We start from the raw sequence: 121,896 nt of genomic DNA on the forward strand, positions 1-121,896 counted from the left end.
AACAGCCCATGACTAAAGGGAAGGCACCAGTCTCTAATGGCGTTAGTTCATTTTTGCATACAAAGATGAGACAGAAGAGGAATGATGACTGAACCCCAAATTGTTCTGTGATTTTCCTATTGATCCCCTTTGTTTTGAAAACCAGACTGTGTATTTCTTTGTAAAAATAAGCTCCACAGAGATTCCTGAGTTATTCCAAGGCTTAGCTACCTTCAGGACAGAAGATTTCAACCCCAAATATAGACTATTTATAAGAGAAGAAAATGAACTTTGATAGAGAAGGAACGTCTCCAATATTTTACATACCTCATGTTGGATAAGATTTGCACCAGGGTTTATAAACTCTTTAAGAAGAAAGTATCACAGCCTTCCTTTTCTATCCTCCTCACCTGCTTTTTTCCCATCTATTCCCCCCCCCCTTTCAATAATGGCAAAACCTTATGGCATTACAAGAAAGTATTTTATTGACCAGTATAATGGATTCAAGATCTGAATCCAAGGTTACCAAATGAAAAAGTACCTCTCCAGCCATATTATCTCAGCAGCAACGAGTCTTCCTCAAGTTCCTATAACTATGATAAAGGATTTTGCTTCTGATTCATTTCCCAAGAGCCATTAAGAATATACAGATCCAAAAAGAAAAGTCTGTGGCACCAACAAAAGTACAACTTCTGGCCTCTCATATTTAAGGTAAAGACAGACAAAAAAGCCATGAATAAAAGAAAAAGAAAAGGAAAGCACAGTCAGAAGCCTTCCTTGAAAAATCTGCCTGGTATTTGCTACAGAAAGATTTAAATAGCTGCTCTTGATTGAATTTATCTGGTGTATTAAGCACTCATAGCAAATATTTTGTACTAAAGGCTTTGAGTTCTTGCCGTGATTGAACACAGTTGCACAGTATAAATCTGACTTGTAGTGGAAAACCATAAAATAATAAACTCAACTTGAACAGAAGGAATTTTGTGAGGATCCTCAGAATCAAAGCAAGCAGTTTGTCCACAGTGTAACTCCTACAAGCAGGGGCTCAACAAGCAGCATCTCTGGGTTATCAGCCACAGACTGTAGGCCCAGTCCTGCAAGAAGCCGACATCAGCAGAGCTGCTCAAGTCTTTTCAGGCACCTCTATTCCACAAATGACAGAGTGAGAACAATCTCCTTGAACCAACTGAATAAGTCAGCTTCTGAGTTCAAAACACTGTCATTAGGAAAATATGTGAATGAGTACTGAATAAAAGCAGCAATGCACACCACTGCCCCCAGAATACTTTCTTTTCATCACCCACAAACACTGAGAATATATTGCAAATGCAGGTTCTTCTGCCTGATGACATGTTAGTCAAACATCAATCTGTATAATGGATAAACTCAGGCACAAAATAGTTGATGTAAATGTACCAAATGCAGCTTTCGGTTAGTACTGGGTTTAAGGACCCAGAGCCTTCACTGAGTTAAACAGACTGCCAGCACAGGGAGCTGCATTAAGACCATCAGCAATACGTAAATAAAAGCAACATTTCCACTCTCAAACTCCAAATGCCTGACTGAGAAGACAATATCAGTATCAAATAGAAAAGAAAGATTCAACAGTAGTAGTTACAACATCCACCTCCAGCGGGGGAAGACAAACAGAAGCCAGGGCCAAAGGGCATACCCTGAGAATAAAAAGACAAGACCTGCACCAAGAGAGATGAAAATGGGGCACAGAGAGAGGTAACATCAATAGTCCAGCAGGAACATTTATCAGACTTTTGGGGCTGACAAACAGAAATGGCATTGCTCAGAAAACAGGTTGCAAAAGATGACACTGGGTTTTAGACTCATTTGTTGAAAAGAGAGAAGAAAAAAACAACAAACAGCATCACATCCCTGAATATCTGACTTCAAAACTACAGACTGGACTTGGTAAAGGTCACTATTATTCTTTATAAAACAGGAAAGACTTTTTACTTTTAAGTCTATAAATAGACTTCAATGGAAAGTTACATTGTAAGCTCAAGAAAATTGCCAAACTTGCAATATAATCTGAAGAATAGTAGAATCTTTATTCGAGACTGGTCTGGACACGTGTTCTATTTTAACAAGGACTTTGCATTGGAAAAGTTCTCAGTCACAGCAAATTTTTAGTACCATTGGAACCAGAGACTTCAAAATATGTAGAGAAACAGATCATTGTAAAAGAGACATCAAAAGTCTTACCTTGAAGCTCTCCAAGGCATCCAAGTACAGTGGGGATAAGGCTAATGAAGGCCTGCTGCCTCCCTCCTTGCCTCCCACCCCGTGAGACTGCTTATTTTGCTGTCCCCCATGAACACCACTGGCTCATGGGGGCCTCGGTGAAAGATGAGTCCTTGTTAAATCATCATCATCACTTTGTACAGCTGGCAGCCTTTCTGCCAAGGAAGTCAGAATGCACTTAGCTCAGATGCTGAATTTCCTTTCCCCTCTCCAGAGCATGGTGTTTCCAACTCAGGGTTAAGCTTGTTCACAGTTCATGGGGAAAGGGGCTGCTGTTGTCTGCACCGTGCATGGCTTATGAACAAAGGACTCTGGTTTCTGGGGCTCTTGCAACTCTTTAAACAGTCACTCCCTAAATGGAACTTTCCTGAAATTCAACCCTCTGATGTGAACCTCTTGAAAACTGGGGGATGAACAATCTGGATTCAAATCCCTCAAAATAAGGATCATGCTGCTTTTGTTTTAATTTATCCACACCTTGATTCAGAAGAAACCCAGATCTAATTCTAGCACGGCCAAAAAATGATCTTAACAAATCTCATCCCAAGCCGACAGGAGCATACATGAAGGAATAAATGACTCCTGCAAGATTTCTGCCCTCTTCTACTCAAAGCTTGCAAGACTGAAGGCAAGATTCCAGCAGTCAATAATCTGAGACTCAGCCACATCAGCCTCAACATGCAGACCCAAAGCTAAATACCACCTCTTCGGGAGCTCTGCAGTCCCACAGCACAGGGAGCTGGACACTCCTGCAATTAACAAAGCCACAAGCACTTCATTAAAAATTGTGGTATCTTCCCCCTTGCTTGAACATTGTAGTAATAATGTTAACATAACGTTAACATAGTAACTATGTACTATTACAGACATTCCATAAACACCTAATACTGCTCAAAAGACCTTTATTAAAGTTTAAATATAGCTGCCATTCTCTGCTACTTTCCAAAAGGCAAAGACACTCTCTCCAGAAGCAGTTTGGATTTTCCAGACAGTTGGGGTCTACAGTGGTCAGACCAGAAAGTGATCTTTGGGAGCTCTGCAGCAGTTCCTCCAGTCACCATGAACCAGCTTTGGTGGGATCAAAAGGAAGCTGCATCAGATGGGACTCGCGGGAAGTTACATCAGAGCTTCATTTGCCCAAAGAAGGTCAGCAAGTCAGAGTGTTCAGAAACAGCATGCAAAACATGGCACACATTGCAGGGTGTGGATGAAGAGGAAGGATCTTTCATAAGAAAGAAAAATAATTGACATGGCATATTTCATCTGACTGCAATTTTTCCCTATTTCCTGGAGAAACCAAAGCACGAAGAGAGATAACAATTTGCACACATTCATGCATAGTGAGTGTATCAGAACACGTATCTCCTGGTTTGCAGGACACATCCTCTCTCTCTCCTAACATGCTCTTTCTCCACTGCCTGGAAATGAGTGCACTGGAGACTCTATACTCCTAAATCTCCTGCTTTATGTGTCACCATGTTTATGCTTGTTGCCCTACTGCTTGAAAACAGAAAGGTTTCTAACTGCTGGTCTTTTTATTCCCAATTCTATTTGGTTCCAACTTGCTGTGAATGTATTTACACCCTGGAGTTTACTCGTTGGTCAGAGATACAAAGGAGATTGTAGTGTGAAAGCGTCAGGCCTTCAAGCTGACTTCAAGAGGTGGATCCTCTCTTCTGGCACTCCCAGCACCTGTGGAGGGACACTGATTTCCTAGGGTAAGGGGTATGCTCTGTAAGGATATGGCCTTGCTACAGATTTGAAAGCACTAGCAAGTCTAACCTTTATTTCAACTTCTTTGCAGAACTCAGTACTAAAAAGTGCAAGGTCCTGCACCTGGGACGGGGCAACCCCTGGTATTAATCCAGGCTGAGGGCTGAAGGGACTGAGAGCAGCCCTGTGGAGAAGGACTTGAGGGTATTGGTGGATGAGAAGCTGGACATGAGCCGAGTGTGCCCAAAAAGCCACCCGTGTCCTGGGCTGCAGCAAAAGGAGCATGACCAGCATGCTGAGGGAGGTGATCCTGCTCACTACTCTGCTCTGGTGAGACCTTTCCGCAGTACTGCATCCAGCTCTGGAGTCCTCAGCACTGGAAAGACATGGACCAGCTGAAGCAGGCCCAGAGGAGGGCCACAGAAATGCTCAGAAGGCTGGAGCACCTCTGCTATGAAGTCAGTACCGTCTCCTCCTTGCACAACCGCCAGGAGTGAATTCTGGGGGCAAATGCTCCCCTGAGGTGGGAGAGAAGAACAGGAGCCATGAATCACGCTGCTCCCTTCAGCTGCAGATCAACACTCTCCAGTTGCTCTGGAAAAGCCAGGCTCAGCATCACTGTCCTGTCAACTCCCTACTGAAACTATCAATAAATGGGCTTATTGCAGTTCTGCCTGTAAATAACAAGAAGGATATCACTCAAGAAGTGCCTTCTATTTGTCTCCCAGAAAACAAGTGTTCACCAGTTCTTTTCACATCAGTTACTATAACACAGTAAGTTGGTTTTTTCAGCCAAGAGGTTGGATGGAGGTTCATAAGGGTGAAGATTCCCGCTGTTACTTAATAACCTCTCCAGAGTTTGAAGGTCATCTTCCTTTCCTATCTCAGTATCTTTAAAATCCTCTACAATGTACAGAAGCTTGAATTCTCACAGCAGTAGGAAAGCCCAGCTCAGGTTAAGAGAGGCCTATTTCAAACGAGAGATGAATGCCCCAGAAATTCTATTCTGCTGTTGAAAGGCACACTGATCTTGAGGCTTGCAATAATGTCCAGAATTAGCTTGTCAGCAGCCCAGAGATCCAATCTCAGTTTTCATGGAACTGTTCCCAGAGCAGGTAGATAATGCCCAATCTTCAAAGTAACTATGTCTCAAGTTTATCAAACAAGCAGAAAAAAAATGACACACCAAAGGGCCTATTCACTAATCAGTGGCTTACACGAATCGGCCAAGCATGTGAAGACCTATTTTTCTTGCTTGGGTGACAGAAATGTTGCACTACAAAGGGCAAGAATACAACTTGTGAGTAGATTAGGTGGGTTCAGCATGGACAGAATGAATGATTTCAGCCCGATCGCAAATCTACTTTGACCATCAGAGTTTAGAATTTGATTCCAGTCTTAAGTTCAGGTTTGATTGGCAGAGACCAAGAATGGAAAACTAGAAAACAACAAGAGAAAAAAAGCTAATGAAAAACGTACAGAGACTCAGCAGCTCAAGAAAAACAAATTCCCTTAAACCAGTGTAACACAGGCTGGACATTTCTAATCCATGAATGAAAAACTAGATGCTTCAGGATTTATTTAAATAAAATTCAAACCCCCTTGAAGAAACAAAAAACTACAGCATAGGCTTGACCTACATGAAACAGGCATAAGGCCATGTAGTCTGGTGGGCCTGTAAAAACCACACAAAACCCCCTAAAAGCTCTCTAGTGCAAAGAAGACTTTGTCCACACTTCAGCTAGAGTGTATTTGGATGTATTCGGGGCACAGGATACAAGCAGGGGTGGCCAAGCCATGCTTAGCATAAAAATAGCATCTGTAGTCCTGAAACAAGCGATGAGGACAAATCCTCACTTCTGCCAAAGCTTTTTCTGTCCACAAAGGAATGGATCTTCCAAATCCGCGCGTGATTCTATGCAGATTGCTGATGCTTTGTCCACACACAAGATTCTTTTATTGCTAATTCTGTAGCAAAAGCTTCTGTACTTCTGTTCCAAGAAAGATGAGTTTATGCCTCAATTCTCATACTGTAGATCACCACAAGGGCTTGATACACTAGACACAGTTTTCAAGTAACTTACTGCTGCTAAAGTCATCATGATGAACAGTGTAATCCTCAAATAACTTTGTTCATCTCAAAGCATCAATCAAGATAGTTTTCAGCCCTTGGTCCCACTCCTGGATTTATCAGTCTTCCAATCTTGGAGACTCCTGCCTCTTCCTCCTCTTAGCTGTCCAGCATGCCTAGGGGCTCGGAGAAGATCAGTTCTTTGTTCCATGGCTGAGGCAGCAGCAGCAGCTCTTTGCGAGCAGATGGAGATGCTGCAAAGCAATCCCCCTTCAGTTCCCAAAAGATGCATGGCTAAATTCACAACGCAAGCACACAGGGCCAAAAAAGAGGCCAGACCCTCCCCCTCCTCCCAAGATCATAAAGAGAAAAGGACACCAGCCTGCAATACAGAAGCTGAGTGACAGGGGAACGTAGAAGAGCTCTGACAGGAGACAGCATAGGAAGAAAATGAAGAGCTTAATGAATGTTAACCACTTTTTCAAAACACAGTTTTGTCCCCAGTCTCCAAGGACTTTTTTTCCCCTAAATTTTAACAGATCTTAATTTTTTAAAGAAATAAACCAAGGAAATATATTTTTCCATCTAGACTGAACTCTCAAAGATCACAATTCAATGGAGGTACAGCAGAGAGGAAACAAATGACCCTGCAGTTACATTAACTTCAGGTTATTCAGGGAGAATAAACCAAACCACTTTCCTTTATAATCCAAGACCTTAGAAAACTGATTTGCTTCTAGACTTGGGTCATGCTATTTCCTGCTGTTCCCATTTGGCATCATTAGAAACACTGTTACTGAGAGAAATAGAAAAATCACAGAACACAATTCACATTGGCAAATACTAATGCAAAAGAAAAAACCAACCCAGAAAAATGGCCTGGGTCAAAACTGCAGCCTGAATGCATTTGTTTCTATCCATAATCATGATTGCTATTATGGCAACACCCTGTATGGAGGATATAAAAACAAAATCCTCTCCCAAGAAATGACTCATTGTCTTCACTCTCAACTATCTGTGAGATTCCTTGGAAAGAATTTGAGATCCTCAATGCACAGCTCTATTTCATCCCAAAGAGCTGTCAGACTGCACAGAGCTGCAGGGGAATGCTTCCTCACCATCCCAGACCCGCCAGTGCACCTCACGACAGCCACTGCAGCTTCATAGCAGAGGAAACACCTCCCAGTGTCTGGTCAGGCTCCCAAGAGCATCTTCACTGAGAATGACATAGCCAGAAAACTCAGAGTATTTAAAGACAAGTGAAATGAACCGTAGTTGTGAGCCAACACCCACTGCACTCTATTGGAGAGCTCTGCATGAACTTTCTTATTGTCATGGTTCACCTTTTTGCACTCTTTTCCAGGATTGTCTAGAACTACAGGATACAGGACTATGTGCTCCCTTGCTCCATCACTCACTGTTTTTTCTTATTTTATATAACTTCAGTTATATGAACCAGAGCTTTCTTCTTACGCACATTTTACAAGAAAGAGTAGTTTAGAAAAGACTATAGCACCATCTTTTAGCTCAGTTAACTGCCTATAAAATGGAAAACTTAGGAGTCATTCCTCTTAAGCTGAACATTTGCTCTTTACAGCAGAGAAAGTGACTGGCTGCCCAGTTCTATCTTCATGGACCATCTTAATTCCAACATGCCACTGGATCTTCATGTAAGAATCAGAGAGAAATACAGAAATGCAGCAGAACCTGTGCCTGCTTAAAGCAATTCTTCTGGGCTTTTGAAAAGATACACAAAATGCTGCAAAATCTGCTACAGGAGTAATTCAGAATAGTGTCTATGTTCCAAATGCAGTTCCTGAGATACATCCCTGGAAATCAAATAGGTTTTGTTAGGCTTGGCAGGTCTCCTAATGTTTGATTTGCACAGACCCAGGGTTCAGACCATGGCTCCAATCATGCCCAAATGGCCTCCATCACTCGACATTTACTTCATTCAGTGCATGGCACCTATTACCCACTGGAGAAGTCAAACCAAACCCAGCATTTTTAAACAAGTGTTTGGCTCTCAATTTGGGCATTAAGTGTAATGTTCAGGAGCCAAATGGATCACACTGCATAGGCACAGAGTGAATAGCTGAAAGGCTTTCTAGCCTGAAAGTATTCGGATCAGGTGGGTAGTTGAAAGGAATGTGCAGTAGCTATTGAACCTGCCCTGGACTCAGCCAGGATGCAAGTGCAAGCTTTGGCAGAGATCTGAAAGGAGGCAGTGAGGGGGGAAGACAGCACAACGGAGAGTATTTGTCTGTAAAGGGGTTTTGGGGTTTTCTGTAAACATAGCAGAAAACACAAAAAGAGCACAAACTCTTTTTGAGAGCAGGATTATGCCTGCAAACATCACAGGAGGAAGGAGAGGACATCAAGGCACTGAGCAGGAAAGTGGATTGGGGGAAGAAAACTGAATTTAGGGGAAAAAGAGATAAATGGGTAGACAGTGGAGTTTGAGGGAAGAAAAAGTGACAGGAGCATGGGCAAACATTGCACAATAAGTACTGGGGCTTCCTGTACCCTCTTTCCATACAGGTTGAGGGGTTTAAGTGTCTCTTCAAACAACACAGCTTCTGTGGAGATCATGGCTGGAATCAGTGCATAAGAAAACTGTGGCCATTGTGGGGTTTTCTATCTTTTCCCATCCTTACTTTTGGGCAAGGGCATTTGTGTGGTCTTTGAATTTAAACTCAGGAAAACAAACAAATACATAATACACATGCCAGGCATCCATGTGGTTTAGCAGACAAACGCTTTTTCTATTTTTCCTTACTTTAGAAGCATTTTAGATGCTGACATAAAACAAAAGGCAAATTAATAATAGACCTGAATTAGCCCTAGAAATATCAGATGTCACTGACTACTCAGCTGAAATTTACTTTCCAGGTAGGTTCTTATCTGCCAAACTGACAGTTCCAGCACCCAGAGGACCCCTTACTGGCTTGAGAAAATAATTAGTCTATGGCTTCATTTCAAGGTAGAAAATTGAGTTAGTTCCTTTCAAAATACCATCTTCAATGTGGAAACATACTTAGGAGGATAGAAATTCAAGGCAAAATGGATTCTCCAAAACTACCCCAGAATAGATGACAGCTAATACTCATTCGCTCAAGAAAGGTGCCATCTGGCTTCTAGGCTCCAGAGCAAACGTACAGCTGAAGACAGGAGCACAGCAAGTCATGTGCTCCACAAACAGCATCCCCACGTCCCTGGGATTTCAGTATCCAGAACATCTACTGCTCAAAACAGTCTTATGCTCTTAGTCCCTTCAAGCACATTGTTCCTTGAAGGTGGACAAGAATTAACATTTTAGCTGACACTGGCTTCAGTGACTTTCCACCAGACAGGTACCTATCTTCCCAGGTTTGATGTAAATTCTGACTACCCTGAATTAAGGGTGTTCATGTTTTGCTTGCTCTTGAAATTCTCAAGAAACGCCCCCAAAAAGGCAAGCAAGCAACCACTTAACCAACAAGTCAATGAGAAAACATCAGAGGCAGTCATGCTTTTATCCATGCCTGATTTTTTTTACTTGAATACATAGACCAAATTCTGCAAAACATCTTTATGGCCATCTCTTCAAATTACAGAACCCTCTGTCAGCTGCAGCAATTGAAGCACAACTGAGAATAGAGCTGTTTTAAGGCCAGCCAAGTTGATATTTCATGTAATCTTTCACAGTGATGAGATCATATTCTACTACCAAGCTAATACTATAATCAAGATAAGTCCCTGTTTTAGAGGGGCCATGACTGACACATTCCTTCCTTCTGCCTTAAAGGCACAATCCTGCTTCTACAGCAATCAAGGGTCCAGTGGTGGTTTTTTGACCATTTCTTCAGAGTTTAGAAAAAAAAAATGCTCATTTTGCTGTTACATATAAAAATAGAAGAATGACCTAATTTACTGAATGAAATATCCTTGAAATCCCAGCTCAGATTTTAACTTGTGTAAATGTAGTTGATTTCCACAGTGACCCTCACTCCACTTAACCCTGCACACGCTGCTACCTCAATGTACAGAAGAAGGTTTTTAAGCCACCTTACTGCCCTGGGATGAGGCTCTTCTCAGGCAGCCTCCAAAGAACCCTGCAGATCTTTACCCCTTGTTTGTGAGTGCTCTGGCCAGGTTCACCCAAGCATATTTAGTTGTCAATGTGCAGAAAGGCAAATGTGTTTGTAATTAACAGAGTCCTTAGTTTACTGTATATAAATCAGGAAAAAGGAAAGATACTGTTAAATGAAGACAGTTATCAAAGGAATTACTTTGCTTCCAATTAGGTTCATAAGGAAAAAGCCTTTTCAATGACTGGTTTCCGCTGGATCTAACTAGATGCTCTCATTTGTTTTGCAGGGGTCCAAAGATTAGCCCTTCATTAGGGCAAAGTTAAGCGAAATGGCTAATTTAAAACTCATTCCCCTACTCCATAGATTTTTGTCTTCCTTTTAACTGAGATGATTTGCTGGTAGGTCATTTATCTTCTCTGACAGATGCTGCTGTTTCGCTTCTGATCACTTTGCAAAGCGTGCACACACTCAAACCCAAAAGATTGAAAGGAAATTTTATGACATGGAAACAAGGAAAATCAGCAGTTTCATGATGGGGTTGATTTTTCTAAGACACTACCCTCTGGAAACTCATGTAGGTAGATTTGACACACAACAAGCTTTCCTTTCAAAAAGTGTGAAATAAAAGCATTGCTAGAAGAACCCTTTTTAAGGACAAGTTCAAAACAGGAACTCTCACCATTTGAGGCCCTTAATATGATCTTTCCTTACTTGTGAAACTATGTTTCAGGAGGCTTCAATAACTTCCACAAGTTATATATGTGGAACTACTTCCACAATCACATATGAAGGAAGAGAAAAGCTACCCTGTCCTAATTAAATTTTACTAGAAGAATTACTTCCACCCTCTCAGACTTGCCCCATCTCATTGCAGTTTCTAATTCACTTCCTGGCTCACATGGTTAAAGCCAGGGTGCTTTGGGAAACTGCTCCTCCATAAACTCCACAGAGGCACTAGCAATACACAGGGAGTTAGTTATAAGATCTTCCTTCAGGATGTAAAGTTCTTGGGCATCATTCTAGGTAAACTACACTGTTACTCACTGCATTAATGAACACAGCCAGCGCTATTCACTTACTCTCACTACACAATATGGCCCTTAACAGCACAGGATCACACATTACCTCTCTGCTCTGAACTCTGATACTGAGAGGGTCTCCCTTACCCAAAGGAAAGCCGAGCAGGAACATGCCGATGTTGTTTTGCAGCCCTGTGCTATTTGATTAAATCCCCATTTGTTGTGTTCTTTTGCCACCCCTTTTTCTCAAGGCTGTATCTATCACACAGCTGTTCTACATTGAGTTGGGGAATTCATTTGGAGGCTCAGGAAAGCAATAGCTTGGCAATTCCAGCCCTGCAAAGGCAAAGCTGAAATGCCTTTATGCAGCACCTGCTGAGGGGACCTTTTACTGCTTTCATAATATGGAACAGGAGTTTGGCCCCAAGGGGAGGATCTCACTATACACATGCAAAACCCCAGGTTCTGCCTCATTATAGTTATTGGCCTACCAATTAACTGGCTTCCTGTGAGAGCTGGGAGGAAGGCATTTTGTTCATTGAGATATTCAGGCTCTGCAGTTTGTGAAGCTTTTTACTTTAAGGACTGTGTATGTCCCTAATTGGCATTTGTCACCAGCCATTCAAAACACTTTTCCTAGCCCTGACATTACACAAAGCATCACAACCCACTTTTTACAGATGGGTAAACTGAGGCACAGGACTTCTTACCACAGTAATGCAGAGTGTCCACAACCCAGCCCAGGTCTCAAGACTCAAAGCACTGTGTGCAATCTGTCTCCACACAGCTTCTCTGATTGCTCAGGTATCAGATAACTATTTGTACATGGTTTTAGTAAGGAGTGTCAGAAATACTCGTTCCTGGAAACGTTCTGTGTTTGAGAACATATCTGAGATGCCCAGTCCCCTTTCAGTTTAAACTAGGTCACTTAAATGTCTTTCTGGTACATCATTCAGAGTCATCCACTGGCAATACTATCTGCAACAATAAGATACTCCATTTGTAATGACTGTAAGAGTGGAAAAAACTAGAAACAAATGTAAAAATGTCTGAAATAAAAGTTCTCCTCTCAATAAACTATGTAATGCTTGCAGATTATTTAACATAAGCAGCACCTATGATGCAGCACATACCTACAAAGTGTTAAACTGTGCTACTGTAGTAAAACTGTCAGCCTTGATTATTTAAAAGGTGTCTACCTGCAGGCTTTGCTTTCATTCACTGTTGCTATTAGCACATCCCACATGTCTGATCAGACTGGCCAATGCTCTACTCTGTTCATATTATGCTGGGCCCCCGCTCCTGATTTATCAGCCACGGAGACAAAAGTTTGGCTTATACTTTCTGAACAACAGGGATTTATCCTTGATGGCATCCCTCTGCAGCCGAATAAACTCCATGTACACACTTCTCAGCAAAGCCACACTAATGCCATAAACACACATCAGTGTTACAGCCAAGACAATGACTGCTCGTTGTGCTAAAAGATGGGTATCACGCGAGCGTTGCAGTTGATTTTAACATATAATAGAGTTGACATTGCATGAGCCATAGTTTCCAAGCTCACTTGTTCTTTCCTGCCCACCACTTTTCTTCGAGTTTTTTTCAGCTCTGTCTGCAGGCCCCGTCTCATTCTCCACACCTGCAATTCCCATTTGAACTCCAGTCTAGCCCATATTCATTCCATGCATCACTGAAAACAGGAATACTATCTAGTCAATCTCTACACCAGAGTTAAACAATTTATACTGCCTCCACACCATGACAGAAAGAACGTTCATGCAATCTTTGGCCTTCTATTAAACATTAACATGCATGAAGCAATATGGGCTGGATTCTGAGCTCATTATCCCTGATGGACACAGGGAGTAAAATACTTGTCTTTAACGGAATTACTCCAGAATCTGTCCTTTCACAACCATTCCAAAAATTTTAAAATTAAAGGGGAGCTTTGCCTGACTCAGCAGCTTTTAGCAAAAGATTTTTTAAACCAAAACATGCTTTAAAATAAACAGGGTCTTGGATGTGAACCCATAGCTGAGATTTGCATTGCTCACCAGATGAATGAGACTACCCAAAATTTTTCATACCATTTTGCATGCCTCAGAGAGACAGACAGATAATGATTTCATTTTCTATGAATGGGCCATTACCAACTGTGAAGTTGCTTGCTGTTATCTACAGCAAAGCTTTCTGTGGTCTAGCTGTATTTGCTCTGCATAATGAACAGAATGCCAGTGGTTTCCATCTACATACAGCTCTTCACTCAGGGCACTTTACAGATACGGCTGACTACCTTTACTAGCTAAAAATGGAGTTACCAGAGGCAAAGAAGATTTAGCGGTCAAAAACCAAGTCTGTGGCAGAGTCAAGAATAGAACTTGGAGCTTCTAAACTATTCCCAAAGGCCTGATTTAACCACTACAGAGCACGATGCTAGCAGGGTGCAACCACAGGTCGAGCTCTGCGCCAAAGGGAGAAGCTGTCTATGGTGGTGTCAGCTCCACTGTAGCTGTGTGCACTGGTGAGCGTGTGCACATGCAATTTCCTTCCCATCCCCCAAATCTTTACGGAGCTTTTCTTATGTGTCACAAGAGAATAAATGCCTGAGACATTATCTGCCCATTCCAAGAGTTCAGGGAATGTGTATGACATCATGGGCATGACTCCCCCGCTAATCACATTATATGCTGTTTAACTTAACACTGCTAAGCTTTGTCTGATAACATTGTAAATACCATTTTATTGTAAATTAGATTATACAAACCTCCTCAGAGTTTAGGTCAGTTCTTGTGTGAGGTCCTTGTTCCCCCTCCTCTCTACTACCCCAAACTGAATCTTTGTGGTGCCTAAGCCAGGGCATTCCTACAGAAGGAAGCACAAGAAGAAAAGAAGGCTAAGCCATTATCTGCTTCTAAGTCAGCACTGCAGATTGCAGTAAGTGGACAGAAGACTCCATACATCTGTTCTTTTTCTCTTTCTTCCCTTGGAAGAAAATCAATAGGTTTTGTTTTTCTCTTGAAGCTGGCTGGATTTCATTACAATCTTCCTGTGAGGTAGCATATACTTGAGACCTATCATTTCCTTCTAGCAAGCCTAAGCTGAGTTATTCCAGTTGGTAGCCACTGTGTTCTTATCTTGGCCTTAAGGTTTCTGATTTGTTTACCCAAAAAAGCTGCAGAAATGTTATTTTATTTGAATTTTTGCATTTGATTCTGTTTTCCCTAATGAAAGAACCCAATTCCAACTACATTAAACCAGCACCAGCAAGATCTCCAAAGCGATGGACTGACACACTGATGCTTCCCAGTTTCTGAGAAGGATATTTTAATGTTCACATTTTGACACATTTATTGCAGAGGGAGATATCCGAGAAGTTTCTCATCTTTTAGAAAACCTCAGCAACAGGATTTCCCAACATTTTAACACTACTGCACAAGAAGATGCTCCTCCTTCTTCCCTAATTTTATCAAGGCCATAAATATCCTGTGCTATTAAAGCCGAGGTTTGAGAATCCGGACTTTGAGGTCTCACCTCAGCTATGCTCAGCTCTGCATTTCTGTCCTCACTGCTGTCAACACTGGCTCTTAGTGTCAACCTGAATTCTGCTTCCCACCCATGGGCAAAACACTGAGCCTGGTGATGCTTCAGACAGAGCCACACCACCCAGGACCAGAACTACCAGCTTCCGACACCAAACCAAGGCTTTGACTTCTGAAGTTGGAACCACTTCTCACTAAGGATGCAGACCTTCGTGCCTCCTCCCTCTCCCATACTTAGGACAGATAAATCCTGTCACAATTAACTGAGAATGAAAACAAAAGTGAGGCTCATCCTTCCTCAGCACAAAGATCCACACAATGCAGTTGTCTTTCACGTATAGGGTCCCTGGACAAAAAGGCTTTGCAGCTTGTTGCTCAGGGCACTACATATCCTTAGGGTAACTTCCTTGCAAGACATGGTATTAAGGAATGCTAGCAGCTCACAAAAGGAATGCAACACAATCCAGGTGACTAAGCAGAAGCACAGCTAACACAAGTGCTAGTAAGGCACTGAAGGCAGATTCTCATGTCCTTGAGCAAACCACCTGCCTTTTGCATTCCTACATGTTCCTTCCCATCTGGAGCAAGGCAACAGCAATGCTATACAAACACAGCAAAGGATGCTGTAAAATAAACATTTTGAGATCTCACATGAAACTCGATCTACCTGAACTGTGATTACTTTGTACTGTGCTTGTGTAAGGATAACGCTATAGAAACTGGATTCTGTTAACTCCTGATTCCTCATGACACATTTTAATGAAACTCATGTTAGGAAACTCAAGTAGCCGTCCTGAAAAGAAACCTATCTCATCCTGAAGGAGGTTAATTCAGTGGGTGTTAATCAGATGCAAGCAAGACTGTAGTCTCTCAAATATGTCCTCCCTATCCTTTGGCTGCTTGCAGAACTCATAAAAAATATGCCTATACAGTGGTTTTCATAACCAGTCAGTTCCTCTCTCCACAGAGATACAGTGATGAAGCAGCATCACTTGTAGGGCAGCTGGTTGCTTGATCATGGAATTCTCATACAATTAACACTTCTCTAATGAAGTTTGCAAAGTACCCAGATGCTTTTTTGACCTCAGGAGAATAATGGTGTATTTTAATTAACTAATTCATTAGAGAAAAAAAAATAAAACCAACAAATATAGTAAGATAAAGAGAATTTACACACAGAAAAGAATAAGCACAGAATAATTAGCAAATCTGGTTATTTACACTTTGAAACACTTGTATGTGTCTCTATAATCATACTATACAAATTAACCCACTACTATATAATGAACTGAAGTAACATTACTCATGTGAACCATCAGGTGTTAAGTTAAAAAGCTTCAATCATCAAAAATGCCAAAACTTTAGCCCTTGGCATAATTAGGAAAGGGGGGGTTATTTATTTTATTTTTCCCTTCTCTGCCCCTTTGTTCTTTATTTCAGGATGTCCCATCTAATCACCCACTTATTCTACATGAACTCTGAGCTCAGACTTCGTAGCTCCACCCCACACACTAATATATTTCAATTTTGGTTCTCCACTGAGAGAACCAGTGTCATTATCCTTAAGGAGAGATACAGAGAAGTTCAGCTACTGGGCCAAAAATCTCCAAGCAACTTGACCACAGGAAAATGCAGACCTCTGTTGCACTGTGTAAATCTGTGCCTCAGTCTGAACAGGTCACAGTACCAGGAGTTGAGTGAGGCATATAAAAAAGCTCCCAGGTGATAAGGCAATAGCAAGAAAGCCCAATGGATCTTTGTAACTATGTTTAACACAGAAACCTACAGCCTTCTTGCAAGGAGAATGAATTTAAGGCAGCAGCACAGATGAAAATAACAAAATGATATGAGGATTAACTGATAATCCCCACAGATACCACATGGGAAATGGCCAGACTATTAACTACGGTATGAAACCTCGCTCATAACTGAGCCTCACTGCAAGAAAAATGAAAGAGAGAATAAGTGACATAAGTGGTGAAAAGACCATAACCAAGAGACAAGAGATGATCAGTGTCAGTGATGGGGGACTCCCCAGCAGGCTCAGAATAGGGTCTGTGATGTGACTCCTGCTGTTTCATAGCCCATAAACAATCTGCAAATGCTGTGGGTAAGTGGCTGATGATACAAAGCCACTCCCAAAAATGGAACTTAAAATTTATTCAGTGAGTGGATATTAAAACAGTAAATTTAACTCCAAGTTCATAAATGAAAAATAATGTATGGGGGAAAAGCCATTCTCACTGTGCTTTAAATCAGCTGTTACCAGTCATGAAAGAAATCCCGGAGACGTGGATAGTTCTCTGAGAAGATCAGCACAGTGTCAGCAGTTGGGAAAAAGTATCCGGTTAGGAATTTTTAGGAGAAGAATGAGAACAAAGCAGAAAATGGCATCACTCCTCTGGATAAATCCATAATATGCCCACCTTTTCAATACTGAGCACAGTTCCAGTAATCATGGAAATACAAAGCTAAAGAAAGGGCAAGAACAACGGTGCACCAAAGCTGCACAAGAGATGTTAGAAAGCCTTAGCACAGGGAGAACTCAAGCAAGCCAAAGCCTTTCAACCTGGAAAACAAGGAGAATAACAATTAAGTTCTAGACAAGCTGGAAAAGGTAAACAGCAATGATTATTTTAAAGTAGTCTTTACAGAAAAAATAGGGCACCAACTCAAACTGGCAGGCAGCAAGCGGGTTCAAAAGCAAACAAGAGGAAGTTCGTTTTCACACAATACCTAATGATGTTGTGGAACTCACTGCCACGGGATGTTATGGCAGCCAAAAATACAAGTGGGTTTCAAAAAAACCATTAGACAACTTTATGGAAAAAGGTCCATCAAGGAATATCAAAAACAATGATACAGCTGCAGGCTCCAGCTCAGGAAGGTCTCTAAACCAGAAACCGCTGGAAGCTGGGACGGTTTACCAAAGGAAGTATCACTCTCTACTCGTCCTGTTTTCCATACACAAGTTATTAGCCATTATCAAGAGCAGGATATGGGGCCAGACAGAGCTTTGCTGTGACTCTTTTTTATATTTGACCATTACTAAGTGATGCAGATGTAAACACCTACCCCTGCCTGGTCACGGGAAATTCTGTAGAAGGCTGCTATAGGGTGCACACTTAGAAGAGTACCGTAAGAAATGACAGCATTTTTTATTTGAGTAGGACCAGAACTGGCTTTTTTGTTTCCTTAGGTATGTTCTGAGTCTGTGCTTTCCAGAGAAGAGTTATATTTTATCCTCCTTTTCATTACCTAACTACAGCAAAACAGATTAATCCAGTAGAAAGAACTATCTTCTACTAGAGTAGATATAGCTACTATATGTAGTATATTTCAGCTGTAAGCCACACAGTGACTTACGTCCTGGTGACTGAGAGCTTCTGAGCTTAAGCAGCTCTGGAGAACTACTGAAGGAACTGCCTGTCAAGTTAATTGAATATTGCCACGCCAGACAGGTGCTTTAAAACACAGATTAAACCTTCCAGTCATTCTCTAGGCCTAGGATAGAATTTGAAGTCATGGTAAGCCTTCAGCAACAGAGTAAAACGGTGCTTTAAGATATTATTCCTTACAGATTCCAGCATCCTGAAAATGCTTTGCAACTTGAACAGCCTCCTTATCTTCTCCTTCTCCATCAGTGAAAAGAGAGAAGGAAGTGACCCACTGCTAACTCGCCACCCTTTAGCAGCTAAGAGCCTATGAATCAGGTGACAACTCTGCTCTAACAGATCACTTACTACCCTTTTCCTAACTGTTTCTCAAACCATGGTCAAGAAAAGATGACAGTGACAGGATTTCACCATTTTACTCAAACCTGTGCCAAGAAAGGTGTAATTTTTCAGGGAGAGTAAGTACCTGAAATTTTCAAATGAGAAAGAACCAAAGCAAAAGTGCATTTGTGAGTGTCAACAAAGCTCCGATGTTCCTTTGCATGTGCTTGTCCAGGACTTGTTCCCCTAAGGGCTACAGATCTTAGCTACAGCAATTCTCTCCAAATGGGGGTTCTTGTGAGTCAGCGGTAAGCCAGAATGTCAATCGTACTGGGATTACTAAAACCAGCACGTTTGTGTTTGACACCAAGATAAACAATAACTGGAAAAGCTGGGTGCTTCCTCTTTTGTAAATCACCTCATTTATTCAGGCACCCGATCCCAAGACCCAGGCAGGGAAGTCTGAAGTTTTTCCTTAGACCTTTACTCTCATTCTGCCACCACTTCTAAACTTGCCACAAAAACACATACGTACTTCTATACATTGACCGAAATCCTGTTGCCTCATTCGTGTTGCCTTCCATGTGTTAGAAATCCTTCCACGAGACAGCAGTGAGATTCCTCAGGTCAAGGACTCCAGTTTGTGACGCACGTCTTAACGCAGTATCCAGCACAAACAGGGTCTAGGGCCTGGCAGTGGTACTACAAAAGATAATAATAATAGTAGCTTAAGTAAAAACAATCAAAGATGAAAACCAATACACCATCCTCTGCTCCCCTTAAGAAAATGTGTTTATTCACCCCCTCACAGAGGAGGTTGCCCTATTTATCTGCCGGGAAACCTCAGACATTCCTTGCATGTGCAGCACAGATGGTCGCCACACAACAAAAGGCAGAAGGGTTCCCTGCACAGGCACAGTGCACGTGTCTGGTTTCTGGATATACAGAAACTTGGTCAGTGCTACTGCTCCAGCAGGGCTGCTCTGCATCTGAAATCCCAAACAAATATAGAAAGCCATCGATATCCTTTGAACAACATCTCCTAGTGGAAAAAAGAGACTGCCTGGGAAAAAGGAGATGCACAGCAGTACCTTGGTTGCGAGTCTTAATTAATTAGTGCACATAAATTGTTTTGAGATCCCGAGGTGGGAAGTGCCAAGGAAGCAGAAGTATTATTTATTAAAGCTCCTTTATCCTCAGATATTCTCCACATCTGATTTTTCATTCATGGCCATTGCTACTTCAAATATTTTTCAGCTGTCTTGATCTTTTCTTTACCAAATGGGATTGCCCCAGGCAGAGGACATGCAGGATCTAGATTTGCTCGTTGCATTTATTTATCTTGCTCTTTTCTAATTAATTGACTGCTTTGACCCCAGCCTTGCTCTCCCTTTGATTTTATAATCAGATATCAAATGTGGCTGCTCTCCATGAATAGCAATCATTTTGCAAACAAATGCCATTAATATTTTTACTACTTTGCTAAACACACGCTTCTACAGGGTATGGGAAGGGGTCTGGAAGGTCCATTTTAGCAAAGTGGGTATTAATATCGTTGCCAATTCCTCTGTAAATGGAAAGACAGAGCAGTTTGGCAGTAACCATTTCAGTTCCCAAGGTAGCCAATACAAGGTGTAATCAAAGAATAAACCTGGGGGAACTGAATGAAACAAAGCAGAGCAGAAAATTAGTTCTGCAATACATTATGTTCTGTGACACAAATTATATACAAGTTTCTGTCCTCTTTTAAGAGATCACTGAGTGCAGAACTATATTCTATGTAATACATGAAAAAAATCACTGAACATGCTAGCCTTCAGCATTTAAAGTACATGCCCTTTTCTTCTTCATACAACACAGGACACAAATCTCTCTGCTCTTTCCTCAGCTTAGTAAAAGCATAAATAAACCAGAAAATTAAAGACACAAAAAAAAGAGAGAGAAAGCTACCTTTTCCGCATCCTATTGTACCTAAATAGAACATGTTGTACCAGCCTGGACAACTTCTCAATAAAACATACTGCAGACACTTCAAAAGCTGACCATAATCATGAGAGTTAAGCGAGGAATGTCAGCTTGGTTGGGGGATTGCACTGCTGTTGTTATACATTACTTAAGCACGCAGGTTTGTGTTTTTTACTTTACCTTTGATTTTACTGTAACGTAATTGAACTGTTACCTTTTTCAGTATCCCAAGTGTCCGCCTAAGTGCATGTAAGGATTTGGGTTTAAGGATATTGTAACAGATCAAGAGGCTACTGGAGTCAGTGCAGAAGCCTCTGTAGAGTTAGTCCTCTGATGAGGAAACTGCTTTTTCCTCTCCTTTCTTAATACACCTGGGATGGACCTTCAGACATGTCAGAAATAAGACGGCCACTATGAATCCAGAGGCAAACCCCACGCTTACTTCAGCAAAACCAGGCTTTATAGAAGAGCATACCTGATTGTAGTGAGATCATTCACACTGAATGAATTGCATACATTAAATTCACAGCACTTACAGGATTATGTCTTTAACAGTAATTCTGGGTTTGGGGTGTCCTGTTGCTGTGTCCATCTCCCCTATCTTGAACCTCTGACATTTTCACCATGGCATGGTTTATTTCCCTCAGTTACCTCATCACACCCAAATCCTCATATAGATACTACAGAAACCAAATCCTAATCTTTGCAGTGGGATGCTTGAACTCCCCAGGCAGTACTATCTCCATGTAACCATACATGATAAACAAATAGTCAACAAACACACTTCTGTAGATTTTACTACCTCTAGAGCAGACTGTATTTCTATAAAAAACATGGGTTTAGGCTTCATGTGTCAAGGTCTGCTTCAAATACACCCCTTTTACAGCCACAGCTCTGACGGGAAAAACCACCCTCACCCCCCACTTAAAGAACAGATTCCTCACCCACTGCAGACACACGTGTGGGTGTTCAGCATCGTAACATCACGATTTCCTTCATATCTTTGCAACAGAGCACTGCCCGGGCCTGCGGGGAACGGAGCCACGGCCCTTTTAACCTCCCTCTGGGGTGGATGTGGGGAGAAGCACCTTGCCGTGGGGCGAGACCTCCTGAGGGGAGACACACACTGTGGGGTAACCCCTGTAGGGGAGAGACTCTGAACGGAGAGACCTGATGAGGGGAAACCCGCCATGGGGTAGAGTTGCTGAGGGGAAACCCGCTATGGGGTAGAGCTGATAAGGGGAAAGACCTGCTGAGGGGAGAAACACACTGAGGGGAGACATGCTGAGGAGAAACCCACCATGGGCAAGAGTTGCTGAGGGGAGAGACCCGCTGAGGGGAAACCTGCTGAAGGAAAATACCTGCTGAGGAGATAAACCCGCTGAAGAGATACCTACCATGGGGTAGAGTTCCTATGGGGAGACCCACTGAGGGGAATCCTGCTGAAGGAAGAGACTTGCTGAGGGGACAGACCTGCTGAGGGAACACCCATCATGGCGGATCACCTGAGGGGAGAGATCCACTGAGAGCGTATCCCTGGTGGAAGAGACCCCACTGAGATGAGACCCACTATGGGGATACCCGGCGGGGGCGACCCGCTGAGGGCGGCACAACCGACCCCTCAGCTCCGGACGCTGATTCCCCCCCGGAAGAGCTGCTCCTGCCCGGGGTACCACCAGCAGCAGAGCGGGCTGGTGGCTTGGGACGTTTGTCCGTGGTTCACTCTCGCCCATGGCGGGGCACCACGATACTTAAGAGACATGAAAGCCCAGCCCGACTCCCCAGCTTACCGCGGCCTCCCCAGCTCCCCGCCGGCGGCACAGACCGAACCCAGCGCCGCGGGCCGGCGCCGCGCCGTGCCGCGAGCACCAGCGCCGCCTGGCGGGCAGGGCGGCCCCGGCGGGGCTGGGCGATGCGGGGGGGGGCCGGTCCCTCCGCTCCCTCCCGGTCCCGTCTGTGTTTGTGTGTGTGTCCCCCCCCCCGTCTCCCGGAGCCTGCCTCCGTCTGTCTGCAGCGCGGCCGGCAGCTGCCGTTACAGATACGGTGTCGGCGGGCCGGGGAGAGCGCGGAAACACCTGTTTCCAGCATGGGGAAGGTGGGGAGGGAGCCCGCGGGCCGCGCCGCTCTCCCTCCCTCCCGCCGCCTGTAAACCCGGCGCGGAGCCCGCGGGACCGCTTTCCAGACAGACCGCTTGCGGCGTTTACACGTTCCTCTAAAAACGCGTCCCGAGCCCGCTCCTCACGTGTTGTTTTTTCCACCGTGCCCGTTTTTTTGGGGGGGGGACACACACACACGGGCAGACCCGCCCCGCCGCCTCCGTGCTGGGGCTGGGGGGAGGGGGGGGTCTCCCCTGCGGGGAGGTGCGGGAGAGGCCGGGGGCTGCCGGCGGTGCGGGAGCCGGGTGCGTGCAGGGGCTCCATGATTTCATCGGCGGCTTCGCGGGGACCTGCCAAGAGCTGTTCTGCCTCACTGCGATGTGTAGCTTTTTCCTGCCATTTCTTTAATAATAATAAAAGAGGGAGTGAAGCCGGGGTGGGAGTTTTTTCTCTTTCCAAAAAAAAAAAAAAAAAAAAAAAAAGAAAAAAGGGAAAAAAAAAAAAGCCAAATGGATAGTAGAAGAAGGGGGGGGGAAAAAAAAGCAATAGCCAAAGGGGATGCCAGTGAGGTGTGGCTTGCATTTAAATATCCAATATGTCAATGTAAGGGGAGTGTGTACGTATATAAAGTGCAGTTTGCATCCGCCGCGGGACACATCCAGCTATGGGAGGCGCGGGCAGCGCGGGGCCGGGCCGGGGCCGGCAGCGCGGGGCCGGGCGGCCGCAGCCCGCGCTCTGAGCGGCCGCTCCGCTCCGCTCCCCCCTTCCCCCCCCGCGCCCGCGGCCCCATGGCCGAGGTTGGCGGCTTCCTGGGCGCGCTGGACCCCGACCTGCACGGCTTCCCCCCCGCTCTGGGCGCCGCGCTGCCCCTCGCAGACTCCCCCGGCTTCCTCAACGAGCGCCTGGGGCAGATCGAGGGGCGGCTGCAGCGGGGCTCCCCCACCGACTTCGCTCACCTCAAGGGCATCCTGCGGCGGCGGCAGCTCTACTGCCGCACCGGCTTCCACCTGGAGATCTTCCCCAACGGCACGGTGCAGGGCACCCGGCAGGACCACAGCCGCTTCGGTAAGGGAAGGGAACGGAGCGGGGGTGCCCGGCCGGGCCGGGAGCAGGTGCCCCGCGAACACAACTAATTACCCCGCTAATATAAATCATCCCGGGACGGATATAATTAGACTCCCAAACAAATGCGCTCACTCCCCGGCAATGCGGGAGTTTTTATTTCCAATTTCCTACTCTCCCGGCGCTCAGCCCTTCTGCAGGTGCACAAAACCGTGTCTTAGCAGGGGGAAACGGGAAAGAAAAGTTTAACGGGGCGGGGGGGGGGGGAATCAGCTCTAGCTGTGCCTCTGAAGTTAGTGGTGAGGGAGGCAAAGGAAAGGGGAGAGCACGCTGGAAAAGGAAATTCCTAGCTTTTTAAAATGATTATGATTATTTTCCTCGTCCTTTTTTTTTTTTTTTTTGGTCTCTGCAAATACTTTTGAGCTGGTTTCTTCTACTTGCAATGAGTTTCATTAGAAGAGGGTCTCCCCAAAGCGGGCAGGGAGCAGTTGGCTGGATGAGTGTCAGAAGCTTGGTTCGGGGAGGTTGTTGGAAAGGGCCTGGGGAAGCCAGGGGGGGAAAATCGCTCAGGGGACCCTTGAGAGAAAGGAGAAGATGGAACAATAGGCAGAGTGCCCTGGATCTACCTTGCTGCCCAGGATACAGCTGGAAGACGGCAGCGCCTGTATCAGTGTCGCACGAGAGCTGGGATCTCTAATGAGACTGTATGTAAGCTTCAAAAAATGCATCCCAAGCCGCAGGCGAAGGAGTACAGTCAGTTTGAGCCCAGCTAAGAAAAATTCCCGCTACTTCAGCATCTAGTGCAGGTGTCTGTGTAAGCTATCAGCGAGCCCCATGCCAGTGACTTCAGCTCTGTTGTCAGCAGGTTGCAAGAAGTGCTCGCAAGACTTTTTATGGCTTTCAAGTGATTTAACTCCTCGGTGAAAGGAATTCGGTGGGGTTTGGGGTTTTTTTTTTGCCTTTACTTGTTTGGAACCGGCCCCTTTCCAATACTCCAGGAACGCTGCTGCTATTGTTGGTGGTGTAAGGTAGGGTTTTGGAACAATTGGAGAAGCTTACCTCCGCAGGGCGCTTTCCATAAACACCAGGTGTGTGCATGGCATGTCCCTGCCTAAATCAACAAGAAAGTCATAACCCGCGGGTCAGAGGCAGGTACTAATAGGCTCGTGGGGCACACATTCTTTAATTACCTCCCCAAAGACGTTTAACCTTTCATGCTGCAATCTGTGATGAGTCTCCACGTTAAAAGAAACTGAAAGCAAACCCATTGCATCTGTTTGGGCTTAGTTCAATCTGCCACGTAGGATTTCTATCAGCTCTTTTTATGTATCCTCATATAAGTAAACAGCCAGTTTCAAGTGGTAGCATTTATCTCAGTTCCATTTTTTTTTTAATAAAGAATGAGGAAAATAAGTGTATTTCCAAGCAAACTTTGGAAAAACACATTGAACAGGCTAAAACTTTTCATGGATTTTGCATGCTTCAGCTTAAGTCACACAGTGCATCCAATAAATTGAAGCATTGGCATTCCCTAAGTGCTTTAGCAGTCATCATCCAGCTACGTAAACTAGACCAGACTTCAGATATTATAGTTTTCTGCTTCAGGGTTTTCCCAGAGGCAGTGTAAAATAAATAGTTATTTGTTGTAATTGCAAGACAAAGCCCCAAAGGATTAGACTGGAATCCTTGTGTTCAGATAAAGTTGGACTGAACCTCGCTTCAGCAGAGACTCAAAGCAATAATGTATTGGCACAGAGCATTCACCATCTGCATTCAGTAGCCATGAATATTTAAATTCCAATGTTACTGGTATGGTTCGTATTAGGATGTCATGTATCAATGCATTCCTAAATTTTGCATGCAGCAGTCAGAAAGCAGTAACTTAGTACAGAAATAGGCAGCCTGAGTGATTGTGGGGAACTACAGAACTGTGGTGAGGGATGCAGAGCTAGGCAAGGGTTTAAGGGCAGCGGTTTAAAGCTGCCTTAAATCTAGGAGCACCTGGGACAATACTTCAATCCAGTGTGGTGGATCAAGCCCCATGGCTGGAAGGTGCTCCCCGATACCACTAATGTGCTCCATGGATGGCTGTGACACTGCAGTGGAGGCACAGATCCAGCTGCAGATGGGATGCAGGATAGAACTGGACTTTGCATCTCTGCGTCTTAATACTGGAAGTGGTTCAGGAAGAGAAGGACAGTATCTGCACCCTCCCATGCACAGGCAAAAGCTACCAGATATGCAAGACATCCAGGTCTTCCAGAGAAGAAAACAAAGAGCTGAAGCCCTGGTGATGCAGAGCAGAGAACTGAGGTCCTAACAGCAAGGGTTAAAGGGAGGAATTCTTCTGTACCACAGCATTCGGGGGATGTGACCACAGGACAAACACTGCCTGAGCCATCGCCGTAAGTATTCCCTCTCATCTGTCAAGGACTGGAGCATTCCTAAATCACACCTGTCTTCTGGAACATGATATTCCATACTTGTAAAAACACAGCGTCGTGCAAGAACAATGTGGCACAGCTTATTTTCCCCAGAGGAGGCTTAACGCAGAGTTTGGTGAAGCCCTCCAGGACTGCTGGAAGAAAGCTTCTTCTCACTCTGAAGTGCCCAGATTCATGCTCTGAACCACCAGCTCCACTTCAAGTCATCCCAGAAAGAATAAAGTCTTTTCAAGAATGTATCTATTCTCCTTGCATCTGCTAAGAACCTTCCTGTACAAAGAAACAAAGGACAGTCAAAATCTGGAGGGGGTTTGGACTGACATTAGTGCTCCTATGAGAATCCTTCTTGGAATGAAACCAAGATAAACTCACCAGGAAAATCCATGCCAGGAGGAATTGCTCCTTCTCTGCCTCGTGCCTGTTTTACAGCAGTGTTAAACAAGTGACACCCGACAGCTCTTGAGGAGAGAAAAGGCCTGGAGTTTGTACTGCACACTAATAAAGGCAGCAAACAAAGCTGCTCTTGGGTACAAACCCACTAATGGATCTGCAACGCCAGCTCCTAGAGAAGCTGATGAAACCTCCAGGGAGAGTTTTGCTGTCGATTCTGCCCTTCAGACCATGGTGCACCTGTTGCTGAACAGTTGTTGAGGTTTTTAGCTGAAGCTTTAGGTTTGTGGCCATTAATACAACATCTGATGTTTCTGTACCCGGCTCCTGAATTCAGTCATGTAAGAAGAGACAGGTGCAAGGAGCTGAATTGTTCTTTGAGGGATGGTTTATAGTAAGGTGAGAGCGTGCGGGTCCCTCCACAGCAAAGCTTGGGAGATTACTCAGTGCTTTTGGTGGTAAATGAATCCCATCGGAGTCTTAATCAAATCTCTCCCAATAATTCTCTAGAAAGGCTCAAGGAACAAACAGAATGAATAGTCAAAGCAAGGAAAAGAGAAAGAGAAAAAGCAAGTCCTGCGGGGAAGAAACAAGCACAAGAGGCACGTTCACCACAAACACACACCGCTATAACTGGGAAGGGAATTCTTGCGCCGGCCCCAGTGGCCACTCCCTGTGCTGCTGCAGATCAGATGTACGGAGCTGCAGCACTTGGAGTGAGCTGAGGACAGGATGGATATCCGCCCACATTTTTGCAGCCTTCACTCTGTCTCCTGACTTTTGTGGGTTTAAGTTACGTTCTCAATGCTGTTTCAACAGAGTTGTCTTCCCTGCATGTCTCTAAGTGCCACTCAGAGATCAGAGAAGGGGAACACTGCAAGGGAAGTTGTCAGAGGAGACGAGCACGGGCACACCTTGAGGAGGTTTCATTTGCAAAACCAAACTGCACCAGATGAGGGGTTCACCCACCTGCCCGGGGAGGGTAGATGTTAATGCTGCTCCAGGTTGCTCCTTACCAGGTCTTTGGAGACCTGGGTTCATGTGCCATGTATAAAGCGTGCTTTTGGGTATAGTCAAGAGAAGCTCTCTGTTTCCCTGCCTCAGACATCCCTTGGTTTCTAGATGGGACCAGCAGCATTTTCCTGCTTCCCAGGAGTGACAGAAGACAAATAAAACACAAAAATGCTGGTGCTGAGAACTGTGTCTGTACCTATAGGAAGGTCCAGCTACTGCTCTCCAGTTATGAGATGTTTTTCACATCCACCTGTCTCCAGCCTGGGAAAGATTCCCCCGTTTCTGGGTATCCCGGTATTCCTTTACCCCCTGCACTGCTTTTCATGCTCTCTAGTGGTTGTCAATCTTCCTTCACTCCCTTTTCAAACAGTGGCTGTCATCATCTCTGTCCTGCAGATGGGAAAAGGGAAGCACTCAGCAGCTCAGTAACTCCCTCAATGTGTCAGAACCGGTGGGCAGCAGAGGCAGAAGAACATCCCTCGTCCTGCACCTCTTCCCTCCCCCATTTGTGGGCTTCTTCTCAGACAAGAAACCACAGTAACTACTGGGGAGCAAGCAGAGCAGAGCCAGGGTCCTGCTCTGGCCGCATGGCTTGGGAAGGCTGCCTTCCCTGCCAGCTCCTGGTATTTCTGAAGGCAATGTGTCCCCAGGCATGTTTCAGCCTGGAAAATACTTGCACTGGTCCATAAAGCATGTCTTCTGCTGTTTGCTTCCCTGTTTGTCTCATGGAATTGCTGCTCCCAAGTCTGTATTTCATTTCCTTTTGCCCCCAGCAGCCTGTGGCTGCAGGGAGCGCTGGATTCGATGCACAAGCCCCAAAGTAGGCAGGGCAAAAGGACGACAGAAAATCTGATATACGGTAGGAAGACTAATTCTTGCAGCCAGCTTCTGACTGATGAGCATGCATTGAGCAAAGGGGGACAGAGGTGTCCACCACCATCTGGTCTGTCCTATATTTAGATGGTGATGCAGTTACTGTCTGCGAGCTATTGCATCCAGGCCTGGCCAAGCAGAAGACACATGCCCCAAGCCGAGGGGTGACTGGAGTCAGCCGGCTCAGGTGGCCGCTGTCACGCGGTGATTTTAGACTCAAGGCAGACTTTTAAGAGGAGGTAACCTGATCAGAGCAGCAATTGCTCAGGACCGGGCGTTTTGGGAGCTATATTAAGAGACCTGGAGCCATGCTAAAGGTTAGAGCAAGTCTGTCCTCCTGGCGATAGCGACGTCTTGTCCAGCCATTAGATGTGATGGTGGAAACCTTCTTCCTTTCTCTGCTGCTACCTCCCAGCTAAAGACCACCCATGACTTCTAAAAAGGGTGAGTGTGATATCCAGAGTCAAACACAGTCTCACCAATGCCTTCAAGAGGTTTTCCTGTGGAGTTTGAAGGTCTCCACCACTTGTGATGTTGGCTTTGTTCAGACCAGTTAAACACACACCTACTTGGGGGCTGTTTAAGTGCTTCACCAAGGGTTCTCCTGTTCCAAGTCTTCCTTCCATCAGCACAGGCACTCACCCTGCAGCAGGCAGCACAGCAGACCCTGCTGAGTTCTTTGCCAGAGGAAATGAGGCTGCCCCTCATTGTTTGGAGCATCTCACACCATCATTGTAGGCTAAAGCCCACGGGGGACAGATGCTGCTGGACCAGGCAGGGGCTGGCATGAGGCTTGGGGTGACGGAGGAAGGACCGGCAGCTCCCCAGCACTGCAGGCTGCAGAGGAAGATGCATTTCTACCTATGTGTATTTGAAGCTGGATTTTATCCCTGTGGCTTATATACACATCTGGGGGTGGCAAGTACCCCACTGGAGTGCCAGGATGAAGATGGCCCTCAGAGACATCTCTTCTAGTGCTTTTTAGTTCTTTTGGTTGAACTCATCACTTTAAAACACATGGGACTATCATCTCAAACCAGAAGCCCCTTGGTGCCAAAAATCAATCTCCTTTTAGTGAAGAGCAAAACCCAACCTGGTAACAGCCTTCTGAAATGTCTAGTGGGTCAGGGACAAGTTTCTGCATCTGTCTTCTGAGTGATAACTAAGGAAAGCCAAGACCTAAACCCCAAAACCAAACCAACAAAACCTAGCAAACCTTTCTTATTAGCAAAGGTAATTCCTCTTTGTGGAATGTGAGGAATTACCCTTTCTCAAATGGTAGGGAGAAGCCTAGAGTGGCAATCTGAAGATTGCACACATATGGACTATAGATTTAAGAACCGTGTTCTTATAAATGAGGAAAATAGGGTCTGTAGGAAACTCTGCAAGGGCTGGGAAAGGCTGGTTTGTCACGGGAGCCTGGTGTTGGTTTTATTCTCTGTATGATCTGGACTTTTCTTCCTGTTTCAGGGATTTTGGAGTTTATTAGCCTGGCAGTGGGGCTGGTGAGCATCCGTGGGGTGGACTCAGGACTCTACCTCGGCATGAATGAGAGAGGCGAGCTCTATGGGTCGGTAAGTGCAGGGGTTAAACAACACCCACAGCAGTGGGGCTTCAGGGCCTCATCAGTGTCATGAGCTGTGTCTGTCACAGGCCTCCAAGGTCCTTGGGCTGCCACATGCCTCCATCCTACCCTGATGCCACTGTTGTAACATAAATGATCTAAGTGAAATAGGGTTGTGGAGGCAGGATGCAGTCGTGCCTGGAGAACTGGGGGGGCTTGGCAAGGTTTTGCCTCTCAGAAACAGTGTGGGAACAGCCAACTAAAGGCAGGGGGAAATGGGAAATGTAGCATAAAGCCAGGGGCTGCTTCTGGGCTTTCAGTGCCAAACACACCAGTGTTACACTCTGCATGGTCAGGGTCTGCATCCATCTGCAGATGTTATATTCCTATTACAGCTCTTTAACTAACGGAAGCTAGGTTGAGGTCATAACAGCTGGGCCGAGGTGCTTCCTACAGGTTAATTTAACTCAATTCCTAGTTATTTAACTCAACTCAATGTAAACCAGTTATTTCTACTTAGCTGGAAGAACCACTTCTGTTTTGAGTCATTAACTGCATTCTAGACAGCCAGTTTTAAGCTTCCTTTTCAGTAGCTGCTGTGCTTTATTGGTGCTTTTTCTTCAGATGCCCCATTGCCTTTAATTCAACCCATCACCCATGTGTGATTTTTTAAATGCCTCTTCCTAGATCCCAGCACTCCCCTGTATGTGATGAGGATACTGATTTTTAAGGATGGATCACAGTACATTTTAAATGAAATAAAACAAACCAGTTTTAAACCAAAGTGGAAGGCACGTACTTCCTCTAACCAGATCAGATCAATCTCATAGTGTAGGAACTTAAACTTGTGTACTCTGCATATAGGAAAGCTTTCTGAAAACCTTTGCTTAGCAAACAGTAAACCACGAGTTTCCATCATCTTTTCTTCTCCCATTCCCATCTGAGACTGCCACAGACCCTTTCACTATTTCAGATGCAGTTACTGATGTCTATATGAGATAATCAAACACTAACGTGCATCAAAAACTGACTTTTCCACTTCATTTCTGTAATAACATCTACCCTACACAAAAGTTAAATGTGGAGACAGTGGTTAAATTACAAATATTCAAGATAAAAGGTAAAATCACCAGGATTCCATGAAACATAAAAGAACCTTAAAGCACAGTTCAGAACGCAGGGCTGGAGCTACAGCACCACCTCCCCTGTCAAACCCTGGGGCTGCTCAGCAGCTCCTGGAGTTGCAGCTTTTCCTGGTGGAAAGGAGGACACAACCCTGCCTATTCCCTTCCCTGCTTCCAAACCCTGCAGCTCTGCTGATGAATCAGCACTTTCATGGCGGGTTAATTAAACTCTAGGGCCTGAGCACAGGTTATGACACAGAAACAGAAATACGACGATGGCTTTTCAACATCGAAAGCCACTCCAGTATTCCTAAATAAAGGTCCATAAACCAGCACCTGACAGCAGCATTAGCATTACAATGGTATTTTAGGAGATTACAGGACAGCTGTAATCAGCAGTTTATCATTTCCCTCTCTGCCAGTTTTGATGTGTGTGTTGATACAGCCAGAGCCAGCCATCCCCAGCGACACGTGGAATCCCCTCCGGACAGACAGTGTTCCTGCCTGTCCCTGTCAGCCTTGTGCCAAGCTTTCTGTTAAGCTTCCCTCTGATTTCAGAAGCACAACTAGTACTTTGAGCAGTGATAGTCACAGGCAGCACCTTGCACGCTGCTATATACAGTGTCAGGCTCAGTGGGGACATCCCAGGGCTTGGAAAGAATTAAATCCCACCTTGACTCACTCCGGACTCTCCAAACATCTGACACAAACACTGCACCTTCAGACAGCCCAGTGAAGAGCAGGTGAACTGGGGCAAAGCAGCACTGCAAGAGTTCAGCTGGTCAGCAGGTTCTGATGTGTTCTGAGTAAAGACATCCTAGGGGAAGAAAGAAAATAGTCTGTATTTATTGACAAGACCGGGAAGAGAAACCCCCCATTCCTGGTTCTCGGATGGCAAAGGCCATGGTGCAGGCTTTTGGAGGGCTCACGACTGACCTTGGCGTTTATTTAATTAGCAGCAAAACATTCAAAACAGGTTCTGAGTGCAGGGGAGCTCCTGGGTCTTATTACAAAACATCTACTGCAGGCAGCAACATTTACTTAGCACTCTGTATGCCCTGGATAAGACACATTCCCTCCCCGACTAGTTTCCAGTGTAGGTACAGTGTTTGTAATCCTATAGCATCCTGTGTTTGCAGACAGCCTTTCATCTGCAGGACTCCCACATCCCCCACAGCAGTCCCCCCATGGGCTGGGATGAAGGGGTCCTTCTGCAACACAAAGCCACCCATGTCCTCATGGGGCAGAGGGACAGCCCCGCTCCTTGCTGTGCCTGGGGACATCCCTGTAGCACATGGCAAGTGCAATGGACAGGAACTGAAAATCCATCATCAAACAGCTGCTGTCAACAGCCCCAGGCTGGAAGGGTTGAGGGAAAGGCTACTTGTGGCTGCAGTGACACCAGTGCCATCCGTCCCCCCAGCCCATGGGCTGGCACACACATCCCATCACCTGCCGCTGCTGTACATCTTCCCTGGGGTTAGGCATCCCCATCCAGCCCTCCCCAGACTTGTTACGGCCTCACATCACAGCTATCTGGCGCTTCAGAAGATGAAAGGCCCCAGGAACGCTTTCATTCCTGCTGCAGTGTGTACTGTTATGTGCCCTCAGCTTTCAAAGCAGGGCTGGCTTCTGTATAAACCCTCCTGAAGTGCTGCCCAGGGTTGTCTCTCACCTAAGGGAGCAGTTTTGCTGTGTGTGGTACCCGTGGATGGGGCCGCTGAGCTCAGAACTCACACCCTGAAGAGACCTTGCTGTCAGGTTTAGACTTTGGCTATGGCCCTGTTTTGGGTTTTTGTTATCAGGCACCTTTGCAGAATGCACACCCACCTTCTCCTCCTCCTCTTATCTCCTTCCTCCTCCAGCTTCAGAGGTGTTTGGGTCCCGGTTTATGCCCATTTCCAGCTCTCACCCAGGGGAAATGTCCCCAGCAGCACAGTTTCCCATCCTCAGGGAGCCAGGAGAAGGTAGCTGGGAAAATGACAGGGAAAAAAGTGAACGAAGGAGGAAAATATTTCTTTTTAATGTAACTTTTGACACAAACGTCTCTTTCTTCCCCTCCCACCGCAGAAGAAGCTCACCCGGGAGTGCGTTTTCCGGGAGCAGTTTGAAGAGAACTGGTACAACACGTACGCCTCGACCCTCTACAAGCACCCCGACTCGGAGAGGCATTACTACGTGGCTCTGAACAAGGACGGCTCCCCCCGCGAGGGGTACAGGACTAAGAGACACCAGAAATTCACCCATTTTTTACCCAGGCCTGTGGACCCTGCCAAAATCCCTGCCATGTACAGAGACCTCTTCCACTACAGGTGATGTTTCCTGCCGCTGCCCCGTCAGTGTACATACTTGGGCTCCCAAGCTTTCTCCCAGAGCACTATATTAATAGTCATTCCATCATTCCTGTAAGCGTAGATGACATAGGAAAGCACTTACATTGAATTCAGACACTGCTGTTCCTCCTTGTTTCAAGTGTATATCGAACCTGGGTTATTTATGGGGAGGGGGTAGGGAAGGGAGGGAACCCTACGTATAATCTTTCATTTTCATTCACTTCCTTTACCCGGTTGCTACAAGAGAGGCTGAATATTCAATGTTATGGTTGCTTAAAGGAACAAGCAGGTGAGCAAACCTGATCCCCAGGTGGGGAAAGAAACCAAAACCAACTAAAAATGAAGAGAAGGGAAGAAAACGACCACAGAACTGCTGCAGATACTGCTGCTGAGCTCGGGATGGTTACCTGTAAGAGAACAGCCTTTTGAGTGGTGCCCTGCTTAAGCAGCCCAGGAGTTTGCTACAAGGATGATGCTACGTAGACTGGTCCTGATGCGTGAGGGGTTTTTCCTGCTGTTGGGGTGGGAATGGGGCAAGGAACATTATTCAGATGTAAGCATGGATACTGTGCATAGGGACAAAACTATTTATAAAATGTATATGATATTTATTTTATATATTTATTTATTTCCAAATAATTTTATTTTTAATGAGAGATGCTATGACCGGATTTTCATCAGGAAGAATAAGGTCCTACTGAAACAGGAAAAAAAAAATGAGTTTTAAGAGCTTATTGGCAATAAAATTGTCTTTATATTGTAGCTTTCTTGCTAGCCCTTTTTTTTGGTGCTCTGGTACAATTAACCCAGTATTTCCCCATCACTACAAATATTAAGACCACCTCTAAAAAGGCTTTATGTGGTAATCACCTGAGCCCCAAACTCTTGTATGAGGATGACATCAAACCATACCTGGAATATACCTGGAAGCATGACCCTACTGAAATGACTGGCTGATGAACTGTGATTTCCAAGAACTGCAAATCCAGCCCTTTACTCTGATATGGGCAAAATAGGTCTTGGGCCATGTCAAGCACCGGGCACGGGTCAGCTTTTGTGGCTGTGGAATGGGATTGACCCAGAATGTGTGTCACCGTTGCTGTGGAGGGAGGAACCTTGGGCTGTCCCTCACCTCTGTGGCCCCACGAGCCTGGGAGGTGCCAGTGCAGCTCCTGATGTGAGTCACAGAATCACGGAATGGTTTGTGTTGGAAGGGACCTTAAAGCTCACCCAGTTCCAACCCCTGCCACGGGCAGGGACACTTTCCACTAGAGCAGGTTGCTCCAAGCCCCTGTGTCCAACCTGGCCTTGAACACTGCCAGGGATGGGGCAGCCACAGCTTCTCTGGGCACCCTGTACCAGCGCCTCAGCACCCTCACAGGGAAGAAATTTTCCTCGGCGACACCTGAGCAGCTTTGGCACGTGATGGAGCTGCTGTGCATTAACTGTCCTGTCAAAACTCAAGTGGAGAAACAGCCAGAGCATCCGTTGAGCATCTGGATGGACCCATCATTCCTGCAATAAAACCACCGCATCTCACCCAAGACTTACCTGAAGCATCCTAGAAAATCAGTGGAGAAAAAGTGGCAAACAAGAAAAGCAATTCCCAAAAGCCCTCATTTTGAAGGAATTACCATGGATGAAGACACCATCCCTGAGGCAGTGCTTGGACTCTCACGGCTGCGTTGGCATTTTCCTCGGCAGAAGCTGTCTAGTCCCACAGTCCCATCACTTCTCGTCTGTCCCAGGGCAGCTCCTGCCTCCCGTTGGGCTCCACCAAACCTTCCAGTGTTCCAGCAGCCCCCCGCCAGCCCCACATTTCCACCCTCCTCCTGTTGGGCTGTCCAGGCTGGGGATGCTCATGGTGGAGTCTTTGCTCTGCAGCTCAGCCCACAGTGACACTCGTGCCACACATCTGCCCTCGCTGCCTGCTCAAGACATCACAGAACCGCCAGGGAGGCTTCCAGGAATGACCCCAGTTCACTTTTCTGTCCCCTGTGATCAGCAGAGAGGGTTTGCAGCACGTGGTGGGAGCAGGAGTGCGGAATTGCTAGAGGCACTTTGCAGCACAGAGCAGAGGTTGGCATGAAACCTGGTTCTCCAAAGCCTGCAAAAGTAGGTACAAGCACAGCTGTAGTGGCCTTGAGCTGGGGGTTTCCTTATCACAACTGCATTTTTCACAGTGTTGTTCCTAACAAAGCAATCGAGGTGAAATCTTGGCTCTTGTCAGCTTCGGACTGTGAATTCCCAGGACGATTTCACTGACTTAGGGATCACCGTCACCAGCTCCTTCCCAAGCTGCACTGCTAACAAAGCAGCAGCCCAGGAATCCAGCTCAGCTTCTGGCTGTTTATTGCCTTTTATCCCACCTCCTGCATCCCTGCCATGTCCCTTCACTGTCCCAGCAGCCAGGAGCAGTGTGTCCGGCAGCCACCAGACTGTGATTGCAACAAGGTGATCTCAGGAGCTTTACCTGGAGTGATCCAGACACGAAGGAATTTAATCCCGTGTTTGAAATGAAACGTGTTTATTTACCTTCTTCCTCTGAGTCACTGCTGAAACATCTCCTCCTCGTGAGCACGACTGCTCCTGGAAAGTGTCCTGAGGTGTACTTCTGACCTTCCCCTGCGCAAAGGGAAATCCCTCAGACCTTGAGCTTTGCTCTGCCTCCCTGGGATGATCCTGCCTTTGCCTTCCCTTGTGCTTGAAGATAAATCCAGTGGTTAAGATCCTGCTGCTCTTCTTCAAAATGAAGGACAAAACCTGATCTCAGCAGTGCCAAGTACATTCCTCACCCACTGGAAAGTGAGCTGATTTGGTCCATGGGGACGATGTGTCTGATACCCAGACTGAAGATCTGCCTCCTGCTGCGAAGGGACACACAGGAGCAAGGGATGGTTTTAAACACCTTTTCAGGAGCTGGGTTCAGAAAAGTGATACTTGCAAACAACAAAATCCACAAAGAATTTGCTGGAAACCCCTGGATCGAGGTTGGTGTCATCTCCCATGTGGGACATTGCATAAAGGTGGAGTTCAGCATTGCTAAATCCCACCCAAAGGGTTGCTTTCAGCCAGACTTTACTGGGGTGGGTTCTGGTTCAACACAATACTGTAGATAGGAGTAATCTGGCTGAGCTGGGAGCTGAACAGCAGCAGAATTAACAGCTGCAGACTTTGGCTTCATTTAGAGTGGCACAGGGCATAGTCAGCGATGGGTGTTCTCACCACGGACACACTTGCCTCTTGTCCTGTCCTGTCACCTTGTCCAGCCACCTTATCCCACCAGCACTAGGAGATGCCGACTGCTCCTTTGGCTTGGAGGCTTCCACAGGGCTGGAAGATGGACCTCGCAGCTGGGCCGAGGTGAGTCTGCTCCAGCGATGAGCCCTGCTCCTGCTGGGAAAGTTTTAGAGGAAAACATGTTTGTGATGCTCCAAGCCAAGAGACTTCCTCCTAAATTAGCAAAAGGAAACGTCGATGTGTTTGGAATCTCAGCTCAGTTTCTATGTCCTTCAAAGTTACAAGGAACAGCTGAAAAACTCCTCCCATAGGGAAGGCAAAGGTGGCTGGTGCAGGGGGTGGCCGTGGTCCCACTGCACCCTTCACCCCCAGTGCTCTTTTACACCCAAAAAGCCGTAGGTCTGAAAACCACAGTGAAGAGGACAAAAGGCTTTCAACCCTTCCCCTTCCACCCAGAGGCGTGGACATGTTGGAAAGGAAACCTTATCCTGGTAACAGCTGTGCAAAGCAGGAGGGTGGATGTTGGCGGCAAAGAGATGGGCAATGTCTCAAGTCTCGCTATGAAGGGGTGCAGAAATTGAGGGGAACCCTCTGTGTGAGGCCCGCATGGCACCAGGCACAGCACAGACCCAGCAAAAGCACCCATCTCCCCAGCTTTGGTGTGTGATCCAAGGGATGGGGATGGTCTGGGAGGGGACTGAGGAGACAGGCCTACAACTGGCAATGCACATGTGGCCTCAGGGATGTCCCTGTGGGGACACTGCAGAAAGCTGTCCTGGGTGGGACATGTGGCTCAGGGCTCATTTCTCCATGGAGGTGGAAGGAACAGAGGCCCCAGGGACTTACCTCCAACTGGAGAATGTGATGGAGAGCCTGGAATAGCAGAGAGAATCCATGAACTCAGTGCTGACAGGCAGGGAAGGTGCCCCTCCAAGTTGGGGGCTGCACTAGGTATCAATCACCATGTCACATTCAGTGCCCAGTAGTTTTCACACGCAGCAGCCACTGAACACGAAGCCAAGGGAGCGTTTGAGATCAGACCTTGAAAGCAGCTGAGCACAGAACCGACGGGTGACCACCTCCCCTGTGCTCGCATTCCCCCCCGAGCCCTCTGCCCTTCTCCAGGGCAGCATAACCCTTCGCTGGTCACCTCCAGACCCTTGTCACCAGGTACAAGAGCTGTGCCCAGATGAAAAACACCCTCCTGCACCTCAGGGCAGCAGAGCTCTCCCAAAGACATGCCTGGGTGGTGTCCTGCTGCTGCTCTGCGCTGGGACACATCTCCAGGGTGGATTCCCAGCCCAGAGGGTGCAGCACACGGGGTTATGTCCACACCTCAGCAGGAATGGGAAGTTCAGACCCTGCGCACTTCACGGCAGCACTTTTCCAAACATCTCCAGCCGGGCACATTCAGGACATTTGTCTTTCCATAAATGTTGACAATTCATCAAACTACAAAACCTCTTTTTTGCTTAAACTGATGAATTTAACTTTCATTTACTCTGCTCGGGGTGGTTCTGCTTTTAAGGCAAAGACAAAACACCCCACAGGGTAAGCGTTCAGCACATTAGAGCCCCTCGCAGCCCTGCTTTGTACAGGTTTGTAACCAAATCAAAGTTACAGGGACATTTAAAACCACGCTGCCCACATTGCCCCTTATAGCACTATGTGATTAATTTCATACCAGACATGATTTCCATGGCATCTGCCCTTTCTCAGCTCCCAGCACATCCAGCTGTACCTCCCCAGCAGACCCATCTGGGGCAGCAATGGGGCTGCAGCCCTGGCCAGGAGCTACCAGAGAACTTCAGGTACAGGGAGCAAGCGTAGGGGCATATTGAAAACACAACTGTCATGCTCTTCTTTTGTGTAGGGAGGGTTATTTTTTGCCCAACAGGTGGGACCTAATAACTAAGAAAGGGAGAAGTACAATTATGAGGATAAAATATGCAATTAGGTTCTTCTAATTGGACCAAGTACAACATCACCTCACACATAATAATGTAGCATGGCTGGGTGATAACTCACTCTATTTTTAGCAGACATATTGGCTGCAGAAGCTGCTATTAATTTATGTGATTAGAAAACCTGGACCACAACCACTTCCCCTCAATGACATTAATGGCTACATCCAGTAACGGGTACCTCTCACTGCAGGAAAACTCAGAGCTTCAACTCGCAGCGCGGTTCTCAAAAGCCACGTTCGCTCTCGGCCCGTTTCCCTGCGGCGTTAACCCTGTATTGTGAATGTAGCACAAGGCACGTTGATGTATTTTGGTCACTTTATTAAATGAGATATTAAATAGTTTAAGTTTCAACTACTAAACAGCACTTTGAATGGTGAAAACACAGATAGTATATCGTCATACTTGAATGCTTCTTCTCTTTAAAAACACATTTCCAGTCCTTATATATATTACAAAACAGCCTTAGAGGAAGAGGGGACACCTTTTCTATAGTACTTAAGATATTTAATACAGAACTGAAAAGCCATCTAATAGAAACAAAGGCAAGTCTTCACAGCTGTATGATTTCAGCAGCCAAAGCTGGTTGATGGACTGAAACATTACTATACAACTGGGACAAAACATATACAATATCACAATACTAAGCAAAAACGCTTTACATCCAAAGGAATAAACAGGTTACAAAATGTGGAGAATTTAGCAGGCAAAACTGTATTACAAGCAACATTTTTATTCGTCATCTTAAGCCATTTCATCTAGTTAAAACATCTAAAACAAATATAAAAATGAGCCTTTTATTATCTTATTGATGTATGTTCTGTCTTTAAATATTTGTTAAAGCTTGATGTTATACTCAAAGCACATTGTTATGCAGCTAAAATGTCAAGTGAGAAACATGTATGCAAAGTGGTCCAAGGTTTGTTTCAATGCTTATCTCCGATTTCTTCTTATGTGGTTAGTCTTCTGTTATCCATAGCTGTGTCCAGAATGAAAAAAAATGTGCCTTTAAATGTTGCCTAAAACTTCCACATTTAAGTCTTTGAGTTACTGTAAAACTCCATTGAACATTCCCAGGTTTGGTAGAAAGTATTTCTCTTACTCACAACATGTAGGAGTATCAGTGAGAGTTGCCCAGAGTACATTTGCCTTCAAATGTTTGTCTCGAAAGTCTCACATCTTGTTTCTTCTCATGTGAACACGTCTCTTTTTGCCCCCCCCCCCCCCCAATTGAACTGTAGAACTGGCAAAGCACTCAAACATACTGAGGTTCTCTTGTGGTATCTTGTAATAAAGAGTCCAACACAGCAACTGGTTAGCTGGTTTTGCAACAGATCAAACAAACAGTTCAGATCACAAACCAAGTTTCAATCGCAAAATGAATTCTGGTGTAAGATTTGCATATTCAGATGCAAAAACCACTTGTCCATCCAGGGCAAGAACTCAAACTCCTGCAAGAAACTTTCCAGAAACCAAAACACTTTTCAGTTCATGTCAGCAAGTCAGAAGAGTCCAGCAATGTCTGGAGCAAACGCCTCCATCCGCTCGTTCCTCCAGAGTTCTCTGTAGTCGATACACCCTTGCCTCAATGTTCCTATCACTTACTTTTATCCCCAGATTTATAAACTCTTTTTTTTGGGGAAGGAAAGAATCAACCAAACTATATTCAAAGAAAAAGCCTATTTGTATTTAAGTAGGACTTCACAAGCACAAAAAGTGTGGGTAAAGAGAGTGCTAATGATATATAACAAACCAGAAGCGTATCTCTGGTCTACATAAGAAAAACCATAACAAAACAAAAATCAAGCTCTTTGTGTATTAATCATGTTTTCACACAAAAGAAAGGGGATGGGGAGGAGTGCATAACCAAAACTCTTATCTAATAGAGGAAAAAGATATTTTGCTGTTCTGGCAGCTCTGGAAGTTGCTACAGCACTTTTCTTTGCATCAATTTTATACCAGCAATGGTTCTGCCATTTTAAAGTTGTTTTATCTAACAGGGTTTGACCCTGGACACCATCACTATTTTTAACCCCCAAAATACCAGGAATTTAATTGTCTTGGCCTGTCTCCCATTGCCGGCAACGGGAAAAGACAGTAGCACCAGCATTAAGGAGTTAACAGAAATGTGCTTTGTACTGGACTCCATGTAGAGTAAATTAGCATGTGAAGGAAAAACATCTCCACCTAAGATCACCACTTGTAATTCCATCACATAGAACTGAAAATAAAAAATGGCAGAAGACTGGGGAAGAGCAACCACCTTCCCCAAGTCACTAGTTAAGGCTGTATACACAGTTTCTATATAACTGCACGACTCAAAGTTTCAGAGCAGTAGTATATAAGAATATTGCACTCAATTCTGTTCCAAAGAGTATTTTTAGTTGCTGTTTCATTCAGCATAGATGATATAGTACGAGTCCAGATCTCACTCAAAAGGAAACTAGACTATTTCTCTTATAATATTCCCACTAATATAAAGAAATGGGTAAGCAGAAAAGTATTCCATAATTTGAGGAATCAACTCTAATCAAGAACTCAGCTGTTTACAATTCACATATGGTATATACTGAAACATACAGACCTGCAGTCCTTCCTAAGCTTCTCAAATCTGATGACAGCTTCACAGCCACTAAAAGCAAGCATAGGAGTTTAGACAGGAAACCTGTGGAGATGCTACTGTTACGGGAGGACTTGTTTTCACTGAAAACAACTTGTTATCTCCTGTACTCAACATATGTAAGAAGATTCTAGGCAACATCACTGACAACAGGGAAAACATTATGTCCTAGTTAAACAAGGCTGAAACACTAATATGGAACATGGCATTAAAGGGGACCAACCAAACTATTTTTTACCTTTTTTACAGTTGAGTTCTGTTAAGCCATTGATTCCTAAAAAAATAAAAGTTCTTTCTCTGATTTTAACAATCCTTTAGGCTTTTAGTGCAAAATCACATTGATTTCCCTTGGGAAGGCCCTGGATTTTTGCCTCTCATTGGGGGTGGTGCTCGTTGTAATGGTGGTGGCTGCATACCACCAGACACTGACTGATACATTCCTCTCATATCTATCTGTTGGTAGTTGGAAGGATTCATGATCAAATTTGGAGGCTTTGGCATCATGAGGTGACTCATTGCTGCTTGCTGGTACGACATCTGCTGCTGCTGCTGCTGATTGTACTGCTGCTGTAGTCTTCTGTTCATAAGTATCCTCTGAACGCAACTGATCAACTGTGAAGGGAAAGTAGAGCTGTTGTAAGCGCACAACCCGTCTCAGTGCTGCAAGTATCAAGTTCAGAGTTAAAATCAATTTGTTAGGGATAGGGTGGCTGAAGAAAAAAGCACCATTGTTATCACCATCACTAATGTGATGGTATTCACAAGTTGATTGCTGTAGAAACCATTTAGTAACACCATTTAGGGCTAAGTTCTCTTAATGACTTGCCTATTGTATTGCATGCAGCATTTAGGTAAGTTGCTACGGCAACATGCACTATACTGTGAAATTATTCCCAGATATAAGCTACAACATTATTTGTCAGGTACCATTTATCTTCCCTTCCAAAGTGCTGCGTGCAGATTGTCACTAAACGTTCATTTGTCTAAGAAAAAACTCTTCCCATTGACATCATGGGAGCAACTTTCAGATTCTGCAGAATAATTCTAAGATGAAAACCCATTACCAATACTGTTCAAGATTTGTGTTTCGTTAAGTTGCTTTCTGAGCTCTCTCTGGGAATCAGGTTTCTCTTTAAGCCTCATGACCTTCAAGCAAACTACTTCAACGGAAAAATCTGGTATTTTTAATGATCTTCTCATGGATTCTCCTTTGACCAGGCTGAGCAATGCAATCCAACACACTGCAGAAGTCACCACCTCCCCACGTCACGTCACGTACCCCCTTACACAATGCCAGCAAATGCCTGGCCCATTGAAATGCACGTTCTGCAAGTATTTACCTACCTAAACATATACTTTGATTTTATGAACACACACATACACAGTCCATACTCAACATCCCAGTTCACACATGGACAGTTGATCACATAAATATGAGGTATTTTACCATCTGTTGTTTAGTAAGGACGTCGTTATAGATGGCTTCTCGGCGCTTGACATCAAGCTCCTGGCTTGCCTGTCTGCTTAGTGCCAGGGCCTGCACTTGGCTCTCTGTGAGGGTTACGTTTTCTTTCCACTGAAAAGGAGAAAAAAACAAAACCTTATTGGCACTACTCATTTTAACAAAAGCATAATGGTAACTGAGCTCTTGCATTATGTTCAGAGTTGCATCAGGAATTAAAACACTCCAACTTCCAATAAATGCAAAGTTATACTTCCCCAAAATCAGAACTATGAGTTCTTCTAACTGCTAAGGTAATACACTTCTAGATTGTTAGAAGCAAATGAGATATGTGGCAGGCCCCGACAGATAAGGACAAGATATAGGAAATACATCTTATTTATGCATAAGTATTATTCTTATTTGTAGAAAATCAAGCATTTTCAGAGTGTGGTAAATAATTATGGTCTAAACTGCCAGTCCTCTAAGGCTCTGTGTCATCTAGATAGCATCCAGGGTTACTACAAGCTGCAGGGATAAAGGTCAATACAAACAGGAAATTATATCCATTAATAATAAAATTAATTAGCTGAATGACCATATACAGTAATAATTTCTTTGTCTGACGCTGTTTAATGTTTTCCCCATGTCCTGATCTAAACCAACAGTTATCTATTTCACTCACTATGGTTGAAATGATGTCTTCAAGGGGCTGAATTCTTGCCGCAGTTACACTGTTGGTTGCTTCCACAACTTTCTCTCTGCCTTGATTAATAAGGTCCTGAGGAAACACCAGAAATTAATTATAAAGTACATGTACAGAGAACACATTTGTCATCCTTTTATAAGTTTTATTAAGTTTTGCCTTTTGTACCTAGACTTTCATCACTTTTTCCTCTCCGTTTGCACAAGCCAGTGAGTCAAAGCTTCCACACAACTGAATTTCAGCATAGAGTATTGAACAGCATGTACAAATCTGCCAACTTGTACAGTGGACAGTATTTGTCAAAAGCTCTTCTTGTACCCAAAGGTTTTCAGATCGTAAAAGGAGCACTCCATTTCTACCCAGGCAAATTTTCTGCAGTACTGGCTTTGATGCTGTTACAGTTTCAACTCATTCTGTGTGCTCAAAATATTACATATTATGCTAAATTCTCTGTTTAAGCATAATACTGGCATATATTGTGTATTATTGCTCAGGTTCCCGATTTGCACGTTTTGTTAGAGGTTTTCAGTTCTTTAGCACAGGCTCCTCACCAGACTCTAGTAGGTATCGTAAGACCTCCTGTGACAAGAACTGTCAACTGTGCTTCAAATTCTGCAGTTTATAGCATGGCATCTTATTAGGAAGAACACCCTCAACTACTTCAGCTATGAAGGCAAACTAAGACCTGAGATGACTGAGGAACAGAGCATGTGTTCCTCACTCCCATCCCTTCTTGGGCAGAAGGAGGTAGAAAGCTAGATGTGGTAATTAATGTCTACAAAGAATGCAGTTAACCTTCCAGAATCCTGAGGACTACACAGGTATAGGTTTATATGCCTACAAGTTAAGACTTCAATATAGCTACACACAAAAAAATCCCTATTAAAAATAGGATACAATTACATAAATATCAAGATATTCAAGAATGACATTATCCACTATTGGTGACAGAAGGAAAACATGCACGCTCAGAGCAACACGGACACGTTACACTACTTGGATTGGTACTTACCTCCAGCTGCTGATTACTCATGGCTGACAGAGCACCCAAATTGAAAGGAATATATGGAGTTTGAGAGTTGAAGTTTGTGGGAAGCATATTGGTCCCAGCTGGCATATTGAAACGCATGGTCAAGCCCTTAAAAACACAAAATGCACTTACGTTAGAATAACTCCGGTAATTCATGGTCTTCTATAATGACCCATGAGATACCATCCACAGACAAATCAGCCCTTAGGGAAGACTACAAGCCCTGTACATTGCCCATGAAGGCCAACCTCAGTAAATTGAAGATCCTTTCCAAACCTCAAATCAAAAGAAGAACCAAAGTTCTAGACTTCAGTAATACAGGAATTTAGCTCAATTCTTTGGTATACTAAGAAAAGAAAATGACCAAGGCTTATTAGTATATCTTAAATTAAGATTCATTTTTTATACTGAAATCCCACTACTTAATGTTAAGTTTGACCTGACTGCAATCAAATTTTGATGAAGTGAAATGCACAATTTATAGATAAATTATAAAGCTCATCTCCCATATGGATTTCTCGTAGGGCAATTTTAGTGCTTACAGTATTACATATCTTCCTATTTCTTCTCTCTCACAAAACCTTTTTCCAATACTCCATTTCATTTGTCATTTGTTCACTCATGATGGTCACTGGCAATTTATACCTTGACTTTTTGTACTTTCAGATGACTGCTCAGATCTGAATACCAAACTTTGCCTTTCCAGGAATTTTCTGCTATTAGACTCCAGTTACACTAAGTTATCATATTCCTTTTACAGTAAAAAATCCCAAACCTGGAGCCAATTTACCATTTTATTCATTCTACCACCTGCTTAAATATCAAATAAACAAGACACAGGGAATAATAGGGAAGGAAAAAAAAAAAAGCACAAGCTTTGTAAACCTGATTAGATAGTTTTACCTTCTTTTCTGCTTCATATTCTGCCCACGCTGCCTTCCTTTCTTCTTCAGTGAGTTCCTCTTCCTCCTTATGGTCCAGGAGTGAATCATGTTCGTGATATCCAACTATATACTCTTTATGGATTTGAAGCAATTCGGCCAGAATTGTGTCCTGTTCAAATGAAGAGATAACAAAGTGAGAAGCCACTCCGTAGCTCTACTCTATTTACTCCTTGTGCATTCCCAACTTACTGCTCTCACCCCGTTTCACAAAGAGCAGCTCAGACCACAGAGAAACAGAATTTCAAAACCATTTAAAAGTACAATTTTCCTCAGAGGGAGGGTAATGGATTAACAATCTGTTACAGAGATGACAGTCCAATCACTTAATGAACCACAGCAATGCACTTGCATTCCACAACAATAAACGTACTTTAAGAACCTAAAAAGAATGGAATGTGCTCAATGATTTTTCCTTTGCTTAAGCTGGATACCTGAGAGGACCTATCAATAATCTGCATTTACTATATAGAAAGAGCACCTCTACTGGATTTAAAACACTAAGTAGTACTTTGGTCCATCAACTGTCCATCAGCATTCAACAGAAGACACGTCAAGATAAATAGCCCCTTGACCATCTGGACTAAGAAAGGTCAAATCACTGCTATAAACTGGATTTGATCTGCAGGTTGCAATTTAGACCTCTATGTTCCACAATACCCCTAATGCTTAACTGCTTTTAAGGTTAACCAAGATATTTACAATGTCCTTTACAATGGCAAACTCTTGTGAAGGTTTTGTCCACAAGCATGCTAACATTTTATATACATGTATCTGTATTTTTATATATATATATACACACACACATATCTGTATTTATATTTTAGTTATATAGCTCAGCATTCAGTCTAAGATTCCTAATACAAAAAATGATACATAAATTCTCTTAGTGTTTTTTGAAATGCAGAGTTACCAGCATGTTGAACATTCCATAGATAAAACAAAACCAAACTAGATGCTAATCACAATACTAAGTTGCTACTGCCCTTGTCTGGACTGCAGATGCCACATTACGATAGATCATGGTCTCAAGGAAAAAGTGATATAAAAACAGATAGAGAAAATGAATGTGAAAATCTGGTGTTTTGAGGTAGGTAGTAATGGGTTTGCAGAACTCATTCTCACTGAGTCAACATTCCAGTCTCCACGAAATATTTTCAAAGATGATGCCTCATTGTGTTAAGATAAAGGTAATGCTGTGATGATGAAGGAACACATGCTCTATAAGACCACTAAAATCCACTCATGCTGCACTGCAGGAGTCCCCTTTTGGAGACAGTTATTGGGCATGGTTTAATTTTAAATGCACTTGTATCACTGGCGAGCTTGCAGAACTCAGAAAGCTCCAATATACCCCAGCACTCAGACTAAGGTTCGTAATACAAAAACATTATCTCACTGAATTTTTGGGCCACCCCTGAAACGAATTACAATGAATACACTGAATATACTTTTTGCAGTACATGAATACCTGCAGACCCACTCCACGTGGTGCCCTTATTCTGCAAGGCATTTGTACAAACAGGAACATAAAATGTCCTACCCTGATCTTTTACGATCTAGATAGAACAATGATTGGAAAGAATGGCTTGTACCCGCAAGCAAACAGACTTTTGCAACACTGGGAATTGCATGTGCTAGTCCTGACCAGTGGTTTTGTCACAACAGCTACAGAAAGTTGTTTGTTTCTTCCGTGTGTTTAGAACTCCATTATGTTAACCCATTATGTCTTTGTTTCATCCTTCTACTATCTGGTCTCCCTAAATTTGAATCAATGCTTTCATCACCAGCTCCTTAACTAAATATTCAATGTAGTATCTGCAGGACTAACGGGCACAAGGACAAATGACGGTGTTTTTGGGGTGGTGGGAGAGAAGGCAGAGAGAGAAAAGGGATGCAGTAAGAGGATATGACGAAAACATCTAAAGGAAGTGGGTGAAGAAGTCAAGAAGATATTACAAAAGCAAGCTAACACAACTGAAGAGCTCTCAGCATACCATAGCTGTACATCAGCATGTGAGGGTTCCTGGACATGCATATGCATTAACTTCCATGGTAACACTATTATTGAAAACAATACTGGAATATAATCCACACTCACTCAGCCAGCACAGCCTTCAAAATGTGGTTTACATTACATCCAACTGTGTGTTTGCTTTTCTTTGTCTAAACTTTATTTTGCATTAACTTTAATGATGGAGCTTGAAAACTGGGATGTGGAAGGTGCTGCCATTTAGTTTGTTTAATTTTGCAATGATAAAAATAATAAATTCTACCTTACACACACACCAAAGAAAATCCTCAGAATAAGTATTTCTTTTCCTTTGTTTAGCTTGCTGATAGAACAATGATTATTGATTGGTTTATAAGCTTTAAGATGAAATCCTGGTGGTGAATGAAAATATGAAGAGATACTGAAAAAAAAAAAGGGGGGAGGTTGAATTTTAAAACAAGTTTTGTCTTTTTAAAATCCTGATGGAAATGAGATGCTATGGAGAAATAAATGTATTAGGAAGGAAATCTTCCGTGAAGGAGTATGAGCTCTGCTGTAATTCATAAACAAGTTTTTCCTCAACCAATTGAACATTTAATAGCAGGGTTAAAAATAAAAATGAATTTAAATAAGCAGCAAATTATTCTGATTGAGATCAACAGCCTTCCAAATTCACAGAGTTGTCCCCCAGTACGGAACTACAGTAAAACACATGCCCTGGCTATGTCCTGAGGTAATATAAAATAATGATATACTATATCCAACTGAATCCCAACTATGATTTTAATCTGCTTCTCCCATCTGCATTACATGACCTCAGCTGAGCTAAGTTTTCATTCCACATAAAAATGTGACTGTGACTCTAATCCACTGAACACGTTGATACGGGGAAGAATAAGCAAGGAACAGAGGATGCAAAGTGCCAGCTCCAAGGGACAGGCAGTGCCCTATTTTGTCATTGCCCAGCTTCTACCTCACCCATACTGGTCTGAAATATGCATTGCACTGGCCAATGCAAGCCACACGTACTGCACTGATCGCTGAGTCCAGCCATCAGTATTTGTGATGAAAACCCTTTTTCCTGTTAGCTGCCACCAGCCAAGGCTCCCCCAGCACACCATCCTTTGGGAGCTGAGTGTTAAGAGGCTGTGAGAGCCTAAGTTAAGAATTTAAACCAAAACAAACCAACAAAGCAATAGCCCAGTCATAAATCAGCTTGATTAAAAAAAGACTCCAGATCCACTGTTAACTTCAGAGCGAAGTAAAATGTAGCACCCAAAATATAATCATAATAAACACGATTTTCTCACTTCACACCATCTCTTCCTTTTGAATTGCTACTCTACAGAAATAACAACAAAAACTGCTTATACCTGTAGTCTGTGTTAGATAATGAGTCACTACAGCTGCATAAAGCTCATGGCCTATATACAGTATTATTTCTATACTTAAATACAGCAAATTCGACTCATTATTTGAATTTAAGATAGCCATTACACCTTTTTTGGACTGAATTTCTGAAGTAGTGCTTTTCAACTCTGCAAAGATTGCAGATGAATGAAATCAAACAGTAAAAGTTTAGACTACCTTAATAATTCATGTGAACAACATTCGTAATACAAGTATTTTGTTAAAACCAAGTATTCGCGCATTATTTAAGATGCAGAAGGGTGTTTCAGAGGGGTAAGGGCAGACAAATGGCACTATGAAGATATGGTTGTAGTGCAACAGGCATTTCCCCTGAGGACCACACACACTGGCTCCTCAGCACTCCTTGGCAACCTGAAGGTCTTGCTCAGACCACAAAGGGCAGAAAAACTGCTACTGACATTAAAACTGGACATGAAACTTTGATAAGCTTCCAGGAAAACTACATGCTGCACGTTTGCCATTGACTTTTACATAAAATAGAAACATTCAACATCTCCCTTCTCTACATAGCCAATTCCTGGCTGCACACCTAAAGAACCTTCCTGTTGTGGGGTGTCACTGAAGTCAAGAAGTTCTCTGACATCCAGCAGAAAACCTATTCTCCCTCCAGGTTTTTCCACATTCATGCTTAAATGGCTGGAGAACAGATGGAAAACATTTCGCCTCATTTCTATTCAGAATTCCCATGTTTTGAAGGAGGCAATTCTAAAATGCTATTTTCAAACACCTTTCCACCCATGTTCCAAGGGTTAACATGCACTGAAAATCTTTGAAAGCACAGATATTTGAGAATACCTGTTCTTTCAGAGCCTAGCTGTACCTCCACCATTAGCACACATCTACACTTTATTTATGTCTTCTTACTGTGCATTTCAGACCAATGCTAAGGATTACAAAGGTAATCCCTTACTTTACTGTCTGCACAACAGTAAAATTACACCATGATAACACTGTTCAACAGACTATGCTTTGAAGATGTAAAAGAGGCCTGAAGACAAAGAGAGACAATTACACACAAAACCTGTAAAAGGCAGAACTAAAGCCTTCTTTTAGCCTAAATGCCTATTTTGCTTTGCTGGTAATTATAAAGGAACAGCTCAGTCTTTGTAAGCAAGGCATAGACAGCTCAATGATGGAAGAGTAATACAGGTAAAGCTGGAGCAGGCTTTGTTTCCAGCCTAGAGCTGCAGAGATCAGGTTGGGTGTGCTGAACTTACCACGAACAAAGCATCAGAATATCATGCACCATCATCAAAAAGAAAACTGTAAGCCCCAAATTCTGTATAATTAATCTATGTTACAATAAAATGTTTTTATAAGCTTATCAACAGTCTTTCTAATAGACTATTTTTTTAAAATGCTATGAGTGTGTTAAATTCATTTAATTGTTAAGAAGTTCTATAAAGTTAAATCATGCATCTCTGCTAAAGTTACACTGAAATAAGGATTAGTTAACTTTTTGGATCGACAGCCTTCCACAATTTTAAGAATAACATCCACTGCCGTATTTCCTACAGCTGATACTTGCTTTTGATTATTTATGTAGGATTTTAGGGAATTGGATAGACCAGAAAAAGACAGATTAGGAAATAAAAGTTAAACTTACAATATTATAAATAAGGCATGAGCCACAATTCAATTAAAAAGATGACAGGGATCAAAGAAGGAGTCACTGCAACTACTGGGCTAGCTCAGGTTTTGTGTGCAAAGCAAGAATCTAATTGTGGATAAAATGAAAGTAAATTATCCCAGTCAGCTGAACTGCACAAGGAAGACAAACACAGCCAAAAATACTAAAAAAGGCAGGATCATCAAAATATTAAACATAAGCACCAAATGAAATGGAATTCTCTGATATCAATTCCTTTGTGACTGTTCATTACCTTGGTGCTAAGCACTGTCCATCCAGGCCAAGCAGGTCAATGACAAACCAGCAGAGAAGTCACCCTGAATGTAATTATTCACTTGGCATCTCCCCTGGGCTGAACTATGCAGGATTCACTCATGGTAACTCACCACTCGTGTGTATTTGATGGCCTTACAGGACACACTTCACTCCTGCCTCACACTCCCTGCACAAAGCTCAGATCGCAACCAATACCTGACATGATGACAACTGATTCTTATTAACACCCCTAGAAACACTCCCCTGCACCCCCCCCCAACATTTTCAAGAGGTTTTCACCACAACTACACCAATGACACATGAGAACACCAGCTACACTGCGTGCCACAGGCTACTCTGCCAACCCACGTTGGGAGTTATGTACGTCCTCCACCACTTCACACCTCCAGCTCTCAACTCCAGCATGATTCTACACTACCAAGACTAATTCAGGAGGACAAAGAAAGGGAAAGAGTATTTGGGGGTAAATGGCTGGCTTCCTGTATTCCATGAGGCTATTAGGAATGTAAAGGCCTGCTCTCAACAAATAAATACAGAAACTGCTAAAATAAGATTAATCTACAAGATGATTTATAGCCTTTTCAACCAACAAATTAAAAAAGGGATTAGCAATTTGTACACAGCGTGTACAAAGACACACATCTTTAAAAGGACAAAACTCCAGGCAATACTATTTGCTAAAGCCATGTAAAAACCAAAGATAATTCCAGTACAGAGATTTGCTCTATTCACAGCCAGGGACTTGGATTCAAAGCTTGCATTGATCTTAACTTACACAAACCTTACACTGATGGTTGGAAGGGAATTAATATGGAACTTAATTTCAAACAATGGTAATACGAGTTTGGAGTTTATAATCTTTCTTTTTTACATTATACTTCAATCATTAATTGATTTATTACTGTAAAAGAAAACAAGTAACTCTCAAAATGGAATTACTGCATTGGATTGATCAATGCTTTGAGTGAACACACTCAGCTGCTTCATAGGTTATCAACCTGTTTTTATTATCTTAAAAATAAGCAGCAGCAAATGGTGATGAATTATCCAGGAGTTTGTGGAAGTACAGATGTATATGGCATAAAATAACTAAGAACATAAAAAATAGAAAATAAATATTATTAACTACAACCTAAAGGAAGATGTTTTAGGAGGGAAAAAAAATCAATTTGCCCAAATGAAAATGTACAACATAGTAAAAAAGGTAAAATAAATTTTTGTGTTATCTACAGTTTACTGCTTACAGGGAGAAACACTGCAATAAAAAGAGGCTTAGATACAGCCATTAAAGTTTATTTTCAAGGGTTTAAAAATGCATGTGCAACAGCTACTAACACTTAGAGGGCTAACACTTCCTAAATCCCCCTGGCAGCTGCACCAACGCTGTAGGTGGTCCAAGAGACTGTTTCAGAGAATAGCTTAACTATTAAGAATGCCAATGGGATGCCTGACCACAATTTATTACATGGTATCATAGTCGTCTATGATAGTCTAGAATGGAAAACATAACATTTTTCCTTGGAAATGAACAGATTTACAAACTGGAAACCCTTCCTCCCCACACCCGCTGTATAATGACCTAAACACAGTAGTAACTCTGAAATTTAACCATTTAACTATGGGCCACACATTTACGTGTTAGTGTTTACTAGCTATTCACCCAGTAAAAGAAGCAAAAATCATTGCACAACTGCTTAATGATGAATTAGTCTTTAGCAGACCACATCCACAAGAATATATCAATGAGACGAAGCACAAAAGCATAGCCTAAACTTAAATACAAACTGACTTGGAAAAGAAGAATGTAGTTACTGAACCAGTTATTGTTTTCCCTGAAGTTTACTCCTGCCTGACTGTAAAACTTACAGTTCTTATTTTTAAATTCAGTTACGAAATTTTTCAGTTCCTGAAGAATCACATAGGACAATGAACCACTATCCTGCGGCATAGTGGTTCATTATCCAGAGCAGTGACAATGAACCACTACTACACATGCCACATCCATTACAGAGTTAGGCAGGCCTCACTGAAAACAAACCATTGTGAACTTCAAAGTTCATTTAGCACCAACTCACTTAGATGTTAATTAAATCTTGGTTTCCACAGTTTCCTGCAGTAAAACTTCTGTTCACTCCAATTGTGTGAAAAAGTATTTTTGCTTGTTCCAATTTAAAATTGTCTTTTAAGTGAAGATCTTTTCCTCACACTGTTAATTGCACTGAAGGGAAACTCATTACCCAGCTCGTTATACCACCCGTTGTATTTATTACATATTTTACTGTGTTTCCTGCTATTCACCTCCATTCAAAGTGAAGAATACTGCTCTGAAGTGAAAACATACCACTCTTCTTCGAAGATCAAATACCCCATGTCCTTAAAACAGATGCAAGTTATTTTTGCAGCATGTAATTCCTAGTGATATGCATCAGCTTACTTTTGGCAGCATTGGTGTATCTCTCTTCTTTTTCTTTTCTGAATTAGGATCATCCAGCAAATCTGGCTCAAAGGTGTACAGCTCTGTAAGCTCATTCATAGTAAAATGACGTTCCACTTGCTGTTGGTCGACAACCCGGAAAGACAATGACTGCTTTGTTACCTGACGATCATAGATCTTGTCTTCCATTGTTCCCTAAAAACCCAAAGACATATGTCATCTGACTGTTGACTAGACTGAGAAATGTATTTTTTCATTAGTGTTTTGACTAGATCTGGTTTTGCTTCAATTCCCCAAAGTAGGATTATGACCAAAAAACTGCAATTTCCTCAGCATGTACCTTATTTTGCTGCTTTGAGCAGCCTGTGTAAAGGAAAACAGATACCATATCACTGGGGTGGAAAGGAGAGGGAAGAGAAGCAGTCAAGTCTAACTCTTCACAGCTGTGTATGAGAAAATTAGATCCTTGATGAAAAAAGGAAAATTACTTTCTCTTTTTTTCCTAAAAAGATGATGACTGTGAGAAGTATGAGAACAGCACAGCCTGTTCTGAACATGGTAATTTAAAAAGGATATCGACGGTTCAGAAGTGCACAAGTACAAAAATAGACTGAAGCCTGAAGGAAAAACCCATGTCTGACAGTAGTGCGTTACAAAAAGTAATCCATTTAAGTTGGCAAGTAAATAGTGCCTTGATGAAGAGTTAAATACTGTTACCGGGAAAAGGTCTGCAGTCTACTCTGTAACACCTAAAGAACTAGAGAATGACACAAGGTACTTCCTAACAGAAATAATGGCATTATCCTTTAAAAAAAAAATCAGAATTATTATACATCTTCAATATGGTGACATAGCAGGTGAAACAGGTTTCCAAATCATGGCTGGATGCCTTTTTGTAACAAATTCTTTAGCTCCCTATGTTTTCATTCCAGTTGGACTGTCAGGGGCCCACATCCTCTATAGGGCCTTCAATTAAGACTTTTTAGTGGTGTGCAAACGGCAAAAGCTGAGAAGACTCTTCTGAGTCTGGATGTGTGAATCACTGCTACAACTCCAGATTCTGGGTTACACAAACATCAGCCAATGTGGGCTTAACAGGAAATAATTTCAATTCTTATTTATTTCACCCATCTTTCCTTCAAGAGCTTTTTCAGTGGCCAATTACTGCTGTCAGCTTAGGGCTGGAAGATGACTGCATCAGCGTGGATTGCTACAGGCTTCAACACAAGTCCAAGCAGTTACAGTTCACAAATCTGACTGCAGGACCAGAGTACCACAAAAATAGCAGACAGAAACCTACCTGAGCCAAAAACCTGTACACAAACACAGGCTTGTTCTGCCCAAAGCGATAAACCCTGAAAATACTCTGGATGTCATAGGATGGGTTCCAAGATGCATCAAAGATGATTACTCTGTTAGCAGCCACGAGATTAATTCCGAGGGAACCTGCTTTAGTGGATATAATAAACAAGCGGCCTCTGGAATAGAGGAAAGTTGCAAAATGTCAGTATTTTGGAAACCAATTATTGTTCCCATGTTGCTATGTTACTGTGCAGTTGTTCAGACACTGTAATAACTCAAACACTTCATTAAAATACTGTATTAAGCCTAAAACAGATGCAGATTTTACAAGGACAACACTTCAAGCAAAATGCACACTCCCAGAGACACAGATCAGGGCCTTTTGCAAACCAACTCTTAATGGTGGGGAAGAAAAAATGTTTGGGTTTGCATTTTCAAACTCTAACAAAATTAGTTATATCAAATTAAAGCATAATTTTAAACAGGCATATCCCATGCTATTGAAGCTGTTTCCTGGCTAGCGAACTTTCAGGATAACTCTGGAATGACACCGTCCCTTTGATGTATCTGCTTCTTTTGAATACCATCTCACTCAGGTTCAATTTAAAATGAGGTCTTGACATGTATCTGACAGAACAAACTATTTCAGAGCATTAACATTGAATTACTTGTTCCATTTAACTTTTATTCTTATTTTCTGTACATTAAAAATGACTGTAATGTAACTATGCATTTTAATTTTTAAACAAATTTTGGAAGGTGAAACTCCTTAACTTCATTAAACTTGTACAAATTTGTATCTATCTACCTATCCAAATCATACTGGAAAGTCCCATCTTGTATGAGCAGTGGATGGCTGGGAGACAATTATGGAGACAGCTAACACAGTTATATGCTTCTGACTGTCTAAGTGACTGCTGTCTCCTGGCCAGACCCCAATGGGGCTCTGACCTTCCTTGCTCCTTATATCCTTTTCAGTAATTGTAATAAAAAGATTCTCTCTGATCCAAAGTGTCTAAAATCTAAGTAAGAATGAAAACAGCAAGGAAATACTGAACAAGTACTGATCAGTAGAAATGGAAATAATCTCAGGAAACCAGAAACCTATTCTTGTTGCACATTCTTTGTGCAAGTTCTGCACTAGACAACATTGTGACATTTAGCTCCCTAGCCTTAAGAGGTCATTATGCTAATACAAATAGCAAAGAACAATGGAACAAAAGAAAGAGAAGGGGGTAAATTAAGCATATATATATATAACAAGAGATCTCACCTCACATTAGTTTCATCATTAAATTCCTCAGCCCATTTCTTTCTTGACTGAGCTGTAGTTGAACCATCTAAGCGATAGTAATCAATGTTTCTGAACCATTTTCCTTCACCTATAGATTTAATAGTCAAATGATTAAAATGCTGATTGCATAAATAACCAGACTGATAACACGGGATATACACAACTCCAAACAGTAAAAGAACAAATAAGGAACATAAAATACACTTTTCTCTGGCATTTTAAAACAAGGGGAGAAGGCTCCAGTTATTCAAGATAGAGAACATTTTTGGAGGATACAGGTGCTTGCCACAGGCACGCCTTGAAAATGATGTAGTACAGCCTGCACAGCTGTATATAAATATAAGATACATAACATGACATATATATACAAATATAAAGTATGTAACATGACATAAAATAATAGCAGCAGCGTTTGTGATGACAATGATCATCCACAAGCCTGCAATAGCTTGTACAAACCCTAAACCGATGTTGCCTAAAATGATTTAAAAAAAGAATAAGATAGATGTTGTCATTATTATTTCAGGTTGCAAGAAGTATCCAGCATGTATCCCTCTTCATTTCTTCTTCAGATATTGTTATTTTTTTACAAAAAGATCAACTGATATTAAATGAAACTCCTCAAAGCAGTTTTATACAGACTGGAATTTAAATATATGGATTTATAATCAAATTATGTTCCAAGGTTTAACTTAAGTTGAAGTATTTGAAAAGGCCTGAGCTTTTTTGGGGCAGTTCCTCTTATTTTTCACTATTTCTAGTTGTAGATACACATTTGCAAAGATATGCCTTAACCTGGAGCCAAAGTTCGTTTCGAAAAGTAACTACGTGTACTCTTCAGGCATTACAGTACTAACTGTGCTTTTCAAACTGATCGGTGTAGTCTGACGTTACACAATTAGTCTAAGTAAGTCTCTCGCATACAAACAGCATTCATAGATAAATGCTCAAAAAGGCATTTCAAAAGTCAATGTCTGATCATTTTGGAACTGCAATTCAGAAAAATCTCTTTATTACCCTGTGAGTTATGGACGTTTCTTTTCCCCCATCAACAGATGGGGGAAAAATAATCACAGCTGATAGCGGATTTTCTTCTCTCCCCAAGACACATGTCGCCTTTCCTTTTCATTAGCCATCAAGGTATAGAAACACAAAATAAACCCCACTGTGCCATCAATTACACAAAAAATAGCATTTTTAGGAGACAGCACTGCTCAATATAATCAAATTATAAGAAAAAGATTGTTGAGTTGTATCAGGAAAGTCTCTGTGTGGTGAATCTTGCTACGATACACAGTCTAGTCGCTTAACAAAAGAACAACCACAAATAAAAAAACCCTACCCCTTAAAACATTATATCACACTAAAGGCACAAACTCCACAGAATACAGACAGCTCATAACATCTGAAGATGACAAATGTTCAGAAGCTAAGGAAGCAACAGCCAGAAACAATAAATCTGTGATGGATCCTGGAGATCTTCACCAAATTATGGTGTTGGTATTACCGAGCCACACTCCTCTTACACAACTGCTCGACATGTTTACACTTGGATATTTGAAAGGAATTCAGATTCAAAGGAATTTTTCATTCAACATGTACTGGGAACTGAAACTTCACATAAGGATGAACTGTAACATCAGGAGCTCTGCAAGGATCTCACAGAGTGACAAGAAGAAACATCCTATGCAGAGGACATGGTTGCCTAGTGAGAAATTCCTCGCCATTTGGGCATCTCTAGGATAATAATTAATACAATACTTTGCTTCCTTATGAAATCCATAAAACAATCTACTGAAGTACACTTGAAGCCTAAATTCGCATTTTGTATGTTCTACATACTGTTTTAAAGCAGTCTGATTTTCTTACATTAGCTCTCTGCCCGTAGGAAGGATCAGAATTTGCCATGCATCAGCGTATAACACCACAAAATGCCTTCTTTTGAATGATGAACATTTAATCTGCTTAGGCTTTACTAGGCATGGACGATAGAGAATGAAATCAAAAGTGAATCTATAATGGGACAGCAGAGACCACCTGCAGAGGAGACCAATAATCCTGCCAACTTCAGGAATAGTACAGAGCATACAATACTTCTAATGAAAACAATTATTTCAGATCTGTTCTCTCTGGACTGAAGAAAGACTTGTGACACTCACCTTTATAAATAGGCTTCTCAGTTTTCTCCCTGTTGGCCAGCTCCAGAAAATCTTCTATCAAATCCAGAGATATTAGGGACTGGCTAAACACTAGGCTGAAAACAAAGGGGGAAACACAAAATTCACCTCTCAGGTTATCTGAATTATTGTATTGCTTTATTTTTCTTCCCTCCTCACTCTGATACTAGCTTTGAAACAAACAGCCTTTCTAGACACAGAGGAAGACTTTGGTGGATTACACATGCATGTATGGGAAAACTCACTGATAAAAATGTATGTAGCATGCACGTTTGCTTCAGAAAACTGAGCTTCAGCATTACGAAAACCAAATGAAGTATCAGACTAACACGTTTATAAGGTCATTAAAAACATTTCTAGAACTGCCTTACACTTTGTCTCCAAGCTCCTCTGCCATTCGAAGGATTTCAAAGAGAAGCACCATCTTCCCAGAATGTTCCAACACTTCAGCATCTGCATCAGTGACAAAATCTTTGTACCAATCTGGCGCTGGGCTACCAGGGTTGGAAGAGGATGTAGCTTTGCCTATAAAGAACAACGTAAAAGTAGTTTTAAAAGATACAGGCATGGTCTCCATTTAAGTGCTTTGAATGTCTCAGCTACATAGTTGTTTCCTCATTATTAGGCTTAACAGGTATGAAAAGAATTAAACAGGCAAAGAAAAAATAGCATTTGCGCTATTAGCAATCACCAGATTAGCAGTTATCAATAGCACAAGTCATCAATAAGAGTCACAAATCCCCTTTTTGTGTTGCAGGATATTAGGAGAAATAGTTCTACCACCTCCATCTTTCCCCCAAGAGTACTTATCTACAGCTTTGTTTCCAACAAGTCTGCATCTTTGAAAACCCATCCATAAATGTTACAGCCAGTGAAAAGCAGCTTAATTCTGTGAGGCACAGATTTAGGATCTTTTTTCCCCTAAGCTAATTTGAAGGACAACATTAGCATATAGGGAAAAAAAACCCCTAACCTAAACCAAAACAACTCCTCCCTGCCTTTTATATTAATTCACAGTAGAGGAAAAAAACCAAGCAGATTGCACCATCATACTCTGCCTTTTTGCAAAGTTCTACCTAGTTGGATAGAACTTGGAGCAACCTGCTCTAGTGGAAGGTGTCCCTGCCTGTGGTAGGGGGTTGGAACTGGATGAGCTTTAAGGTCCCTTCCAACCCAAACCATTCCATGATTCTATGATTCTTCAAGGAAGTTTCTTGTCTGCTCATCTGCTAACACACTAATAAAACCTGAAAAACACGTAGCTGCAAACAATCCCATTTTGAACATGTTACTCTAAGTTAATTTTGTTGATTTGACTTAACTCTGCACCAAGCAAAACAATTCTTCTGGGGCCTGGATCACCCATTCAACAGTGTCTGATGCAAACCACAGCAATCTTTAATGATAATCCCATTATGTTCATTCTGAATTCAACCACGAGAAAGCATGCATTCAGCATTATAATCAGAAAGGCAGACAAGAACCATGATTTACCTCGATTTAAGTTGTTTAAATTTATTTTATAATATTTCTATGATCTTCAATTTAACCTGCTTTTCATGAGAGTGGTAAAAATTGATTAATTAGATTCATAACACTAACTTTTTTCACATAGAAACTTGGATCTGCTACTTACTTACACAGTAGAAGCGTTCTATCTCATGAACAATTCAAATCATTTACATTTTCAGACTATGCACTGCAAATCAATCATGACACAACAGTAAAGTTCATGTTCAAGATAGAACTGATGCTGACAGAATTCACATTTGAGCTTCCCTTCATACAAGCTTTTGAAGAATGTATTTTCCAATACCAAAATGAAGAATGAACAAGTTAACTGAGTAAGAGACCTAGATGTGCTGTGGGAAAATCCTATACGCACCACCTATCTATTTCTGTCTTCACCCCAAAACTTTGCAGAAGGGCCCCCAAGAGCTGCAGTGAAAGTCTGCCCAAAACCTTGGCTGGTGCAGCACCAAATGTCTGCTTAGAAACTCTGTACCTACATTAAACTGAACAAGGCTGTACGAGAGAGGGGAACATTAAAGTGATTGAGAGACAGAGTCATCCTGCCTATAATGAAAGTATTTGCTTTAACACATTTAACCTGCATGGGTATGTATTTTACCGTATACACATTGCATGTGTATTTTACACACACACACTCATACGATTCTTCTTACACGTTTACAGTATATTTGTTATTTGGATGGGGACCAAACTAAAAACATTACCTGCCTTAAATGTCCCCCAAAATTCTTTATTTAGGCAAAGTGAACAGACACACAAGAAATGATATAATCAGAAAACCTGCTCTATGATACTAGGTACAAACCCTAGATAACTAAAGGAAAATCCAAAACTGAAATGTACGGATGTAAGTAGTTTAAATTCTTAAAAAGGTCTCATATTCCTGTTGCATTGTATCTGCTTGCTCAACATCCGTTTCAAACTCCAGGCACAACAATGAATGACATGCAGATTTCTTAATCTTTCCACTCATCTTTCACCAATATGCTTAAAAAGAGATGAAAAGCAGCATAGTTCCCCTGTTCACTTTGTATCATTTAGTACTTATGAATTAAAACAAATTAACTGTGCATAGAAGCAGTTTGTGGAATTAAGGAATTTGCCATTTTGCAACGAAGCAGAATCCCAGAGAGCCCTCTCAAATCGCCTTTGCAAAATGAAGCTGCCTTGTGTTTGATCCAATTTTGTATCATACTCACCTTCCTCTGATTTTGTAACAGATGCAGGGTTGTTTCCAAGTTCTTCTGCATTTCCTTCTCCACCTCCCCGAGATCTTGAATTCCAGACTTTAATGACTTCAACATCGTTATCGCTGCCGCTTCCGCTTGAGCTACACTCTTTCTTTGCTTTTTTCCCCTTGGATTTTTTTTTCCTAGAAAGGTAACATTGTGCACCCCATTAGTCTGTACAAATTCTACTGCTAGCGAACATATTCTAACAGATAGATAAAATTCAGCATTTATAGAAATCACTTAAGCTCTATGAGGGAAATAAATCCAACAAACAACGACGAATAAAAGCTCAATTACTTGGCATAATCATCAGAACTTAAGCTCATTGAAGTTTCATCGGAATCTGAAGCGATGAAGTCATCCATACTGTCTTCATCAAAATAGCCCTCAAAAGAGAAAAAACAGAAATTTACTAAGTCTGCTCGTCCAGAAGCTTTTATTAAACCTTTAGCCATCTGCTTGTTCTTCATTTAAACAATGGTAACTTCTACAAAGAGTTGGCCTTGCAAAATGTTTCGAGAATGACAACATCCCCAGAAACAAAAATATGACAAAACCAGCAGCAAAATTACCCCACAGCAACAAAGATTTCCATTAATTTGATGAAACTTTACCTAGCATTTGGCAAAGCTTATTTGGAAAGTACTCAATAGACAGTATTTTGATATATCTAATTTACCTTATTTTCTTTGCTAATATAGTCCAGCTGCAAACACCAAGGGTGAGTCCAGATTCTGCTCAACATCTGGAAATCCTGGAATAGTTTAGCTCCAGCCTTGCCTCTTCCACCTTCATTGCTACCACCTACACCTGACAATAAAGTTCAGGTTTTAGAATGAAACCTGGAAGCCAGTTTGCCACATACTGTTCCCTCTTTGAACAACACGTTAGCCCGGTACTGCGTGTTCTTTCCAGATGCACATCATATTGTAACGTCTCTCGTAAAAGAGGTCAAATTACTGAGTCACAGGCATTTTTTTCCTAGTTAAAGTTGTCAAAATTAGATTTTCCCCTTTTTCTTGATAATGAGAAACATGATTACATTTTTACATAAAAGCGCATTTCTCCCCAGCACAGGAATGAATCCAAATCCTCTTAAAAGGACAGTCATGTCTATTCAGGTTTTACAAAAGCAGCCCAAGGTACAACACACAAAATACAATTTGCATTTAGGTTTCAATGAACTTGGCTTACTATTTTGAGCTACCTTTATTTAATGGCTGTAATGTTGCAGTATTCTGTTACAATAAAGAACCTAAAAAAAGCCCAGCCTATTTTTCCACTGTCTAAGCACACATTAGTGCAAAGTAGTACAATGTTCAGAGAGGTACATTTCTGTTTTGTAGTCTCCATTTCTCATCAAGCAGCACATTAACCTTAGGTTCTTGGAACAGACTGGTTTTCATATTTATTCTATGAACTTAAGGCACGTATACCTGCAAGAAAATAGTATTCATTGCATCATAATCATCAAATGTCTACAGCACAGTAGGCACAAAGCTTATTCTGTGCATCCAGTAAACATCTACAGATTATAGGTATTTTAACAAAGTAAGCTCTTCCTATGTTTTAATCATATAGCAGCTTCAACTATCTTCCCGTTTGTGCTCCCCTAGGACTTGGGGAAATGGAATTGTAAGGGCAAAAGAAATTGCTAGATTCAACTCCCTAAACCTGAGCTAACATCACAGAGAAACCTGCTGTCAACACATTTCAACTTAACAATTCCTACAGACTTTTTCATTTTCTGTATTACAGAAGTGAAAGAAAACATGTATCATTTTCATTAAATGAAGGAAAAACTTGGTAAAATTTCATTTAAAATGTGAATTCTAGTTTATGCCTGTTACAGTGCACAGAAAAAAAGGTAATTTTAAACATTTGCCTGCAAGAAACAGCAAATCCCCTTCTACATTTATCTTCAGCAGCAGGACTCCCTTTTTTATTTAATGGAAATTGTCTTTTGAAGACTAATACAAAGAATTAATGTGGGCATCAGCAACTAATGTAGAGATTTGCTCTGAAACCTTGAGCCATGGTTAGCTTAGACAGCTTTTTCCCCTCTAAAGAGGCCGTTTGTCTTTCCCTTCTCTTGTTTCCCCTCTTCTTTCTCATAGTGTCTCTGGCACTGAGCTGACCAAACTGGTAGGACACTAACCCAAGATGAAGACACAGAAAGCAGATAATGCTTCCTCCTCCTTTAGGGAGCTGAAGCAGCCCACAAAGGGCTGGTAAATCATGAAACACTACACTGCCTTTTGATGAATGCAAACTTAGCTAAACCTGAATTTGAGCCCTTAGTCTAGGCAGGTTAATTAAACTACCTGCTAGGCAGTGCATTTTCTTAGAGTTAGTTACACACAACGGTTAATAAATTAATGACTCTGACACAGCAAATTTGAAACTCACTGCAACAGGCTTTTTGCCAAAGCAAACCTTGCTTGTAACTTTAACAGACACTGAACTAAGGCCTCCTACTTCTTACCTGCTGCCTGCTTTATTAAGAAAGGAAGTGTTGAAAGCCATTGTATGTAAAGACTTCTGTAAAACCAGTTGTAAACACACAACACAAGCTCTTACGGTGATCAGTGATCTGTAGAAGATTTATATTGCCATCTGAAGGCATGGCACACCAACAAAGCCAGTGCTGGGACAGCCTGAAACTACAAAACCAGCCCTGCTCTGTACTGGAGATAGGCCAAAGAGAACCTACTGAACTACTGTACTGTTGTGATTTAAAAGTTACTACGAAGAGATACAAAGATTTAACCTAAATCATTTAAGACAGTAAGTAAATAGCTAATGCTTATAATTTTTAAGCTACTAAATTGTTTGGTTACTCTGTATATTCTTAAGTAAACCACCAGGTTTTTACTCCTTTAGAGTACAAGGGCAAAGGGGGCAGTTGGCATTTAGGCATCCAACTATTACTGGCATTCTTCCCGAGTCCTTCAAAACTCTTTACTTCTATAACTTAACCCAAGAGACACCATCGACAACAGACGTGTGGAAATGAAGTCTAGCTGGCAGTTTATTTAGATCACAAACTGCACTGTCCAGAAACTGAAGTCATCAAGAGAACACAGTGAATTTCATACTGCTATAAATCATAGCTTAATTTGAGATACAATTAATCTTTCTTGTAATTAAACTTGGGAGAGTAACCAGAATAGGATAATACAGGTTAAACCCCCAAATCTTTCAGCAACAGACAGGCATTTTCAGACAGGTGACTTAGCAAGTGCAAGAAGAATACAGTAAACTGGCACAACAGACTACATAGTACATCACTGTAAAAAGTGAAGACATGCTTCAAGCTTTAGACAAAAATCCTACCAGCAGTGCCTTGAACATTCCTGACTATGGAATTCAACCCCTCATCATTAAGTCAATTATTATAAACGGTACTTAAAAAAATGTGAATTGCTCCAGAGCCCAAAAGCTGCTGCTGAGGAATCTGGCTGCAAGAAGCACAGTGGTACAGAAAACCTTGAGATTTCCATTCTAATAGCCTATGTGGTACATGCATGTGTATCATTTAGAAGTGTTGATATTCCAACACCTTGACATACTAAAGTTACAAGCTGCAGTGGCTTATCAATAATACTGGTGAGCAGCACAGAGCCCACAGTAACATATTTTGGGGTTATGGGTTTTCTCCTTCCACACCTTTTCAATTAAACAAATTTACAATTCATTGGGAAGATGCAAATCCCCCAAGACAGACCAGTCATGACACCATTGAAAGCTGATGAAAAGCATGGCCATTGTGAAAACCAGACTTGTGGCTTTTTAAAACAAAAGAAGAGAGAATTCCACAAAAGAGCCAATATTTGACAAATCACAGCTTCAGCTAGCATGATGACTAAAGGAAACTGCAAGGCTTGGAAGAGGCTTACACCAGTGCATCTCAATTCTGCATTCTCTCCTTCTGATCTTACAGTCAATATCTTGTTTCTTGGAAGAGTAAGACATTAAATCAAATACATTTTATGTTTAGAAAAGGAAGAAAAGAGAGATGAACCAAAACATGGAGGTGGACTACTGTTAAGAGATGCAAATATTCCTTAAAAATATTTTTTCAATTGCAACCAAATGTTTTGCTGCAATTCAGGTCTCAGAGCTAAAGTGAATCCTACAGGAAGCAGAAAAATACATCTGTAGAGCCAATAATAGATACAAAAAACCCCCAAGCTACCAACTATGCCAAAAAGCCCGTTATTAAATGACCATCAATCTTGTTACCTTAGGGAATTGTAGGCACGTACCTGTCAAATGATCCAAGTAGTATTGGTAGAGTTTGCACTGAATAGGTGTCATCCGAACTTCTAGAACATACTCGTATTTTGGTGGGAGGAACTTTGTTAATGCTGTGTAATCTTTCCTCTGTAATTTTAAAAACAGTACTTTAGCCACATAAACACGAAAATGTCTAAGGAGAGCTTAAGAACTTCTGGCATCTTAAACGACAAAGCATCATGCATAAATTACAATGATTCAGATGCTTTCCAGCCACAAAGGGAAATAAAGAGCCCACTAAATACAATCCAATTCCAGGCACTCTGTATTGATCCTGACTGAGACACCACTGGCATTTCAGACTTCAGTGACCTTCATCAGCGCTAACCTGCCTGTGCTGTGCTGCACAACTCCCTGGCTGCCTGCAGGATAACCTCAGCCAGCTCACTGCACCAGCGGAGCCTGCAGGCAGCTCCCACTTGGTACCGGTGATTCCACCACCTGCATGGCCTTGCTGTTATCTACAAGTGCAGCAAGCAGCTCTCAAGAGAGCATCCTTTAGGAACACAGTTGTTTTCTTCTAAGGAAATGATATAGTATCTCAAATGACTAATAGGGAGGGCTGCTTTCTAGGGACAGGATCTGCTCTGTGCAGCTCAATGTGAGAAAATCTATTTGGGCTCCATCCGATGCTGCACAAACACGGGGGCCCAGCATGTGAAGGCATGTAAGACTTACTTGCTATTTATGTTCCTCTTCTTGTTCTTTCAGTTTGTGTTCCTGTACTGCTGTATAAATGTGTAGAAATATGCACGCTATCCTCTCACTACTATTCTTATTTCCAAGATCAGAATTTTATGATAGGAGGTTCTTTACCAGCCTTACGCATTGCCATAATCCTTTTTATTTCTCTGCTTGTGGGACTATCCCACCATGACCAGGCCACCCAGCTCATGCCCTCTTGGACTGTTTCATCAACTACCAACAACTGCCCAGGCAGAAGAGGCACTTATTGCCTACAGTGTCACACCTTCAACCAGGCTGCCGGTGACTGGATTTATAAAGCAGATGAGCAGTAACATCATGCTGAAAGCACACAAGGTGCAAATTAACCGAAAAGCAAGGAATCCAGCCCTCATTCTGAAATCCTAAGCAGTTTTGGTTTTTTTCATCTAAGGTCTTTAAGGGAACAAGTTCTTTGCCCTTTTGGACCTAATCCATCTTCCTTCTCTTCCCCATTGTTCTGATTCTCACAAATCAGAACAATGAATTCAGAACCAAGTGACAAACTGTGGATCACCAACTTTCCGTGCAGTTTTGAAGGCAGTTGAGTTGTACTCTTTAAAATGTATGTATGGAATTAAAACAGAACATTTCAAAGTAACTGACGTCCCACTCTACCATATAATTTTCTAGTCTCTTAGCAGCTGCATACTGTAACATACATGCATGTCCTGCTTAGGAAACACTGACATTTGGATAAAAGCTATGACCTTTTTCTAAGTGCTTTTATCAGAACAAGATTAAATAATCCCTTCCCCTCCCTGCAGCTAATTCAAGTAATTAGTTATAGTAAAACTGTTCTTACCTGAACACATCCAGCTAACATCTCATAGAGAATATGTGCACGCTTCTTCATTACTCTGACATCCACCAGAGTAGAGTCTGCGCACTGACCGTTCTGGATTGGATTTATAAATCGATTTCGGAATTCCTTAATTGAACCAAGCAAATTCTCCTTAATAAAGTTAACCATGCAGTGATCTAGGACAGAAAGGTCATAGGTGTTCAAAATAGAAAGTACAGCACTGGGATTAATTCTATCAGAAAATAAACGTGTTACATCTTAAACTAAGTACTTTCTATTGAGAATAAACCCAAAAAACCCCAGTATTTTCAGAAAGGACATCTTAAACTGACACACACTCTAGGCACAGTGGTAACATCTAAATTTAATGTCAGACTTCAAACTACCTCATTGTGTTTGTAACACACAGTTTGAAAGCTGCTGTACACCGAAGCAATCGTACAAGAAAATCATATTTGCAAAGATTTTTAAATAGATTCAAAAGCATATTAAACAATAGGAACAAACATTCCAGCATATTAACAAACAGGAGCAAACGTTAGAGGCTAGTTTAGAATGAAACTCCCAAGACAGTAACATAAATCAGTGTTCTCTAAGTTCACTAAGAATACTGCTCTACAATGGGTTAAAGCAATTTAAATTGATGCTGTTGCAAGACCTGGTCCACCCATTTTCCCTCTGAACATTCTCACTTCCCCTTCTGACATGCTGAGACTCATCTGATCCTTTGGCTCGCCAGATCAAGGAACCAAACTGTCAGAAAGCTATTCACTTCTGAGTTGTTAATTTTCTGATACTCTCATACAGGCTCCCTGTGGAATCAATGTATGTAAGGCCATGCCAAGGGAAAGGATGGAGGAGAGGCCAGATTCCCAACAGCTTCATTTTCATTTGGCTTAAACCGTGATGGAGCCACAACTTGACACAATGATTTAAAATGCAAAACCAGATTGTTAGGGGTTTTTTTAGACATAGAAACCTAGCAAACAGCTTCACCGTATCAAATTCTTTTCTTCTCATCAAACTAAATCTATCTAGATGTTGTTGAAAGGCAAAAGTATATTCAAGGAAATAAACACCAGACAGCTACTCACATTCTATAAGATTATTTTGCAGTGGTGTTCCTGTAAGAATTATTCTTCTCCTGGATCGAATAGAATTCATTGCCTTGGAAACAGCAGATGCTTCGTTTTTTAGTATGTGCCCTTCATCACAAACAACAAAGTCGGGGCCTAGAAAGAAATAACATTACATCTCTCCCATCTTCTATAACCACAGAGAAAGTGGCAGCCTAAAGAATACATCATTTGTTCTACTGATGCTATTGCTCTTTTTTAACTTTGGGTGTGTGTGTTTTGTGGTGGTTTTTTAAGTGCAGTTAAGGTTCTCAGCCTTTGCACAAGCATTCACAGCAGCCATTCTGGTGAGCTACAGGGTGTTGCTTGTAAAGTCTTCATGGGAAGGATTAAATAACAGCTATGCAATATACTCCTGTAAAAATTTTCTATCACGCAGCTAGGGTGTGCATGGCTCCATCTCCATTCACCCTGTCAAAATGCCATGAAACTCTTCCTTAAGTCCACCTTAGGCTGCCATCTATTGGTGCTTGGTCAAGTCCGAAGAAAACCAAAAACTGGGTAACCACTAAGTTTTCATGAAGGTGACAGGTCAGTATCAATAGGGGTAAACAGTGCAATCAACAGTCTTAGGTAAGACAAGACACAATCAAATTCGATTTGTCTGAATTACAGACAAGCAAATTGCCACCTTGGAGCTGAAAGTCACCACAGAAATGTCCTCAGCTTTTTTCCAGAACAACCTAAGGATTCTAGACTGCTTTTTTAGGTGAGTTGCACAAGGAATGTCAAAGCCACACCACAAGACATTCCCACAGTATGCAAAGCAACTCTAACAGAATTATTAACTGCTACAATTTGAGGTTTAAGATACATAATGCTAAACTTGGCAGAACAGACTTACACTCCCTAATGGTTTTCAGATTTGGGGCCATTTCTGTAAGCTCTTTCAGTGAAAGGAGAAGTAAAAGATGTTCTAGGATCCAACGAGTAACTTAGAAAGAATGTTTTACCAGCTCTAAACCTCAATTCCAGTACTGTGACACGAAGTCAAGTTTACGCACCTTTGAAAAATGCTAGACAAAGCCATGAGCTGGGTTTATCTACTCAGCTCTAAACAGGTTGATAACTGAGATGGCAAAGGAGTATTTATCAGCACGGACAAGCTCATCTTTTATAACCTACCACGAAAAGTTTTTCTCAGATAAACTGCCTTGTAAAGAAGAAAATTAACCCGACGGCAGTGATCAACAACTGAGAATCAATTAGAGCTTTGACCACCTGCAGGATTTAATCCCAGTGCCATTTTAAGTGTCAAGAAGTGATTTGAATCTCAACATGCTAACAGAAAAGGAATCAAGAAGATATTTTTTTCCAAGCAGAAAAATAATTTCTTTTTAACCAAGTCTAGAAGACAATTATGGAAAGACACATGAATTCCAAACACAGTTAGACTTGTCCAAGCCTACTTATTGCTGAATTTTCACACCCACCACAGAAACATTTCCCCATATCATTCCACAACTTTTGTACCTTCCCCAGTTTTGACATCATGCAAAACAGAGTGGCTACACACAAAGCCTTCCTTTAATTTCCAACAACACCTCTTAACAGTGACAGATCCTTCTTCTAGCCCTCAGCCTAGTATTTTCTGCAGAGTAAGGATCTTGCAATGAAGCAGTCCATGCAGTGTGCAGTACTACTGACATGGTTTGGAGCCAGCTTCTAGAACTGAAGCATTTGCAAGGATTTGCAGTATCTCCCCACCAGATGTGACAGCCTGCACATTAATGTACCATTCTCAGAAATAGATTTGGTCTAGTACATTATGTTTGCAAGCAGAATCGTAGAGAACAAGGACAATGACGTCTTAATGGTAGATAGCAATCAAAACTCTGCAAATACCCCAGAAACCAGTTTCAGTCAAGACTGTGATTCATTAACATGAGGAAAAAAAATAACCAAAGACCAAAACGAGAAACAAAAAATCCACCTCAAAACCTGCTGTTTAGAGTATGTGAATGATAGTAAAAATATGAAAACACTATCTTAGTAAAATTATCTGTGGTTTGTTTGGCAGGCGTGTAGCACTGATATCTCCAACTAACATCTTGGCTACAATTCAATGGCAGGGATTTTCATGAATTTGTGGGTTTTTGCCTTGTTCTTAAAAAACATGAATGCAATTCATTATGGACAGAACATTTCTCAAAATATTATAAAGGAATGTAAAACTTAAAGGGCCCTCAAGGCACCACTTAGTCCACTTTCTTCATCTGAGGTAAGAGTTACGAGAAAGGGACATGTCCTCCCTGACAGAAGTATGAAACTCCATGACCTGTCTTTCTCTGAAACACTGGTATAATACCTATTTAATGCACATCAGAATAAATTCTGACCTTTCCTTTCTCCAACTGATGTAAAAACCAACTGATAACAGTCCTTCCTGCAACCAGCTCTTCCATGGTGGAGGCTTTGTCAGTTGAGTCGTCTCTTTCTAGGCTAAAAAGCCTTACTCCCTCAATCTTTCCTCAAAGATCATAGTCTTCATGTGCTTATCCTTCTTGCTGTACTTACACATGTTAATATATTATGTACATAAAACATACTCAGTGATATATAGATATACAGAGCTCTTTTCCTCTGAGATCTACAAGAACTTACGTCTGCTTTATACAACTGCCAATTAAAGAGCAGTTTCCAAGTTAAACAGTGATGGAATTTTTATTAGCGGCAACAAGTAAGAAAATACAAAGTTATTGAAATGCTGCAAGCAAAGCACAACAGCTATCCATAAACCAAACAGCATTTCAGCAGTGGCACGGAGCATTATGGGAAACCATTTGTTGCTCTGAATATGTATATAATCCTGCTATTCTTTCACATAGCAGAGGTAGTTAATTAATCAAATCAGTTCTCCACCCATAAACTTTGGCTAAACCTTCCCTCTCTGGTCCCCTCTTCAATACAAGCTTTTACTACAGAATATGTCGACCTTAGCAGTATTCATTTTCAACAGACACTTATCATTAAATTATCGCTCAAGTACCAAATTTGCAGCTTTTTAAATTAAAAATGCTCCCAGAGGCAAAGGTTTTCCTATTTACAGTCACAGCAGAAAGCCAGCACATAAGCTTCATAACTCTTTTCCTGGCAGCCTGCTTGCTATATTGCCAGGGCTGTGATTGCTGAAGATAGCAAGAAACAAGTAACAGTTATTGTAAAATACTTCTCGTCAGTTTAGCCAATCCGAATGTCTCCAAAAACTAATGGATAGCAACAGAGGAACATTTCTGTCTTTTTGTAATTAGTTAAAATAGAGAAAGATTTGAAGCATGAAAATAATTATGGAATTCTTTCTAGGTTAGTTTTCCTAACGGTCCCATTCTATCCTACGAACCAACTAGTCCATGAAGAGAATGAAACAGGTTTTCCACAGTCATATGAAATTACTCAAAACCTACAAGGCTCCACGTGCTGCATCTTCTGAACTTGACTGAATCTTAAGACTGGAAAAATCAATTAAATGCTTTATCTGCAATCGGTTCATTAGCACTTCATTAACACCTATTTGTTCACACTTCCAAGGTACACTCTCAGCTGCCTTTCACATGTAGTTGCTCCCTTAAGGGTAGATTTCTACCAAGGATGAAGCAACTTGTGGTTGTAACAAATTAGCAGGTTAAAATAACCTTAGGTTCCCAACAGAGTCAAATTAGCTTGCACAGAAAGCATTGCTAGCAAAGGAGATACCTATTAGGAAAAGTTTCAAGTATATATTCCTGTGGTCATTTCTGTATTTGATTTGATAGAAAAGACTGCTACAGAAGTCTATTTACAAAAGCAGATGGGGTAGTGTCTGAACAACCATCTCTGTAACTCAGCAAAAACCAACAAAGAAAGTCGGAAGAATCTTAACATTATCGTTCAAAGTGATTTGTCCAAAAGATTTTTATTTGCAGGATTACTTTGCTCATATATGTAAACCAGGAAGCACATTATAGCTAATGCATACTTTCACTCATTGTCACTTACCTGGATCAACTAAAGCTTTATTAAATATTTCTTTAAGTTTCCTACTCTTCACATTCCTGCCTTGTGCAAGATTCCGATACATCTCATAGCCTATTATCATCACACCTCCATCATCCTGCCAACGCTGGAGCATGTAGCTTCTCTCTTGAGGGCGTTTCACAGTTGCTAGTTCACAGACCTTTCAAAGGGGGAAAAACACGCTTGAATTTCTCTTAAAATGCCAAAATCCTGGTGTAACTTTTAAATACCTAAGGCTGTTCAATGCAAGTAGATTTTTCACATACTTTAAGTGCATTCCTTAACCTGTATTTTGAGAAGTGGAGCTTCCCAATTATGTAAACCTTTCAATTATTTCATTTTTAAGAAGTCTTTTTAAGCCTTATACCTCTAGTTTTTCATCATCTTCTAAACCTTCTTGCCATTTCTCGAACTCATTCAACCAGTTCAAGGCAGTGTTCAGTGGACACACTACAAGAGCTGTCCGAAAATCCAGCTTGTCACAGAGCAAGACTGTGTGAAGAAAACTCACTACCTGCAAGAGGAAAAACCAGACAAAATGCCAATTAAAACACTGAGTATTAAACACTAGGAAAGAAACCTGCGAGTATATATTCACATATAGAACTTACCAACAACATTCTTGTTGAAACATTCTTTCCTGTTTGTTAAACAACTCCCTGCTTAAAATTTAATACACAAGTATTTTGAACAAGTATTTGTTACACGGCTGCATATGTGCTTCACACCCTGAGATACACACGGTTTGGAATTGCATCAGATAGCTGAATGATTTCATAAATAAGGAATGCTCCTTCTACATTTCACCAATTATTTTCATAAACTAAATTTTTCTATGAGGTAATTTTGAAGCTTTCCCCCGATACTCGCCCCAAACATGAAGCAAGTTCACCTCTTTGGACTTCATAAATGTATCAAGTTTCTTGAAAGTGAACTTCAATTTTAAATCAGTGTTTTCCAAATGTTTTCAGTTTATTGGCAAATTCTCTCAAAAGAGCTCTGCAGCAGGTTACTGAAATGCTTTCCAGGTATTCACACTGTAGCCAGACTGGCTGTATGCTGCAGATGGTGACACCTCCTTGAGGGATGGGAAAAAACCCTCAAATCTTTGGATGTCACTCAGTGATTCTGCTGGGCTGCCTGGTTTTGAGCAGTAGCAAATGAAGACAGGACTAGAGGTGACCTGTAAAAACCCAGGAGCAGAAGAACCGGTGATGCCAGATCCCATGGCAGCTCCAGCTCTCACACCAGCCTTTCAGTGGTGAAGACTGCACTCTAATCCATGCAACTATACAACACCCAGGAAGTTCTTTCTGGTTCAAATCTTGGTATGTGGCAACTCTGATTTAATACACTGTTCAAAGTCATTTCAAACTGCATGACTGCTTGGAACACTGGGAAACAAACTGCTTTTAGATGCTGCAATACAAAAGGAATTACTAGTGGTTTTGCAATCAAGACAAAAGCATCTTGTGTTCAGATGAAAAAAGCACCCAGGAAGACTAATCACAGAAGTCCTATGGCCTGGAAAGCCAAGAGGACCCTAATCACTCTGTTCCCCTGATCCTTTACTGACATTCTTCTCTGCAGTATGCAGTCTGCTAAAACTTGTTACTGATTTAATATAAGCTAGACAACAAATGGCACTGCAGAGTGCAGTAGAAGGACTGGGAAATGACCACATAAAGAAAGAGCTACCTAAGCTACAAAAACTGGCCATGAAAATATGCACATTTTTATTATTATTATGCATGTAACATACATATTTGTAACTGTGGCTTTCTTCAATTATCAAACAAATGTCATTAACACATCCAGATGACACACAAAAATACCTTCTGCTGTGAAATATTTCATCAAACTAAAATATATATTGTATGAAGTGTGTCATCTCGACTGCATTGCTACATTAAAGCAAAACCTTGCACTCCAGTAAAAGGTGTAAATAACTCCTGAAGAACCGTAACAGCTGAGCTAGAATTAAGCATGTAAAAATGCACTCTTCAAAGGTGATTCTCAACGTATAAAACTCCTCTTCTACAGGATTGTAGATTGCCAAAATACGGTGTCTGTCACTCCAGCTTCCATGAACAAAGCAAAGCTACACATACTGCAGCTGGAGTTCTTCAGAACATACTGTCCACATGCTATGCACCACAACCAACCAAGACTGCAGTTGGTTTTACCTACGCAGCACATACAGTGAGTGACCACAGTCCCTCTGATCACCTACAGCTCTGTGTTACTCCAAAAACCCTGCAACCCACAAAAATCCCCCAAACCACAAGCCTCAAAACCACAAACCCCAAGCTTCTCTTGATCCCTTGAGCTTCTCTTTGCAGAGGAATCTGGGGATCTAAAGAATCTGAAGACATTATGCCAGCCTAAGTGCTCCATGACCATATCCTGCAATTTGCAGGTCAGGAAAGAAGACTCTCAGGATCAGAAAGTCCTAAATGAAATCTGTCTCAATTAGATTTGAGAAGAGCAGGATTAGGTATTTCTCATGTAACTTCACTTTTTGAAGAACCCAGGTAGCAATGGTTTAGAGGGAAGACACAACAATAAGGAAGCCATCCGACCCAGTAAGGCATAGCTAAGGCTAGCAAAGTGTAACAGATACCTCCTGCTAGATTCTCTCTGAAGATTTTCTCTTGAAGCACATTTCAAGTCTCCAATAATGAAAGATTCCAAGTCAAGCCTGCTATCTAGCAGCATCCAGATGTGCTGACCACACCAAACACCAGCTAGCAAGGCAGATGTGAGCGCTACGGAGAGGAAAAACTACTGAGACACCTCATTCCAAACATACAGGTGTTAAAGACTAACTGCTTGGCAACAGGATCTCACAGCATTTTGTTTGCCAAGTGGCTAACAAGGTCGTGAAGTTGGCTCTTGTCACTTGCAGACTATGAATCTAGCTATGATACAAAAGTGTTGAGACATCTTTCATACAGCTTGGAATTCCAGTACGTTCATATACTGACCTCTCTATGAATGAACAGCTCTTGGGCCTTCACGTCAGGTGATAGGGCTTCCCAATCCAATGGGGAAGCTTCTACCACAACTGACCAAGATGGAAGAGGATGGTGAAATGGCATTTCCTCACAGACGCTTTGAGGATCCCATCCTCACTGTAGGAAGAAAATAACCTCTTTGAGAACCATCATTACCACGCTAAAGAGACTGCACTCCAGGGAATGAGTAAAGAGCATCCATATCTGGAGCATGTGAAGGAAGAATTTATAATGAAGTGGTGTGCAAGTGCTGGCTGCTAACGTGATTTAGACTTTGCCAGTCACAAACTCACCAGAGCACTAGACAGATCTGCCAAATGACTTCACAGTTAAGAACTGCTCCTGGAACAGGAAGGCCCTGATTGATCCCAAGTTGAAATCAGTTCTAATCAACTCCAGTGTCTGCAGAAGCTGCAAGTTAGATTTCTAATGATTCAGCTCAAGCCAGAAATCAAAAGGGTTCCCAGTAATTAATTTCACTAGCTACTTGTCCTGATAAAGATACAGGAGTATCTCCCTCCTCCAGAAGTGAGGAAACAGCATCAATGAAGGCCAACAACAGGGAAGATGAAAGAGGCCTTGCTTTTCTGAGGGCTTTTTCAAGCACAGATAAAGTTGTTACCTTCCTCCTTTCTTCTTCAGAGGTCTCAATAATTTCCCTTTCTCCTTCCCAGAATCAGAGGGAAAGGTTCTTCTGTCAAATGACTTCTGCTAAAGGAATTCTTGGGAACAGACTGGGCAGCAGAGCAGCAAGACGCTGGGCAACTCACCGCTGTTCTTTGGTCACAGTATTCGTGGTGAAACTACATCTGGCTAAATGCAAAACCAAAACTTAAGAAAAGACTGATAAAATACTTGGAAACAAGCAACTAAAGGAATTCAACACTCCTGACTACCCTGAAAAGGCAGCAGCATACATCCTGAGAAGCAGGGAATTCAAGAGAACTGGTTTTGATCTTTAATCTCTTTTGAAGGTCGAGAGCATTAGCTTGTCCTGAGGCCTGCAATGATAAGAAGAGGCCAAACAAAAGAGCTATGAGTTTTACAACAATTGCTTGGGTGATCAGTTTCAGAAGAAACATTTTCAGATGGGGATGAGCTTCAGATTTTAAAGACTAACAGAAAAGGTAAGTTGTTCACTAAGCATCTTTTAACATGGCAGAAGAGCCACTTGTATCAGACCACAAAATATGGAAATCTATTTTTAGTAAATGCTACAATATTCTGCTTTAAAGATTTTTACAAAGCAGTCTTCAGCAGTGTAAAGAAGGAACATGAGCTGAAGTGAGAATGGAGGCTTGAACCTGAAGATCTCGGGAAGCAAAGAACTGTAAAGCCAAAGAACTAAAGAAGTGAAAAGGGGTTGAAAGTATGGCCTACATTGACCTGACAAGGCAATGGGAGTTTCTGGTCTCAACTGTTAGTGATGCACAACGACCCAAAAATAGTACATGTGGACTACTACTGAAATAGAAAACAAATACCCCCTAAAAAGCCTAAACTGTAGAAAAACATTTATATTAAAACATAAAGCATCTGACTTTAGATACTAACAGTCTGGCACAAAAAACCCAAACGAAACAAGCAACCCTGATAAACCTCTACTGCATCAATGCAATAAGTTAACTGAAAAGCCACTGTGGAAAATAATCAGTTTAAAGAGCAACATATGAATGAGGAAGACATAAAACCCACAACCTCCTTAAGATTATGAAACTGTCTTAGAAACACAGGCTCCTGAAGCCTATTAGCTTTATTTTCTTGTTCTGAGTTGCAAGGGAGCTACACATCACTTACAATTAAATATGACCTTTTCACATAAATATCAGGATTAGCTAATTTAATTTTTGATATTTTAGAAGTGGAGACAGCACAAGTGTGTATCAGAACTCTCACAGGGGTATACTACGAAACACAGCTTCTTCCTCAAGGCCTCTTTACAAAATGTTTTCCCCCAGCAACCCTCCTCATCGAGTCACTGCCTAGGAAGCAGAAAGTTTTACTATGTTCAGAAAGTCATTAAAATTGGCTTTTCTTGTGTCAGCTTCTGAGAGCAAGCTACAGACCAGAAAACAAGACAACTTCTGTTTCTTACCTGTAACGTTTTCCCCAGACCCATACAGTGAGCGAGAATGCATCCAGAACCAGGAGATGTCTTGGTTTTTTTAACAGATTCACAACAGCAATCCCACATGAACTGAACACCTGAAGAAAATGATTGAAAATTTTCTTACTAAACATTCATCTTATCAGAATTCACCTGGTAAGAAATAGGTGTGATCACTGTAACAGCATGACAGCTTTTAGAAAAGCAGTGCTCAGGATAATTATTGATTAATTTCTGTCCAATGGGTTGTATGTGGGGTGATCTTTGACTTGAACTTAGTTATATTCAGAGTTTTCACTGAAGATGTGGCAACTGGTTAGAAGCTATTACTGTTCATACTGCAGATGACCATGATTTTGAAGACAGGGAGAAAAGAGGAAGACAGATGAAGTAAGAACTGTGACAGCTGAAAAAAAGGAAAATTATGCTACATAACAAAATGCATTAACAACATGAGGCTCTGCTGGGTGATTTTTTTGTTCTTTGCAATAGATTTACTGGGAATTGTATTCTACTATGCTATACTTGGCACAGGCTTCAACTTATCCTCTGTTATCTGGTTCAAGGCACCTCCCTTTAAGAGCTGAAGCAATTCTGTAAGTTTCTTACTAAAATGGAAAGGTTACAAACTTTGAGGAGAATGTAAAACAACGGAATGAGCTGTGAAGAAAATCCTGATTCCCCTTCTCCTGCACTAGAAACCGAATATGGGAAGAAGTTGGCTTGATTTGCAGTCATTGCAGGTACCAGGAAAACACTGTGAGATTTTGAAATCTTCACTGAAAACTATAAAAAGTGAATATACTAATTCCTCAACAGAATGGGTAAACATATATTTGACTCCGCCTCAGTGTGGAGAACTAGATGATTCTGGGGAGCCTTTCAACTTCACATTTCTAAGGTTCTCTGCTTGTAAAACAGAACTATGTCTTGCTGGCCTCAGATACTTTTGTTCAGATGTTCAAAAAAGAAAGCATTAAACCTGACATTCTGGCATCTGCCTGCCAAGGAGTTTTTCTCATGATTCTAATTCAGGTTGTGTCAGGTGCTGGACCAGTGGAGGGGTTTAAAACTATTTCCTTACCATCTACTTGGTGTGGTTTCAGTCTGGTAACTATACTCCTGTGAACCTGCACTAATGGTTCTTTGGTTTCTTCATCTTCATCCAAAACCAGCTTAGTTGTAATGGGACATTTCAGAGGTGAAGCATCTTCTATCTCTATCACCTATAAGCAGAAACAGGTCATCACAGGAATACTTCATACATGAATAATACCAAGCATTTGGAAGAGTGCTTTTCCCCACGGAAAGTAAAGCAGTAGGCAACTGAAACGGCTTTCTAAAGATCTCAGTAATCTTAAAACTTAGCAATGTTAACCTGCAGTAAACTACAAATAAAACTTGTGGCTTACAAGGCTACATATAAGTTCTTTTAAAATTACTTATTAAATTGAGGTAGAAGTATCATCTTAAACATCATCAACAATTCAACTTCCTAGCATTTTGCAAAGCAAACAGAACATACCTCTCTCAGTTTCTCTCTCTCCCGTTCTCTTTCTGCTATACGTTTTCTTCTTTCTTCTTCTTCTTTAAGTGCATTTTGTGTCTCTGTTCTAAGCTTATCATCTTTAATAATTTTCCTTATTTTCTTCCTGCCTTTTCCAGGAGATTTGGAATCATCATTTTCCTCATTCTCAGAATTACTCTATTACAAATGAAACAAATTGAGTATTAGCAAGCAAATTATGGCACAGACCATCAAATCTTTCATTTTTAGACAAGCTCCCAGAAATTTCTACATACACAGATGGAGTTCAGCTCATAAAAAAGATACTCTTTCTTTTAAAAAGCAGGTTCAGCATGACTGAAGTGCCACCTCAACTCTAATGTATTCTGAGATATGGAAGATAAGCCCAGCTGAGTACTGAAGGCACTGTTATCATTTAATAGTAACTCATGACTACGAATAAAGAACTAGTTCTCTGTTCTAGCGGTGCTAGATCGGATCAGCCATCACCTACTCTACACATAGGAAAAGAAACCCTAATACTAGAAAACTTTAATCTACTGTGTCACCTTCTATGTTTGGTTTAAAAACACCATTTACTTAAAAGATATCATGCATTTTTTATCAAGAACTAGACAGGAAATGGCTTTAGTTAAATTCAATGTTTTTTCTCCATAATGGTGCCCTTTTACAACTTTTAGCACTGAACTGACTTTGAGAAAAGTTGTATTTTTTTACTGTCCTTTGTACAGAGCTGTTGGAGCTACACAAGTACCTAAGCCACAAAAGACAGGAACTCCTTTTCCCATCTATTAATTCAAAACACAATATAGTACCTTATTGTTGTTTTCACTTGAAGAATCCTCCTGAACCTTGATACGCCTTCGTTTCTTTTTCTGCTTGTAACTGCGCTGGTTCTCTTCTGCCTCAGCTTTCTTGGCAGATCTATAAAAAAAATGAAAAAGGCAGTATTAATAATAACACCTCGCTGCCTCACTGAAAAACAATGGTGAAAAGTACATGGACTGTATTGCAAAATAATAGAATATATACTCCTTTTATGCCATCAGGTGTTTACTTTGAAACCCCCCTTCCCCCTCAACTCACTGGACACACATAGCAACAGCCTATTCCAGACAACCCTGATGAATCTCAGAATTAAGTATTAGGTTTCTACTGCAACCCACCATTCCTCAACTGATACTGACATATCTAGCATAAAGATGCTCATTTTTTATTAATCTTTTGTGTGTTCTGGCTCATTAAATCACTGTGTACCACAAAGTGCAGTACAAATTCAAAATACTCCCATTTGCTGCAAAGTTAATCAGCAGATACTAAATTATAGACAAGTATCATCAAAGGCTTTAAGGACTGATGCAAAGTCTTTAATTTTTCCATCTCACTACCTAAACAGCACTATTAAAAACCAAAACCCAAACACAGGATAAGCATAGCTATCTTTTATTTATACCTTGTTCTTGGACGCTGGTCATCTTCAGACTCACTGACCTCTTCGCTAACTGCAGATTCATGAAACTCGGAGTCATTTGAATCGTCGCTGCTCACTTTAAAAATAAAGGGTGATTTCATGTTGACTGTTACTGCAAAGTTAGCAACATGACATATGTTCTAATTACACAAAAAACTGTTTACAATCAACAAGCACTGTAAAAGTTCATTTCAAACAGTGTGGGACCCATCAAACATACTAATAAGCAACAGGAATATAAGGGGTAGAGTAGAAAAGCTTAACATGTAAACACTACCTGAGCTCTGATAGATGGCATATTATGCCAACATAAAGATTTGAGGTGTTTATGTGTCTATGTATAGTTTACAAGCAAATAACAGAAAGCACTGCATTAGAAAGTAACACGTTTCAAAGACAGTGGGTGAGGAGGAGAGAACACAATGGGGAACAGTAGAGAATTTCAGGAAACAAAATATGACTTTTAGTTAAGTGGAAGCTTTTGTTTTAAATGCTTTAGATATAATTTTACAATCACACTCTACAATTTATGCAACAACCCTTACTTACTAACAACATCTGCAATTATATCACCCTATTTCTGGCTTGAAGTTTCTTCAGGTAATGCGAATTTAAAACGGACTCAAGAGACAATTAAAAATTCACCTCAACTAGTAGCATTAGGTAATACTTGCATAACTACTTTTAGGAGCTATCACTGGCATTTATAAGTAATTAAGACCAGCATGCCACTTGGCATCTTTATAGTTTCTCTTTGACCTTGAATGCAGTGGGAAGTTTAACTGGTTTATGAATACCAAGGCTTAAATCAAGCATTGTTTTATATACATGGGGAAATGTATATTAATAACACAGGGATAAAAACTATCAAGCTGAAATAAAGTAAATTGTTCTACTTGAGACTAGTGAACTTAAGAGACTTACACTAAAGAATCCTGGGAATTAATCTGGCTGCACCTTATTTGCACATTGCCACTGTAAATTACAATTAGTTTTCATGAAAGAAATGTTGTTAGTAGAGTTATAATTCCATAAGGAAGGAAAGCATGAATATACATTCAGATAAAAACGAGGGTTTTCATGAAGGAAAATGGCAACAAATCACATTGCATCTTTCAGTCTGTGGAACACCATAAAAAATGGCTGGCAGTAGTGCAACACCAAGAACAGGGAAGTACCATGCCCCCTTACTTCCACTTGCCACGAAACACCATCAACATGGACCACATTGACCACTGATAAAAAGCCTTTATCCTTCTATCGCTCCCCTCCCCTGCTCAAAATGATTAAACGCAAGGGGCTGACACGTTCTTTGTTCTTGCATGCAAGGATGGAAATGAAAACTCCAAGCCAAGCACCATTTCACAGTGCCATCTGGTGTTCAACTACAGCTTGTGACATTTAAATTCTAGCACGGAGAAATTCCTGAAGCACAAGGGCCTACTAACACTCCACGTTAAAGGGAGAAATTACACAAAGGACAAGACTGATTTTCACAAAGTGGACATAGTGGGCTGGCCTCTGTTATTTAAGATTCATATTCTAAAACTCAACAAGGCTAATCCAATTCAGAGACAACTGCATTTGTATTCAACATTTGAAATAAAACTATTAAACCCAGGTAAGAGAATTCTAGATTTAATACACAGGAAGTTTATGCAGAGATTGTGGAATTATAGAGTTCCAGCTCTCCATTCTGACATGCTCTGGACTTATTTTATGGAAGCAAGTACTTGTGACAAAGCACATTTGGGTTACGTACCTTTCCTTCTATTTCTGCGCTTCCCTTCTTTTTTCTCTTTTGGTTTTGCCTTTTTTTCTTCACCAGATTCTCCGTCGCTCACTGTCAGCTTGTGCCTCAGCAGCCTGTGTCTGTATCGAGGCTTCTTGGATTCTTCTTCCTCCTCTGAATCTGATTCAGAATTATCTTCCTTTTCATTCTCTTCTGTCAGAGATAAGAGTCAGTAACACATACACACTGGTCATTTTTTTCTTACTTAAATTTGGCAAGAATTAAAAGCTGAATTAACTGAGGCTCAATTCTGTGCTTTTCCAGGAAATCACGGGCAACAACATATTGTTGTTTCCTCAAATTTGAAGTATTTTACACTGGATTGTCTGCTCCCATGGCTGCATACGTTAGTCAAATCTCTCCTGTGTGTTTGCACATCTTAAAGTATAGATTATTCCTCACAAATCCCCAGAACTTCTCAATTACTGACAAAAATCAGACTATTAACAAAAGAAAAAATACACTTACAGGAGAGTAAAAGAGATGATAATCCTCATGTCATCTACATTGGCCTCTATTTGGCAACTACCTATCAACATCAATGACATCTTTTTGGTGAAAACTGAAGAAACTTCATAAATTACAATTTTCCCAAGTAAGCTTTGAAATTACAACAGGCAACACAGCACCACTTTTTCCCAGATGCTTTTTGGTGCTCACCATCATCTCCTGTGTTTTCAATTTGCTTTCCAGTTTTCTTTTTTCCTTTATCCGAGTCATCATCTGAAGATGCATCCTCATCAGAGGAAAGATTGGCTTTGATTTCTTCTAAAAGCATTTTCTTGGCAATTCTTTGAAGTAAAACAGAAAAAACTATTTATTCCATTGTTCATGGAAATCTATGAACGATAAGTGTAATCCTATACCATTCTGAATGTCAAAAAAAAAAGGGTTGAAAGCTGAACAAAAGAGACACACATGATGAAGAGTCATTGTGGTAAGCCAGTACATCAGCAAAATCTTAAGTGCAACCTGTTAACCTGATTTTAGACAGCAAATATGTGTAAATGCTTCTTAATAAAAGAAGTTTCATGCTGTACAGCAAGACTGGAGACAACTATAAAATGTACAGAGCTAAACATTTCATTTTATTCATGGTCTATTTGGATGGACTCTTTTGTCAGTTTGGGATAGGCACTTGTATAACCGCTCATGAACACGACAATGCACCAGACCAAATCCTGACACCCAAATCATCCCCCCCCTCAAATGATCACTTACTTGATTTAAATCAATGAGACTCATTTCCTGAGGCACTGAATCTACCTGACTGGTGTACACATAAACAGTAATAGTTTTTAGCACAGTGCGCCACTGAACGCGTGTTTTCAACAAGGAGAAAAAGATTATTGCAATAAGCATTAACTCACAGGTTTAAAAAAATCAATAAAAATAATGACTATATTGTCCTATCTCTACGTATCTCACCTTCAACTGTGTCACTGTTCTAATTGCCTGGGCCCACCCTACCGGCATTAAATGCCTCAGGGGAAAAAAAACCTCACACTGAATCCCTCAGGTAACGACAAGCCTTAAAGCAACTATAGCAAAAAAAATATAGCTGTGTATACACAGACACACAAAAACATTTTATCAAACGTTACAGGACCTGAACTTCAAAGAAAAATTACAATCTTATTTCCTGTTCCACAAAGCGTTCGCTCAGCTTCTTGCAGTTTCATTTCAGCACACGAGTGTTTTCAGCTAACGTACAAGTAGTTACTATGGAAAAATGATTGATTTTCATGCTCTTGCAACATAAAAATAATCTTACATCAATCTAGCCAAGGCAAGATATAAAATATGTCAAATGCACAGGAAAATAGTGGACTTCTCTGAGAACCTGTACTTCCAAGGGAAAAAAAACCCTTTAAGAATGAAACAAGGCCTTCCTCATCAAAATATCAGAAATATTACAGTTTTCATCCAATGGACATCAATTTTAAATGATCAAATCGGGTCTGTTTTGCCTTTCAGGAGAACAGGAAGGATTTTATACCAGCCAAACCCCATGAAACTGAACCACAGTTTAGGCTTCGCTTGGAAACACCGAAAGAACAGTGATCTCTAAGTACAGCTTCCTACACATTAGAAAATTAAGTTGTTACTTTTATGTAGTGCATGTAAAATAGGTTTTAAGAAATCTGAATTCATTTTTCAGTATGTAACATGTCCCTAAAACAAAGGAACTTTTCAATGCCATTTTATTTACTACTTTTTTGAGTGGTAGTCTAAACACACCAAGTATTCTAAAACTACTGTATATTCAGTTATTATTAAAAGATGGAAGTAAAATGGTTTCATAAAGATTAAGGATTGCTCAGCGAGTCACAGACTGTCCATCACCATTGAAACACCCCCCCTCTTTTGAGCAGTGGCTTGTGAAGAAACAGCTGATTAAAACTGTAAAATGCAGTACTCATTATAAGCTTTGATTCCATATACATCAACAGATCATAGTGTGAACCCAATGAAAACCTAAAAGTCTATAGATACGTAACATCCTCTTCCAAATGCTTTTTTGCATTAGGTCCTTCCAGAGGATGTGGAAAAGGGACTTGGTTATTTTTGTTGTTTGTTTGTTGGTTTGCTTGTTTTTAAACCCACCACATTGTGTAGAATAGCAACAAGAATAAATAGCTCCTTATGTAAGAAACTGAGACTCTACTTCTTCCATCTCTTAATGGTCACAACTTCTTCTTCAAAATGAAACTGCCTGGAATGTCACGAGTTGGCTTCTCTTTAAAAGCTTTTCACATAAATTAGTAACCTTGAATCCTACTCCAGGAAATGCAGATGGCAGCAATTTGGCTACTTTTCTTGTTTACAAAAATAACAATATTCCCACCAAAGTTTTGCTTCGGAAAAGGAAAAAAAAACCAAACAACCCCCCAAAAAGTAGAAACATTAAAAAGAACTGCAAAATTTTAGAATTCAATCTGAAAGCTCTGCCTAAAACCACTGCCTCTGACTTACTTTGGATTGTCCTCAATTGCATTAGCAAAGTTAACACAACTTGTACATGTACAACCATACTTACCTCTCATACAAGTCACCTTTAAAAATTTGGTTATATATTTTTAGACAAAGGTTGACTTTGCTTCTTAAAAGAAGATACGCATTTTTCTTTGTTCTTTTATAGATATTGTTTTAAGGGGGAAAAAGGAAAGAAAATGCATCATTCACATAAAAATACCATGCACAAAATGCACTACCCATAACCAGAAGATGCTGTTGTTTCCCTACTAATCATCATCATAACCACCAAGTAGACTGGGTAAACTTACTAGTTTCTAATTATTTATAATAACATTATTGCTTTTATACTCTGCAACAGAAAATAATGACATATTTTTTAGCTAGGATAAAGATTCAACCACTTTGAACCAAACTGGGATGGAACTGTCTGTTCAGTGAAAGAAGCCACATTCCCTTCAATGCACTCCACTCGTACAATGTTAGGCTAAAAAGGCTAAGACATTGTTGAGACATTCAGAATTTAAAAGATTCCTATTTTTAATGTAACTACACATCTGACAGGAATTTAGAGTGTAAGCAATATTAGCAGCAAACAGATTAAGCCTTGTTAATGCATCTGACAAATGACTGATAGAACAAATGGTCTACATGAATTAGAATAAACTGAGTACTGGACTCTTGAAACTGGTTTTAAATTAAATCATATGTGGCTCAGGAGAATGTATCAGATTTCTATTTTAAGATGTAAACCCATTTAAAGTGACCAGGCTTCTAAGCTAAAAAACTTCATCTTTAATATTTTAGTATTTGCATTAACATCAACTGCAAGTACCAAGAAAAACAAGCTATGACAGTGTGAAAACTCCCTCACTCACGTTCTTCCAGAGAAACCCGTGACAGTCAAAAGATATCATACTATTTACTCGAGTCAAGGACGTAAAAGATATTCTTGGCCAACCAGATGTAACAGTTGAGCACTATAAACAAATTTAATTAAGAAGCACAGAGGGCTGCATGACCTCCAGCACAGGGCTTCAGGTAGAAAAATAAACAGACACCCCCCTGCATTTCACTCATTTATGCCACTGATCTGCTGTGACCTTCAGCATGTCGTGTTGCCCTGCTCCATCTTATCTACACATACTGCGAGATTTGCTTAAAAGGACATTTTCCCAACACATATTTATAAAGTGCCTTGCAGACTGGGGCTGTAATGTCAATCAGGACATGATGAAAAACAAGTCTAAAATAAAATAACAGATTATAATTTTGTATCATTTGGGATTTAAATAGATTTCACCTTTGTAAGAATGACACTAACAATAGACATTTACAAAGAATGAATTGGTCACTATGTATTTTTTAACTTCTGCTCAAAGAAAACATTTTTAAAGAGAGATAAGCAAACTGGAAGTTACCCAGGGGTTGCTTAGTCCCGCTATAGGACTATTTTCAATTATCCTTCAGACACTGCAGCAAAAATGGAATAGTAGGTGCAGCCTCTCACGATGCCGAGTTAAGTTCACACCATAATTTGCACCATTCTTGTTCAGGAATTTGGAGTGCCAATACGATGGACTCAGTAACACACTGCCCAAAATCTCGGTGAGACAATTCTACGACTGTAAAAATCATTCTTCTACTTAGAGTAATAATTTTATATGTTGGTAAATGATCATGACATATTATTAGCAACTGCATTATGTCAACTCACATGTAGTGTTCATTAAATACCTATTAATTACCTGCAGCAATCAGGTTGCCCAAAACAAGCCTTTGGGCCGGGGAGGACATTTTTATGTAGCTAATAAAAGGCACTATTCTTTCAGCCACAGCACTACTGAATTAAACGGGCCTTTGTTATGTTATTAAAAAATTTAGAACCATTTAAAATAGACTTTAAGAGACAAATATTTGGATGAAATGTCATAGATGTTAAAAAAAAAACCCAAAACAAAAGAAAACAGTGAAAACTGCCAAACACCTTGTTCTAAATACTGTGCTGTCTTTGTTGGAAGAGTTCGATTTTCAAGCTGTCAGAGTTGTATTAAATTAAATGCTGGGACAAGAAAAACGTTTTACAAAAATTTATTGCAACCATCAAATACTTAAAGGCATTCTGCATTAAATACACTATTGACTTCTTAATAAACAAAACTACTGCAAACATATTAAACAGTACCATTTAAAAGATCAGAAGGACCAGTAATAGGTAATTACACAACATATGATGAAAGCATACAGCACTGTATGTCATATTATGACCCACTTGGATATTGCATTTTGGCAAAGATGATTTCAAGACTATTAATATTCATGTCATGCACATCCAAAGGTATTCAAATAACAGAACATCTAAACTAGAGACTTGCAAACATGAGAGTTCCCACACTACAAATACCCGGTAGGTACTAGGTACCCTCTTTGGCCTGGAAGAAAATAGGCAACTTATCTGAATAGTAGGTAAACTATTTAAACACTTTGTGTTGAGTAAACAGAAGAACAAGCTTTGAACTTCTTGAAATTTGTGCGATCTTTTTACATTTTAGGTACCTGATTTTGGTGCCAAGTACAACGCATGACGAATTGAGAATCAGACTGCAGTTACCAGTTAACATGTCTGAAGGTTGACAAAACTGTTTATTGACAAAACAGCTCCCCATCTCATAAATATATATTCGAAGTATTCCCTAAATAAAAACTTCAACAAAGATTCATCTTAAAAACAAAGTACAGAAACTGGTTTTTAAACCCCGAATTCATAGTAGTGATTTGATCAATTGGGTTAATTCATTCCCCAATATAGTTCTTAAATTAATACTTAAGATCTGCCAGTGACATTTGTAAAGTAAACACTGAACTTTGACAAGTGTATTTGCTTAGTTATCAACCAGAAACACTTCAAAAACAAACAAAAAGGAAAAAAAGAAGGAAAAAAAATCAAAACAGGACTGAAATTAAAGAATCAGAATCTTCTATTACCAACGTTTACATGTTCTGCTTATGACCCTGTGCTGTGAAGTCCCTAAAGAGCATCTTTCTTTAAAATCTGAATTACTTGGTTAAATTTGATGACAGAAACCAAGCAAGAACTACATCAGCAGCAACGGTTTGATGCCAAACTGAGGTCTGTGAAGGATATAAAACAGTGTTTTGAAAATTTACTACAGATCAAAACATACAACTCTGTGAAACAAAGATTCCATCTTCTAAACTAGTAAGGCTCAGAAGCAGAAAAAGACTCCAGCAGCAACTGTGCAAAGCTATGAAGCTGGTCCCACACATGCAATATGGCCAAGAAAGATCAATCAGTTTCTGAAATACGGTATAAAAAGTTGCTGAACAACTCTTTAGCTAACTACAATAGCTTCCAAAAAAAGAAAGTGTAGCTCGGAATTGAGCAATACTTCATGTTGTGCATTCACTCATCAGGCAACGAAGCGTCTACGTTTTCTAACCAGGCTAATTTTGATGGCTACAATGGTACTTCATTTTTATTGAACTTGAAACTGAAGCACACATAAGCCACAATTCTGAAAATGCCTATGCAAAGACTTCAAATGTGTGTATGTATCATTAGTCTCTGATACCAGTTGAGCCTATGCACAGTGCTTGTAGAATCAGGGCCTTAACTCTCACATTAGTCACTTCAATGTGTTCTCTAGTGGATTAAAACTTAGTTTCATGAACAACTGAAAATATCTAATCGTGTTTTGCCCTATATTTGTGTTTTCTCTTTATTGAGAAAAGGTGTTTCAATTAAGAAAGCAAATTAGGTAACAGTGATAAAATCAAGTTCAGTCGGAAAATCTTTAGCACTGCATATTGCACAGATGCAAGTTTTTACCTTCTATAGCCACGTAACTAGCTGAAATTCACATTTATCAGAAGGAGGTTTTTACCTGCCTGAATGAAATCCTTGCCACTTTCAATGGGAACATAAACCGGACAGTGCTGCAGTGCTTTTATAACACACCCTATGCCAGGTGTGTTAGCTAACACTTCTAAATACTTTCTTTGCATTTCTGGATTTTGGCCTCTGTTTTCTGGCCCCTTGTTCAAACTTGCGGGAGGCCCGTGAGCGAGTCTTTACAAGGCAGGCAGCCGTGGTTTTTACAACCTGCTTGCTCTTCCGTTGCGCCGGTTTGCGCCCACGCCTAGGGTGTGTTATAATCTTTTTTAAGTCCTTACGGATGGTATCATACCTATTCTCAGGATCGTCATCATCATCATCTTCCTCCTCCTCCATTGGAACAGCCCTTGATTTAGTCTCTCCCTCATCTCCTGGGGGAGGAAGGGGAAACAAAGAAACAGAAGACATGAACACTTAATACATGTAAACCAGCAATAAACAACACAGCACATGAATGACTGTCTCCATCAAGAATTCCCATATAAAACCAGCTTAGTAATACCACCACTTTTCTACTAGCAAAGCAGCCAGTTACCTTGACATATAAACCCATATTTTATATATATATTTTTATTAAAACAATATTGTATTATTAAAAGTCTCTAGTTTTTCAAGCAGCACTTTCGTCCCCATTATGCTTGGCTACTACACACAACTTGCACTTCTCTCCTTATTACATACTATGAAATTGGGGTTTTTTTACACCAAAACACACAGAGACTGAATACTCCACCTATGAGTCAGAAATGAAGTTTCCTAAGAAGATCCTGCTCCATGTCAGGAGCTCCACTACTGAACTTGGGTAAATTGAAAAGGCCCAAACAAATGCATTACAGAATCACTCACCAAACTTACAAGCTACTCTGCTGCTAATTAAGAAGTACTCAAGAACAGTAATTCTTGCCCATTTTTGCTTTCTGGGTATCAAATACGATGCATATGCATTTGTTGTGCATGTGTAAAGACTTATGTTTTGGAAACTACACATGCTATCCTTACTGCCAGTATCAAAACTCAGGTGCATAACGTGGATATTGTCTTGTATGGAAACCTCATCAAAACCAAGAGCATGGGACACGCCTTAGAGAAAACAGCACAGTACAATAACTGCCTTAAAGCTCCTCTGCGCTGCCCTGGCTGAACTGAGAGGAACTCAGATTATTTCTAGCACACTCTGAGGCCTTTCCCCTTTCTTTTCTCTCATGATTCTGACTCACATATCAGTGAGTCAAATCTGCTCATTAGTAAAATTAAGCTTAGGAAAAGAGATCTCAAAATCCTAATGACGTGAGATCACCTCATTCTTAACCTCTATTGATTATCTTCTACCTGTAGGGAAAGGACTAAAACTAGGCTGTGAGAGGCTTGCTCCAAGTTGTTTTAACATATGCCTGGAATTACCAAGCCAGATGACTGAGAGGACTGTGGTAAGGGGTGATCACAGAAAGTCCCTCACTCTTAAGCTTGGATAAAGAGTAATATCCTCTTGGTTGAACCAGATTCTAAGTCTTATTCAACAATCAACCTGCATAGCTTGTTCAAACACAGGCAAGACTTCTTCGTTTATTCGCCTATTAAGCCAAAAGCAAACTGAAGAGAAAGGGCAAGTTTGCCTCCTTTTGAGATAATGTAACAAAGGCAGGTTCTCACAGAATCATACAATAATTAAGGTTGGCAGAGACCTCTGGACACAGAGGTCACAGTATTACACACACACAGAGACACAATTAAACTTGGGACCTTAGAAAACAAACATTACAGGGCTGTATAGTATGCAGAGTACGAAACTTACTTCCCAACGTGCAGAAAGTTCTATGAAACACCCTTAGAAGCAAACAAATAGGGAATAATTTATCTATCCTGGTAATTAAAACAGAAAATAGATTTCATTTTTTTTTCTAGTTTAAAATTCATTTGCTAAAGATGTGTACTGTCCATGCAATGTGAAAACTACCCTTCCTTTTTAAGTCCTTTAAAACCAAGTGTTCAAATTCAGCAGTTCTGAATTTCTTTCTAACTTTCTAAAGATAAAATGCACTGATGAAGGAGTTCTATCTTGGCAAGAATTACTACTATGAACTTATGAGCTGACAAATTGGAGCTCACTAGATACCTACTGCTTAAAACCATCTTCTGCTCAATAGCACCCAGGCAGCCAAGCAGAGAGGAACAGGCTTGTAAAAGCTGTGCTGCAAGGCAATACCTGCTGGCATTACAGGCTACAGCTTCTCGAGCCTCTCCATTTACACCGACAACCTCTCTTCCACGAGTGACAAGCTGCATAAATTGAAATGGGTGCCTCCAAATCAGTACCAGAAAACCTAAGTGGTTGCAAACATTTAAATGCAGAATTACCCACTTATGAATATTTTCACTTCTAGATCATTCTTACCCAAATCTCACAAACTTCATCTATTAGTACATTAATAATACATGTAAATAAACAGCTCTTGCACACCTGATGACTGACAAAATCCTGTACCAGCAGACAACATTAAGTTTTCAGTCACTGGCATAATTTTCTGCTCATCGCTGCTTCCATCACCTGTTGAATTCTGTTCATCATTTTCTTCCTTATCAGACGAGGAAGAGGAAGTGACAACCACCTTTTTTGACACTTTCTTTTTTAAGTTACCCTTTTTACTTTCTTTCATTGACCCTCTTTTCATCTTTTTCTTATTGTCTTCATAAGACTCCTCATCAGAAGAGGACGAGTCATTCTGTTCCTTCTTGGAAATTTTCTTTTTGTGACTGATTTTCTTCTTTTCTTTAGTTTCAGCGTGGGTTTTCCTCCTCACGACATCTTCAGAGGAACTCTCCTCTTTTAGGGGAGATTTCTCAGCATCAGAGGATAAATCAAGCTGCACTCTCTTAGATACTCTCTCTCTTAAATTCCTCCTTTTCTTATCTTTCACCACTGGCTTATTCTTCGTTTTGTCATTCTCAGAAGAATTGCAACTTCCTTTCTCTGGAGATGACTTTTCAACATCGGAAGAGGAATCATCTTGTTCTTTCTTGTAACTTTCTGTTTTCAGTTTTTCAGATTTCTTCACTTTGCTTTCTGATTCCTTTTTATTCTTCAATCTGTCTTTCGAAGAATCAGAATCGTGCTCTTTCTTCACAGATTTCTCAGTGCTCTCTGAAGACGAATCTTCTTGTGCCTTTTTCTTTTTCAAATCCTTGCCCTTCTCAACTTCAGTTAGCTTCACACCTTTAGAACTCTCCTCTTTCTCCACTGAAGACTTCTCAACATCAGAAGACTCATCATGCTTTCCCTTTGCAGCGTTTTCTTTTAAGTCTCTGTTTGTCCTTTCCTTAGCAGCTGACCCCTTGCCAAGTTTTTTATCTTTAGAAGAATGATTCATCTCCTTCTCTGGGGAAGACTTTTCAGCACCGTCATCTTCAGAAGATTTAGCTCTCTGCTTCTTCAGATTTATCCTTCTCTTACTATTTACCTTTTTCCTCTGCTCTTCCTCAGAGGAATCGTAACTATCTTCTTTTCGGGAGTATTTTTTCTTAGCTTTTTTTGCAGACTCAATTTTACTCAGGATTTTTATTTCTTTTTCTAACTCAGAATCATAGTTTGAAGAATCCGAATAGTTCTGTCGTTTCTTTTTAGCAGCGGCAGGATTTTTTGCTGATTTGCCTCTTTTAGCATCCAAATCTGACCCAGAGCTGGAACTTTTTCTTTTTCGTTTGCCGTTTTCATCCTTCACTGGTTGATTCTTTAGAAATTTTGACGTCTTCTGATCATTCGTTGGGGCTTCACTATTGCTATCAATGTCTGAAGAACTGCGGCTCATCATAGCTACTTCTTTAAGAACAGCTGGCATCTCATCAGAGTCCGAGCTGTGCTCTGATGCATATGGCTTTTTGGATTTAGAAAGTTTATTAGGCCTGGGACCATCAGCAGTACTGTCAGAGGAATTTCTTTTGTCATTTTTCCCCCTTGGTTGCTTTGATGATTTTCTCTTGCGTTTTTCATTACACGTGTCATTGCTGTCTTCTTCCGAGTTTGACGTTAAAGGACTGATGTCTGTTTGGCGCCTCAGCGGTGTGGTCTTCACACGTGGTGATCTCCTGAGATCAGATTCCTCTACAGGGGAGACAGTTTCATTCTCTGTGGAAGGCTCACTGCCAGCATTATGGTTTTGCTTTACAGAATCACAGTTTTCTGCTTTAGGTACTACATCTGCATCCTTACCTCCCTTTTCTAGATTGCTGTCCTGATCTTCAGCTTTAACTGTAGACTCTGAAATGGAAACAGGAGTCAATTTTACAATCAATTCTTTTGTTCCTTTAGCTGATGATTTTAACTTGGTACCACCTTTGGTATCTTTCACAGGAGTGTTCAATTTTGCATTTGAATTTAGAGTCTCATGATCAGGTCCTGTATTTCCATTGTCTTGCTCATCTGATGCAATCTGAATCTCCATAGCAGATTCCAGAGTCTCAAAAATATCTTCAGGAACAGATGAGGGAATGGACACTATATCCATGTCTAACGCCTCTGTACTATTAGGTTCATACTGAGGTTCTTCGCTTCTGCCAGACTTTTTCTCTTCACCAGAAGTACGCTTGTTATCCGTTTGTTCCACTGCTGGAACACTTTGATCCATGGGCTCACTCTCAGGCTCTTCTGATACAACTTTCTTCTGTGTCTTTAGAGCGTCGTCCTCTTTTAATGCCACATGTTCCTTTCCTTCATCTTTTTTCACCTCGTTTTTTTCTGATCTAACATCAGGTTTTTTCTCTTTGGTATTTTTATCTTTGAGTTTAACATTCAAAGCTTGAATTTCCAGGTTCAGACCTTCTTTTAGTGCCAGATGAGCTTTTTTCATGTCATTCAACACAGATTTAAAAGCTTTTAGCTGACAAAGTTGCATAGCTGGGCTTTTTTCTACATTTTCTGCAGCGTTTTTCAAAAAGTTTACAAAGCTAGAATTGAGATTTGCTGTCGTTTCAACCAGCTTTTTTGTTTTCTTAAGCAAGTCTTTTGGCACCAGGAGTGCTTTATAAGAATACGTTAGTGAACCCGAATAGGAATCATCTATTTTTTTTTCTTCCCCGTTACAACTTGAGTTATTTCTCTTTGGAGAAAACTTGACTGTGTGATCATAGATTTTACTTTTTTCACTTTCAACTCTGATCTTTTTTTTGTTTTGTTGCAGTAACTGTTCTAGATTTTCAAAGACACTGTCACATGCAGTGACCAAGTCCAATAAAGGCTCTGGATGGCAAATATAACAGTGCCACTGGTTATTCTCATCCAGTATAGTCGATAGCTCCTTTCGACCCAGGTTGCGCAAAATGCACTTTTTACAGAAGGCGTTATGGCAGAAGTCACAGCAAATCAGATTTCCACCTTCAGCACACCACCTGAAACGAGACAGAAGAGACATGAGAGTCTTCTCTCTGTACTAACAAAGTGACAAATCTGAGTTTACACATTTCTCACTATTTCATAAAGGACTTGCATTTTAAAAATTCAAGTGATAAGCAGATATCCATCAATGGAAGACATAGAATCACAGAATCATAGAATAGTTAGGGTTGGAAAGGACCTTAAGATCATCTAGTTCCAACCCCCCTGCCATGGGCAGGGATGCCTCACACTGGATCATGTTGCCCAAAACTCCGTCCAACCTGGCCTTGAACACTGAACAGGGTTGGAGCATTCACCACTTCTTTGGGCAACCTGTGTCAGCGCCTCAGCACCCTCACAGGAAAGAACTTCTTCCTTATATCCGACCTGAACTTCCCGTTTAAGTTTAAACCCATTCCCCTTATCCTATCGCTACACTATTAAAAGCATGACTGGGAAAGCACTCAATTGAGAAGTCAGGAAATTAAAGATTGAGACTAACTGCACAAAGTTGAGATGGTCAGTAATACCCAAATGCAATTTCAGCAGCGACTTTTAAATCAGAGAAAAATACAATTAGATTTTATTTTCTTTTCAGTGTTTCTTCTGAGAACTGGGGGAGGTTGAGGGGACAGAGGAGTGATTTCTTTTACAGCAAAATGAACTAGCTTAAGTCTTTCTAGCCTTAACTGGTGTATTACTGCTGCAGACACACATGAGAAAATAAATGGTTTTGGATCTCTGTCTAGCTTACATAGTCTTTGATGAAGACCTGAGAAGTGGCTGATGAGCTCACTCATAGGCATCATAGCCTGCTCAATGCTGACTGGATCACACATTTAGATACTGGACATAAGGGCAGAGAAGTACTTCAGTATTTCAAAAGTGGAAATCTTGCAAAATTAAGTTTCTGTGGCCCACAAGATTTAGAATGTCATACCCACTTTGAAAGCATTTGTAAGGTGGCAATGCCATTTAGTTAGAAATGTGATGTCTTACAAGCATTTGCTATTGGGTTTCTTTCTAAATGCTTTCCTGTTAATCACTAGAACAGCAATAAAATATTGACAAAAACCCTGGGATTGATTGAGCATTTCCTGGAGAGAAACAGTTGTTGATTAAACTCTTATTCTCACTCTACACTCACCTACACTGTTCATCCATTCCATCAGAATCACGGCTAATGTCATCGCTCATGTAATATTTGTAGCAAGTCTGTAAAGAAAGAGATATGTCAAGGACTCTTTTTATTACATTTCAGTAATGCATGTTTTCAGCATGTCTTAGAAGCAAGCCATTAAAAGCAGCAACTGCAAGGTGCTCAGCAGTCTAACCCTTGTACATTTGTACTAATCTAACACCTTCCACAGACACAACAGGTCCTAAACCACGACTTTTTATTTAGATGCCTCAAGGTTTATTTAAGAATTATATAGGGTTTTGTTCGATGGCTGCACATTTGCATGTTTTAGAACATCAACTGAATGTTTCTTTTGAAATCTAAGGGGTTTTCCATCTATTTCCCAGGTAAATCAACATCACACCTTCCCTGACACAACTAATCCTACATGAATTACAGTTTTCAGCTGTATGCTCCTTACGTTAGCAATTGATCCCATAAGTCTTTAAATCAAAAGGTCTTCAGTATTTATTCTGATGTTAACATCCAAGGCTTCAATTTCCAGGTACAAACTAAGCATTTTTACTGAAAATATGGTAATAGTAAGAAGAAAATACACACAACTCAGCTACTGCAGCAGTGGCTTCTTTAAACCAAATTTAAGGTTTAGGGGTTTTTAATTCCAGTTACTAGTAAAGAATGTTCTCCCAGACTTGAAGCTCTATTTGAACAGGGACAAGCTGTTTAACACAAGCTATTAGCTAAATTCTGTCCTTTTACCCAGTGAATTCAGTATCCAGAAGAGGCCTCAGCACCTGAATTTAAAATGATGATGCCTCTTGATCCGGAGCAGAGTTATACAACTGTTCAAAGAAACTAAGCAAATAAACAAGAGCAAACAAAAAAAGGCCAGTAAAAGTTGATGTTTGGACATTTGACATAGCAGTTATAGTCAAAGGAGAACAGCCTCTCAAGTCTGGGCCTGTTTACCTAAGCAAGAGGAAAATAAGGGAAGAACTAGGCACAGAAAGCAATGGAAGACATGGAGTACACAGCTCGGGATCTCCACTGCTCTCTCTCACATTAACATAAGGCCATATTCAATTAAGATACAGAAAATTTATGGGATACAACACATAATTCTCTAGCAAAGCTCACAGTCAAGAGCTGCTATTGAAATCAACACCCTAAATAAGCTTGCAAAATGAACCAGGTAACTTGCATGCATCGCAAGAACACGTGCAGGTACGTGGTAAGGATTTCCAAGTCCAGGAAAAAGAGCTGGGACTCCACTGAAAACAGTCATCTTGTGAGCTGATTTTTCTGAAGTGTATTTTATAAAAGAAATAAGCCAGAATGAAGAGAAGAAATAAGCCAGAACATTAGAATAGATGGACACGCCTGAGACAGCATGTCAGCTGAATATGAAACATCAATTGTGAATTGGGGGGAGAAGCAGGAAGGAACAGAAGGGGAATGCTAAATGAGTGTTGTAACACAGATTTGGATCTACCTTTAGAGGTATCCTTAGAGATACAGAATCTCTACAACTATAGAGACAGGCAAGAGAGATCTCTCTATCTTTTTTTGAACATTAAGAGGTCTCCACAACAGGAGATAGGGATGTCTCCTTCCTCTCCTGTTCCCCACCTCTTCCCACTGCAACTTAGGGCCGAACTGAAGCCACCCTGAAACCACGTAGCTGAAGACTGAGATGATGGTTTGGGATTATGGACTAGATCATCATTACACATGCTGCTACGAATTAAAATGGTCCAGGAGCTGCACACAGGTGAAACTGATGTAGCTTGGAAGCTACTTTTCCACTTCTTACTCCAACGTTGTTTTACATGGAATGCTTCACCCAGAGATCCAGAATTGAATCTGCTCTTACAATACATTATGAGGACGCAGACATTTCAGATAGATCATTTAACATAAAAAGTACACTAAAATGATAGACTTAAAGCTGTAAACATATAAACATAAATCACAAAGAAACCACAATCAGTTGAACTGGGGTATACAAAAGTAGGAATATCAATTTGTAAGCTGTACTTTGCCTTTATGGTTTCTGCTTTTAGCTTCCTTAATTGTAACAGTTAATACCTAAAAAGGTTTTTGGCTAATAAACAAGAACTACTCCCACAGAGATCCCACCCAAGCCAGCTAATATGACATTGCAAACAAAACCAAACAGGAATAAACTGTAGAACTGTATACCACATACCTTACAAATAAGAACTTTCAGTGTAGGATGTCTATAGATTGAATCCTTTTGAAAATGGTTCACCTGTTGGCCACAAGCTGTACAGCTTACAATTCCATGTAGTCCTTCCTCTATAGAGAGGATTATAAACCACATATTAATTTTGTTTTTAATTTTTTAAAGAAATCTCTATAAAACCTTTTCATTTTCTTACAGTGTTTTGGCCTGTCAGGTTTTTCATATGCCTTTTCTTCACCACTCAGCATTACAGAACTCTTTCTGTAACCACTCACCATTTAAAGACTGAAAGAATTTTCCTCTAATTTCTACACTCCACTTGGGGCCAAGACGCAACTTTTTTCCTTTGGGAGATTTAATTTGGATGAACTGGTCACCTTGTGAGAACACACTTAAAGAAGAGTCATCACTAAAACTCTATCAAAGCAGCCCTGATATTCTGTACAACCTTCCTCATTTAATCTTTATTCATGAAATGCCATTGGAATTCATGTTTGTGTTATGGTATTTCTTTCACATACAGTTTTAGTTTCTCAAAGAAAAAGATGGGAAACCATTACAGAAAATGCATGGAATTCTTATAGTAGTGCCTGAAAAAAATCTTTTTCCCACTTTTTGTTCCCTTCTTGATGGTGGGTTGTTTCTGTTTGTTGGGGTTGTTTCTGTTTGTCTGGGGTTGTTTCTGCTTGTTGGGGTTGTTTCTGTTTGTTGGGGTTGTTTCTGTTTGTTTGGGGTTGTTTCTGTTTGTTTGGGGTTTTCTGAAACTAGACTTTAGCCATCTTCCTGATTGCTCCCACACTTTGTGTACTACTGTGCTCCTCTATCTACATTTGGTCAAGAAAGCTTTCCTTTAATGTCAATCCCACAACTGGCTTTGAAAGATGGTGAACTTGAGGTTGGGAAGCTTGCTACATGCCAGGCTGTTAAACTGACTCATCAACACTATGAGACCATTTTGCTTTCAGTAGTAGTGATGCTTTCAAGAAAGAGGAAGATCACGTGTGAAAACTCATATGCTTAGTTCATACACTTGCAAAAACTTACTTTGGAATCAAGCAGATACAGGTTCGAGCTGAGATCACTTAACTGTGACTTGTCCTTTGCTTTCCTGGTCAGTAAGCAGTGTAAAGAAATGAACTCAAATGCTTCACTGAATGCCTACAGCCTGAGTACAGACTATATATATGTATTTTATGTTTTTCAAATTATCACTACCAGAGTTAGAATCAAGCACTAACACCACAATGTGACAGAACTGAATGAACTCAAGACACAAGACTTAAACTTGGGTTTAAACTTAAACAGAGGAAGTTTAGGTTAGATATAAGGAAGAAGTTCTTCCCTGTGAGGGTGGTGAGGCACTGCAACAGGTTGCCCAAGGAAACTGTGAATGCTCCATCCCTGGCAGTGCTCAAGGCCAGGCTGGACAGAGTCTTGGGTGACATGGTTTAGTGTGTGGTGTCCCTGCCCATGGCAGGGGGTTGGAACAAGATGATCTTAAGGTTCTTTCCAACCCTGACTATTCTATGGTTCTATGAACACGAACTACTAGCAATTTCCTTTTGAAGCACCATCTCAAATAGGTTACAGGCCAGTAAGAACAACTAATACACCCTTACGATTCAGCGGAAACAGCAGTCTGAAATTTGGAATACAAGATTTGTTGTTTCCAAATTCAATGCATGCATGAGTGCATGTACTGCGGAGCTTGTGGACTTGCAAAGCACCTCTCATAATCTCAAAACCAGCTCAAACGCCTGTTTCAAACACTGCTGTCAAACCTGAAATAAACACATCCATCCTGTCATACTACTTGGAAAAGAATATCACATTCTAGTAACACCAAGCAGCACAGAAACCTACCCAGGCTCTGTCAAACATCACAGTCCTTAAATGGCTGTAAGGGTCCGAGGGTAACAGCCAACTGATGGAGAACAAGCTGTTCACTGCCAAGTCCCAAGCACATTCCCTTCTCTACAACTTTAAGGGGAAGTACTGCTGCCTCCTTCCTAAAATCTGGAAGTTGGCACCAGGAAAAAAAATGAGAGGATAATTCATGAGGCAACCTTTTGTAAACCATGCTACTACTACAAACGATGGTGAGCCAAAAGAAATCGAACAACTACTAATACTGTGAAAACACTTACTCAAAAAACATTCCTAACTACAAGTTCATTAACAAAAATACAACCATACCCATCCTGCAGACACAAACCTTGAATATAAGGAGTGTCACAATGCCTCTTCCAGTCTTGGATAAGAGCATCTGGATGCTAGAAAGTCAAGAGTTCTTACTACTATCTCTAGTATGAACAGGACATGTAACTCCTAGTAAAAATGCAGAGATGCACTCCACAAAGAAGAAGACAGGCTGGCATTTTTTATTCTATTATTTATTTACTTGCACTGTGCATAGAATTTGGGATCTCAAGTAGCTGGGACTACATGCTTACCTGCTTAAAGCAGTAGTGCTTAACCCTGTGCACAGGCTTGGCACCTCGTTCTAACAGCAAGAGAAAGGTAAGTGCCATTTCATGTAACCAGACTTGCTGCACACAAATGTAAAGGGATCTGCGCTACTTCTGCCGTGCATGTCGCCAAGTAAAAGTGGTTTGACACATTCCTAATCCAGCTGCTCTTGAGGTAGACTGCAGTCGTGTCCCCTGCCTGGCTACCCTTTCTGGTTTGGAAATAGGGACAACACAGGAGCAGGCAGTACCTATCTCATTTCCCTTAATGTTGACAGGAGCTTAACACATGGACTGGAACAGCTTTAAAAATCAAGCCAAAGATTATCAGTAGTGACACAGATACAGCTGAGCTTACCCTGGATAAAGGTATGGCTTAAACAAACTCTTGATGTCCCTTTCAAAATCAACACTTTACGTCAGGCACCAGTATGTGAGTAACCAATCCACATACACAGAGGAAGGCCTGAAAATTCTCTAGGGATGGAGAAAAAGAGCTGGAAGGGCAGGTCATACGAAGTGTCCTGGGGATGCAGACACAGGCCACAAAGCTCAAGCAGGTCCTATCCTTTTAACACTACACTCCTGAAGATGTTTGTTGGACCTCTTCTAATATTGCTATAAACTCAAACGGAAAAAGCACTCCTATATGCTGCTTAGGATATCTGGCATGAAGAGAACACATCTCACTTTAAAGATTAATAACTAATAAAAAACATCAGTGCTCAAAATGTGATTAAAATCACACATGAGCCCATATGTATGCACGAGCACATTTCCACACAGTCACATTTTACTCCTCTTCAACCACAGATGGAGAAACAGCACTTACTAAATTATAGTAAGACTTGAAAAGAGAGCAAGTACCTCAAATGATACAATGGGGAGAATACATAGTGTGTACCTGAGCTGTTTGAATATCCTGGGGACTGCTGGAGATGTGTAAACTCAGATACTGGTAGTAGTATTAAAGGAAGTATCTGCCTTGTTATAGGCTACTTTATATATAATCCTCCCTCTCCTTTACATTTTGCAAAATAAATGATCTATTAATTTGTGTTGTCCCTATAATTTACCTAATTTCTCCTCAGTTTTAGCAGCAGCTATGGAACAGCAGCTTCTCAAAGATAATCCTTAGAAGGGCCACACAATTTCCCTCAATATGAACACAAGAAGAAAAAAGTCTTTGAATTGTTAGCTCACTGATTGATAGCATGCCTAAACCCTGCTCAAATATGGTTGCTTTCTTGGTGAGTCAGTGAATGTTCCTGAATGTACTAACAGTGTTCCAATATAATTCCTGGAAAACAAAAAAAAAAGAATACCTGTAATACCTGATGGCAACCAAGCAACTGCTCTGAATACAAAGCAAGAAGGGGCCATATGGAGCACCTAATGATGCATCCTATAGCTACTGAAAAGATGAAGTTTAATGAGAACTAATCTTAGCTTCCACTGCTGCATTGCAGGGGCAGCAATGGAGGCTAACTGCAGCCAGCTAGAATCTTTACTGAACAAAAAGCCAGAAGAGTGGAGGTATTTTTAGGATAATTGATTAGAAATATGAATGATTTTTAGATGTACCAAATGTGGTCATAAGCAACAATTGAAACACGTTTAAATAAATGTTTTAAGTTGTATTTACCTCCACGCTTTTTGGGAGCTTCAGGTTTCATTTTAACGGTATTTCTGCTTCTAAATTCAGGCCCTTTAAAATCATCTTTGTCTTCATTCAGCACTGGCTCAGGCTGTACAACCACTGTACCTAGAATGATTTCATTTAGAAATTGGAAACCATTACACATCCAAATGAAGTGCAAAAGTCCTGTTTAAATAAAAGTCAACATAGTACTTTAAAGAAGTGCAATCTGTTGACTAAAACTCCCAAGTTTTGAATGCACAGATGTTCACAGCACAAAGAAATTCAAAATAAATAAGTAAACCAACACCAAACCACCACACACTTCAATCTACATCGGTTTTGCAGTTGTAAGACAGAAGCCAAAGACTGAACTGGCTGTGAGGAGCAAATCCTGCTCTCTCTGCCCTGATGTGGTCATGTAGAACAAGATTGTCACACTGCTGGTGTGTGTAGTACAGGAATTTGCAGTGCAGTGCTACAAATAAAGGACTTTGGTTAGGTCACTTATATCTATCAGAAGCCTTAAGAGTAACTACAGCTCTCTCTCTCTTTTCATCTTCTATCCAGTTTCCATCATCTTAAAAAAAGCAATAGAATAAAACCTGTTTTGTCTTTAATAAAATCCAGAAATCCCCTTTTGTTTTTAAACAGAGACAAGTACTAATCAAACTTATGTGAATGAAAAACCATCTTTCCTACTTAAGAGCTCAGATTTAATACTTCTGTTGTGAGGACACTGGACATAACCTAACATTCTGGGAAGATAATTTTAAAGTGACTGCTTTAAATACTGCTACTCATGCAGTAAACAGCAGTGGTCCCTCCAAGCTTTCCTGTAACATTCATAGGTAAGAAATGGAAGAGATTAATCAAACTCACACTGTAGTTAAGAAGAGTGGGATGTAGGCTTATAGCATTACCTGCTTTAAAAGGGTGCTTAAAAATAGATCAAATAATGACATTTCCCCCCAATTTAGTTTTGCTTTTGTTGATCTAATTGTTAATAACAGTCAAATAAGATTTGTGAGTGACAGAGTTTGAGACTTGTACAAAAGAACTGAAATAAATTACTTCCCCTTTTCACACCGCTTTTATACGGATGTCAGTAGGCATCTGAAATAAAGCCACCAGCACATCCTGGTGTACGCACAGCCTGAAGCATGCTGGCTTCAAAACTAAAGGTGCTTGGTTTCCTCTTGGACAGCTATGTGCACAGGGGATCTGTGTGTGTTTGTGCAGCAGCATCTATGTTTCTATATAAAAGATACGGAACCCAAGACAGGCATTTTACTAATCCACGTGCATTCTAGTTAATTGTGCTGCATCATCATCTTGGCTAATTTGCTGAATTCAGAAACAAAGACAGACATGAACTACCTTTAGGCAAGCTTTGCATATCAACATCGTTTTCTGAGTTTTCATTTGAAATATCTTCATTTACAGTTTCATCTAAGATTTGTTCATCATCTGATCCAACATATTTTGTTACAACTGTAGGTTTCCTGCATAGACAGAAAAAAAACCCCACACCATGACAAATATGACATATTGCAATGCAGATAAGCCTGGAGCTTTGCAAGCAAAACACCATCCTAACTGGGGAAACCTATGTTCTTTTTAAGTTCATTTAAGACATTATGAGGTGGGATGCTCTGAGTTATTGTAATAAGTTGTAGGCTCATTTTCTTGTTAGGAACAGGAACTCTCCCCTCCTATGTGCCATAAAATGATATACTAACAAAATACTTTTGTTTCACAGGCTTGCTGTACTATACTGTTCATAAAATGAAGGTTTGCTGTGTTTTTAAGAAGGAATGCAGGGAAGTCACGCCTCTAGGGAAAAAGCTGAAAGGAAATACAAGCGAAATGTCTGCTCAGAAATGTTATACATCATTCCAAGTTTAACAGCAGCACAAAGAGAACACACGGATATTAGCAAATGACAATAAGCAGCTTGGCAGAAAAGATGCTTGCAACGAAATGAAAGAAATGCACAAAGAAATGAGAAAGTTGAGTGTTAAATAAAAGGACCCGTTGCCAGAATTTCACACAAACATAATTGAGAAGGAATCCATTAAAATGAATGAATTTACAATGTCAGGGCAGGGAGGGAAGGAAAAAAGAAGAAACTAAAAACTATGTGGAGCATAATTTTCAGTGGTCTGAAGGTACTACATGAACTACTGCAGGATACTGGTTTTGTCAGTCTCAGGCACACTATGATAAATGTACGAGTGGAAATATCTTTAGTGATAGACAGGAAGCAAAAAAAAAAGGCCAAACAAGACTGCAAAAACGATACAGAATCATATAAATGAAAAAGAGTTCAGCAGGACACTGGATTCTGAAGACGAGAGAGAAATTAAAGGCAAATACAGAACCACACTTGCAAATATGGAATCAACACAAACAGAAAAGGGAGAATGAAGAATATTATTTAATTCCAGTGGAGTTCTACTACAATGAGTCTGCTGTTACTCAGGTCACACATAATTTGCCTCCTGTAGGTGCAAACCAGTTGGTAAACAGTGAACTCCATACTTTTGTAAAATCAAAGAACAAGAAGGGATTAAGCAGAAAGACAACAAATGGCAGGTTCTGCACAGGACAACTTCAGAGCACATTCCTATTCTACAGTCTCCCAACAGTGAGGTACAGAAAAAGCCTTTTTTCTCTATGACCTAATTTACATTTTTGGAAGAACCCTGTATAGAAATTGCAAGAGTGAAGGAACAATTGTACAAACATCTCTGTCGTGAAGATACAGGATAATCTTGTTGTCTTTGTTAATAAAAATCAGGTTTTGTGATCTTGACCCTGAAAGATGATTTGAATTTTACGTGCACTATGAGGCATTTGTTTTACCAGCACTCTGCTACCTTAATGGATTTATATTGGTCTATATTAAAAGTACCTGGCACAGGGCATGGACTTTTCTATAGCTACACATGCCAAGAAGTAATTATTTTCCAAACCAACCTTTTTGAACGTGATGATCCCAAGGATTTGGTTCTTTCTGAAGAACTACTGCCCTAAAAACAAGGAAAAAATGTAAAAGCACACTTGTGACCAAGTGACCTGTCAACAAAACTGGTTTCTTACATTAACCAGAACACATCTCAGAAGCCACCATCCATCACTTTTACAACAACAAAGGCAGGAAAAGCATTAGTAAATGTGACACACAATTTCAACAGTCATGCCAGTTCAGTTCAACTAAATCTCTGGAGTTTAAAAACCAGGTGTAACTAAACACCAAGTCACTAATGCTCACTAACCTCCCTATGTATGTATCTTACAAGAAATTCAGAGAGGGCACTGTTATAAGTTGAGACATTCAGAGAGAAACACTGCATGTATCTCAAGCCCCGAATCTTCATGAAATCGAGGAACTTCTCTCCTTGCAATCCTCAACTTGCTTTACCTGCTGAAAGTTCTCTCAGTGTTCTGGAGAAGGAACTGAGAACAGCTCATGATCACTGGTCGGTCCTAATCCTGAGCAGTTCTGGGACCTCCTGTGCTCTGTACCTTCACTGCAATGTATGATTAGCACATGGAAGAACGGCCTTACTCACACCTGCCCCCACATTGCATTTTCACTTCTTTACAATTCACCAGGATTCCTCACAGCACTTAGTGCTGCGGCAGCTTATGCAGGTCTAAGACTGGTTTTCACACTATGTGAAGAAAGCATCATGTTTTCTGACATGTAGACACAAAGGGCTCTTGAAGGCTGCACTCGGGAGCTATCACTAGTGTGCCCCGAAGAACTGCCAGCAGAATGCAGACACGTGTGACCTGGCTCATATGCCAGAAGGGGCTGCTGTCTTGACAGGCAAACTGATTTTTCAGAGGTTTCTGCAAATATAGAACTAGGTTTGAGGAGCACCAAATAAATACCTGAATTTACTGCAATAAAGGCAAACTAAGGCAGGACACTGGCACTCGTGCTTTCTCTACACGTTAACACACTATCATTCAGAATGTTTCCAACAAGAGAGTAGATATTAATAAGAAATACCATATGAAAAATGTCTTTAATGTATAGAACACCATATAGAAGAAATTTGCTTTGTCTTTATAAAAAAAGAAGCATATTTGCCTAAAAGAACAACTAAATACCTCCTGTTACTTGATTAACAGGGTGTAAGTATAAATACGAGGTAGAGACCAGTTCTTTTAAACCAAAAATAAGCAAGAGCCTGTTTGCACATAAGCCAAAAAACAGAAAAAAAGAGTATTAACCAAATCTCTTTAAAAAGAAAAACTCACTTTGCAAGATATGTGACCCAAATCACTCATAACAATTGGCGTTTCATAACAGAAGAGCAATTGCATACCTCAGGTGAGCAAACCCCAACTCTCTGAATCGTGATAGAGACATTTTTTGCAGGAATTATTGTGCATCAGAAAGAAAATGAAGTTGTCCAACTAAATTCATGTATTTCGATAAGTTAGAAATGAAGGGGGGAGGGAAGAGCCTTGCCTGCATATGCCTAAATCAAAGTGAGAATCATTCAAACTTTAAAATCTGATTTTAGATTTACTTTACAACATTTTACAGCTAATGTTTCTAGTCATAGAATGGTTTGGGCTGGAAAGGACCTTAAGATCATATAGTTCCAACCCCCCTGCCATGGGCAGGGACACCTCACACTAAACCATGTTGCCCAAGGCTCTGTCCAACCTGGCCTTGAACACCGCCAGGGATGGAGCATCCACAACTTCAGCAGACAGGACGACATCTCCTGCATAGTTCTTTAAGTATTTATTGAACAAGCAACAAAATCAACTGAGCACTTCCTATGCCAGCCATTCTGCACCATTCATGCAACTAAAATCCAAAAGCATTTTTATTCCTACCTCTTCTCTGTTGTTCTCCATTGATGCTGGGCTACTTTTAGGTTCTCTACTTTTACCTATGGAGAGAAATTAAAGGAATCCACTGAAATGCAAGAAATACTACAAGTTCTTCATGCTGTACCTCACAGCATTGCTTATGTTTCACCACCAGGAATAAAGACACACTGTTGACAACAAAACAGAGTCTTAACTTTCAACTCAGTTGCTAATATGCTAAAAGAAACTTTTCCATTGGTGAAGAAATACTGAAGAAATGAAAGTGCAACTGTATCTGCAGAAATAACAGAGTTAGTGCATTTCTTTTCACCTTTAAGAAGTTGCTTTAAGTATTTTCTCTTACACATCTTAACATTAAAGCCACAATATTAAATCTGGGATCATGGAACCACACAGAAAAATCCCATTTGATGCAGGGTATGATACAGAACTCCCATTTCTCCATTTTGAGCACTGTGGAATGTAAAACCTAAAGACATGTTACCTATAACTGTTCCATCTGCAGTCCAGGTAATGGTTTTAAGTTCAGTGATTCAGTGATACTTGTACAAAGCTCCTCAAATGGCTTAGTAATAGCAGTATTCTAATGGATGCACTACTGGGAAACATGCAAGTAAAGTGGTAGTATAATCACAGGATACGTATCTTTAATATAAGCACTGCAATTTACTAGATGATTCTTACACTTCAGTTCCAGGAAAACCAAACCATTTTCTTTTACACTTAAAAAGAACTAAATCACTTTGATTAGAAAATCTGGTGCTGGGTATTGACCTGGGCTGAACTGTTTGGGTATATTTCAGCCAAAATTATCCAGCCACTTAAGCATGTGAAGCTAAGGTAGGGGGAGTAGAAAATGGAAACAAATTTTTGGGGCCTTTTAAGTACCTGAAGTTTCTCCTCTGGAATATTTACAGGCATTCCCCTATTCTGAGGAAAGTGCCTGAAATTTGGAAGAAGGGTGACACTGCTTCTGGAGAATCGATGCTGCCCACCTTCTACTCTTAACCAATTTTGTCCAAGTGATAAATCCATGGAAAATGCCAATCTGTATATGCTTGGCAGAGATATCTTCGATGCTGGCAGCTACAATCTCTGTCAACTCTGCATTCAGCCTCCTAACCAGACTGCATGTGCACTACCTCCAAAAGCAACTGAACATGTTCCACTGCCAAGCTTCTACGTGTGAGCAGGCTGTGGATGCTCCATCCCTGCAGAAGGGCTGAGGATGCTGCATCCCCTCCCAGCTCCTAGTGCTGACCCAGCTCACATGCTCCATCCATTTCATGGCTTTAGAGAGCAGGAGCTCCCCTGTCACTGCTGCTCCAGGGCAGGCGCTGGTCACTTGACACACAGCGTAGGAGAGACTGACTTCCTGCTCCCCAGTGACCTTCCTGCTGGCACACATGCAATGTGGAGGAGGGAGACACCCAATTTGAAAGCAGAAGCATAGAATAATACAATGGTTTGGGTTGGAAGGTACCTTAAAGATCATCTAGTTCCAACCCCCCTGCCATGGGCAGGGACACCTTCCACTATACCGGGTTGCTCAGAAAGGGCAAAGAAATATTACTAAAGCTGTAAAATCAAGTACCCGAGAATTAAGAAAAGCCAGAATGGAAGTTTCTGGTGCAGTTTCACTTTACTCATCATTCCTTGCACACAGCATTATGGTACAGCTCAGCTCCACAGCAGTGCACAAGATGGAAGTGCTCAGCAAGCAACTGCTTCATATTTTAATCGACCTGTGTGTGTGGCAGGGACGTGTCCCAGCTCTCCTGAGCCACACTTGACCACCTTCATCATCATCTCCCTCCTCACAACACTCTATCTGGTAGCTCACATATCCTCCAAATGCTAGAACGAAATGAGATCCACTACTATATAAACCTGATTTGCCCCAATCACATGTATCACTTCTACACTGAATGAACATCATGTGGATTAAAAAAAACATAGCACAGTTGCTAAAGGCACTATCTTTATGCACAGGAAATTGGGAGGGGAAGTAAATTTGCAGGGTTAATTCTGGCATTTCCTAATACTGAAGTGTTTCATTTTTGACTTTTTAACACGTTCCTTTTTAAGAAATAAAATCTGAGACCTCAAAACCAACACTGAAACATGCCTGCTACTGATTACTAAGTGTACTCCTGTTTGAAAGTAAATCTGTATTTTAAGGGAAGGAGCCAAACTACTTAATAACTACACAGGATAAAGGGAAAAGATTTCTTTTTCCCAGCATGTTCCACAGCAAAATTCCGCTCTGGGGTGCACCTACATCACAGTTCAGTTTCTTGTGCTGCTGAAGTACCACAGGAATTAATGTCTTTTTCCTATACTAACAGTTCAGTTTGATGCTGACACAAGGAGGTTGGCACCACATGGCAGCAGACTCTCTCTCAAGACAAAACACTAAAGATAACAACTGCACCCCAGAAAACCTGTGTAAATTTATCACTCGGGACAACAGGAGTTCAAAATTCACTCAGTAATTCACTGAGTAATTCAAATAATTCAGTCAAAACTCACGCACGCAGCCAAAGCATTCTCATTCTCCTGTACTCTATCACTTCAGTGCAACTTTTAGCTCATTAAACAGTAGATTGAAAGGCTCTGCACCTGTATCCAGTCCCAGTTTAACTGGGAAACAGATTTAACCCAGTTAAATTTGGAAACAGATTTTATTCAGTGCTGTTATGAAATAATTTCACTTTTTATGCCTGTAATCAAAAGGAAGTGTTTAAATTTCTAACTTGCAAGTAAAAATTTCCAACACCAAATCTGCCCTTGCACAGGACTCAAGGTTTTTCAGTAGTATTGTTTTGTTTCCAAATGTTTCCAGATGACATGTCGAAACCCTTTTCAAATAATTATGAAACCATCATCTCCAGAACTTCTTCCACAATTACAAGGACTTCTGCAGATTCTTCAGACCTACCAGGACTGCAGAAGTCCTTGTAGGTTTTTGCAGCAGAAAAACTGAGATACTGCACTTAGAGATTGAGGAAAACTCAACATGGAACCCTTAGCACAGCAAATACATGCATGTTTGCCATCTCATGCTCCACTGAAGGTGAATTACCAGAAAGATTAGCTTCTTTCAACGCTTAGAAAAAGATTCAGATCTGAAAGAAATATTATATCAAAGGCCTATTGTACATTTGTTAAGATATCACCACTTAAATTACATTAAGCCTTTGCATAACCGCCCCAGAGCAGTGCGATCTAGTGAAATAACACCACAAAGTTATTTGACTTCAGAATCATATCTACATTGAAAAGAAAACCATGAAATGTCATTTTACCTATGGTTTTGGTTTTAGATAACGCTGGAGGAGAGTTTGCGTCCTCAGATTCTTCTGATGAGTGAGCCAAGAAGTCATGAAGTTTCTGCACTAACGTATTCAACTTGCTTTCACTGTGAAAACACAAGTAAAACTTGAAGTTACTACCTGTATATCTCATGCTAATTTAGCAAGATTAAAAGAAACTTAATTTAATCTCAATTAATACACACCTACAAAAGAAACTCACTTATTCCTTAAATATTTCTTTCTGCAAGAGAATATCTAGTAATAACCACCTTAGAAACAAACAGGTCCATAGAGTGCAACAGATCTACATGCTTATGTAAAGCTTCTATTAAATCAGCCATGTATATATACACTGTGCATCCCGCATTAATTTTGTCAAAAACCGAACCATGTAGGATCAGATCATTTCTTGATCTGTTTGTATGAGCATTCATAATAACAAATATTATCCTGGGAATTCTCACCAGGCAGTTTTAGACACCAGGAACTGTTAGTGTCGTATATATAGTCATTACAGTAAAAAGGCAACACCTTTATCCTATGCTTTTGTTAAAGAGCTGTATCACTCCATAAACTATGTTATTCCCTCTCATTTTGCGTTATTTCAGCTTTTCCTAAAGCTTCCACAATTCCTGAGACAAGTGCCTTTTCCTAGCTGCAAGCACCCTGACCGAGCCAAGGGCACTCACCCTGTTGGACCCCCTGCACCCAAAGTTACCCCTCTCAGCTGTTTGTCACCACTTCTCTCCTGGACACCATCCAGCCTCTCAAATCTGCCAGCCAATACATCTGAGTCACCACACCTCATCTGCTGGGAGACACGGGTTTCCAAACTGCTCAGCTACACCACCCCCTCCATAAGCTAACTCAGCTAAAGGACACAGCCTCCCATCCTTTGCACTTCACATCTCCCCACTACTTTCAATATGTCTCCTGATAGCAAGGAGGAGTTAGATTTTCCGTCCCTGTTTTACGGGTTGTAGTAACTTTTCAGTATTTATCAGCTCAATCCACTCACCTTTACCATCTACTCTGAACACATCAATTTAGTAAGACTTCTTACTTAACTTTTATTGCTAAAAAAAGACCCCACTTGTGTTATCAGAAGGACATGGAGGTGAGCGCTCTCTCGAGCGGTGAGTGAAAAGGCACCATCACATTAATGCAAATGTGATTGAAACCAGTGAAAATAACCATATATAAAGCAGCATAAAACATCCATTAAAATCAGAATCTGTATTTTTTTTAAATCTCTTGAAGTAGTCCAAATAAAAGAAAACAGCACTTTGTAATGGAAAGATTTTCTGCATGAGTAAAGGACGCTTTTCTTTTGAGACCACATATGTACCATCAATCACCTGAGCAACTTGGAAGGAGAGCGTAACAAAACCTGCTTTACTCTCAAGTGTATCTTAAAATTCTTCTCTCAATCTGTCTGAAAGTCCTTCCCTCTAATTGCTGGACTCATGCTGCTACACAACTGCCAGTGCCTGAACGTGGGCTTCCCTTTCTGTCACGGATGGAGGGCATACTCGGAAAACATTACAAAAGATGATAATGGCATACTTGAGTTTTAACAGATTGTGTGCTCTCCTTTAGGAGATTTAATGACCATTTATTCACATTAAGTTACAAAAAATTAAAGAACTGTTCAGAATGATCTGATAGTAAAAGTACATAAAGAGATTTTATATCCATTCCAGATGGTTGGAAGAACTAACGCGCACTAAGAAAGGCCACAAGAAAGTTCAGTTTTGGTACTAACAAGACAACAAAAAACAAAACAAAAAAACCTCCCACATGTGGAATTCTGCTCATTTAGTTTATAAATAACTTGGTTTGGTAACAGCATGTTAGAAAACGGGAACTACAGATGAGTTATAGTATTAATGTTCTCAATACAAACCAGACTCAGAATAGTATGCGTGTGTCTTTGTGACCAACACTTGCAACATTATCTACTACCATTTATTAACTCTTACCCTAACGAGCCTGAAATTATCATTTTCAGAACAAAATGTTTGTGCTGACAAACAACAACCAAAAATAATACACAAACTAATGGTAAAAAGTCTCCTCAACTTGCTTTTCCTCTCCATTACTCAGCATTTTGTACCGTCAGCCTGCATTAAGGAATACCAGGTCAAATGTAAGTAAAGGCGTTACTATACTTCACCACAAAGAGATTTTGATTTAGGGCAAAGCTTTACCTGGTTTTTTATACAAAAGTGATTTTGTGTCATGCATCTGTAGTTGAGAATATCTTCTCTATCATCTTTTTTAAAGCTTTTACTGCAAAATCCGTATTCTTTTTAGTATATTAACAGACCCATCCACTATTAAATTGATCAGAACCCACAAAACATGTATTTTCTTAAAAAGCACAGGAGCCTAAAAACTCAGAGGCAGTAAGTGAAGGAAACAGCCTCCCTCCACCACACTGCAACCCTCCCTACACTATTTACTAGTGGTTTGGGGCTTGCATGTTCTGAGCAAATGACTTCACCCTCAGTCTAGAGCTATTTCAACACTGTTTAGCCTAATTAAAACAGGAATGAAAGGCAAGGTGGCCTACTATTATTGGTTTGGCCATGAACCTGATTTGTGACCTTGGGAAACTATCTCGTAAGAACACCACTTCTTACTTAAATTCAGAGCAAGGGCTGTTATCTTCAACAGTAAATGCTCGGCCCTTACTAGGATAAATATATATACACACGCATTAGACAAACCTCGTACTAGGCCAAATGAGTCTATAAATCAATAGAAGAGGGAAATGAAGGGACAGGTGGTGTCCTAATCTAGACACAACACACTTAATTCCCTCTGGCTGTTGACTGCTGTCCCCTTGTATATGCTTACCTGTACTGGGTTTGCGTGGTGAGGTTTTGATAGTGGAGGAGCTACAGGGGTGGCTTCTGTGAGAAGCTGCCAGAAGCTTCCTCCACATCTGACAGAGCCAATGCCAGCTAACTCCAAGATGGATCCACCACTGGCCATGGCTGAGCCCATCAGTGACAGTGGCAGCACCTCTAGGATAATGTATTTAAGAAGGGGAAAAAAAACCTGCTACCCAACAGCAGCCGGGAGAGAGGAGGGAGAACGTGTGAGAGAAACTCTACAGAAACCCCACGGTCAGTGCAGAAAGAGGAAAGGAGGTGACGCAGGTGCCAGAGCAGAGGTTCCATGGTCTGCAGCTCGCGGTGCAGACCACGGTGGAGCACATATCCCCCTGCAGCCCAGGGAGGACCCCACACCAGAGTAGGGGGATGCCCAAAGGAGGCTGTGACCTCATGGGAAGCCCACACTGGAGCAGGCTCCTGGCAGGACCTGTGGCCCCATGGAAGGGACCCATGCTGGAGCAGTTCATGAATAACTGCAGCCTGTGGGAAGGACTCACGTTGGAGAAGTTCCTGAAGGACTGTGTCCTGTGGCTGGGACCCCATGCTGGAGCAGGGGGAAAGCGTGAGGAGTCCTGCCCTGAGGAGGAAGGAGCACCACAGACAACACTGACCACAAACCCCGTTCCGTGTCCCCCTGTGCCACTCAGGGGAAGAAGTGGAGAAAACTGGGAGTGGAGCCCAGGGAACAGGAAAGGTGGGAGGAAGCGTTTTAAGATTTGGTTTTAGTTCTCATCACCCTACTCTGGTTTCATTGGTAATAAATTAAGCTCATTCCCCCAAGCCAAGGCTGGTTTGTCCATGACAGTAATTCCTGAGCGAACTCCCTGTTCTTATCTCAACCCACAGGCCTTCCATTACATTTTCTCTCTGTCCAGCTGGGGAGGAGGGTGATGGAGCGGCTGGATGGGCGCCTGGCGTCCAGCCAGGTCAACCCACCACATTACTTCATCACTTGTGTTTGCAGAAGCATTATATGAGCCAAGTGAATCAAGTCACCCTGGACAAATACAATCTTAAGAAACAGTTTTCATTTGGATCCAACTTGCCACACATTTATGTGACCATTCTCCCTGATGGCAGGTGAGGGCAGGGGAAAGAGGAGGACCGCTCGCTTCAGCAGCAAATGCAGGTCATGCTGTGGGTTATACTGTGAAACTGGACTGGATAAACTTTGTTATCGTGCTCCGTTTCTGTCTACTTTCTTCAGACACTTCAAAAATGTAGGTGGGAATGTCCCAGTTACTGTCAACATCTGGAATAACAGTTTTAAAACTGTATTTTCTTTAAATAAATGAATTTCTCCTTCTTCCAGAGGATCCTACCAACTTTTAGTCTAAAAAAGTGCCCCTCATCTGAATTTCAAGTGGCTCCTGAAAGTCAGTGGAACAGGAGCTTTCCAGTTTTTCATCCATCTCAATGCTAACAAAGACACTTCTGCAAAATTCTTCCTAAGAAACCACCTTAAGTTCAATAATTGTCTAAATTTCATCTATATCTGAACTTATACAATAGTTCAAGAGCACAAGGTTTTTAAATTCATCTTTACAGTTGCTTCAAGTCCCGATCACTTTTCACTTTGGAAGCTGAAATGAAATACTGCAGAACAAGTATTGAGCAGACAAAATGAAACAATCCCTAGGAAAAAAACCCAAGAAAACCAAACCAGGATGTGCTTTCAAGCAATTGGCAGTCTGCAACAACCATCCTCTGCTTCAGGCTGTATCCCACTGCAAATGACAGAAATCCAACAACCCACAGCAAAAGCTGGACTATTTTAATTACTACAGTGGGAAGACGCGCTACCCAAACCTTGCTATAACCAGGCCAGAACTCTGTCACCTGCAAATCTTCGTCACAGTTCTCCCTGATAAGAAGGAAAAGTGTTGGATTTAACCTTATTCAAAGATGTCAGTTACAAGGGCAGAACTTACATAGTCATTTCATACAAAACGTGTCAATTTTGTGGCTGAACACACATGAATGAAACAGCTTAAGCCCGTTGGAAAGAGTGAAAGATGATAAAATCGACAATGGAAGTTGCTCATTTTCTTATCCATAATCAAAAAAGGTGTGAACACACCTGGAATATCCTAAAAACCTTATTTCTCTCATTAAAAATATATAACCAGAAAATAAAATCACCCTATGATTTTATCAGTTGAACAAGAATATGGTTTTATAAAGGTGGGGAAACACACTTCTACTCTGGTTTGGTTTTTAACACAACAATGGTTTTCCAACAGCAAAGCAACGTGATATTGTATAGCCTAAATTAGATTAATATTTTCTAACTTATTTATACTGATATATCAATTACTCCAAAACAAGTGAGGCTTTACCATGAGGATTCACACAATCTGTTCAAGTTCACATGAACCAGTCTACTGTCAAAGAATGCAAACCCTCATTCTCCAACACACACACGTGCGATGCCAGTTCTTCCCTTTCTGCACTTCAGGACAAGGATTTGTTTGACCTGTGCAGAGAAGCTGATCCACATTAGAAGCAGCCATTTCTCTTACTGAATCCAGGTGATTTCCCTAACTCAGCTCACCGCTCACTGGTAGGAATGTTTCTGCAAGCAGAGGTGATGACACTGAGCTAGGGGTGAAGGGACTGTAACTTCAGCAGCAGCAATACACTATGTGAGCTTCCATTGTTACTAGAATTAAGAGCTGCTCAGGCAAATGACACCAAGAACCACAGAATCATTCAGGTTGGAAGGGACCTTACTCCAACTCCCAGCACAAGCAGCAACAGCTACAGGCAGGCACCAGATGTATGTTCAGTCAGGCTCTGAGTGTCTGCACAACCTCTCTGGGTGACCCCTTCCAGGGTTGACCATTCTCAGAGTAAGCAAGTTCTGTGTTTAGATGGAATTGGACCACATTAAAATTATTAAATCTGATACAGCCACAAAATACCTGAACACCGAAGCCCTGACTGAAAAAAAGATGCTGGCATCTAGCATTTCATCAAACTCAAGAGATTCTACACTTAAGACTTCGTTAACACAGATTCACTCTTTTACTTCGTTTAGAACAGACTTGAAATCCACAGGGGCTTAATCAAGTGGTACCTTGTACGGTTGAAGACACTCGATGATATGGATGAAGTAACTTTGGAGCTTAAGTACAGCATAACAGGTTCAGACAAGTAAACAGAATTATTTTCCTCCAGACACACAAGGGAAATGAGAAAGCAATGGTTCAAAGTCACTAAGAGACCCTTTATTCTGTTCAAGGAAGATTACAGTTTCTTTTTGTTGAGATGGTATCCATATTAGGATCTGGCTGAGAGTTATCATGCTTCAATAAAAAGTGATAAATTCCTTGGGTTTTTAACCTGTTTCTTTAATGGGAGCTTAAAGTGACAAAAAGCTAAGGCAATCTCACTGTTAGGTTGGCTCCAGTGCTACACAAGTCCTCTAACTTCAATGGCAAAATAATCTGCAAGCTGAAAAAGACTGAAGTCAATCACCTGAAAATCTAAATACAGCACATTTACCTTTATGAGACAAAACTCATGGCAAACTGAATACCTTGCTAAGCTAATTCAGGAAAGAAAGCTCAAACTAGCATATATAACATAGAAAACACAGTTGTATCCACATCCGACAGCATCATGCCCCTCTAACTCTAAAACTGCCTTCTCTCTTACTTCCTTTGCCTTTTGCTTCCTGGAGTTTATCAGGGATTCTCAACGAGACATCACTCCTTACAAACTCTGTCTAAGAATTAAAGCGTGTCCCTTCGAGTCTCCCACACATTCCCAATCAGGTTTGCAGGGTTGTGGTGCACCTGAAGTGTAGCTTTTTATTTCACAAGATATCCCATTTTGCCCCACTGTCAGTCCTGAATCTTTTGCCTATTTTTTTGGTTCTGCTCTACGTGATGGATGTATTTGCCCAACATGGCTTCTACAGCTGAACCTACTAAAACTTACACTTGGACCTACTAAGATAGAAATTTCCACAACTGTGCAGCTTTCAGACTTGCAAATGCACTGCCTAAATAGCACTGAAGTTAACGCTGCTCAACAACTTGGGTAATCAAGTTCTTCATTCTTCCAAGATTTCACTCCTTTTCTAAAGAAAAAACCAAATACAGAAAAAATCAACATCACTCAATCCATCATCCATCCTGAATGACAACTGCCTGGTGGCTACGTATGAGAACAAATCATGAAAGCTTTATCTTCTTCCTTTAGTAAATCAGGACACTTCACCTACCACCTTCTAAAGCCAAAATAGAACCTTCCACTGGATTTGCCACTGCATTTCTACAATGTCTTCTCCCTTCTCCTGCCTGGAACAAGTTGCCACTGACCTATCTGTGAACCGATTCATGTTTCCAGATCACCTGCAGGCACAGGCTGAGCTCCAGTGAGACAAAATGGGATTTCCTGAGGTTCAGCAGTTTCTTGGGCTTCCCCCTTTATAGAAGGCACATCTAGTGATCCAATCTAAAAACGTGCTCTGTCACAGGCTGCAGGCATTTGGTTTTAAGGTGAACACAGCACATTCTAGTAAAATTTCTGGTATTTTCTTTTGGTGAGTTGTATCCATGTAAAAAGCACTAACTTTTCCTCCCTTCAAGCAGAAGATGCAGGTGCTCATCTGTAACAGAACTAAGAATCTCACGTTTCCACAAGGTTCAGGCCATCCTACTGCAGAAGTTTTATTATACACCTTGTGTCACACCAAATTATTTCATAGAAAATGAAGATACCATCAGTTAAGCCTATACAGAGCCTGACAGAAAGTTTAGAAAACCTTAACAGAGCCAGGATTGTCCTAAACCAGAAATACTGATGTCACTGCAGCAAGTTCCTCTCCAAGAACTTCATTTAAGCAGTGCAAACACATTGGCTCTGGGGCACATCCTGAAGTTTTGCTTTTCCTAGGGGATGAGTCAAAAAATCTGCTTGTGCCCATTCCACATGACTGTGTGAAAGACAACGAACTTCCATGTTCTCTGAAGCTGCAGTGTAAGATTGCTATTAACTCATTTCCAATTCGATTCTTGTGGCATTAAATACCATGCCTCAAACAACCCTATAAAAACCACTCGGAACAAAGAAATTCAAGTGATTCAAAAATGCAGAAAACTTAACCAAAATGTTAAGAGCAAGTTTCCAAAATATCATACTAGAAGGTGAAAAGTCTGAAAAAAATGAAGTTTTATTTTGCCCACTTAAGAAATTGTACTCTCACTACACTGACTACTGGGTGGCTCAGGTGAGTAAGATCAAAACTTGTCTTTTTTTTCTATTGTTGTGCTGATTTTGTCCACTCTATGGACGGAGTGGCAGGAACAGGTCAGGGCACTATGGCAAACAGTCCTCCACTTTGATTAAAAAAAAGGATTAATAATCAAGTTCTTGGGGCAAAAGTAGCAAGTACAAAAATGTAAAGACATTTGTAAATGTCTTTACAAACATTTACAGAGGCAGCATTTCATTTTTAGCTATTCCAGCTTTCATTATGTTTTGCAGCATTCCAAACTTCTCATCTTAGGCTCTTAATGCTAAATAAAAGCACTCCGTATAGCAAAAGTTTCAAACTTCATAGCCAGCAAACTAGTATTGATTATTTTCCTTTTAAACACTCTAAGTTTATCCTTCCAGAAGTGCTGGGAAAAGATGTTTCCATCAAAATTCTATTGTTTGTCTGTCTTCCAAAGAATTCTAACAACAGCAGCCTCCCAGGTTTATTTCTGTACAAGTCTTAGAGCAGCAAAACTGCAGATAGCAGCAGATGAAATGAACACGTAGGGTGACTGTGCAGGGCGACAGCAACACAGGCAGCTGAGAGGCCAACAGGACTTGTGGGGAATGGGAACAAAAGAGAGAGGGAGAGGATGTGTGTGGTTTTCTTTTCCCTCCCATTCTCTCCTACTCCCATTTTAAGTAGAACTGAAATTAATGGAATATAAGGAAAAGCCCGTGCAATGTGTTCATCAGCCTCTAACCCTGAACTTGTGGCACCCTACAATGTCATGCCTCGTTCCTTGCATGGAACTGTTCCTGTGAAATAAAACCAAACTTTGCTAGATGAGCTCTAAGAGGATGAGAATGATAAAAACCACTTTGAATGAGAACTGAGTTCATGAACAGAAGAAGTTTGGAGCACCAAAAAAACTATTCTGTCCATCTACTTAGAAGTAGTTTGTCACAGGGCCTGCTATTAGGTGGGACAGACCCAACCCAAATCTCAACCACACAATCGCAGACGGATTTTGTACGTACTTTTTGATCTTCACAACTACAAACAAGCTGAAATAATCTAATTTACCTTTCTGTCTGCAGGCAACCTGAAAAACTGCATGGAAAATGTATGAGCTTCTGTATCCTCTTCCACCGAGGCACCAACTAAAGCAGCCCCTCAGTAGTAACACTAATTGTTGCACTAATGACAGCGTAAGAATAGGGAAAGAGTTAAGTACCAAACCTTCATCATGCAGCCCAGGAACAAGCGGCTCAAAAAGAGACAAAGCAGAATATGGGAAAACAGGGAACAAAATACAACAGTCACTGTAAAATAAACCACACAGTCCAAATGGAAGAGCATTTTTCAGACTATGCAATACTAATTATGACCATAAAACAGTCAATAAATAGCAGTAAGCCAGATGTGTTTGCTGTACAAAAATCAAACTGTACTCTTGCCTTTCAGGGAGGAGAAAGCCCCTTAATTAGTATTTCAGTCTGCACACGGAATAATCGATCCAACACAAAAGTGGTTCAGGCTGTCAAAGTACTTTAAGAACACGGGGGGGGAAAGAGGGAGTGAGAAAGGGGGAGAGGTGCAATCCCTGTCTTGTAAGGAAGAAAACACATGCAGAAGAAACTGCAAACTTGGCAAGTCACGCGCCAAATAATGTGTATTTGCAATATTCATGACTTACACGCAGCAGATGATCAACATCAATGATGATAATCTTTTGTAAAATCTCTTCTTGTCAGAAGCAGATCACACACGCATTACTTCCTCAGAAACGTTAAGGCTTTAAAATCAAGCAATACCCAAGAAGAGGAAAAACTACCACCCCTTTAGCTGAAACTAAACAGTAGCTGTGAACTACTCAAAATAAATCTAAAACCGGGTGGTGAAGATGCACAAACATGACTACAGGAAAAAACTTCATCTTAGGCCCAGTTCTTAAGCCAGTGTGATGCTTCCCTTTCTTAATACTGTTTGGTTTTGAAGATACATGAGACATCCGTGAGGGTCAAGTGACAATGTTTTATTGTTTACACAGCGCCTTAGGCATCTGGAATATTTGTGGGTGACGGACTGTGTTGATCAGAGCCCTTAAAACATGGATAAAACGAAAGCACACAAAGTCAACTATTTATCAATAGTTTAACATGGCGTCTTCCTTAACACCGACTTTACTTGGGGGTTTTTGTCAGCTTACTCACTTCACGCAGCAAAACAGGAGCCGTTCGTAACAACCACCGCGGCAGGAGGCAGCGCTCCGAGGGGAGCGGGACGCGTTTGTAAACCCGCGTGAAAACACATCCCTCGCGGGGGGCTCGGCGGGACGGGAAGGACTTTACTACAGCACAGACACGTGTGGCCGGGGCGGGCAGCCGGAGGACACCGACCGCGCCGGGGACTCGGCGGCCGATGGCGGGGGGCGCCGGCGGCCCCGCCCCTGCAAGGCCCTTGCTTCCCGCCGGAACGGGACGGGACGGCGTTGCCCACCCCCAGCCCGGCCCCCGGGCGCGGGCCCGACCCCACCGAGCCCGGGAAGCGGAGGGTGCGTGCGGCTGCCGCTCGGGCGCCGGGCCGCGGCCACACAAGCGGAGGCGAGCCCGTGCTGCGCCCTCCCGCCGCGCTGCCCAGCCGGCCTCCCGCGCCGGCAGCGCCCGCCGCCGCCGCCCGGGCCCGTCCCCGCCCCACCCCCGCCGCGGGCCGGGCCGGGCGGTGCAGCCGCGGAGGCCGCCCGCGAGCAGCGGCCGCCGCTCCCCCCGCCGCCGGCCGGCAGGGGCGGTCCCCGGGCCGTACCTCACGGGCTCTGCAGTCATGTCTCCGCTGCCGCTGCTCGGTGCGGCCGGGCCGGAACCGGGCTCAGGCGCTGGGAGCAGACAAAGCCGCTATTGCCACCATCGCCAGCCCCGCCGCCATCTTATCGGAGGGAGGCTGAGGGAGACCTGCCTCCTGCCGCCTTCCTCCTTCGCCGGCTCCCATTGGCTCCTTGCCGCCCCCAGCTATTTTCTGATTGGGCGGCTCCGACGGGGCCTGTTGCTAGGGGCGTTCACGTCATCGTCCCAACCTTCCCCGCTCTGATTGGTTGGAGGGCGGCTGACATCACCGGCAGGGGCCTGGCGTCACGCGGCGAGGCCCGTGACATCATTTCAAAACAAGGTGTCATGACGCGTTTGCCCAGCAGGGGGCGCCAGCCCACGGGTGGCAGAAGGCAGCCAGGGCGGCCGCGGGTTCGAGTCTTGCCCCAGCCACCATCCACCCGTCATCGCTGGGCTGCGGCTTCAGGCAGCTCCACAGCCTGGGTTCAACAGCATCAGGTTAGTCGAGACATTGACATACATCCGCCATTCAAAGAGTAACCCCGTGGCGCCAACCAAACCCTTACAGCACCAGAATGACCCTGATCCGCAGCGGGATCCACCACCGAACTCAAAGCAGACCACGCGTGAGCACCAAAGCAAGCTTTGGAGGAGATGGTTTCCCAAGTACAGAATAAAAAGACAGCAAGGTATGAATAATATAAGCTATAGCGAAGATTATCGAGGTTGAACGTGTTGCTCAACACCCCAGTTACGCTGCCAGCTGGAGCTTCACTCAGCCCAGAGCTGCTTAAAAACCAGAAAATGCTCTAGATAAGGAAACACACCATTGGCAGCTTCCTATACGTGTGCGAAGATAATTTTCCCTGCTTGTACTAGCAGCTTCTACGTTCCAGTCAGATACTAAAATCTGCATGAAGAGGGCTGGAATACATCCCTGTTTGGAAGGAAAGGAGATACGTGCTTCTGTGAGAAGGCTGCAGAACTCCGCTGCCTGGGGTAGTCATGTAAACTTCCATCTCCTCACGTGACCAAACCAGAACGGACCCCCAAACCCAAGCCCAGTAGCACACAGACACTGAAACGGGTGACGACTGTTATTCACTTGTTAGAAAGATATAAAGATTCATTCATTGGAAAGATACAAAGAATTCTCAGTTTTGAAAATCTATTTTTCTGCAGAAACCAACCAAAGAAACCCAAACTCAACTCGCCGCATTTCATAAAGCAATATGTGAAATACAAGAAGAAATATCATGATAGCCTTGTCACCCTTAGTATCTTATTTCATTCTAGAAGGCAATGATAATAGAATAAACGGCACTTCCACACTTCAGCACACACAAACTCACACATCCCAGGGACATTCGACAAACGGGTCGAAAGCCAATTTGGTTTAGAATTCCACATTTTACCCAACACCTGCATCCTGTGTTCACTGAAGTTTAGTTATACCAAACAGCAGATTTACTAACAGCTTTGTTAACAAAGGCTTTCTCATGGTCAATGCTACAGTTTTGAAGGACCAAAGCATCACTTGCCTTCGAGTTAATTTTAGAAGGAAAAAAAATAAATCCATGTTAACAGACTGCCACAAATTCCATGAAACACTTGCAAAAAGCCACTCTATTTTTTTGCCCCCCGACAGATGAATTTAACCCAAAGCATTACCTATTCTTAGCTCTGCATTAGTATTCCAATTGGGCGATTAAAATAAGA

General features: G+C 41.2%; 2 protein-coding genes across 8 annotated transcripts; one reads left to right on the forward strand and one right to left on the reverse strand.

Annotated features, from left to right (window-relative positions):
* Positions 1–23,181: 23,181 nt before the first annotated feature.
* Positions 23,182–33,926, forward strand: FGF16 (fibroblast growth factor 16). Its single transcript, XM_030497243.1, has 3 exons — positions 23,182–23,495; positions 29,684–29,787; positions 32,972–33,926. Exons 1-3 carry the CDS (start codon positions 23,219–23,221, stop codon positions 33,215–33,217), a joined length of 627 nt encoding a protein of 208 aa, XP_030353103.1. The 5' UTR covers positions 23,182–23,218; the 3' UTR covers positions 33,218–33,926.
* A 4,816-nt stretch (positions 33,927–38,742) lies between these two features.
* On the reverse strand, positions 38,743–120,351 carry ATRX (ATRX chromatin remodeler). Of its 7 annotated transcripts, none has more exons than XM_030497232.1 (35): positions 120,158–120,350; positions 109,232–109,344; positions 105,927–105,982; positions 104,043–104,095; positions 102,441–102,565; positions 101,067–101,186; positions 96,957–97,066; positions 94,754–94,821; positions 90,700–93,620; positions 88,534–88,612; positions 82,010–82,140; positions 81,320–81,499; positions 79,540–79,633; positions 78,902–79,010; positions 78,084–78,263; positions 77,643–77,784; positions 76,547–76,656; positions 71,802–71,948; positions 71,417–71,594; positions 67,400–67,537; positions 66,306–66,481; positions 64,747–64,864; positions 61,158–61,288; positions 60,776–60,864; positions 60,446–60,618; positions 58,085–58,238; positions 57,696–57,790; positions 55,516–55,624; positions 54,241–54,418; positions 52,941–53,135; positions 45,139–45,288; positions 44,218–44,343; positions 43,185–43,280; positions 42,506–42,634; positions 38,743–41,670 (listed from the first exon to the last, which is right to left on the reverse strand). In XM_030497232.1, exons 1-35 carry the CDS (start codon positions 120,175–120,177, stop codon positions 41,392–41,394), a joined length of 7,272 nt encoding a protein of 2,423 aa, XP_030353092.1. In that variant the 5' UTR covers positions 120,178–120,350; the 3' UTR covers positions 38,743–41,391. The 7 variants fall into 7 exon arrangements, 6 of the variants coding, with proteins under 6 accessions (XP_030353092.1, XP_030353091.1, XP_030353095.1 ...); XM_030497231.1 differs by having other exon boundaries at positions 81,320–81,502; XM_030497235.1 differs by lacking the exon at positions 120,158–120,350 and adding an exon at positions 119,569–119,698 and having other exon boundaries at positions 81,320–81,502.
* Between the last annotated feature and the right edge of the window lie 1,545 nt (positions 120,352–121,896).

Source organism: Strigops habroptila, chromosome 9 (assembly GCF_004027225.2).
Source record: "Strigops habroptila isolate Jane chromosome 9, bStrHab1.2.pri, whole genome shotgun sequence".
Lineage (NCBI taxonomy): Eukaryota > Metazoa > Chordata > Aves > Psittaciformes > Psittacidae > Strigops > Strigops habroptila.

Bases quoted from the DNA above. Each gene is read 5' to 3' on its own strand.
- FGF16 (XM_030497243.1), top strand. From the start codon at position 23,219: ATGGCCGAGGTTGGCGGCTTCCTGGGCGCGCTGGACCCCGACCTGCAC. The intron at 23,496-29,683 runs GTAAGGGAAGGG...TTCCTGTTTCAG, and splicing joins GCAGGACCACAGCCGCTTCG to GGATTTTGGAGTTTATTAGC. The intron at 29,788-32,971 runs GTAAGTGCAGGG...CTCCCACCGCAG, and splicing joins GAGGCGAGCTCTATGGGTCG to AAGAAGCTCACCCGGGAGTG.
- ATRX (XM_030497231.1), bottom strand. From the start codon at position 120,177: ATGACTGCAGAGCCCGTGAG. The intron at 101,187-102,440 runs GTAGTTCATGTC...AAATCATTCTAG, and splicing joins TATGCAAAGCTTGCCTAAAG to GTACAGTGGTTGTACAGCCT. The intron at 57,791-58,084 runs GTAAGGCAGTTC...CTTTGTTTTCAG, and splicing joins GAGGAGCTTGGAGACAAAGT to CCTAGTGTTTAGCCAGTCCC.